At 42.8% G+C, this 103,639-nt stretch overlaps 7 protein-coding genes and 1 long non-coding RNA gene across 27 annotated transcripts; 4 read left to right on the top strand and 4 right to left on the bottom strand.

Annotated features, from left to right (window-relative positions):
* Window positions 1-10,597: 10,597 nt before the first annotated feature.
* LOC143329149 (uncharacterized) lies at window positions 10,598-39,076 on the top strand. Of its 3 annotated transcripts, none has more exons than XR_013077870.1 (4): window positions 10,598-10,682; window positions 20,858-20,952; window positions 28,584-29,465; window positions 38,322-39,076. It is a non-coding gene; the product is annotated as an uncharacterized LOC143329149 (long non-coding RNA). The 3 variants fall into 3 exon arrangements; XR_013077869.1 differs by lacking the exon at window positions 10,598-10,682 and adding an exon at window positions 14,296-14,684; XR_013077868.1 differs by lacking the exon at window positions 10,598-10,682 and adding an exon at window positions 15,555-17,956.
* Window positions 39,077-43,332: 4,256 nt separating this feature from the next.
* On the bottom strand, window positions 43,333-51,557 carry slc25a42 (solute carrier family 25 member 42). Its single transcript, XM_076745593.1, has 8 exons — window positions 51,197-51,557; window positions 47,735-47,888; window positions 46,957-47,068; window positions 46,762-46,787; window positions 46,377-46,543; window positions 46,075-46,191; window positions 45,713-45,864; window positions 43,333-45,594 (listed from the first exon to the last, which is right to left on the bottom strand). The coding sequence occupies exons 2-8, from the start codon at window positions 47,813-47,815 to the stop codon at window positions 45,269-45,271; spliced, it is 981 nt and encodes a 326-aa protein (XP_076601708.1). The 5' UTR covers window positions 47,816-47,888; window positions 51,197-51,557; the 3' UTR covers window positions 43,333-45,268.
* A 447-nt stretch (window positions 51,558-52,004) lies between these two features.
* Window positions 52,005-55,397, bottom strand: armc6 (armadillo repeat containing 6). The gene is made up of 8 exons (XM_076744058.1): window positions 55,269-55,397; window positions 54,942-55,084; window positions 54,368-54,453; window positions 53,710-54,280; window positions 53,466-53,611; window positions 53,239-53,370; window positions 52,946-53,083; window positions 52,005-52,848 (listed from the first exon to the last, which is right to left on the bottom strand). Exons 2-8 carry the CDS (start codon window positions 55,060-55,062, stop codon window positions 52,636-52,638), a joined length of 1,407 nt encoding a protein of 468 aa, XP_076600173.1. The 5' UTR covers window positions 55,063-55,084; window positions 55,269-55,397; the 3' UTR covers window positions 52,005-52,635.
* A 455-nt stretch (window positions 55,398-55,852) lies between these two features.
* Window positions 55,853-63,047, top strand: mau2 (MAU2 sister chromatid cohesion factor). Of its 4 annotated transcripts, none has more exons than XM_076745906.1 (19): window positions 55,905-56,246; window positions 56,344-56,361; window positions 56,534-56,599; window positions 56,763-56,858; window positions 56,954-57,048; window positions 57,149-57,176; window positions 57,283-57,438; window positions 57,621-57,767; window positions 57,867-57,957; window positions 58,045-58,148; window positions 58,244-58,321; window positions 58,552-58,617; window positions 58,839-58,922; window positions 59,020-59,069; window positions 59,157-59,234; window positions 59,557-59,668; window positions 59,764-59,854; window positions 60,596-60,723; window positions 60,820-63,047. In XM_076745906.1, the coding sequence occupies exons 1-19, from the start codon at window positions 56,013-56,015 to the stop codon at window positions 60,892-60,894; spliced, it is 1,797 nt and encodes a 598-aa protein (XP_076602021.1). In that variant the 5' UTR covers window positions 55,905-56,012; the 3' UTR covers window positions 60,895-63,047. The 4 variants fall into 4 exon arrangements, with proteins under 4 accessions (XP_076602019.1, XP_076602016.1, XP_076602021.1 ...); XM_076745905.1 differs by having other exon boundaries at window positions 60,593-60,723; XM_076745904.1 differs by lacking the exon at window positions 56,344-56,361 and having other exon boundaries at window positions 55,853-56,246; window positions 56,513-56,599.
* A 5,981-nt stretch (window positions 63,048-69,028) lies between these two features.
* Window positions 69,029-85,528, top strand: LOC143329471 (transcriptional repressor p66-alpha-like). Of its 6 annotated transcripts, none has more exons than XM_076745376.1 (11): window positions 69,029-69,214; window positions 77,885-78,417; window positions 79,853-79,991; window positions 80,153-80,281; window positions 80,393-80,470; window positions 80,574-80,693; window positions 81,029-81,199; window positions 82,479-82,740; window positions 83,001-83,416; window positions 83,504-83,627; window positions 84,267-85,528. In XM_076745376.1, exons 2-11 carry the CDS (start codon window positions 77,888-77,890, stop codon window positions 84,404-84,406), a joined length of 2,109 nt encoding a protein of 702 aa, XP_076601491.1. In that variant the 5' UTR covers window positions 69,029-69,214; window positions 77,885-77,887; the 3' UTR covers window positions 84,407-85,528. The 6 variants fall into 6 exon arrangements, with proteins under 6 accessions (XP_076601491.1, XP_076601492.1, XP_076601489.1 ...); XM_076745377.1 differs by having other exon boundaries at window positions 69,087-69,214; window positions 81,008-81,199; window positions 83,504-83,762; XM_076745374.1 differs by having other exon boundaries at window positions 69,089-69,214; window positions 81,032-81,199; window positions 83,504-83,762.
* Window positions 85,529-86,492: 964 nt separating this feature from the next.
* Window positions 86,493-88,483, top strand: ndufa13 (NADH:ubiquinone oxidoreductase subunit A13). Its single transcript, XM_076744420.1, has 5 exons — window positions 86,493-86,627; window positions 87,318-87,396; window positions 87,502-87,573; window positions 87,714-87,783; window positions 88,237-88,483. Exons 1-5 carry the CDS (start codon window positions 86,534-86,536, stop codon window positions 88,354-88,356), a joined length of 435 nt encoding a protein of 144 aa, XP_076600535.1. The 5' UTR covers window positions 86,493-86,533; the 3' UTR covers window positions 88,357-88,483.
* A 934-nt stretch (window positions 88,484-89,417) lies between these two features.
* On the bottom strand, window positions 89,418-94,547 carry cirbpa (cold inducible RNA binding protein a). Of its 6 annotated transcripts, none has more exons than XR_013077862.1 (8): window positions 94,433-94,540; window positions 93,540-93,650; window positions 93,301-93,407; window positions 92,882-93,014; window positions 92,647-92,788; window positions 92,486-92,544; window positions 89,856-89,942; window positions 89,418-89,759 (listed from the first exon to the last, which is right to left on the bottom strand). XR_013077862.1 is itself a non-coding variant. In XM_076744419.1 (7 exons), exons 2-7 carry the CDS (start codon window positions 93,637-93,639, stop codon window positions 91,245-91,247), a joined length of 528 nt encoding a protein of 175 aa, XP_076600534.1. In that variant the 5' UTR covers window positions 93,640-93,650; window positions 94,433-94,547; the 3' UTR covers window positions 90,992-91,244. The 6 variants fall into 6 exon arrangements, 4 of the variants coding, with proteins under 4 accessions (XP_076600534.1, XP_076600530.1, XP_076600531.1 ...); XR_013077863.1 differs by having other exon boundaries at window positions 92,903-93,014; XM_076744419.1 differs by lacking the exons at window positions 89,418-89,759; window positions 89,856-89,942 and adding an exon at window positions 90,992-91,252 and having other exon boundaries at window positions 92,903-93,014; window positions 94,433-94,547.
* A 1,217-nt stretch (window positions 94,548-95,764) lies between these two features.
* On the bottom strand, window positions 95,765-101,649 carry LOC143329416 (midnolin-like). 5 transcript variants are annotated; one of them, XM_076745285.1, is made up of 8 exons: window positions 101,597-101,649; window positions 99,362-99,618; window positions 99,177-99,264; window positions 99,024-99,086; window positions 97,411-97,956; window positions 97,110-97,215; window positions 96,553-96,801; window positions 95,765-96,432 (listed from the first exon to the last, which is right to left on the bottom strand). In XM_076745285.1, exons 2-8 carry the CDS (start codon window positions 99,604-99,606, stop codon window positions 96,260-96,262), a joined length of 1,470 nt encoding a protein of 489 aa, XP_076601400.1. In that variant the 5' UTR covers window positions 99,607-99,618; window positions 101,597-101,649; the 3' UTR covers window positions 95,765-96,259. The 5 variants fall into 5 exon arrangements, with proteins under 5 accessions (XP_076601400.1, XP_076601396.1, XP_076601399.1 ...); XM_076745281.1 differs by lacking the exon at window positions 101,597-101,649 and adding an exon at window positions 99,746-99,811; XM_076745284.1 differs by lacking the exon at window positions 101,597-101,649 and adding an exon at window positions 99,758-99,792.
* Between the last annotated feature and the right edge of the window lie 1,990 nt (window positions 101,650-103,639).

The following is a 103,639-nucleotide window of genomic DNA, read 5'->3' as shown; positions in this document are numbered from 1 at the left end:
TTGTGTTCTTTCTTTCTTTTCATGTCACCTTCCGCTTCTGCTCCCCTACATTTCAGGGGGATATATTGTACCATTTACTTCACTACAACTATCTGCTTCAGCTGATTTTTGCATACAAAACATATCAAGAGCTCCTAGAATATGGTGGTTTGTTAGAATTCAAGCAACCCAACAGTATACACAAGTACAGCTGAAATGATTAGCCACTTAGATGATTGACAGAAAATTAATTGCCAACTATTTTAATATAATTTAAATAATTTTTAAGCGAAGGTGAAGGTGTCATTTTAGGTAACTACGACAGCTTTTCTCACTAATTTCTGAGTTTTTACAAACCAAACAGTTATTATTATTAATTGATTTAATCAAGAAAATCGTGAGCAGATAAAGTCAGAATGAAAATAATCATTAGTTGCAGCTTAATAATAAACAATTAGCTCTACCTCAACAAGCAACAACAATGAAATGTTGCTTGCACATTAATTCATGAGTGATAAGAGTCTAATGATGTAATATATAACAGTATAATACTCACAGGGGACGTCTTCTGCACCGACCAACGTCGCATAAAACAGCAGATTTCATCTATTGCTGCTTTAAAGCAACCCTCCAGCGGTTTAGTATTGCACTTACATAAAGTTGGGGAACTCAGAGGAGACAGATTTGAAAATAGAAAAGTAAAAATTGAAGCAGCAGTGGCCTGACATATCCTGACTCTTACTTTTTAGGGTCAAGCTCCAAAAAGCACTGGATCCAACAGTAGAGCCTCCCTGCCTCCTGATACCCACTTATTTCAAACTTCACATCCCTCACAGTCAGTGATGCAAGCTTTTTGGTCGTTGGGTAGCTGAACGGTTGAGATGCAGACCGTGTAACTGCGATTTCCGGTCCTTTGTTTGTCACCTCCCTGTCTTCCCTTGTATTTCCAGTTTGTATCTCTGCTATCTCTATGAAAAAAAGGCAAACATGCAATAAATACACTGCCATTTTAAAATTAATGAGTTTGATACAGTTCTGCAATAAATCCTACTAGCATGATGGTCACAATCCTCAGTTTTTACCCTATTTAAGTGAGGTGCTGATTCAACTTTATGATCATGTTGGATAACGCAGTTTGCAGTACAGAGAGGTGCTTCTGTTATTTTGTCCACCCCACTTAAATCAATGAGGGTAGCCTAAGGGTTACACATTTTTTTCTGCGGTAAAATCCACCCGGCTCTCCTCTACTCATCACCACCACACTGCTCTACCCTGTAACTCCGCTGCATTCTGTCGTAACTCTGCACGGTGATGGAAATTGTGGTATAATGAAAGAATTAAACAAGTAGGTGAGCTCTTTATGTTTTCATCGCTGCAGGTAAGACTTGCCCTAGTTGGCCTGATAATAGAGTGCGTTTCAGTCTTATTGCCTCACTCTGAGGAGAATCTGACTAAATGATCGTGACGATCTGCAGACTCACTCCTTAACCTACTTTACTCCAGTTTTAACCCTGTTTCATCATCCAGGTCTTCCGTCTGTGCGTTTTTGTTTTTGTTTTTTTCCAGCCTCATTCTGTTTTGAAAGCAAGCTGCTAAAAGACATGCTCCACTTTCGCCGACCAATGACGCTTCAGTGTGTTCAAGGACTATATTTCATAACAGAATAAACAGCTCATGAAGCCTTTCATAATGCCATGTCCCTGTCTGCTTTCTGCCTTCTCTCCTCTGCTTCCTGGTGAAATAGAAAACATGGGCTTTAGTTATTTCCAATCACTGCAAACACAGGATGCTTCGCACAGAAATGCATGGTGAAAGAGGATGTCAGATGTAGCCCGCAAGAAAAATCAAATCAGAACAAATTATAATGACAAAGGCCACAGCAGATAGCTCAAACTATCCTGCACAGCAGACCTATCAGCATGTGGAATAATGCTGAAATAAATTGGATGCAATGGACAATTTCACAGTATTTAGCAGTGAGAAATAAGGCTCCTTCAGTAAAATTGGTTCAGAATAACAAAAAAGCTTCTCGGAGAAGCTTTAAAACTGTTTTGTTGCTGATGTTGATTACATTTTTTTTTTTTCAACAAAACCTGTAAATTAAGTCTGAAAATGTAGATCAACTCCCTGTCTCTCACTCTCGCTCTCTTTGTCACACACACATGCACACACACACACACACACGCACACACATGTTTGATGCCTCTAATGAAAATACCCATCTGTTTGTTTTTCCTAATTACATCACATTTGGCTTGTCAGAACAGTAACACAGCATGAATCCAACATATTTTCTAAAGCACATAACTCCACTGGAAATATTGTGCATCTTGAAGGCACACGACTGCTTAAGTGCCAATTAGTGCCATACAATCCCATACCGACCATACCGGGAAATGGTGCCTTTTTTTTTTCGCTGTCTGGCCCAGAATTAGATGGAGATTCTCCAACCGAGAAGAATACTTGTTCATGTGACAGAAACCCATCAGCGGTATTCAGAAATATGAGGAGCAAGTCAGGTGATGTTATTGAGCTGACATATGGAGGAAGTCGAGGTGGGTGAACGGGTAAACAAAGCTTTGGACTTTAAAGCAGGAGACTACAGAATGTTTCCCGAACAAACATATACATAAACAGGGCAAACTAGTTGGCCTGGCTTGGTCCAAAGGCAACAACTCCACATACCAGAACCTCTAAAGCTCAGTAAGTAAAGTTTCACTGTGTAGGACTTAGTGACATCTAGTGGCAAGGTTGCAGATTGCAAGCATCTGAACTTACCTCGCCTGGCGAACACTGTGGACTTAAAGAGATCATTCGAAGGCAACAAACTAATGGAAACTTAATTATGATTAATTTTGCCCATAGACCCCTTTAAATCTTACACACTGGACCTTAAACGTGTATCTCGTTTGTTGAATCTGTGTGTAAAAATTTTAATTCGCCCTCTATTGTAGGTTACATGCTAGGCTAGTTCTCAGCTCTGAGCAGAGCAAATGATTGTTTTTACACTTTTAGATGGAAAATGTTAACTCGTGAGCCTCAGACGTTCTGGTGTGTTTGGATACTTTTGGACAGAGCTAAGCTAACAGACATGCAAGTGGTACCAGAGAGCTAGTGAGCATATTTCACAAAATGTCAAACTATTCCTTTAAACAGACGGCAAGACGTAGTTTGCTGCACGCACACTATTATCGCTAAAATTTGCCCTTCATGCCTGACTCTCATTCTGAGGAACCTGGCCGTCCTTCATTTGTCCACTAGACTCTTAACATCTTTCTCCCCTGTCTGTGTTGTGCTGTTCTGTCTGTCTGGCGAGGTGAGGGCGACGTGTTGTGTGAGGATTATGCGCACAGGCCTATAAATCCTTCAGTCGCAGAAATATCCGTGCTGCACGCTGCTGCAAATCACAGCAGGATGCATTGTATCGCCCTTGACTGAACGGTCAGATGCCTTAAAGCAAAAGAACAGTACACATTTATTTCTCCCCATATTTCATTGATTTTTAGGTTTAAGGCTGATATACCTCCACTCACACCTGGCCAGCTGGCTAACAATCCCATTGATCACTGGTCTTTAACCTCCTGGGTAAAGAAGGTCAGTCTAATTGAAACCTCAGCAGCCTCAGGGGAGCTGAACTGTGCTGAACTGTGACATTCGCAGAGTCCTGATACCAGGTCGCCACCTTTGGCTCTCTGTCTCCTCCTTCTGCAGCACTGAGCGACTAATGGTCTCATCACTGCATTGCAACCACTGTTTTTCAGGTCCTCAGCTCCTTTTCTTGCTCTCTTCTGTCACTTCTGTGCTAATAAATGTTGGGAGGAGCTCTCTTGAAGGACACCAAGTTGCTGCTGCTTGTCCTTGGTGCTCCAGTAAATTGCACCTCAGAGTCGGTTTGACCCGGCTGACAGACAGAATGTGATGACCAAGGCTTCTCGAAACTTCTCTAACACCTCTCACAAGCACTGAATTAAATATGTGAAATGAACCTTGAGAAATTTCTGGGGTGCAGTCCAGCTGAAACTTTCATTGTTGATCTGCATTTAAAATTCCTTCTCTGTCTTTCCTCTCAAAGTGTTTTAATGTGCTTTATCTTTCACATGAGACTGAACATAACTTGGCTGAAAACTCAGGATAATGTTGCAGTTGCTCATAGAGTGGTGTTTTGAGGACATCTAGTGGAGGTATTTGGTGTCACATGATTTTTATAGTCAGCCAGTAGAAACAGAACAACAACAGACGTGACAAAGAGGCACGAGGAAGATAAAAAGAGACAAAGAGACAATATGCGTTGAAAAAAAAAATGAGAATGAAGTGTACAATTCACCAAATAAAAGTTACAAACTTAAGAGAAATATGTACATATGATCAGCAGAGACTGTGATGATGAACGTCAGCTGGTCTCTGGAAGAAGCGCTGAAATAAAAATGAGATGTCATATCGACCAAGCAATGAACAGAGATGACAGTTTTCATTTGAAGTTCAGCTGGTTTACAGGATTCAGTAAGACCCACATTTATTGCTTTTATTGAGTGGTGAAAAGTAACTAAGTACTTTTACTCAAGTACTGTCCTTCAGTGCAAATTTGAGGCCTTTTTTACTTGAGTATTTTATTCTGTTTCTTTTTACTTTACTACTAAAGAACTACTGTATCTCTTTACTCCACTGTCCACAGTTTCTATACAAATCAGAATATAAAGTGGTCTAAACTGCCAACTACAACAATAATGTGATATTTATTATATACTATAATACAAAATAACACACAGGTGCCATTTGCAGTACTTTTACTTTTTATGTTCTTGGCAGATTTTGCCAATCATACATAACATTATGTACTTTTACATAAGTAACATTCTCAGTACAGGTGCTTTACTTTTGATTTAGCAGCTTTACAGTGAAATATTGTGAGTTTTACTTGAAGAATTAGAGTCCTTCTGCCACCGCAGTAATGTCATGGATTAAACATTAAAATGGTCAAATTTGTCTCCCTCTGGATAATCTACAGGTATAAAATGCTGTTTTCATGTTAATAATTGATGAAAATAAACCAAAAATATCATATATAATATAATAAATCTGACTTTTTTCTAGTAAATGCTTATTACTAGCTTTACTCAAGAAAAGTTTGAGTACTCCTTCCAGATGTTGTCATAAATATCAATACTGCAATACTTTTTCAATGTGAACGATACAATCCCCACTTATTATGCATTCAGTAGTACTGAAAAGTACCAAAGCTGTAAAAAAAAAAAAACAGACGTTCAATCAGATTTTCAATCCAAGGCTGCACAGATGAAACAAGAAGGAAGAACATCGACTGGTCCTCAAGCATTACTTTTAACATTATTACAGCTGTGTTCAGTGACCTTTTCCGTACCAGCACTGTGTGCAGGCTGATAATAAAAAGAAGATATAGAACTTTTTTTCTTTTTATTGTGGTATTGAAAGAAGTATTGAATATCATATCTGAGTATTGAGCATTACTTCTCCCACCACTGCTTTTATTGATGTATTTCTTGGGGATGGACACATAGTGAGTATCGTTTTAGGTAAATTAAGAGATGTTCCAAATGTTCTGTTAAAATTATCTCCACAGATCTGAAAAACAAATCAGAGTCCCAGATTCCAGTTGAAGTCATCAGGAGCAGAGTTTTCTGTGCTGTTCACATCTTCACCAACAGAGGTCACCTGCTGCCTCTGTGGCTGCCTCCTCATGAGAGCCTCTCCCCCTCAGATGGAGCAGCGCTCCACCTCCCATTCATCAATCTTCTTTTATTCACAGTGACAAAAGAGACATCAAATAGGGAGGTGTGGGAAAACACAACAATGCATTTCAGAACACAGACACTGGCTAATATATGCAAAGTGGGAATAAAGCGAGTCCAGGCGCTCACTCTGTGTGTGTGTGTGTGTGTGTGTGTGTGTGTGTGTGTGTGTGTGTGTGTGTGTGTAAATTATTTTGTATTAATAATTTACATGCCTTTTTAATTCATTTTTGCATATGTGCAAATATAATACAATAATTTAACCTCTAAATCTCTACGTCTCACAAAGTGAACTACAGTTTTCAAACTGTGTTGGGTTTGTTCCTACACAGACATTTGGGACTCATGACACAGGGACCCGCACTCACACAGTGATACAGTACTCTTGCACCAAAATCCAAATTCTCCATTTTTGTCAGTCTCACAAAATCTGTGCCCACAGTCCACAAAATGAACCTGAAATGATCCGTCTCCCTCCTGGCTGGCTGCTCGCTGTTTCCCACCCAAATCAAAAGGGGCGAGTCGTGGGGGGTCATGTCTGGCCACCCCTCAGGAGAATAACGGGGTCTCTGTCTGCCCCCCAAACCACCAACGGTTCTCCACCATCCCTATGGCAACAGCCAAGGACCCTGGAAGGCCCCCAGACTGGGGCGTCCAAGCAGATGCCCATAATTAACGTTGCTATACGGAGGTGTCAGTCCTGCCAGTCTGCCTTACATGAAGGCAGACCCTCTCCCAGACCTGTCAGAGGCCCATAGGGCTGGGTGAAAAATGACTGCCCTGCGGTGTGTGTCTGTAAGTGTGTGTGTGTATGTGTTGAGTTGGGGGTGGGTAATGACCGCCCACCAGTGTCTGCCCAGTTCTGCTTAAGACTGACCATCATGCAGTGGCAAAATATATATATATATATTTTTTTTTTTTTTACTCACAATCGTCTCTATCGAGACGAAACATCTGAAAAAATGTGTCATTTATGCAAAAGTGAAACAAAACAGGTGTAAAACAACTGAAACAGGCTGGATTTCCATCACTGACGCTCATATGAATTCATTAGTACATATTTTAAATCATTTTTCAAGTCACCTTGATGTGTTGTTTATAGGTTAAGTCAGTGTTCCTGCTGTCCTGACTGAGACTGACGGGATGTCTGGCTTACACGGTTGGCTGAGGATGAGATTGTGTCCCATCATCCCCTCACACGTCCAGCCTAAAGATATGGAGGGACCATATCAGAAATCTCCATAAGCACATAAGCACTGAAACAACCAGACCTTGATAATACATGTTAGACCTTTGGACATGAGTCATTTCACCTGCATTTTAACCAAGACTCATTATGGCATGACAAAAAAAAAAAAGAAAGAAAGAAAGAGAAAGAAAGAAAGAAACACTTTATGTTAAGAAAAGACTGTAAACATATATCCAGTAACACTTCATTGTAATCCTCCATATTTAGCATTTATAAGAGCATATAACATATAAATAAAGGCATATAAATAAGGGCATTATTTTATAAGCTTTCATAACAAATAACTCCTCCTTTGAAGCACCAGTAACTTGCTTATGAAGAGATAATACTGTCTGTTATACTGTTATAAAATATGGATGTAAATATGTATTTATTTCTCAATAAGTTAAATACTTCTTCACTCTCACAGACAACTGATTAAATTCCACCTGCATGTGAAGTTCATGTGATGCAGCCGAAAGGTCTGGAAGAAATCCAGAAAGCGGACTTCAAGTTAAGTTTTTTTTTTCCAAACTAGACTGCTGTACTACACATACAATATACAAGATTACAGACAATATACAAGAATATACAAGAGTATACAAGAGTTTTTAACACAAATTAAAAACACTGACTGGAAATGAAATCTCTGTAAACAGTTAATCATGATTTGTAACACATTGTAAGCACAAGATTACAGCTGTGTTGTACTGTGTCATCAATAATTTATTAAATGCATAGGAGGAGTTATTGACAAATACACTGATTAATGGTTAAAAATGCCTTTACTCCTGCTTACAAGTTCATTATAGTGTGTTATTTATCAAGTGTGCATGTACTGCTTATGAATGCCAAACAAGGGGGGTTAAAATTAAATGTTAGAGTTTGTTATTGAGGTTTTGTTTTTCTGGATGACGGATGTTATTACAGGGCAATAAATAAATAAATAAAGTTAATTTCCTTGCTTTATGAGACAGTTTTGATCACATTCAATGATCCAGTAGTCAGCATTGTCCCTTTGGCTTCCCGCCTCGACAGGTCAACTGATCAGTGCTGATTGGGTTAAAGACACATCCGTCTGCTGTCCGGCGAGTGACACCAAAGGTCACCAAATGCACTGTCCACGAGTCCACGAGTTCATCAACAGCCCCGTGGTCACCGGCACACTCCGCGGCTCAGAGGGGTCAGGGGTTCGTCTCACCTCTGACCTGGCCAGCCCTCTGTGTCGTCATTACATAATAGGATGTTTCCCTCCACGCTGATGAATCTGTTTCTTTTAGCGAGACCGCTGAGAGTTGGAAGTAAAATGCCTTTATAGGCTTGTTCAGCCTTTTAAAGCCAAACTGGAGAGGTCTGTAAAAAAGGAGCCTAGTGAAAAGGTATATGGGCTTGTAAATGTGGAGCCACAGTAAAGCTACAAGCTGGATCAGAGGTTCTGTCAGTCATTTCATTTTGTTTCTGTTTTTAGCTGCAAGATTGTGAGAACCACAGGCTTAAATTATAATTAATTACTTTTTGAAATCCACATAATATTTTGACAGAAGATTATAAATTATATAACCTGAAGTCGAGCACATTTTAGAACAAGAACATGAAAACATAATATGAGAATTAAGGATACTGGTGGAGTAACTTCTTGACGTGTTAAACTCTTTGTCCCCACAGACAGAACTTCACCGTCCAAATCGTGAGTGAGGGATTTATTCCCTCGGGGGTCATGGGATCAGCGAGCCAGACACTGTTTTATGGGACCTCAAATGCAGGAACATGGGGAGGTGGGACAGGGCTGTCTGGGACTGAGCCAGCCAATTATACTCTGGCTAGACACATCACACTTACATGGCATACATGTGGGAATCTTCTGCCTGTGCCATCAGATTCACACTGAGCTCCTGCTCATGTGTGCAGACTCCTGCAATAAAAGCTGATTCACGCAATTTGACTTGAATGGTGGAAAATAGAAACACATACTTTATGTACAAATTTTCCAGAATTGCAAAGATTAGCAAGTAATTTGAGGGACACCAAAAAGACACTGAGACACGTCCAGTCTTTCTGAAGGTAAATGAATCAGTTTGTATTTCCTGTGTCTGTGGGTGTGAATTAGCTTTAAGTCATTATAACGTGCAAGTGTGAGTTATATCAGATATTCTGCAGCTGCAGATTATTAATAGGCTGCAAAAATATACATGATGGCAAAGGGTGAAGTCAGAAGAATGAGCCATGTGTGGATAACATCATATAAATGTAAGTGTAAAACTGAATAAGCCTGTGAGAAGTCTGTAACAGCCCCTGACTGTCTCTGAGCTGTGACGTGTGGACAGTAGTTACAGATCTGCTGCCGTTACATCACTTACATCACTCGTTTAATAATGGACATTCATTTATTGCAGGTCTTTTTTCCCCCTCGGCTCAAACAGTCGTCACAGTGTTCCTTTCTTTTACAAACCAAACTCTTCAACTTTACACTTTAATGCAACCATTAAACCAGAGCGCACACAAACGTGAACATGAACTACATAAAAGATAAAAACACATGTAAAAATTCTCACATGAAAAACGACACTGCAATCATGCCATTTTTAAGTGATCCAGTTTTATTTCATCACCACTTGGAGGTTAAAGCAAATTGTCTCAGATGTTCTGAGTCAATCAACAGCCCATGTGCACATAATGCTGAACATGGAGTTTTTCTGAACACAACAGTTGAATTGTGTGTTTATACAGAGAGCTGCAGTGATTAACTTCCCAAAAAAGAGCTCCTCCTTGCACGTTTTCAGGAATTTCTTTCCATCTGGATAGAAAAAAGCAATAGCAAATCTTTGCAGCTTGTGCCAAAATATACAACATCAACTGAATGATTCTGTATTTTTTTTTTTTCTGATGCCTGTGAATTTTAGTTTCATTGCAGTGGAGATTATAAATACTCTTCTTTGTTGGCTGCGATGTTTCACCATCTGCAGAAGGGAAAATACATCAAGAGAGTCATAGACCACAGCAATTAATAGGCATTATATGAGCATGCGTGGGCTGTGTCTGTTAGTCTTTTGTGTATTTTTTTATTTTCATTTTGTCCATATTTGGGTCCACTGTGATCAGCAAGTCTTCTCCTAAAATGTCAAAGCAAATCCTGCAAAACAGAGTTGGAAAAGGGTAGAAAAGACGTGTAATGAATGTTCAAATGGACAAAGAAAAAGAGACGCACCGAGCTATTTAATTCAACAGTGTCATTTTTCGTTCTTGAAACAACATGAAAATCAAACTGAATGTTTTTTTTGTATTTATTTCCTTATTTACCCTTTTAATACAAGTGACAACAGCACAAGTCTTTCTTCGGGCTGCTGTTTGCTTCAGTGTTGATGACAGCCACACAGTGGGCCCATCTATCTATCTATCTGCCGCTGCATTTGAATACAAGGTGACGAACTCTCCCACGGCGGGGAGTGCGCGCCTTTTTGGAATTAGCCACGCGGCACGCCTCGCATAGTAATGGTGGCTCGCGCTTTGAGCTTGAACTTGACCGGAGGAATGCGGCTCGTGGGAACGCAGGCTCGGGGGTGCCCTCCTCTATTCATGGCGCACAGGTCGGTGTCAGCTCTCATTAGCATAAAACCCAGCCTGCTTCAAATTAAGGCACAGGGCTCGGGCTCGCTCGCTCTTTCACACCCGGCAGAGGAGGAATTAACAGGTCTCTGCGCGAGCCTGCTGTGGTAAGAAGTTTGTCCTGTTTCATGAATTTAGGCACAAAAGTTCAGCTAACGGCTTGTTCTGCAGCGCCGGTCCTCTCTGATGCTAATGAAAAAAAACCTACAAAATGTCTGTTTTGCTGCGTGTGGTTTGAAACACCGTGTTTGTTGGCTGGGGGGAGTTAAAAATGACCTTGCTGTGCTTAAAAGTCTTAAGTTTTAAGGTGCAATCACTGTAGAAGAAGACAATGTTCACTACAAACTGCGCAATTTTTATTAGTTTTGTCATCATTTCTTTTTTAAAGACGCATTTAAAAACCACATTTCTTCTTTTTGAAGTTCCTTTTAATTGTTGAAATGTGTTTAAATCTCTACCTGTTTCATGAACTCTCTCATGCAGACAACATGCAGCTCTGAAAGATACGTTCAATGCATATTTCGCCTTGTGTTTGTATGTTGTTATCATGTTGAAAGAGTGGCTTTACTCACAGGCCATACCTTTTTTTTAATATACATTTCTCATCATTAACACTGCACAAAATTGAGAAATTGTTTTTTACAGGAGAACATAAACCTGTTTTCTTTTGAAATTATATTTTTTTTTACTGTAGTAAATTCTAAAAACTATGAGCTCTATTCAGAAATCTATTCATATATTTTAAATTTGGATTTGCTGAGTTCTTATCTCCATCTTTTAAAAATCCAACAGTAAAATCTTACTGACTTTGAAATTTGTTAGCTAATTGTGTTTTCTACAACCTGGTCTATAATAAATATAGAAACACGATTTTAATTCTGGCACCTTAATATTAGAATAAAAATTACATAGAAATTTTCATGTTCAAAATCCACATCCATGTGTATTTCTTAGATGACTAAACCTGATTCTTCTCATAAAGGCCAGACTCGAGCCTGATGCTGTGTCTTGCAGAGTGGATTGGGTCTAAAATGAGGCCTGTGAGCTTTAACATGGAACATTAACACCAATACTGTTCACAGGCAGCTCATAAAAGAGACGCAGCCCATAAGAACATAAAGAGGGGAAACGTTTAGATAACTCTGTCTCAGGTACCTTTTTGTTTAATGTTTAATTCAAATGGAGATGAGATGTGGAAAAATATGAAACTCACAAAGATAACAGTGACTGATGAACTATGGTGCTTAATATTTGCTTGATTAAAAAGTCTAATTTAAGACCTGACTATTCACAACAACAAACTAAATATATCTCACATGCTTAGAAGTTGGAAAATAAAATATCTGTACTTTCTGCTTTGTGTCTTTGTGACTGAAGTTGCAATAATTAACAAAAGAAAGCAAAAGAAATTGGATATTTTTCTCATCCTGGAGCCTCACAAATATATAGAAAACATTAAGTGAGTTTAAAATTTATTCTAAATGAAAATTTGAGTGTTTTGGATGCACTAAAGCCAAACTGTCAGACACTCTTTAATTCCTTTCTTTCTTGGAGAACTTGTCTGATCCTGTTTCAGACATAAAGTGTGTAATAAAGTCTAAAAGCAAAGTCAATCAGAACATGTAGATTTTGTAGAGATATCTGCTAGAAAACACACGTAACATGAAATCTATGGATTAATGTCAAAATCTTTATTTTCAAACATCAAAATAAGTTGAATGTGTAAAAAGTAATAATTCAAACATACAGTATTTGACAGCTTTTAATCCACAGTGTCAGCTGAGCAGAAAGGTGGTTTGCTGTTAAATTTGAGTGTATGGAATTAGATATACACACCAAAATGTACCACAGTTTAAATTACACTGCAGGTGCTGAAAAACATCACCCAGCATTTTGTAAAAAATAGAAAATTACACTTTTTAAAATCAAAGAATATGATGAATCAAGAAAAGTAGTATGTCAGCCTCACAGACACTGAAAAAGAAAAAAAAATGCTGATATAGATTCAGTTTTAATGATCAGATTTACAGGCATTATCCAACTGTACTATTAATAAAGACAAGGAACATTAGAATTATATGATTTTGCAGCTGTGTGAATTAAACCACATCACACTCAGAGTTTATCCTGGTTTCATCAGCCAGTGTTGTATGTTCATGATCTGAAATAATAATAATAATAATAATAATAATAATAATAATAATAATAATAATAATAATGGTGAACCACTGATAATATACTGATAAAGTATTTCAGCCTTCGTTTCAGTCAGTATTTTAACTATTCAGCCTTTTATTCCAGTATCAGTTTCAACAGGTCAACTTGTCTCATATCAACTAAAGAAAAGTGTTAAACTAATTTAGTTTTAATGGTAATTTAATGTGAGCTTATCTAAAACAATTCTCCCACATTTCTATACAAATACATTAAATCTGGTTTGTGATCGTGGCTTTAATTTCTTGACACCATCTGTTTTCATGATGGTGGATAAACTTTCCAATAAGAAACTTTTTCTTACTTCAATACAAAATTGTACTTCATGAATTAGATGGTCGTCAATTATTATTTAGACTTGAATGGCCTGTGATGGGTTTATATTTAAATACTGAGACTTTGTCTGACCCAGAATAAGTTCCAGGTTTCTTTCTTTTCTTTTCCTTTCTTTTTTAATCCCTGTGCAAACACACATCAGTTTTGCGCGACATGCAAACATCCTCACAAAACAAAATTACAGTGTCACTGCTGAAGCACTTTGGACGCGCTGGTCATGCTCCTTCTCACCAAAGCGTGTCGCTGTTTCTTCCTGTGGCGGCTGCATTTGACTGTAAACTGTGTGTGTCTTTCATAAAACGAGGCTGTTTTTAAGATCTGATCCGTTAAAATTCATCTCTGCTGCTGCTGCTGAAACAGCCACGAGCTGTTTGTCAGCAGGCCCGTGATGTCTGTAAGTTTATTATTCCAATGGAAATAACAGGCCCGTCAGTTACAGGTCGATCATAAACACGCTGTAAACACCCAGCATGCATTATTGTAAAGCAGCTGCCTACAGTATATCATACAGCGCCTTCTTGGATTATTTTCTGCTGCATTGTTATTATACGCTGTAGCATCTTTGTCCCATAAATAACACCGAAACAAGCCAACAATAGTCTGTGATGTTCAGTCTTTCTGTAGCTTGACTGTGGGTTTGTGAATGTAGGAATAGATAGTAAATAAAACGATTGATCCTGAATTATGGAGGATATCAGCTCACCCTGATAGAGACGCTTCTCTTCTACAAAGGCGCATTCAAACCACTAAATAGGGTGAATCGAGAAATTCTCCTGTTCACGATGTTACTGAGGCCATAACACACTAACAATTTGAGCTCTGTGAGAGTTAGATCATATGTGAGAGGTAGCACACATGAGTTTTTCTCAAAAAAAAAACTAGACCAGAATTCAAACTGGACCCTGTCCATGACCTCGAGGTTACACACGAGCAACACGTCTAATTTAGCATCAACAGATTTGGAGTTCTGATCAGTGCGGCCGCAGGATTTTATCGATCTGATTCCAAAAGAAAACCAGCAGCAACCTGCTTTCACGCCGCTTTCTAATACCGTTTATTCCCCACAAATATCATCGGGCCTGTTTGACACATTTGATAGGCCCTGAGCTGGCTCTATTCCCTCCTCCTCATCATCATCATCATCCTCATCATCATCCCTCCCCTCGCCCCTCTCGCTGCCTGCAGCCGCTGCTCTCACACTCCTGTCTGACCCGCTTTTTATCCGGTAAGAGAGGATTTTTCTTCGTAACGTGGCAGGCGGCTGTGCGTTAATGCAGCCGGTGAAATACATTAAAGATCTGACGGAAAATAGCTCCTAACAGCGGGCGTAGGTGCACTTTGGCCACGCAGGATAGGAGGTAGATCTCTCTCTCTCTCTCTCTCTCTCTCTCTCTCTCTCTCTCTCTCTCTCTCTCTCTCTCTCTCTCTCGAGCCCAGTTCACTTGGATGGAGCGCATAAAGGACGCATTTTGGGACAAATTATTCTTCTCTAAATTATGTGTTTTCCAAAGCCAGACAACATGTGTGGACGTAATTTTTGGATTGAACTCGAGTAAATTGTAAGTATATTTTGAATGTAAGTGCAACATGGTGCACGTTAATTTGGGCTTTATTTGTATGTATTTTTATCCATCAGTTTTCTACTTGAGAAGATGCGTCTAATTGAATAAGAGGACATATTTTAGTTTGTGTTAACACACTAGAAAACATAACAATTATAGCAAATCCCAAAGACGAATAATCCTCCTAAAATTGAACTTTAATTTATTCTAGCTAGAATTTGTGTTACTGGCATTAATGCTAATATCAGATTAGAACTACAAGCAAATTTAACTTGAATGTTATTAAAAAATCATGACATGTAAAAAAAATAAATAAATACTATAAAGTACAATGAGGCCTCTTGAGCGCCACAGACTCGCTTCAAATATCAGAGAAAATCTCACCAGAGATTAGACTAAATTTCCTCATCATGCAGAAAGAAAACCAGTTAGCCTCCATTAAAGTTTATGCAAACTCGGGAATATTTAATGAGGCTCGTCGCTGCCATGTGCTCCTGTGAGAAGTATTCATGTAGTAGTGGAGAAGGAGGAGGTGGTGGAGGAGGAGGAGGAGGCCCCAGGCAGCGCTGCAGTGCAGAGTTCAGCAGGGAGATATTGTTGTGAGCCTGGGAAAGTGTAGCGGGGCTGACGCCAGACTCTGTTGTGCGGAGTGGGGGGACTTCGAGGACCCCAGACCTGATTGTCATGTAAATTTCTCTCTGGCACGTTGTTGAACTTGATGTTGACTTCTTTTTTTTTTTTTTTTTTTTTTTTTTTTAGCCGGGGAGAAGGGGGTGGGGGTGGGGGGGGGGGTAAATTTTCTCTGTCACTTGTTTGTGGGAAAATCCATCTGAGGACACACACACACACACACACACACACACACACACACACAGAGAGAGAGAGAGAGAGAGAGAGAGAGAGAGAGAGAGAGAGAGAGAGAGACGTTCAACAGATATTTCTAACCTTCAGTTCAGTTGACTGCTGTTGTTTATCTCCTGGAATTAATCATTTTCTTGTGTAATACTTTTGAACATACAGTAGTTTGACAACTCAGGTCCAACAGGCATTTACCTTTATTAAAAATAAGTATTATAAAGTGTTGTATTGCGGGGCTGCTCTGGAGATTTTCTTTGATTGGCAAAAACAATTACTGCATCAACTGCAGCAGACAATATATTAAGTCGAGTGTCCCATATTTTATAATTTAATATAATTTTAGCAGCACTGGTGATGGACACTTTGCAGGAACATTTATCTTTTTATTTATGACTGCGATTGACATGAGGTGGCACTAACCAGCCTATAGTTTGCAAGCATATACACTATAGGGCTGCACGTGTGCTGTAACGCCTTGGTCGCGCATGCTCAGGAGCAATGAGGATTGTGCATCCAATCAAAATGAATGCCGCTCTCATGCTAATGAAGCAACAATGATATATTTTTTTTAAAAAAACTGTGTCGGCCTTCCCGCTCTTCTTCAACCGAGTCACAGCACAATGTGGTCCAAGTTCAATTACAGGATGACAGCAGCAGAGGCCACAGCTGATTACATCTGCTTATAAATGATGCACAGTTGAATAGGATTCATACAGTAGAGCCAGACCTGTGCTGCAGGCTGACAGGAGAGCTGCACCTCCGTGATACTAACAGATTGCCCATGCGCAATAATCAGATATGTAACTGCTATCTGATGCAAGCTTCGTTTGGAAACCCAGACTGTGGCTCCCTGTTCTTTTATTGGTTTACCTGCACACACACACACACACACACACACACACACACACACACACACACACACACTGATTCCAGCACCTTTTTAAATATCCTTTCAAACTTTCAGATTGCAAGTTGCTCCACTGGCTTCTTTTATCAAAGGCTGTGATTGTTATCGCGCTCACTATCTCATCTCCTCAGCCCAGATATCACACATATCATAATATCACAATCGATAAGGCTGCATATTGCCTGAATATGCTATCAGGGTTTGGCCAGACATGGGGCCTTTCTGCACCAAGGACAGAGAGCCTGAATTCCTCTGCTCGCTGCATGAACAGCGAGTTTTTATATTACAATAACTTCCTTTGTGCAGCCTCTGCAGCACTGATCAGAAGGTACGCTAGTAGGTTTTGTTTAAATGCCTGAACAAGGCTGTTGTAGATGTAATTTGTATAATAATGTAAGAATCGTGGGAAAATAATCCGTAACGGCTGTAATGAGGTTACGTGATCAAGTAAGGAGAATGGAGGCCAGAGGACTGGCCTTATTCCGCTACTGTCCCATTAAAAGCATGTAATCACATGTTTTTAACATGTGCACAGCAGAGGAGAGCTGACGTGGCTGACAGGAGGAAAATATCTCACAGCTAACTTTAATGTTTTTAAGGGTCTTTAAAGAGCTATGGGTTGTGGGGTTTTTTTTATTAATATTATTTATTTTATTTTTCCTCTTGTTTTGACTTGTTTCAATTATCTGACACAGCCTATCCTAAATGAAAATTAACTGTGTGGCTAATGATTTCTATCTCTCAACATTTCAGCTCTAATCAAAGGAAGATTTTTGTGCAGAAAATTGCTATGGATTGGAAGGATTTTATGATATATTTAAGTGTGCGCTCCCATTACAGAGGATTAGAAACCGTATTTATTAAAAAAGAGAAAGATTCAGTAGATGTGTGGCAATAGATGCTATTGACGCAAATCCCCTGAATGTAAAAATACAATAAAAGATTTCTTTTTAAAACTCTACTAAATTTCACATAAATACATCTATTGCTCTGAAAACATCATGTACCATTTGCCTTTTGAAACATTTTACGCCCTCTGCATCTTATGGCCTGACTAATGAGGATAATTGGGGGAATAAACTGATTGACACACACACCTGCGTTCATTTTCAAATCGGCTTTAATGATTTCAGATTCCCGCCTCTCTCTCTCTCTCTCTCTCTCTCTCTCGCTCTCTCTCTCTCTCTCTCTCTCTCTCTCTCTCTCTCTCTCTCTCTCTCGCCCGCCTCCTCCTCCTCCTCCTCCTCCTCCTCCTCTCTCTCTGAGGCGGAGTTTATCCCCTCTGCTCACCGTGTGGACTCTGCACTTGTCAGTCGCAGCTCGCATGTGTGAGGGAGAGGCCACATGCAAGTCTACAGAGAGGACACTTTGTAGCCGTAATACTCTCCATCTCTTGTACACTATTGTCTCTCGTCGGATGCGATCAGACCAGACTGATTTTAAAAAAAAGGGCTGAAGTGAAACGTTGGAGGATATTGACTGGTGGAGTTAGCCTGATGTGCAAGTAAGTGGGATGCTGGCTCTATGTGACTAGTTGGTGTGAGAATAGTCCTAATTTCTAATCAAGAGGCCTGTTGTGAATTTTACAGCCTCGTGCTGCCCGGTGACCACATTCATTGTTGCATGCGCTGTGGGTTTGTGATTCCCATACATTTAAACTCTGGGTGACATGATTGAAGCTACAGAATCGAAGGCTGTTCCATTGGGAACTTTGCTTCAGGCCTGATGCGGTAGAATAGTGGCTCAAATATAGCAGGTGTGAATCCACAATGTTGACATACAGGCAACTCTGACTCCTAAAAATGACCTTTATTCACTAATAAATGGGTATGTGTTGCGGAAGGACGGGGGTAGTGTGTCCCGGCCTGTGTAGCTACATGCACTTCTGATGCCTTTCAAAACAAAATGCTGCTAAAGCACCGAACTACTCATGACTGTACTTGTGCAGCACGCTTTTTGCTCTGAGTAACACTGTGCTTGGTTATGGCGATGTAAAGCAAAATTCAGTGTGATGGTGGGCCTAGTGTGTCAATCAACGCGTGTGTGTGTGTGTGTGTGTGTGTGTGTGCGTGCGTGCGTGCGTGTGTGTGTCAAATAGGATCTAAGCCAACCAGTGTGTTTTAACTTCATTTCACCTCCATGTAATTAGAAATATATACATGAATGTTTACACCAAAGCTTTTTTTTTAAAGCAGCTTTGTTGCTGCCCTCTCTATGTGTGTGTGTGTGTGTGTGTGTGTGTGTGTGTGTGTGTGTGTGTGTGTGTGTGTGTGTGTGAGGGGGTCTCAGTGCAATGTGACTACAGGCAGGCTCTCTCTCTCTCTCTCTCTCTCTCTCTCTCTCTCTCTATCTCTCTCTCTCTCTCTATCCTCTCTTCTCTTTCTGTTTGGACCCGGAGAGGCGGCCCCTTTAAGAGACGACGGGTTAGTTTGTGTCTTTGGTTATCTAGCTGTATGAGTTTTAATTTCATAAAGCTAGAGAACCGAAAGTACGAACTGACGCCGAGCACTTCGGAGCCGGGGGATCCTCTCTGCTCCGCATGGAGGAGGAGGAGAAGGAGGAGATGATGCCGGGGCGGGCAGCAGCAGGAGGAAGCAGGAGGGACGGATGCTGAGGGAGGCTGCACGCCGCGGCTGCCGATGAGGAGGAGTGGTGGTGGTGGTTGGGGAGGGGTGGAGGGAAGCAACACCGGCGTGATTTTAGTGTTCCACCTCTTGTGGATAGGTGCTGGCACGTTCAGAGGAGCCACCTGCGTGTCTGTGAGGGCGTGAATGTTGCTGCTTTCAGGGCTCGTGTTTTGGGCATCGCGGTGATGCTGGGCCCTGTTGAAGATCAATAAATCGGCTGCTCGCTCAACTTTAGGACGTACGGGAGTGTTGCACGTGGAAAAACGCACTGAAAAAACACCGTGCGTGCTGCTGTGTAGTTGTCATAACTGTGTGGGTGTTATAACATTAATATCTTGAGGGGTTAGACAGAAATAGTTAACTGATCCACGCGATTGGTCAATCGGGGACTCACGTGATGGAGCTGGCAGCAGCAGCAGCAGCAGCGTCACATCTCTCTCTGAGATCTCACATGTTGGTTATGGTGATTTCTGTAGGCCGAGAAGTTGGAATAGCCTTCATTTAAGACGATAATTACTCTGTATGAATTTGTATGAGCTGCATCCAGAGCAAGTGCAGACTCCCTGACTCCTCTGATACTCAGTGTATTTCCTTTATGAGTGGTGTAGGCTAAGTGATGTCCCCTGGCTGTAATTAACTTGACATTAGGAGTGTGATGTATAATTGGATGCACATGTATATCACTTGGTGCAAGATGAAGCCTCGCTGGAGCACAGGCAAAGAGTGTAGGGCTGGACTACTGCGTGCTAACATGCCTGATAACAGTGTTTTTCCATCATTTCAGTGTCAACCAGTGCGGGTTGTTTGACTCTTTGCTAACCAACCAGAACCTGCAGGGCACAACGCATCAAAATCATATTGCATCAGTCACTTAGAGCAAAAGAGACTGGGCTGTGCACGACCATCTTCAGTCTATTTCAAACAGGCTTTCATCACTGGAGCTGAATCCGAGTTAGACATGGCAGATATGTTCAAATTTGTGTTGCGCTGGGTGGATTATTTTTGTGTTTGCCTGCTAGATAAGAACAAAATGGGACATCGGCTCAGAGTTTGATCTATTCTTAGAGCAGAATCAGCAAGCCTTGGAGATGACTGAATATCCCTGAAGTCCCAGCATGCTCTATTTAGACCATGACTGACAATATTTGATGTGCGCCGTTAAACAAGAGAGCTTGGATGGTGTATGGCTGTGTGAGTGTGTTGTTGACGTTTGCATGGGAGAGCTGGTGCAGAGTTTAAGACAGTGTATACGATTTGACCTCCATGTCCTCCATCTTAGAGTGATACAAAGAAAATCAGGGATTAAATTATTACGTGGTTATGTGATCTCTATCTGTCATAGTGATGACTTCTAGAATTTATACACTTCTTTTATTTTATATACAACATTTTTTGTGTTTAATTATTGTATTTCAGTAGCTTAGCAACTAGGATGCTGCCCAGATGCTCCATACCATTACTTTGTGGTGTAGTGTCCCTCTTCGGGTACATTTCACAATTTTGCCTTTTCACAAACACTTTTATCAAGCTCGACTTATTGTGCACGCACCAGAAAATATATTTAACCTCAGACAGAAGCAAAATAATGAGAAGAAGAAGTTTGGTGGAGTGCTGTTAGCCACAAGGTCAACAAAGCTGCTTTTATTCCCCCCCTTCTATTTTTTTCCACTTCCTTGCAAGTCACTTAGCTACTCCTGAAACATGCCGTTTTATTAGAAATGAGGGCTCCAGCAGTGATTTCACACACACTGATTCTCTTTTCTTCTGTTTTAAAAAAGGAACATGCAGAAAACACGAGCCCTCGAGTTTGCATCAACTCACAGTGAAGACAAACTGCCACCAGACGGGACGAGGAGCAACAGTCAGCCTGCAGGTGAATATTTTAAGTGAGCACATGCATGTGGAGAAGTGTTTCATCTGTCATACGAGTTACAATCCATGATGTTTCCAAATGCATAAGCAGTTTGCTTCCTCTGCCTTACAAATTTTGGGTATAACAACAAGTCCAGGCAGGTTCAGGTCAAACTTTAGAGATGCTGGAGGCTTGCAGATAGTTTTGCTTCAGCAGAGTCATGAGCAGCATTGCTGGTGGTTGATTGTTGTCCATATTTTATAGGGTTGTGAGGATGGATGTTTGTCTATGTGTGTGTGTTTGTGTGTGTGTGGGTGTGTGGGCGTGTGGGTGTGAAAATGACAGACTGAGCCAGAATTTTGAAATATTGAGGATTTTGTATTTTTGCATCAAGAATGATTTTAAAAGTGTGCAGCACTGTAAATCCTCCCCGTCGTATTCAAACGAAAAGACCATTAAATGGGATGTTTACTGCCGGTTTTATTTGCTCACAGTTTAAATGTCAGTTTTACATCATTCATGTATATATATCACAACATATACATACAGTGTGGAGCCCCAATAGACTGTAGCCTACAGCAACAGAGTGTAAACGGTGTGATTTGAGCAAGTGGAGTAAGACCTCCATGTTGAATTCCATCATTCCTTTGAAGTATTAGCATTTTTTACATTGTACGTCACCCCCCATCCTCCACACACGCACATGCAGACACACACACACACACACACACACACACACACACACACACAGACACACACACACACACACACACACACCTCTCTTTCATTCTCATACATTCAGCGTTTTATCCCTTTAAACACTATGATCCTATTTGTCAGGTAGAGTGTGTGGTAGGTGCAGGGGAGGTGGCCGTGTAATCTTTGCTGCGGTTCTTTATCCCGTTAGGAGAGCGCAGGCAAGGTTTGGACCTGCTCATGTGGAAAGAGTGTTTGGGTGGCTCTGTCTTTTTCGGCCCTAATACCTTGACAAGCCACGCTCCCTTTGCCCAAAGTCTCCTGATTGTTGTGAGCCAAGTATCGATTTGCATAAAGGTACAGAACATGCATAATATAGCAAAGGCAACATTAAGTGAAAATGCTTGAAAATACCGTAAATTGCAGAGGAAACTTGTCATAAGGTGATTGGTGTGATGAGATGTATTTGGGTTCACCCTCACATTAAGATTAAAATTCCAAATTTTAAGCCTCCTGAGAAATAAAAACCAATGAAAGCCCAGAAGATGTTATTTCATTTATTCCAGCAAGATCGAAACAGAAACATTCCTAGTTTTAAGGTTATCAGTGTGTCCCCTCCAGTTCCTCCTTTAGATATTTCGGCATTGGGAATTAAACAATAAGTACACATTGTTAGCAAGGTCAAATCTTCATGGTTCCACAACCTTGAAGCTCAATATAAAGCTCAGTTATTCAAATTTAGTGTGGAGTTCTTTGAGTCACCCAGATTTTCCCAAGCTTTATATTAGCATATGCAAGGACCGGCCTGTGCTGCTGTTTTCTAAAGTGGATGTAAATTATAACCTCAGTATTATACAGGCTGATAGGAGATAAATCTCTGCAGTAATGCATTGCAGCGAATGGGGGTGGGGGGGCGGGGAGGGGGGGGGGTGTTGTTAGAGGGGTTGAAGAGTGTGGGTGTGTGTGTGTGAGGCACTGTACAATAGCCGGTGGCAGATGGAATACAGACTATAAGCACTTGCTAATAGTCATGCTAAATTCTCTTTTCATTGGTTTTAGTTTCTTCGGATTTTCTGCCACATTTCTTGAAAAAAAAGAGGAATTTTAAGAGGGAGATGCATCAAAATAGAAAATTTCCACACTGTTGCAATATTGGTGAAATAGTTTGCAAGTGTGCACACATCGTTTTAAAACAAATATTAACACAGGGAGATTACTAAGTCGAAATTTGCACTTGTGCGGTCCAAAAGGCTGAGGGGCTTCAGGCCTCACGAACAGAGTGGAGATCTCTTTGGAATCCCTATGCAAACTAGGGCTTGAATAATGAGATGTATTTATGACGGGCTGGGAAGGGGGTCCTGCTTTTGAAAGCAAGTAGGCCGGAGCCTGAATGGGATGGAAGGAGGAGGGGGGAGTCGGACAAGGGGGAACGGGGGGGTGTGTGTAGAGGGGGTACAGGGGCCCCCAGCAGCCCAGGCCTCGGCCGAGGCAGCTGTGAAAAGGGGTCCCGTCTTTTTCCCACGCCCAGCAAGACGCGAAACACTGCCGCAGCTCGCTAGGGTCAAGTCCCATCGCTAATATATACACACGTACATACACATGCATGCACACACAGACAGAGGGAGAGATGTGTGTGTAAAAGTTGTGCAAATTAACAAGCTGTCTGGGAAGCTCTCTGACATGGGGACACCTGCTATTCTCCCAGAATGCTTTGCACTCTCATCAGGGGCTACTGGGCTTGACAGGACAACAATTAGGTCATAACTTCAACTTGAACTTAAAATTTAGTTGAAGATTTGAAGGAGCCTGGATTATGATTTCTTTTTCTTTTTTTCATTTTGAAATATTTGACATCGTTTGTTCTGTTCTTATTACAATTTAAAATTGTCGCGTTCAAAATAGTGTAATTTGTTCTTTTTTGAAACATACTAATTATTTATCTTTTATGCTGTGTTGCAAAAAATTTTGAGAGCTTTTGCAGAATTAGCGCAATATTTTATTTTGCAGTTGCTGATGTGTCCATTCAGCCAGTCTGTGGGGACAAACTTGGCCTTGTGCTTGATCCGAGACCCTAACTGTCAACTTGGCATTGTCTGTGCACCCACACACACACACACACACACACACACACACACACACACACACACACACACACACACACACACCAACACACATGCACATACACACACAGCTTGCTTCGGGGACCCACAAAAGAAAAATTTAAACATGAAATGGAGGAGGGTCCGAAGAAGATATGGCAACTATGGAGGAATGTTTTGAAGCTGAGCTCTCAGTGTGACCTTCTGTCCTTCTCTAAACACAGAGTGCAAGCAGCTGAGGAGTAAAAGGCAATGTTTAAGACAGAGAACACTGATCTCCTTTATCAGAAATCCAGAGTGCTTTGCAACAATATCTAGCATGAAAAGGAATGGCAAAGAAAGACTAAGGCGTCACACATTTATTTAGTTTATTAGCTGCGAGCCTGGTATTCAACTGTATCCATTGTTCCACCTTTTGTGTTAATCGCTCACTCGTGTTTAAGAGCATGCGGCTTTCTGAAACGCTGTCCATGTCAGCAGCTGCTCTTTTACTGGCTTCCCCATCACGCTGGTGTCACACCCATTCCTTCCCTCTGTCTCTCTCTAGATACTGGCACACCAATCAAATCGGTGCAGCACTCGGTTCCCTCCCCGCTCCCCGCCATAGCTTGCATCAGACCTACACCGAGCAGTGTCACACTAATTCGGTTCCCCCTGCCCGCTCGAGCTCGTTGCTTTAATTCCACACTACGAAAGACACGCCTGCTATCTCTTTGAGTATATTCGCAAGCAACCTCTCTCTCCTCTTGCAGCTACTCCTCCTCCCTCCTTTCTCCTGCCCGTCCCTCCTTCTCTATCTCTTTCTCCCCTCCTCGTTATCATCTTCCCTCCTATTCAGATGAGTTTCAAATAGAGAGGGGGACCCTTCTAATTAGCTCTGTAAAGATGCTTTGTCGCGGCCAGTGTGGCCACCAGTGTGTGCATTAAGAGGGGATGTGTGACAGGCTAGTGTTAGCATTGAGAAAGTGTGTATGGGCCCTTAATGAGGTTTGTTAGCTGAGTGTGTATCCTGCTGTTTGAATGCACCCTCGGCAGCCTTTGAAGGAACAGAGATGAGGAGGAGAGAGGAGTCTTTCAGCGTGGCAGGTTGCAGAATGCAGATGATGCATTATGCTCAGTGTGGTTTCCATTTGAACAGCAGATGAGAGGAGAATAATACTTTACTTGCGTGTTGTCCATGTGGGGAAATAAACGGGGGTCATCGTGCTCATCAGATGTTGGGGGGGATTTTCCTCGCCTCAGAAATTTGCAGTGACTCCAGTAAACTCTCGATGGATTAGTTCTCGACAGATGCTAAAGTAGGGAAGCAGGGGGTAGAAAATACTGTTTTCTGGGAAATATTAGCTCAAAATTCTTCGGGTTTTGCATGAAAGAAGGTCATCATAGACACCTTTTGGAAACTCAGCTCACAGTTTTCTGATGAGGCGGAGAGAGACATTGAGTTCATTAAAAAAGAGAAGAAGCTAGCACACTAAAGAAGAGAGGCCCTAACTTGCATGTTGGAGAGTTTTATGTTCTGTTTAAAGTCTAAAAAATGTCCCATATGTTCCTAAGGACAATCAAGATGGTGGTTAAAATAACCGGACACTGAAAGGCCTGTTTTAAAATGTAGACAAAATGCAGAGGAGAGGTGGTGGTGGCAGAAGAAGGAAGGAGATTAGAGATGGCTTGAAGCAGATGAGAGCCAGAGGTGGAGGGTGGTTGGAAAGAGAGAAAAAGAAATAGGTTGGGAAATGAGGGATTGTATGAGCCGAAGAGCCAACCTGCTGGGCCTGCCTGCTGCCTCAGAGATTGTAAACTGTCACTCAGGATGCAGACAGACAAGCAAGACAGACATCATTTGCCCATATTACCCTCTACTACTGAAACTGTCGCCCATGCATCCCCCATCTGCTCCCTTCACTCCATTTCCAGGCGACTTTTCTTTTTTTTGCCTGTGCATGTGCATGTATATGAAGTCCCTAATCTATTTCCTCCATCTCCCTCCTCTCGCTGCTCCTCCGCTACTTTCTTTCTGTCTCCTGGTCTCTTTTCCGTTGATGAAATGAGTCAGCTTGCAGTATAGTCTCCCCTCTCATTGTCCGATGGTTCGTTGCCTCTCCATAGGAGGTACAGAGTGTTTGGGCTCTTTCCCCTGTTTTACCAGTTTACCAGTGTAATCCTTTACACCGGCACAATGAGCTCTCACTCCAGCCACAGGATTCTATTAGACTCCCAGAGAGACACAGGATCTCCATAAACATTTTCCAGCTACCCCTAAACCCCCGCCCCCCCCATCTATACCGCCTCATGGCCTCAAACACAGCCAAACTGATAGCTTCCTTTATACATTTTAAGCAGAACTCCCCTTTGTTTAGCCAAAGGAGATTTTACCAGTCTGGAAAAGGAAGGTAGAATAAAAGCTTATACACTTACATTACCAACGGCTTGTTAACGCTGTCAGCTTCACTCCCAACCCGACTCCCAAAACAGTGTTCCTTTACAACCGCCAAGCATATAACAAGCAGCCGTGAACAAGCAAATGCTTGTTATGTGGTCTTTGGAGGAACGCAAAAGATGTTTAAAAAATGCTGAAGTCATTGGAGGATGTGATTCCTGCTCTCTGCTGCAAACATGATGCCATTAAAGTCTGCAGATAAACTCCCCAATCTGTCATCTCATGCACATAGTGCATATCAAAGTCACAACGGGCTCTGTATTTCAGTGAAACCTTTGAAACATACAAAAGTAGACATGCTTTTTGGCATTGCATTTCAAATTGTGCTTTATGTTTAAGAGGAAAATTTGCACACAGCAACAATAGTGAGAAAACACTGCTGCTTTTACAAGCTGTTGCTAATATGTGAACCCCCTCTTCCTTACAAGTCTATTGCAGTCAGCACAACATGTACCAATCTTTTTTACATTTTTTAAATTGTTTTTATTTATGTTTTGTCTATTTAGGTTAGTGACAGTGTAAGTGACTAAAGGAAAGGAAAGGGAGAAAGGGGAGTGGGATATGATGTGCAAAAAAAAAGGTCACTGATTGAGTTATATGGTATTTGCAAGAGACATTTTAATTGACGCTCAGAAATGAGGGTTATTTTATAATACAGGCATGCAGCTTCTCAGTTAATATGTAACAGCAGATCACTGATGTTGCTTGCAGGACATGGTCAGTGTAGACAAGCTCTGACTTTCAAAGTTTCAAATGAAGATTGTTTGAAATCCTTTGATATTATTTACCCGGTTTGTTTGTGTGGCTCTGTCTATTTCTTGAAATAGCCGCAGAGTCCGAGTGTGTGCTGTGGTTGACACATGCTTCACTGAAACTCTGCAGTCCTTTGTTTCAACCTTTTACTGAAAAGCTTTGAAAAGTCGTTATTGGGCCTCATAGAAAACTGCAGAACTGTAGTAAATAAAATACCACAAAAATACATGTTTAATAAATATTTTTCTATTGTGTGAGTGGTTCCAACATGGTCTTTGTAGTAATCGGTGCCTTAATGCTGTTTCATCTGACCAGAGATACCTTGTCTAATCTGTATTTTATTTTTATTTTATTTAATTATTGAAAACATCACTGTGAATATGCCACTATAAGCAAAATGGCTAATTTTCAACTGTTGTTCATTTGCCAAATGTTGTCCAGTAAAAACGGACAACATGCCAAGAGAAAGCAGACGAATCGTAAGATCAGACTGATTGATGAGACGTGTCCTGAAAGTGTTGTACATATTTTTAGGATGGCTGCTGCTGATGTGTTTGTGGATGTCTCTCTGTTTTGTTCCTCAAGTCCAAAGCCAAGGGTCACAGGGCTCCTTTTCCTCCCCTCCCTCCCTCCTCATACACAAACATATCCCGCTATCTCCCGTCCGTCGCTCCTCCTGCCCCCCATCTATCCTTCCCTCTCCTCCCATCTTGATAATACAGCTCTTTTCTTTCTCCCCGGGTGGAGGGCTGCCCTGAACCAACATTGTCCCCTACGCCGGCTCTAGTGGGGGGCCCTATTGTATGTGAAGGAATGGGGAGTTAACACCCATGTCTGAACCCGCTCAATGGGGGCATTGTGTCTGAATCTTCCTCCGGCTCACCCAATCTCACCCCACGTCACTCCCCTGCACAGGCCAAGCCAGGGGCTACTCTGGGTGCTCCCCCATTATCTGATGAAAACATGCACAGAACAGCGAAGTAAAATTCGCAAAACAAACCATCGCCACAACTGACCGCTTTAACCCGCTGCTTTCTGTGTCTTATTAATTTTCCAGCAAGCCACGCTGAGCTGAATATGTCTTTGCTGCTGGTTTTGACAGAAATGGGGGCCAGTGGGTGCACAGTTACTGAAGGAGGCCCCTGCAATTCATTTTTTCTTATAGAAAAGAACAAAGCGACACATAAAGGACCATATTGTATTAGCATGATAACAGGATTCAGCATGCTTTTAGAATATTTGCAGTGAAGGAATCCATGCAAATGACTCATTTAGCATCAAAACCGTTATGATGCTTGTTGTTTTATTAATGCCAGTTGTAAGACATGGTCAAAAATGACTAAAGATAATGAATATCAATAATATTTCAGAACAGTGAAGGTTAAGTGTGATTATTTTAATGTGAATGATTTATATTTCTAGAAAAGCATGTAAAAATATGAGCAGAGATGGATGTGTCTGTGTTTCATACAGTATGCTGAGCATTTTTATTTGTTTCTGTATAGCAGCGAGTGCCTTGGGGCAGGTTACAAAAGAGCAAGTTGGCGTTTTCTTCCCACATATTTTTAATCAAAGTGTTAGTGTTTACATTTGCATTTGCATTGAGCAGAGGGATGCTAAATGCCAAAGGTGAGATTTTGAAAAACACTCTATTTTCCCTTTTTCAGATGGAAACAAGGGTGGGTGGTTGGAAGGCTGGATAAAGGCTGGTAGATGACTGAACTCAGAGACCTGGCGCAGCTCATCATCATTGCCATGGGCTCTCGTCTTCCTCCTCTCCTCCTGTGGCCTGTACCTCCATCCAGGGGTCCAGCAGAGCCAGTGAAGCCCAGGCAGGGAGCTAGTGAGTGGGCTGGGAAGGATGGAGAAGGTCCCTGAAGGCTAGAAGCACCTCTGGAGCTACCGGCATGCAGGAGAAATCAATATGAAACACAGAGCCTGCACAGCTCTGACTGGGGTTTCCTGTGTTAGTCTGTGGCCTAGGGGCCCGCAGACCTCCAAAGGACAGGCCCTGCGTGGCCCTCTCAGCTGCATCCCCGGCTCCTCAGACTGGACCTCAGTCCCGATCTCCGCTGGCTGTGTGTGGTTCTGCTGAAGGGCATCTCTCCCCAAATAATACCCAAAACACAGAATGTTGAGAGACCGCCAAGAGGGATATTCCTTTCTCTTGATTTTTCCTTCCTTCATAAGATTGACATATCCCCCACCTTCTGCCTCTGGCTGTTTAAAAACCAGTTTGGGAGTTCTGCTTTTGACTCACTCTCCATCCTCAACTCGCCCGTTGTTTATTCCCCAACCAGTTTTTACATTTGACAAAGAGACAGTACGATCTTTATTTTCTCTTCCACTCTCGGCTTGCTGTTACTATGGTGAGCTGTAGACACGAGTCTGTTAAAAACCAGATACACTGGCACATGAAGTATGATCGTCTTTTTTTTTTTCTCCATGATGTCTGTTATTCAATTCCAGACTGTTTAAAAAATGACTGAACAGCAAAGAGGGCAGAAGATCACAGAGCACAGAGAGCTTCCAGTGAAGATGGTAAAATGGCAAGTATCTCTTTAGCACTCCACATTTTCCTCTCTATGAACAGCTCTCAGTGTGCTCTCATTTACCTCATTCAATGTATAAAAATGTGTGTGTGTGTGTGTGTGTGTGTGTGTGTGTGAGAGAGAGAGAGAGAGAGAGAGAGAGAGAGAGAGAGAGAGAGAGAGACCATCACTTGGCACCCTGTGTGGTTCAGAGGGGATCATTTTAGGATGCTGGTTACAGCTGAAAAAGATGTTTCTTTAAGAAATGTTTGGGGGGTGACAGCTTAAATATAATGTTCTCGTAAAGCCTGTTCAATTATAAGATTATCACAAAGCTGAGATTTTTGAACTATATGAGACTCTGTATCTGTAAGTTCTCCACAACAAAGAGCTCTGTCTGCGCGTATGAATGGACCGTATATGCTTGGCCTTGAAAGCGTTTGCCAGCGAGCAGCAGCAGCGTGCACCCGCAGCTCCCAAACTGCTGCCGTCGTCACAGTAATGCAGTGTGGTTGTTTCCATCCAGATGGGCACAGCTTCAGACAAAATGGCCGCCAGTCTTTCCCTCTGCCAAAGATGGCGAGCGCATCTCTGTCTGCCTGCCATCTGTGCATCCGTTAACTGTTGTCGAATGCAAATCGGGGCTAATTGCATTTGCATAACCTCCAACCATCATGTCGTTGGCGTGTGCTGATAATTGCTCCCATGAACGCGGCGTGGCGGCGAACGGGCAGGAGTGAAGCGATGTTTTAAAGTGTGTTTGGTGCCGTTTGTTTTTCTCTTTGGCTTCAAAGGATTCGTGCCCCGAAATGTGTTTGATAGGTGTTCGATGCATGCAAGATCAAGAGTCTGGTTCTACTGTGCCATATGGCATGTTAGCATGTGATTCTCTCGCATGCAAATGTGACACTGTGCAAAAGATTAAGCCGAGCCTTTAAAATCAGATAGCGCTCTGTCACACACGTACACTCACAGAGTTTTGTACACGCGGACATACATAATGCACCGACGAAAGCATTAAGCAAACAGAGCAGCTCAGACATGCACACAGGCTCTAATTAAAAAGGGATCCATAGGCCCAACAAACTCCAGACAGACAGACCATAATAGTCTCATTTTCATGCACATTCGTGTCTGGTTACCATGGCACTGAACAAATCGTGGAGTGACTGATTTTGCTCGAGAAGGGCTGAACATAAATAGGTGTTACAACAAAAAAAATTGCCGCCTGAAGAACACTGGATCGTAGCTTTGAAGTGTCAATGTTATTTCCCAAGAATACACCAGTTGTAGAAAATGAGAGAGAACTGAGCTGCTTCTCTGTTTGAGGCTTTGGAATAACATGAAAAATATCCAAAAGGCAGACCTCATAAGTTGGCATTATAGCGATCGGAGCTATGTATGTAGTCAGAGGACTGAAGCGTTGTATGGATGAGTATCTCACGTTTTGTGCATTTCGCCAGCGTGCCGTTTTGTGGTCGCATTTGATTGAACAGGTCTTGTTTTTTTTTAGGGGGGGCGGTGGCGTTAATTCATGCGATGAGGGTCGTCTGAGCGGCTGAGTAACAATGCCGCGTTCGTATTTGCATTCGCCCATCAAGGCAGCTGCTGTGCTGTACAGTCAGGTCTACTGTGGGCAGCAAAATGGCGGTCACGCAAATCATAGGGTCTGTCTGCTGGTCGTGGGAGCTGAGGAGAGGAGAGAGGAGGAGGAGGAGGGTGAGGGGGGTGGCTTTTGGGGCGTCTGGTTCGAGAGAGAGAGAGAGGGTTGCGGGGTCTAGACTGTGGGGTGGGGGGTCGCTCATGAAGAAGATGGAGGGGGGGTGTTTGTGGAGAGGTTATTATTTGAGGAGGGGGGGGGCGTCTGGTTTTAGGAGGAACAATTAATGAGGCACTGGAGAGGAGGGGGTAGTTTGTCTGCATTTGTGAACATGTGTCTGAGTCTCGGCCATTTGCATAGAGCGATGAGGGCGTCCATATGCTGAGCGGCGAGGCAAATTCAGTCACAGTTTTTTGCACGTCTCTCAGGGTCTCGCTCACGTGATCTGAGCAAAAGCTCGCCGAGTGTTGCACCCTTCCACATCTGACAGCCACGTTATCTGTCGGGGAGCAGGAACACGCTCTACCCCATTTCTCACAATAACACTTAAACACTCCTGCGATACTGAAGCCTCGTGTTAGACGCATCACTGTTTCTGTCCGTCACACTGGCCAATGTGGAGATGGGAAGCCGCTCTCAGCCAATGACAGTCGGTAAAGAACCAGGAAGAGGAAGAAAAGGCGAGGAGAGTCACGAGTTTACCCTTGATGTGCCGGGGAAGCAGAATCAAAGCAAAGCATAGTGGGAAGGAGTGGAACGACATTATTGTTTCCTGATGAAGCAGACTAGTTTGGCAAATACAGCTCAGTTGAAAAGCACAAAATTGAGAAATACATCAGTTTATTAAAAAAAAAAAACGTGTTATGTTTTCGTTGTGAGCCGGTCAAACATGGAGGGATATTTGCAGATCGATTTGAGGGTGGCGAACAGAAAGAAAAGCCTGAAAAGGAATAAAGTCACGAAGATGAGGCAGTCGTCACGAGACCCGAAAAAAGTCAGACAGCCAGACACGGACACAATGCAGATCTCCATAATGTCCCGTATGAATACTGCTGCGTTTAAAGTGTGATCGTCTCCCGAGCTGGAGGTCTGAGCTCGGAGCGTGGGAATGTGAGGAGAACATATGCAGAACAGTCGGGCGCTGGCGAGACAGCCTTGCTAGCATGAATGCTGTTGTAGCAGGTGAAAGAGGACCCTAGAGTTCATGGGTCAAGGCCAGTGAAGGGGTTGTCTGGTTCATGTGTGTGTGTGTGTGTGTGTAGGGTCACTTTGCATGTCGTCTGGGTCTTGTACGATGCTAATGAAGTTGCCAGGCTGTTTGATAAGCACTGCTGTCTATTGTTAGCTCAGTCTGGTTGCTCAGAGAGGACTAGACTGGGTGTAGACTTGGACAAGAGCTGCTCCATCATCTTGTAGTCGCAGCAGAGTAACAGACAGGCAGATAGACAGGCAGCCGAAAGTCAGATCTCCCCTGCTGAAAGTGTGATTGTGTTGTCTGGAAGCCTTTTTCTCCCCCATCTCTGCTTTCTGTGACATTTCTTCTCTGAGTGACACGTTGGTCTCGGGCTCTCAAGTGTGGTGCCTGTCTTTGTTTCTCTGTAGATTGATGACAGCTTTGTACTGGGACTCCACATTTCCGCGATGGAGGAAATCGTCAAGAGTGCACTGGTTTAGAGCGTGTATTCAGATAGAGGATTTACGGCTTTAGCCACTGTCAAATCAAACTTGAAAACCTCATTAATGGTTTCGTCAAAATTTTGAGAACTCTTTCATCTTAAAGCATAAATCTGGTGATATTCTTTATTTTACTCGCGCTAACAAATCCCACAAAAAGACCAGTGATTAAACCTAACAAAGTCTGTTTCCTCTATGTCATAAACCTCCATTGTTGTAAAAAGAAAATGTTAAAAACAGCAATATGAGCCACAGCATTATACTGGATGCTGTGTCCCTTCATTGCAATGAAGATGGGCATAAATAGCTCTAAGAACACCAAATGTGCATTAATCCACAGAGGAAAATAGTCCCCCACAAATGCTTTTTCGCCCTGTTTGAGTAATGTTTGCTAATAGCTGCAGTTCTCAGCTGTTTCAGGAAATTGCTGAGACTTTTTTTTTTTTTAATGAAACAATAAATTTGGATTCGGTTTAAAAGATTTACATCTTCAGGATGGACAAACCGGGTGGAGTCAGAAACCAACTAACGCGCCGTTAGTTTGGGTCTTTTCATGGGAATTGTTCACACTAAGAAAAACAGACTAACACCAGCTGCATACTTTAAACATATAGTATTTAATCAGCTTTTTACCCAGTCGAAGAAAGCTGCGTTTGCCTGTCATGAGATCGTATCCAGTTTCCTGAGCAGCACCGTGCACGATGAAAAGATGTAGTCCCGTAATCGTAAAGAGCTGCATGCGTAAAGGTTTATTACTTATGGTATCCCTTTAAGAGAGAAAGCATTACCTCATCAGGAGCCGTGTAAAGGAAGGAAGTGAGTGAATGGGTGAAGGAGCGCAGTGCTAACTCTCTCCACTCCTTTATGCCTGTGGGTGCAGGCTTCATTAGCTCTACAGAAAGGGACAGCTCCCTCCCAGTCCCTTCAATAGACCCATAGACCTGTCTCACTGGCACAGGCTCTGGCTCAGTGGGGAGGGTGTGTGTGTGTGTGTGTGTGTGTGCCTGCGGTATGCGTGCGTGTTTGCATGTGTGTTCCCGAACCATTCACACACCACCAGGCCTCATAGTTTCTCACTCATGCCTAAAGGAAGCCTGGCATTGACACTTTTCTGAGACTCACATCTCTCTCGCACTCTCTCTTTGTCCCTCATTCTCCTGTTTTCTCTCACATGCTTTCCATTATTCCCCATTTCACAATTTTTCCTCATTGTGTTTTCTCTCTCAGTCGCTTTATCTCTTTATGTCTCAGATCTCTCACAGAGCTGGACATTCAGTAAAGGACCGTATGCTGTACAGGACTCGGACTGCTGTACTCTGCAGCAGATTCGTTTTTTTAGACTTGTTTTGCTGGTTTTATCTTGTCTTAGGTCGCGTGAACTTTTCTGACAATTCTCCACATTATGACATTGTTTAAAGTGTGTATGAAAACCACTCTGAACCTTATGTTTTAGATTTAAAAGGCTTTAGAGGTCAATGCTTTCCAGTACCTTGCACCTAAAATTGAGTTTCACCTTCATTTAAACTGACCTCAACTGTATTTGCAATGATTATTGCCAAACAGACATTTAACTCCAAAAGACTGACTGAGCTCTCAGTGTGCAGAAGAACTTACTGTTCACTTTTTTGATAACAAGGACATAAATTTAGTACATGCTGTTACTTACAGCACTGAGATTTTCTCATAAATACTATTTTACATGAGTCTGCATGTTGCATCAAGGAGCTCTGAGGTAATTCTCCGAAGTTTGAGTGTTTGCAAACTCCCCTGTAAAAACTGTAATTGTTTTAAGACATTTAGCACGTGAGGTTGAACTGTTCCTTAACTGCGATGGATAGATCAGATTAAAACCCTTTCTGACAGTCACACAGCTTAAGAAATGAAATAGGAACACACAGATGCCGCGGAGGTGACTGAGACTATTATTCACGACCCTGCTGTGGTGCCTCTGTTTCCCATCAGGCACTGTGTGCAGGCAGCTATTTGGGGTCCTCTTCTAGTGAGGGGGTGGGGTTGTCGGGGAGACACGAATATAAGTGAAGGTGCTGGATGGTGGTGGGCTAGCAGAGACGATTAGCATGGGCAGCCGCCATCATGTGCTCTGCTCATTGTTGGAGTGCTGCATTAATGAGCTCAGGGTGCATCAGACAATCTGTTAATCATACACACATGTACATACACACTCACAGACTAAACACAGAGCGGCAGAGTAAAACACGCAGGACATGCACTCACAGTTTAAGTCGCCTTCTTTTCAGATCAGTCACCAACTGTTGTTCACTTGTGCAGAATAGCTCAGGGCGAAATCTTATTTTTTGTAGCTCTTTGAATCAGTTACTCAAGACGACGTAAAGGATAATTTGTTGTGGATATTTAGCATACCTGCTGATGATTAATTATCCTTTAATTACTGATTTCCAGTCGAGTCTGTGTCGTATCTCCAGGGGTTCAAAACTCGGGTGAAAGTAGAGTGAGGAAAACTTTGTTGAACCGGGGGAGAAATGCAAGCTGTGACTCAGAAATAGAAGCCTTGATAATGAAAAAGAGTGAGAGAGAGAGACATAGAGAGACCGTGAGAGAGAGAGAGAGAGAGAGAGAGAGAGAGAGAGAGAGAGAGAGAGAGAGTGACAGAGAAGGAGGAATGAGAGTACAATACTGTGGCCTGGTTTGTGGTTCCAGAGGGATAGAGACACTTTCGCATTTCCCCTGCAAAACGAGATAGGATGGGCTCTTTTAACACACACACACACACACACACACACACACACACACACACAGATATACACAAATACACACACACACACACACCTTGTTCCCTCCTTCTAAGTGAGCCAGGACTAGATTCATGCAGCTTTGTTGTTGAGGCAGCAGGAAACTTATTGCCCCAGATTTAAGTGAACCTCCTTCACACATGCAGCCGGCGCCTGTTACCACACTTCAGCTGAATTCAGACTATCATGATTTCGCCCTTTTTTTTGGTCATGTCGGCATCACTTCTTATTGCAGATATCCACTAAGCCGTGTGTGCGTGTGTATGTAACAGACAGCCTAACCTCTGACCTTGTCCTGCTGTGAAGTTTTCATTCCCATAGGCTGGGGGCTGTGGTCGTCTCTGTCCACACACACACACACACACACACACACACACACACACACACGGTTGGCTCTATTGGTATAGCTGTCGCTCGGCCACCCATTCAGGGCTCAGTCACGGCCACTTAGAGCGCAGCAGACTCAGGGATTCAGACGAGCTGTGATCCAATGACATGTATTTATAATGAGGGGGCTGTGGGGACGTCTTTGTTGGACGGACACAATGTCAGCATAAGAGTGTGTGTGTGTGTCTGCGTGTTGGGGAGGGGGAGTTAAATACAGAAAGAAGGGAAGTGGTGGGAGAGAGTCCGGTAGACCCCCACCGACCCCCGACACACACACACACACACACACACACACCCTCCTCATGGATACAAATTCAGGCCTTTTCTGTGTCTAGTTACACCTCTCCTACTTTTCCAACTCTTTCACACTTTCTCTGTCCTGCCTTCTTGATCCGCAGAGAGAGATTTACCTCGTTACCATGAGAATGTCATCTAAAGACTGACCTTGTCGAGTGGAAGAGAGCAAGAATTCGGCGGACAGACTGTTCTCTGTCTTGGGAAAGTTACATTAGTGAAAATCAGACGAGTTAAAGTCCTGTTTCGAGTCGCTTCACAAGTCTTTATGAGAAAAGTGTCGATCGGGTGTCTGAGTGTCCACTGTTTTCCTGTCAGGGCTGATAATCTGTTGAAGCAGATTAATAATAATGAATAATAAATGAATAATTGAACATGTAACCTCTGTTGAACTGCGTGTTGATATCTTGGTTTTAATGTTCTTTGGTAGCAAAATTTGAGACTTGGATGCTTTTGTTCTGCAGTTTCAAGTAAAGCCAAGACTTTCAAGTCGAGCCTCACGGCAGTCAAGTCGCAGTCTCAAGTTTACAGCTCTGACTAAAATCAACTTTGGATAAGTAGAAATCAAAATTGTCCAGTTACTCACCAAACAGTTTGAGCTCTCTCGCTCTCATCACGATGATGTCTTTCCTTATACAGTCCATTAATCAGCCATGTGACTGCTAAATCACCATGGATACTGAGTAAACAAAACATTACCATCATCTGTTTAAAATAGCTTTAATGAAGGGAAGATAGCAGAAAACATTTGGCGAATAAAGCAAAGAGAAGAATTTTAACGTTGATGGACTTGACGCTCACACTCGCCTGCACCTCGCTGTTTGTGTGTGTGTGTGTGTGTGTGTGTGTGTGTGTGTGTGTGTTCTCCATGTTAGAAGTCGTAAAATCAAAGGCAACAAATCTTTTTTTGTGTGTGTGGAGGAGACAGAGCTCCAGTTTTCACAGAGATATTTAAAATTCTGTAGTTATTTTAGGATTGTGTGATTGCACAGAGGAGGGAAGTGGAAAAGAATAAAACAAGCCATGTTGGAAATGGTCCATCCACTTCCTCCGACCTCCTGTATTTATTTGGCTCATATTCACACTTCTGTGGCTGTTACATCATTTTAAGGGACTCGCTAATCTTCTTAAGGCTCTGACTGTTACCCCCCTCCCTTGTGCTTTGATTGAAACAATAAAAAACGTATATATTTAACAATATTACACTTTTTGCAAGCTACTGTCTGTGTCCTAAAAGCTATGTTTTTGGTGCAGAGACCGGACTGCAGGCTCCCCTCTGCATACATTAGCCAGTTGTTGGGACAGCGTGGGCAGAAGAAGAGCCCTGGAGAGCCCTACAGGCTCGGGAAGGCCCCTCATAATTGCCCGGTGTCTGAAACACTGCATCTATCCAGGGACTGTAGTCTAGCTCTGATGTCCTCAATCACAGCCACCTCCTTCTCCTCCTCCTCCTCCTCACAACCCACACACACCTTGATTTTCACTGTCCATCACTCTGTACTGTTGGAGCATTAACAGAAATAAGAAACTGGCATTATAAACCTATCCACCTGAAGTTTGAAGGATCTGACGAATAATAAGAGTGTACAAATGTTAATTCAGAGGCTGTAGGTCTGTCCTCCTGTCCCTGCTTTTCACTGGACAAATTAGGATTAACTCTCTTATCTCTGCTGGTCGGATGCTTATCTTGTTCAGTCATGACGGTGCAAAACCAGACAGTAGAAGTGTGTCTGGCTGGTGTGTGTGCGTGCGTGTGTGTGTGTGTGTGTGTGTGTGTTCCCTCGGGCATAATTGTGGGGTTCACTGCTGACTGTGTGTCCTCTTGATTCTCCAGACTTTAGAGGTCAGAGGTGGACGAGTGTAGACTCAAACACAGACAGATATTGGTAGTCATGAGGAGGGAGTCCCCTCTGTATCTCTGCTCCCCCCCCCACTTCCCCTTTTTTTCTATTTCAGTCCAAACCTGCTGTGTCAGTCCTGTGACGTGACTCTTGATTATTCACTGTGAAAGCTCAAGTGTTGGCATTAGGCATTCTCTCTGGCCTTTATGATCCAGGCTGTTAAAAATATGACACTTCTGTCATGTTTCTTTTTATTTTGTGCCCCAATTCTGTCACTAATTTCCTCTGTCTTCTTGTGTCTCTGCAGACTGATGATGCGGCGAGAAAAATCTCTGATTGGCTGATCAACTTTTGACTCAAAGAAACGGATTTTGGGACCAATTCAGCCGTTTTGTTGGGGGTTTTTTGCTGTGTAGTTAAAACCTCTGACATGAACATTTTGTGATGGACTCTCTCTACTTTGCCTCTACACACACACACACACACACACACACACACACACACACACACACACATAAACCACTGAGCCACTACATCTGGACCACATCCAAGAAAAAGACACTGACAAAGAGAGACTTGTCACACCAGACACAGTTTTCTTTTTCCACCAGCTGTGCCTTCAGATGTGTTTTTACTGTCATATTGCAAATATGTTTTCCGGGTTATGAGTTAATATATAAAAACATATAATAATTAAAGTGAATGTTTGATTTTCTACATATATTAATGATGAAGTTAACTTACGTACAGTGATATGTGAGGCTGATTGTTCAGTACGTCCAGGTTTGTCTGCTGTAATTGGTGCTGTTGTGTGTTTTGAAGAGTCTGTAATAAGAAGAATTTTTCCAGAGTCATTGAACTGTTTTTTTGATGTGTTTTTAAATGTCGGAGCTATCACTTTGTACTCAATGTCAAGGTTGAGTCAGCTGAAAAACACGCTGAGGTGTTTTCCTCTCTGAGCATCATTTGAATCGTTTGAGTTGTTGTAAAACTTTGTGTGTGTCCCTGTGTGTGTGTGTGAATATATATATATATGGTCAATAAAGGGAAGATTGACTTTGACATTTTTCTCCAGTGAATTTGTTCAGTTTCCATACAAAACATTTATTCTAAATATTGTTTGAGTAATCTCAGACATTTACACAATGTCTCACATCTGCAATTAAAGCAGGGAAAATGTTTATTACTATATCCTATAAAATTAATTTCTAACAGTGTAATTTAGGAGTGGAAATTGCAGAAGGGGGAATTTTTAATTATGTAAAAATAAACAAGACGAAGGCTTCTATGACTTCCTAGACTTCTTTGAATGGAAAGAATTTCAGACTGGAAATAAAGAAAGAATTGTTTAAAGGCCCATCGCCAGCTAATAAGCCACAGGCCAGACTCTCAAGAAGACTAATTAATATAAACTGTCCCGCGTCTTAACATTAAATAAGCCATTAGAGCAAAATTGCAGTAAAGTTCTGCTGCTCTCTCTTTATTGTAGTAAGTCATTTTTTTGTTTTTGTTCTTGTTTTTTTTTACATGAGTTTTCTATCTAAAACAAATATTACATTTTCTTTTTGAAGCTTAACGTGAGGAGCACATTTGGGCCTACATGAATCTGCCCTCAGGCCTGGAGGACAGTGGGCTTGCAGAATTTTATTCTTTGTATTTTCAATAAGAGAAAAAAGGGCAATGTTTAGAAACTGTCAGGAAAAAAAGAAGCAACAATCTGGTTTTGTAGCTTGCGACTTCACAATAAAATCATCTCTAACATGGTCAAAAAAAAAAAAAACTCTCAGTTTTTTGAGAGAACATTTTTTTTTCTTTATGGCATAATCAAAATAGCACTTATATTTATCAAGCTTAAGTAGGTTAATGTTGTATTTTTTAAATAATTTGTACTGGGTTTTGCTTTAACATGAAAACCTTGTTTTGAAAGGAAATTGAGTTAAGAATTAATTTGAAATGGAAGAAATGGTCGTTGTGCTGCTTTTATTTCAGGGAGAGCCAGCAGCCATCTGAATAAATGCAAATTGCCTCTGCCTCCACCTGGCATCATGCCAAGTATCTATAGCAACCACATCCTCTGACAGCCACCGTCCATCCCTCCCTCCTTCACTCATTAATTAGTCCTCTTTTCTTCTGGTGCTTTTTTTCTCCTACGTTCCCAGAAATCTGTGCACAAAGAGGCTGGGCCGAGCTCCCTGTCCGGTTCAAGAAGAAAACCAGGACCAAAACAAATATTTCATCTTGTTTAGACCAACGCTCAATGAACAGAAACACTCAGTAAAATCACTTTTACATAAATCGTGGATTTCTTTTCTTTCTATAAAATCTGGATACAAATATAAGATCAATCGTCCTGTGTGTTTTAAATCAAATCAGTCATCTTAATTAATCAGGACTGGTTTCAGTTCGTTGCAGTTATTTATCGGGTTCATGTGGCCGTGTTGCGTTCACGGTCAAGTTCAAAGCGCCAGCAAGGCCTCGGGCGGAGAAGCAGCACCATCTGACCCAGCTCACCTTCCAGCAGCTCCCAGCGCCGTGCTTCACCTGCCACCTGCAGGCCATCTGTGGAACTACAGCCGGTGGCCGTCACTCATTCATGGAGATGGAGCGCCCTCCAGTGTCATTCTGATTTCATTACATACCATTTGTCTTCTGTCTGAAACGGACACGACACATGATATTTAAGTATGGGGGCTCAAAAGTGACACGAGAAATAAATAAATACATAAGTTTAAACGATAAATTAAAAATAAACATACATTTTTCCATAATTGAATACCAAATATTAATATTAGACTGAAAGTTTTTCAGTGTTTATTGATTTCTTTATATATTTGTTTTAAATATTTTCATTAACATATTCATTTCCTCGTATTTATGCATTTACGTATTTCCATATTTATTTGTACTTTTTTCAAATTTGTATGTATTTATTTATTTTTCATATTCTCTGTCACTTCAGCCCCGACTGTTAACAAGACACTAAATTAGCTAACTAATCAGGTCTGTCTGTTTGACAGCTACACCTTTTACACTGTTTATGTAATGTTTAAATACATTCATTTAATTTTATTTAATGTTACTTTTTATTTTTTGTATTTTATCTTGACTTTCTTAAATTTAAGGGCTTCATTCACAATACAAGAAACTATGTTTATTTGTTATTAAATTAAAATAACAATGCAACCTCAAAGCCTTGAAGCATCCATAAAGATCACACTGAACATACTGTATGTAGAGTTTAACCCAATGCTGAATGAAACCCCACATGTACAAACAGACATCATTCAGGATAATAAAACAAACATGCATCAGTCTGTTGTCAACATCCACTTTTATTTGAGAATTTGATATTTCAAAACGCTCCTACAGACACGGCATCACGAGACACTGGACACAGGTTGTGGTATTAGTAGGTACGTTTACATTCAGTTGGCACAAATCACTAGGATTTACAAAACAGCCGTCGCATCACTGCAGCACTGAAACACAAAAAATACAAGATGATGTGTTGTAAACATGCAAACACAGTAGCATTGTACGTCTGCACGTCTATGTAGGATTACCCACAAATAGGGTTACAACAATTCAATTTGCTTTCAAGAGAGCAAATATAATCACATCTTTTACCAGAGTTTGCAGAGTTTTGTCGTAGTGTTTCAGCACCCCTCCTCATTAAGCCACTGTCAGGTTCTCAACAAAGAAAATCACTTTTCATTTAGAACAAAAACATTTAACTGTTTGGCATTTTATGATTGTCTGGGAATTTTCCAAGCTCTAACGTATTTCATCATGTATTTACCCACCTCATTTGATCTACAGGTCGATCAGTAGGGAGAGAGGGACATTAAAACACTCTTTATATTCCTCCAATTGAAATGAGGGTACAAATAACCAGTACATTTTTGACTCTTTCTACATTCCTCAAATTAGTCCTAGACTGGTTGGAATGGATTGGTCGAGTCCATTAGGGAGTCAAGGATCTTGCATGTCACCCTAGACAGCAAATACACTACAAGGCAGTTTATAAGTTTTATAAAATTCACATACAAAAAACTGGACCTGAAGTAATACATTCAGTCAGAGGTCTAACAGTCCCCGAACCTCAAGCCACCTTCAAACCATCTGCTACTCCATTAATATTCCTAACTTCAAGACCAAAGCGAGGCTAGAAAATGGAAGTAACCTTCAAAAAGGTTCGTAGAAGTAGCTCAGTCATAGTAAAAACATTACTATTCCTCGCTAGGCACTTAAGAGTCAGTAACTACCCTTCACTCGGCTTTCAGTTACTGTATACTTTCACTGCTTTGCACGCTTCAGCTCAGAGCATGCGCAGGTTTCAAGTTGTCATCGATCTAACTCAGCTACAGTGCTTCCCTCCTGTGACCTAAGGCAAGGGGTGATACACTGATGTTAAAAGACTAAACGTGTATCCACGGTTCTGCTGTTAACCCGAATGACTCGTGGTTTCCCATCGTTCGCTGATTAGAAGAATATCTGACTGTGTGTCCGTCACCAGAGCGCTGCTACAGTTCTGGTTCACTGGATGATGAGGAAAACGATCCATGAACAGGTGATAAAATGAGAAATGATGGTGAGACAGAGGCAGGTCAGGGGGTAAAGTTCAGTTTGGGCGCTGGACAGGGCTGGGTGTCGAGTCTCAAGACTTTTTTTGGTCCTGACCAAAATGTGTCCCACGCAGCGAGGAGCTGACAACGAATGCTTATACTCTCATCAGATTGTTCCTGATTTAAATTCGACCAATTTCTGACAAAAGTTTTTGAAACATGCTTGTGTTAAAAACATTTCATATTTTTGCGTGATGAAAAAAAAGGTCTGTCGATGAAATGCTTATATTCCCTAAAGTAAGATATCAAAGAGGTATTGTTGTGGTATTAGAGCAAACACTAAGGTATCGTATTAGCATTAGCATCAATACATTTAAAACAATATCAAGTCCTAGAAAAGAAATAATTAGTCAATAAATTGATATTCACAATTCCAGTCTTGGTAATCACTTTTTAAATTGTGAAAACACAAAACATTTGCTGACTGGAGATTCTCTAATGTCTAATGTAAAAGTTGCACAACTTAATGCAATGAATATTTTGGGTTGTTTCCTGGTCAGAACACCTTAGCAATGTCAAGACATTAGCTGCGACGGCCATTTTTCCTGATAATTCAGAAAATGTATGGATTAATAAACGATGAAAAACTGAGTCGTTTATATGTGTGTATGTGTGTGTATACATATACATACATACACACACACATACACACAAAAATGCACAGGGTTTTGTTTTTGGAGTTTCTTGTTTTTTGAGTTTCCTTAACCCGTCTCACAGAGCAAACTTCCTGCTTTATTCTGGTGAAGGTGCCATCTTCCTGCCCTCTGCTCCAATTGGCTCGGCAGCCAGCTGTTCGACCGGCTCAGCCACCCTGCCTCGGTGCATGTGGTCTAAATATAGAAACCACCTTCCAACAATGGTAAGCCTGCATCAATACTGCTGAAACTGTCCCATATGGTTAAATGAAAACAGAGCACCTCGTCCCTTTTCTGACACGAGTCCACATAAAACATTATTATGTGAGAACTTCACGAACATTTGATTATGCGCTGAGGTAAAGTACAATACTGAGAAAACTGAAATGGACTAAATTATGCCTGTAGTAGAGTACTCAAACGATCTTCAATAAGTGTATGCATATTTCCAGTCAAGCCAGTCCATTAGCAAACACTGCTACAGTCCTGTAACACGTTGAGAACGACCACCTACAGCAAATGGAAGACAACATTTGTAAAGTGTATGTGTGACTGTGTGTGTCCTTTACCAGTGACATACCAGAGGCGGACAGAATATTAGAAACACCTCTCAATATACTGTAATCCAAAATGACACCACTAAAAAATGAAGGGAGTTAAAGCAACACCTCTCACACAACAAGAGAACAATGTAAACGTCATCTGACAGGGTAGTATTCACTGCAGGGCTGCTGTCCTGGATTACATTAGACTGTGCAGGTGTTCCCACTAAACTTTCAAAATCAGTGTATATGATCTCACATTTGGAAAATGACCTATCAAACTGCTTGATGTGCATTACATGGACCGTATGTCAACATGAGGTTAAACTCCTCAGCTAGTATTCACTACCAGTACAGAAGTCTTTCTGATTTCCTGTCTAACCATCACCTATACTAATACTTCAGACAACAAAAATCACAATTGACAACATTTTATAAAGCCCATTATATGATTACAATGAAAACAAACAAAATGATATGGGCACTCTATATAGTATAATCTGTTGGCACTGGCTTAAAATACAGCTCATCTGTCTGCAGTCAACCAAGCAGCAAAACTGCAAAGAAAAGTCTGTGAATTCAATTCAGGTGCTTCACTAAAAGATACTGGACTCACGGGCCCTGTTTACACCTTCCATTAACATGCACAAACTCTATGTACATGTTAACGTCGGGTGTAAACAGGGCCAGAGTGATTTCAATATATTCAGCTCATACAGAAACTGAACATCTGACGGCAGTTAAGTTGCTGTTCCCTCTGTGCTGGGCAAGACTTTTGTTCTTAAGTCATACGCTGAGAACTTCTGTGCTTTAATATACTAAACATCACAACTAGCTCAAATCCTAACCTTTGGTATAATTCCTGAAAACAAACTCACTCACAACAAATCTCAGGGGGTGTATTTCACTCTCATTAAATCAAAAACCATCTTAAACGTGAATGAGTGGCAACCTGCATTGCATTGGAAGTTGTCAGTTTTAAGCGGACACACAAGGCAGGCCTCAGTGTGTGTGTGTGTGTGTGTGTGTGTGTGTGTGTGTGTGTGTGTGTGTGTGTGTGTGTGTGTGCGTGTGTGTGTGTGCGTGTGTGAACCTCTAAGCTTTCTGATTGACATATGCAGTCACAGGCCAGGTCCACAACAGCAGGACCATAATAAGTTATGTGTACAGGCATAAAATCACTGAGCATATTGCACTTAGATGTACATGACAACAGTGTGTACAGGTACTCAGTACCATCCAACACACCTCACACTGACAGGGACTGCACGTCCCCTGCAGCACACAGATAAAGCGAGAGAATGCATTAATATTACCCACATGTCCTGAGCCGGTGTGTGTTTGCTTTTGCCAAGCAATACACACTCTTCACTCTCACTTCCTTTCTCTTCAGATGGTGTGTGGGGATCTCGCCGTCCCACTATCCCCGTTTTCCTTTGCTCTGTACCACCATTATCGAGCCGTATAGCCCATCTGATGCAGCTTCCTCAGGAGGATCTGAGTAAGGTCAAAGGTGGTGAAGCTGATCCCCACCGCAATGGGCCCTTTGACCCAGTTCATACTCAGACCTTTGTAGAGTCCCCGGATAACCCCCTCCTCAGACACAATCTCCCTCATGGTGCCCAGGATGGTGCTGTAAGTGTGACCCGTGACTCCTGCAGTCTGCATGCGCCGTCTTACCACATCCAGAGGGTAAGACGCCGACTGGCCGATAAGACCTGCACAGGCTCCAAACGCAAGACGTTCATATGAGTAGGGCTGTGGGCGCCCACTGCGCTCTACATGGGAGAGGAGGGTGTGAGGAAATGCCATTCAGTGAACATGTGCAACATGAACATTAGGTGTGAAAGAAATGGGTTACAACTACACTTGGACTTGGCAGTGATGGTGCATTACCTGAGTGGATTTTCTTCAGTGTCTCATAAGTAAAGAAGCTGAGACCAGCATAGGGCACAACACCCAGAATGGTGGGAGTAAAGCCTCGATACAGCGTCTTCAGGCCCTCCTCTCGGGATATCCGCACAAACACATGCAGGATGTTACTGTACCTAAACAGTGGAAGCACCACAAACAAAAAGAATAGCAGCATGAAATTGGATGAGAGCCTGTGCAGCAAAAGGCTCCTGCTAATAATTCGATTCTAGCAAACTGGCTTTCTCTAAAAAAAAAAAAACACAACCATTTTCGAGTCCATTTTCACTCGTAAAAAAGTGAACACTCACTGATGGTTGTGTATTGGCAGTTAAATATGACCTTACATTTCCTTTGGCGTTACAGCCATCCTTGCTCGCACCATGTCCAGAGGATAGGTCAGCATGGCGGCCGTGGTACCAGCCATAGACCCTGCCAGTAACCTTGGGAATGGAGGTAGGGCTCTGGGACACAGAGAAAAAAATAAATGCATGTTTATCAGCCTTTCACACTTTTCATTACTCCACTAGAAGATCTTGAGGGAGCTTGTGAAATTCAATCTCAAGACAAACACAAGCATCAAGATAAAAGTCTATAGGTGAGGCAGCAGGCCGGAGTCGTAGGTGCACCAGTATGAACTGACACGTACTTGCCCTGAGAGCCATAGTAGCCTCCCAGCAGCCCCTTGTACTGCTCGTGTGCACAGAACTGGATGGCAGCGTATGGGATGACTCGCACCATGGTGGCAGAGTTGCCCCTCCACAGACTGAAGAAGCCATCCTTCAGGTAGGTGCGGTAGATCAACCTGTAGGCTTCCTGTGATGCAACGTGCACACATACATACTGAGTTTGAATTGATAATAATGTTTAAGTTTCTGTCTTTAACCTTGTACCTGTGATACACTCACATAAGGTCAGACTGAAAACGACTCTAAACTGAATCTCAGTGTATGTGTGGATGTGAGTCAACCTCTTGTTGTGAATAAGCAGCAGAAAGTGATTGTATCAAGAACCTGACGTTAAATCAAACCTACCTTGGCAGAGAATCTTGCTGAAGACACTGAAAAACAAAACATACATGCAATATAAATAACATTTTCTGATTGCTGTGAACTCAAGAGGAGCACAGTTCCAACATTAGCTGTAGATCTAATTCCATGGCTTCCATGTGGGTCATTTCTACTTTAAAAACCATTTCCACTTTTAGGTCGGCAGAGTGTTCAACTTGCCTTGGAAGATGATTTTAGTCCTGTCCAATGGGGCGACAGCTGTCTTGGCCACAGCTCCTGCTAAAGCCCCTGAGAAGAGCGAGTTGATGACAGACCGAGTGTGCTTCAGGCCCTGCAAAGCGATGGAGGAATCACATTTAGGGTCACCGACACTAAACAGGGTGAATCCTGTAAAAACTGCGTCCTTGCGTGAAAGTTGTGTTTGAGATGCTGTTGATCATTAAACCGGAGTTACGTAAAGGATAATAGAAAACATCTGACTGACCGGCTTACAAAACCTCACAAATGGGAGCAGGTGTCCTTAAATGAACCGGAGAGAAAGAGGAGCCCATGAAGCTACTAAGCTCAGTTCAGTTCATCTCTTTCACAGATAATACAGAACTAGCAGAGAGAGGAGAACGTAGTTTGACAACACACAGGCAGCACACAGATAAAACACAGACACTGAAGTAGCCTTAGGATTCCACTGCAATTCCACTGAAGATTAGATATTGACACATATTTTCTTCATTACACATAATAACATAGTGATTGCTCACAATGTGTCAGGTTCCCTTGACAGGAGCTTTTCACAAAAATAAAAGGTTGAATAAAGGGAAGGGAAATCCATCCTAAACCGAACTCATACTATGATATTTTAGTGATTTTGGCAGTCAGGTCACTGGATGAAATCTTTGGGCTTATCGATACCATATCGAACACATGCCCTTCGTTTTTTTCCCTTTTAGGTGCTGAAGGAAGGATCGCTAGGTCTACAAAATGTCACCTCATGGCTCACCTCTGACTGGCTGGAGGAAGCCCGCGGCAGCACATCTCCCTGCGTGAGTGATGCCCGCTGTTCCTGGACTCCACTCCCCATCCCCAAGGACTACGCACGGCTTTCGCTCATGAATTCAACCACCGGGAGAGGCAGCAACACCAGGCGCTGAGAGCTGCAGAGCAGAGGGAGAGGTCGGAGGGAGAAACAGAGGTCAGTTTCTGTGTGAGGATCAAGTGACAAGCATGACTCTCACTCTATGAAGAAGCACACACACACAGTCTGCATATTAAGATAGCTTGATTTTGCATTCAGGAGGATAGCTTCATCATGTAGTAATTAAGAATTCACGTCTAAACCTGTGTAGACCTGAAGGCGGAGAAATCTAGCGTGATTTAGCACTTTCTTTTCACTCCTCTTGCTGACAAAAGCAGTTGCATGTCATGATGATGACTGTCAGAGGTCTGCTTGTCTTTAAATAAGAGACTATAAATAAAATATGCACCTCTCGTGAATAGTTACCTGTCCTGTCACCTTTGACTGCTGCACCTATATATATATACACTCATGTATTAAGATACTGAGCAAAGTAAAACAGATAAGATATCTCTTTCCTGTAAATAGAAGACTGAGGACTTGTAGGTGAAAGGCGTCCATCGGAGCAGAGTTAAAAAAAAAAAAAAAAAGCAAAACAAAACAAGAACACCATTTAAGCTCCTCCCTTGCAAACATACCAGATTACAGTCTTACCATATCTCTGCACAGTCACGACATTCTTTCCTCTGTGGTCAGTGAAGACTTACAGGAGATTAACTTAAGGGGAATAACATCGTCTGGAGCGATTGCTAAACAAAGAAAGACGCCTGATGTTTGATGTTTTCAACAAGCTAATGATTTTATGGGACAGATCACCTATTCATGCAACCTTCAACCCTCCACTGGTCCATCATTAAATACTGCACGCACACAGCCAAGCCTTGTTCAAACCAGCTTTAACCCACAGTCACGGTTGCAAAGTGTGTACAAAGTTGGCATGTGCATTGTTGTACAGCTCTAATGATTGTTTTCATGACTGATTAACCAGCTATTTACTCTTTCAATTTCTTATTTGTAACATACAAACAGATTGAATCTAAAAATAGTGGCTAATTTCTATTCTCTACCTTCTTTTTTTTTTACTCTTCATGTTGTTTATCCACTACTCAATTAAAGATCTAGCTGTTTCAGCACGAAATTATTCCATTGAATGTTTCAGTGCAGCCAGACAAAGATGGCACCTTTATAAGCTTGATTCAGCTTCAAAACAAGGGGGAGAACTCGATGCTGAATATTTCTTGAATAATTATACATATTGGGAACAGTTCCACTTAGACACATCAGAGCTGGAGAACATCACGCTAAACAAGATGGACAGAGACAGCCATGAGACAAGTGAGCAAACAGAGGGTCTGCTGAAAGGCTGGGTAGTCATGGGCAACTAATGTTGGCATCAGTACAACTGTGCTTCAAGCCAGATCCTCAAGTGAGCACTTAGACCCCCAATGTGCTCCCTTTCACCTCACCCACTGTCCTCACTCATAGGCCGTCCCTCACCCCTCCCAGCATCCTCCTTCCCCAAGCATATCGTTTTACATTTCCTTGTTCCTGACTGCTAACTATGTCCCTGGTGTGACTCAGGCTTGGCTGCTATATACGCACACAGCAATGGAGACGTAGAGCTGTCCCAGTGGATTAAAGCTGCAGTACACAACAACTTAACATACACAATGCAAAACCTTCTACCTCTCTCTGCTGCCTCGTATTACTCTGCTAAGCCCCTCTCACCAAACCCACAAGTTCAAACTGTAGCAGGAGTTGGTTGCCCTGCAAAACTAATGCCTTGTAGAGCCCACTCTCCAGGATATGAGCCTCAGCAAGACCCTGGTCCCTCTCACCATGACTCCATGACACCCCTCCAGGTCTATGTGGCCCAAGGAAGGTTATTCCCCACTGTCATCATGCCTCAACCACTTGACGATACAAGCAGCTGCCATAGCATCAAACATTATGAGCTTGAAGTTCCTTGTGGATCCACGATGCGTACACACACGTATTTTGTACTAAACACTGTTGCAGGCAAATAAGGTATTTGAAATTTATCACAAGTTGCAGGATTTCTGCAGGATTTTCCACCACTGAATCAGGCTTTCATTTTGTCCAATGCTGGCACAGCATGAAAAGTGTGGAGATAGGTCTGATGATGCCAGACTGAGCTTTGGCCATCCGAAGGGACATGCACGTGGATCTGCATTTGTACAAGAGCCAATAGGAACGCCATTTCTCTGAAATGACCCTAAATCTTGTGAAGACTGAAAACAGAGCCAAGAGGAGAAACAGTCTAGTTTACCCTCAGACCACTTGAATTCAAAAATGCTGTAAGGTTGTAGAAAGTTTGCCCGAAGGACTGCTTACCACTGCTTTAATAGTGTCTGTTACACACAAAGCAGGGCCTACTTGTGTGCTGATTTTGTGAGAAAGTTGAAAATATCAATAGATCAGTAAACTGTACTTTAAGAATGTGTCAAGATAACAATTACTGCCTTAAAATTACACTAACTGTGCAGGGTGGACAGAATAATAAGTACACTGTACCCAATTCATTCCATTAGAACAACCATGCAAAACAATGTTACTTTTTTTTTTATTATTGTTGTTGTTTACGCAGGCATCTGGGGCACTGAATTTATTTCTCAAGGGCAGAGCATATAAATAAATATTACTGTAAAGATGAATCAGTTAGCCTAAAGGCCAAATTTAATTTGTAGTGGCTGTTGAGTTAATAATGCAATTATTTTTTTATGAGCCGTTCAGTTAACTATTCAGTTTTTAATTTACATAATGTAAGAAAATGCTGCTTACAATTTTCCCGAGCCCAGGGTGACATCTTCAAATTATTTGTCTCCGTCTGAACAACAGTTGAAAACCTGAAGATGTTCCATTTTCGATGGTATGAAACAGAAGAAGGCCACAGATCCTCACATTTGACCTTAATTCTTATCACAAATGTTGGTGATTCATTTTCTATCCGTCGACTATTTGATCAATCGACTAATTGTTTCAGCTGTAAATAAAAGACATATCCCTGAGTTTATGGTGGTCTTACATTATGAGGGACTTTGTCTACCTCCTGGTATTTTGACTGTTCTGTTGAGTAACAGATTTGTAACACCGCTGCATCCCATATGGTACATTTGCTTGACATGTACGGTTATTGCTATTCCATCAACTTGAGCAACTCCGACGAAGCACAGCTGCAAAATGGGTATGAATACAACTCAGCAGTGTTAGTCTTGAATCAGACATTCATTCACGAGCTAATTCATCACCATGCTTCTCCTTCTATCTCCCTGGCTGGTGCACCCTGTGGTCTTGTCGAAACTTGTCCACTAACAAAACAAAGCAACCCTTTGCAGCCAGCTAGCTGTCACCGCTAAGATTTCTTACCTTACAAATGTGAAACCAGCCCGAAGATTTATGAAGCTTTGATATCTCACTTGTGCGTTGTTTCAGGTCGTTCGCAGGTTCTTCGGAGGCTGTTTGTAAGTTAGCCGAATAGCAGGTTAAGTAACATTGGCTAGCTGTTAGCTTACCGCTACACTAACATTAATGTTACTCGCGTCGACAGCGTATTGGAAATGTTAACAGTAATCTTCAGTCTTGATAAAAAGTGTCTCCTGTTGCTGAAGGCACTGCCTTCCGCACATTTGTCTAATTCATGAGGTCTGCAGCGACTTTAACTGACTGGCACCGTCCATGCTGTATTTATGTCTGCCGTTACTACTCCTGTCATCGACAGGAGGCAGTTAACGTTAGCTTGACCACAGCGGGTTTGACAAGGGCGAGCGCAGTGGCATTGTGGGAAATGAAGTCTGAATGAGGAGGGGCATGTTTGGATAGGTCGGTTCGAGGGGCGTGAGCAGGAGACGCGCTTGTGTTTTTTCTTTTTTTAAGTACAGTGTAATTTAGTCAGATACAGTGTATGATTTTCATTTCATTGTATAACGTGTTTATTTCCACATCATTCTTTGTATATATTTTTGTTTATTTTCTATTTTTGCACTACTACTTGTTCAGTCTTCTTCTTCTTTTTTTTTTTTTTGTCCTCGCTAAGCTGCATGTCCCTTTTTCCTATGCAGGCACATTGAGTGCAGTGTTTAAACCAGTGTCAAATTCCTTGTTTGTGCACACATACTTAATGTTAAAGCCAGTTCTGATTAAAATGATGACAGCTACGCACAACCAGACAGCAAGATAAAGGTGAAGCACCGAAAGTGAGTTTTATCAGAATCATGCAGAATATACAGAGTGAAGTTTTCTGTGGTAGGTCTAAATGTCTGAGATTTCAGTTTTACACTGTAGTAATGTATATACAAACTAAAAAAAACAAGAAGTAAATATTTAGCTCCAGTAAACATATAAGGCAGTCAACACGTGTTAAAATTTGGCTCGGCCAACATGGGAAAGGACTCTGCACAAACCAGTGCAACTATTTGCATAGCAGCAAATACATTTATACTGACCCATGATACAAAACACAGATTTAAAACCAACTTCTCATGAGCATAAGTGTGGTACAGATATAAAAATGGGCATCAGAAAATTTGTAAGCAAAATATTAATAGCAAGCAAAACATGTACAACAGGACTACAATGAGCTTTTTGTACCTGTCAAAAACAGAAGAACTGGAAAATATATTCAACTTCTCAAAGCTGTTGTGTGGGATGGGTGACTTGCTCACATCAGCTACTTTAAACAAATATGTCTAACGTATGTAGGTGCGTCTGCTTAAACTTTTGGCCAACGTCGTAACATTTCATCTTGTCTACAATTACACTTCAGGCAACGTCATGATTCAGGTGTCCAGGAATGTTTTCCTCTACTTTCAGTTGGTGAGGCTGCCATGTTTACCGGTCCACAGCTCCCGGAGCTCCACCTGACATCCTAGATCTCGGAGGGCCGCTTTACCCACATCACCACAGTCTTGGTGGGTCTTTAGCGCCTGGGCTATCAGGGCCTCTGCTCCCATCTCCAGGATTGGTCCGCAGTAGTTTTGCATACGTGAAACCAGGTTTCTCATCAGCATGCACGCCTGTTTCTGTTTGTAAGACCATAAAACAGAGACATGGAGAGTTGGCAGACTGTCACAGGGTTTTTTCAAGTAAGCATTTTAATTATTAATGGCCTTATATTACCTGAACATTGGACACATCGGTATGTGCTTTCATAGCCTGCACAGCTGCCAAGGCACCTCCATTCTCCATGATGACTTTGCAGTTGTTGGGTTTACGCAAAGCAAGGACAGACAGGCATGCACAGCCCTGCTCACACACCTGCAGCCAAATGTGAACATAATCTTTATTTATGACTCAAATGTATTTTTATCCACCAAAATAATATATAGTAAGGTTTATATACTTAATCTGTGTAAATGCTAGATCTCACCTATTCACAGTCAATGAGTGTGTAGTTATGATATTTAACTCACCGTAGAGTTGCTCATGTGTCTGTTCATTGCAATGACAATGAGCTGGACTCCACCAGCATTAACAACTGCATCTTTCACATCATCATTTCCTGCTATGGCTCGTATTGCACTTAGGACCTGCCGAGTCAACTCCTGCAAGGAGAAAACCCGTTCAGTGAGCAGAACAAACATGGAATTTCAGTCTTGAATCAGTTCGTGTCACAATCTCTTGTTTTGAAGTTGGCTACCGGTGACTCATAGCTGTCTGCAAGCAGTGTCATCATGAGTTTCAACCCTCCCAGATCGCAGATGTCTTGACAGAATTCATTCCTTACAGCCAGACGGGACAAAGTAGCACAAAGCTCACTCAGAACAGAAGTATTATCAAAGTGAGCTGTGAGGGAGGAACACAAGAAATAAAGGATCAGAATCTGATTTGGAAGAGCATAAAGCAGCTCCAGCGATTACAAACTAGTGATCAGCTGATCTTACCTTTTGCAGCCTCGATTAAAACCTTCAGTCCATTGTGCTCCAGAACAATAATCTTGGCATGTTCATGAGCATGTCCAAATGTAACCCGGACATCATCATCAAAGGTCATGACCCTCAGAGCTGCAGAGGCTTCCTTGACCAGCTCAGCACATCCGCTGTGTTGTGTAGTGGCGCCAGTCAGCAGAGGCAGGACGCCACCTTTTACCAAATCCTGCCTGTTCTGTTCATGTTTCAAACAGCAGTGACGTACAGCATGAATGGCTACACGCGTCACCAAAGAATCTGCCTGGTACTTTTGGAGAACATCCAAAAGAAACTGCTGGCCCTCTGCATCCAACAAGTCCGGCTGTCCATCTGTCAGTGCAGCCAGAGCGGACAGGACGGTCAGCACAGCTTCCCGCTCCTCCAAACTCTTTTTGCAGTAGGACAGGATGACGGGGTAGGCGTCTTTTTGGGCAGCCAGGTACCTTTGGGCGAATCCAAGAGAGCAATGCTCAGTGAAGCGTTTCATGTCTGCCGTCGCTTCCATAACACTGACAGAGTCTTTTCCAATTCGGAGGGAATCCAAGGCCTGCACGCGAAAAAAGAGATGTACAGACTGAGATTGTGCTGCTCTTGTAATGAGAACAATCTGTTCACGAAACATGTCAAGACTCACCTGTAAGACCTCATGTGTTTGCTCATCTTGTTTGTCATCAGATGATACAGCTGGCACAGCTTTTACGATACAACTGAGCTCCACACCTGCATCCACACATAAGATTAGAGTTTGACACACAAGAAAATGTCAAGAACACAGAGAAGATTAAAGATTTTAATTGAATCAAGTGTTCATGAGACAGCTATTATCAGCCTGACATAACAGAGCATTGTTCCAGTATGGACATTATTCATCAGGCCTCATGGCGCCAGTGAGATGTGTCACGACAGACCATTCCTCTGCCATGATCAATAATTTATTAGGTTTTATTGACCACGATTTTGACCACCTGCAGTTCGGCCATCAGTGACTTCTCTTTTTTGACATGTAAAACATCTATAGACATGCTGATATATTGCATTTGATAGGATTAACCTGTGTCATTCCGACTCTCTCTGGAAGTTTATATTATATAGACTGTATTCTGTTATCAAACTGTCTTTGCTTCATCCCCATAGAGTCAATTAAACATCAGCCAACAACAAAACTGCACATTAATCAGCTACCAGCCATTGTTCTTTCTCGCCGTTACCTTGAGACTCAAATTGCTCTACTGCCTCCCTCAGAGCCTCATCAGGATCCATCTCAAATTCCTCCATGTTTTCCCTGACAGCAGCGTCAAAGGTCTCCTGCGTGATCCTCCGCTTCGCCATTTTTTAGATGTTAATGTGCACTCTGAAATGAAGTGAGATAATGGTGATGTCAAAACGTGAAAAACATCAACTGCGTTAATTCAGTTTTAACTAAGACAGCTGGTAATAGCTATTGTTAGCCAGTAGATGTTATGTTTCTGCTATTGTTGCCGTATATGGCTGCTGAAACGTGCAAAGCTAAAATAACGTGTAAAATATCACTTAACTGCTACCGCCGCCCAGTTACAGACAACCTGCTCGTCTGTTATGAATGAACCGACATCCATTGTCGGCTTACGTTCCTATCGTACCCCTCTTCGCTCAACAACGCGCGTGGGGCGTGAATTGTGTGTTACAATGTAAGTGAATAGTAAATTCCGCAAACGGTCCCACTCATACATACTCTCGGTTGGGATATAGACCTCAAAACATTAGTTCCGCTAAAAGACCGTTTCACCTTAAGACAATGACTTTATACCTTTGTTTCTTCCTCGGGGTGAAGACTAGTGGAAAAAAATCAAAATGGAGAAGCTTGTATATGTCATATCAAAAGAGGTAAGCGTTACGTGATTATTCCTTATATGGACATAGACTGTCGCTTTTAATGGAAAGTTTTATTTTGATGAATTTCCTTCAAAAATAAAGGAGGCGTTTCAGTAATTTACTAAACTTTATATGCCTTTTTCGAAGTGGCTAGCTATAAGTATATTATTATTGTTGCTTTTGTGCCGCTGCAATTTCCTGAATTACACGAAAATATTTTTTTTCTTACTGTTACTCCAATTGTTTTATTTTGAAAAACAGACCGGACGTTTTTATTCCTCTAGGTAGCTTGGCGCCAGCACGCAGATCCATGCGTGTGATTGAGGTAGAAAACACGAGAGGCCAGCTGCAGCTGAGGACGAGTTCGGCGGACGTCGGTCCACCGAGAAATTGGTTTATTTTCTTGTTTTGTCTTCGGACAACTCAAGATGGCAGCGAGCACAGAGGCCCCGGAGCCCTGGTACCTAGCCCTGCTGGGCTTTGCAGAACATTTCCGCACGTCGAGTCCGCCGAAGATCCGTCTGTGCGTCCACTGTCTGCAGGCAGTATTTCAGTTCAAGCCGCCTCCTAGGGTCGAGGCCCGGACTCACCTCCAGCTGGGCTCGGTGCTGTACCGGCACACAAAGAACAGCGAGCTGGCCCAGAGTCACCTGGAGAAAGCGGTGAGCAGCAGCCACAGTGTCTGGTACCAGTCTGTGAAACATGTCCACCAGTGTGAGATGCTGACAATAATACTCTGCTTTCTCCTTCTGTTCGCAGTGGTTCATATCACAGCAAGTATCCTTTATGTATATCATGTGAAATCGCATGCAGACTGAGAGAAGCTGTGTTAACCTACCTATACATCAGTACCTCTCACACATACATGTTTTATAAAGAGGTGATGGTGATTTATCTTGGCACCAACGTAGCCGATAATGGTGTGCAGTTCCTTCATGATTCACATCAGATCTCTCAATTTGAAGATGTGAAGTTTGAAGCAGCAAGTATTCTATCAGAGTTTTACTGTCAACAGGTAGGTTCATCCAGCCGTCATGTAATAATAACAATATAATGTGAAGAAAACTGGTTGCATATCAGGCTATAACTTAGATGCAAGAGTCAAACAATATACTTCCTGTTGCAGCTTGGTTGTTTTGTCCCATCTTGTAACTCACCTATCGGCTTCTTTTTTCAAGAACTTGGTTGACTCGGCAAAACCAGTGCTGCGGAAGGCCATCCAGATTTCTCAGCAAACCCCCTATTGGCACTGCCGACTGCTTTTCCAGCTCGCAGTAAGAAAATATCAAGTGTTACAAACATTCATATTTGGTAAATTCATTTCAAATGTGTGTCACTTATTTGCAGGATGTTCTTCTCTCTTTCCCAGCAACTACATGCACTGGAGAAGGACTTGGTATCTGCCTGTGATCTCCTCGGAGTGGGAGCAGAGTATGCAAGAGTCATGGGCTCAGAGTACACGAGGTACACGGATCAGATCTGTGTTTGAACACTGACAGACTGCTGCATCTGTGGTTTAATGCTCATTATCTCACATTAAGTCTGTGCTTTTCTTTTCCTGCAGAGCTCTGTTTTTGCTTAGTAAAGGAATGGTAAGCTTAAATCATTCTCAGCCAAATCACAGCACTTGACATGTTATTTGTGTTGCTCTCTCACTGTGCATTTCTGTAAACTGCACGTGTGTTTGTGCCTCCACAGCTGCTGCTGATGGAGCGGAAGCTGAGCGAGGTGCACCCTCTGCTGACGCTGTGTGGGACCATTGTAGAAAACTGGCAGGGAAACCCCATTCAGAAGGAGTCCCTCAGGGTTTTTTTCCTGGTGCTGCAGGTCACACACTACCTGGATGCTGGACAGGTACAGCTGTATCCATGTGTGTCACTACTGGAAAACCATTCCGATGTAATGTAAATGTAAATTGGTGCTTAACGAATGCTTAATATGCTTGTTATGGCCAGTGTCACAGTGGTGCCATGACATCATTAATAAGATCTGACACTCAAAGCTACAAATTGTCTTTGTCTGTATGTTGGGTGTAGGTTAAGAGTGTGAAACCCTGCCTGAAGCAGCTTCAGCAGTGTATCCAGACCATCTCCACCCTCCACGATGATGAGATCCTTCCCACTAATCCAGCAGCTCTTTTCCACTGGCTGCCCAAAGAGCACATGTGTGTGCTTGTGTATCTGGTAAGATTTTGTCACACACACACACACACACACACACACACACATACACAAAATATGTTCATGAATTCTGATGATTTGCCTTGTTTTGTTGTTGAAAAGGTGACGGTGATGCACTCCATGCAGGCGGGTTATCTGGAGAAGGCTCAGAAGTACACAGACAAAGCTCTCATGCAGCTGGAGAAGCTGAAGAGTAAGTTTGCCGGAAGGCTCACTGCTTATTTCCCCCTTGATGACGGTGACGTTGAATCAACTCTGATCCACCCGTATGTGTTCAAAGTGCTGGACAGCAGTCCCATCCTGTCCACGTTCCAAGTCATCCTGCTGGAGCATATCATCATGTGCCGGCTGGTCACTGGACACAAGGCCACAGCTTTACAGGAGGTAGCACAGGTTCTATAACACCAGCGCACTCTGGAGGCTGTCATCGCTTTTTTGACTTTGGCTTCAGGTTGTGATGATTCCTCTCTGTGTTTTAGATTTCTCAGGTTTGTCAGCTTTGCCAGCAGTCTCCCAGGCTCTTTACGAACCATGCTGCCCAGCTTCACACACTGCTGGTAAGCCCACAATGAAAACACACCTCACCGGGAAGGAAGCACATCGCCTTTCAGCTAGAATCCAATAGAATATACAGCATAGCAAAAACGTGTTAGTTATTATATTGCACTTTGTATTCTACCAGCACGGGCTGTTGGACGTTTTCCTCTCAGTTCCTTGCTGTTTACAAGATGCATCTGTCCCTGATGATATGAACTACTCACATCTGTTTCCTCTCTTTCTGTGTCAGGGCCTCTACTGTATCTCAGTGAACTGCATGGATAATGCTGAGGCGCAGTTCACTGCTGCCCTGCAGGTGAGTTTCATACCATCACTGTAGGGTCACAGGTTTCCTGTGGACTGTGGATTCTGTCTGACCTCCAGTAGGATATCAAAAATGAATCCTCTGACTGGTCTGATTGTACTGGTTCCTGTAAGGTTCACATTTTTGAAGGCACAGGGTGATGACGTGACTTTTTTCGACATTTCAAAGAGAATAGTTTGGGGTGTGAGGGGTCAATATCTTTCTTGTTTCAGATGACAACACACCAGGAGCTGTGGACATTTATTGTGACCAACCTGGCCAGTGTCTACATCCGGGAAGGCAACAGACATCAAGAGGTCAGAGAGCTGCTCCTTCCTCCACCTTTTAAACAAATGTGCATCTGTATGTTTTTTCTTTAGTTTGATTCTAACTTATCTTTTTTTTAATCAACAGCTGTACAGCCTTCTAGAGAGGATTAATCCTGACCACAACTTTCCTGTCAGGTAACTACAGATACATCACGTACTCAACGTTTGTCCCATGTTTTTTTTTTTTTTTTTTGTAAAATATCGTATCTTCTTCTTCTTCAGCTCTCACTGTCTTCGAGCTGCAGCGTTTTACATCAGAGGGCTCCTGTCTTTCTTCCAGGGGCGTTACAACGAGGCCAAGTAAGAGCACCTCACTGTCAGTTATAAAACAGAAGCATTACTGAGGCTAAGTGTGGATGAGTGGTGGAAAGAGATGGATAGGATTGAGGAGGAAGATTTAAAAAAGAAATAGGAGATATCCTGAAATAATTGAGAGAAACTAATGAGATGGAAAAGTCAAGAAATGAAGCGAGGACCATTTAACAGGCTGTTTTCAGTGTGCTGAGAAAAATCTGGCTACTGATTTTAAGACAATGACCAAAATGTCACAAAACAAAAAGTGACATTTGTTCTTGATGTTCGCTATATTTAGAAAGCTTATCATGTAAACTTGCATCAACAGAAGATTTCTAAGGGAAACCCTGAAGATGTCTAATGCTGAGGATCTGAATAGGCTGACTGCCTGCTCGCTCGTCCTACTGGGACACATCTTCTTTGTCCTGGGCAACCACAGGGTGAGTCTATATGCACCACATGTCCTCCGCATTAGACCACACACACAGCTGCAGATATGATCTTGACTTCTTGTCTGGTTGCATATTTTCTTCAGGAAAGTAACAACATGGTGGTTCCGGCCATGCAGCTGGCCAGCAAGATCCCAGACATGTCTGTGCAGCTCTGGTCCTCCGCACTCCTCAAAGGTACATCAGCCCCTCAGCCTTCATTCACAGTGAGGTCAAAGTTAGGTTTAGGTTGATAGTAGGTTACTGGAAATATGTTCCCAAAATATATTTCAACATGTAACACAAGATCAGTTTGTATTTTGGCCTGATGTGGGCGCAAGAGGGAAGCTCGTGGAGTGTCCCAACACTGAACGGCTTCTGCCAAAGAGAAGTCATTGTGCTCACTCAATTTAAATGCAGTCTCCCCATTTGATTTAGATTTTTCTTGTGTGCCACTGGACGTTTTGGTCTGATGTTGGCATTAGATGAAATGTCACCAAAAACATGAGGATTCATCATCTGGCTCTGATCAATAGATATCTATCGAGCCCCAAAGTGTTCAATATCAATAAATTGTTAAGTAATCATGAATAATCACATGAAAACATTGTGTAAAATATATATAAGTTAGATAATTTAAGAAATGGTTTCATTCGTGATTCTTATTTTCATAGTCAGTGAATCAGGGAATTATCATATGGCGAGTATGAAATATCAGTGCGTGGATCAAGGCGTTGAAAGAGCTTACAGTGTAATTGACTGACACTTTGTTCAGGAGGCAGAGATGCCTGAATCTCATCCAGCTTTAGCATCAATGCACCACAAAGTGAGGAAGCCAAAACCGAATAAGAAGCGGACAAGGCTTGAAGTAAGGGCTGGTGTTAGCGCACAAAACTGCAGCTGTGGTCATCAGTATTCACGATGATCTGTTCCCAGCAGATCTGAACAAGGCTTGTGGAAACACAATGGACGCCCACGAGGCAGCTCAGATGCACCAGAACTTTTCCCAGCAGCTCTTGCAGGACCACATCGCAGCCTGCAGCCTCCCAGAACACAACCTCATCAGTGTAAGCACAACGTCAATCAGTCAGCCTACAAACAGTGAGTCCATGCAGCCCGCCTGGATTTTCAAAGAAACTATTGTGTCATGTGTTGTGTTCCAGTGGACGGACGGCCTCCCCCCCGTGCAGTTTCAGCCTCAGAACGGACCCGCTACCAGCCTGGCCAGCCTGCTGTGAGAACAAAATCCCACCCTGACAGGGAGAAGGAGACACAGGAGACAACCGCAGGGAGGACGAGCTGAAAAGATGGACAGAAAAAAAGAAGCCGTGGATGAAAGGGTGAGAGGAAGTGAAGGCTGGATAATGAAATCACAGACTGCACTGTGTCATTTGGCAGACTTCCACTCGGTGCATTCCTTCATTTATTTGGGGCACTGGGGCATCGTGACTACATTTTAAGTAATTGAAGTTTTCTGGAAAACATAAGGTTGCATGGGCACTTTTTTTTATTACAATGATACATTTTGGAGTTGTTATGGTAGTTTGTTGTACCAGCTAACAAAGGAAAACCTCAACATTTTTGGAAATATGGTTAATTGTTTTCTTGCTGAGAGTTATATGATGACATTGATACCACCTTCATGTCTGTACCGTAAATATGAAGCTGCAGCCAGTTAGACTGGAAGCAGGGAAACTCACTGGTGTGAGTCTGAGTGAGCTTTAGAGGCTCTGGTACATAGATTTTTTGACCATTGGACAGAGCCAGGTTAACTCTTTCCCCTTGTTTCCTTTCTTTGTGCTAAGCTAAGTTAGCGGGCTGTTGGCAGTACCTTCATGTTTACCTTAAATATGAAGGTAGCAGGAAAGCAAATAAGCATATTTCCTAAAATGTCAAACTTTTCCATTAACTTTTCCTTGGATTTTTCTTGCAATATAATGTTTACACTCAGTGTTACTCACCAAAACACATTGTGTGGAACATGTTGACTTTTACTCATGAAATACTTGCAAAGCTGATTCTGAAGCATTTTAAATCCGGCACTGTTTACATCTATGTTTACTAGCTCTGCAGCCTTCTACTTCCCTGCCTTTACGGGTGCATTACAGCATATCTCGGCGTGTTACCGCCTGTGAAATAGCGTGACATCATTGGTGGATGCATGTGTGCATCTGGGTCCTCGTGCACCTACTTGAGATGAACAAAACGGAGAACGACTCGTAGAAAAACACGAGGTCCCAAACTCCACAGGGAACCTTTGAATTTGACTGATTTGTCCCTCTCATTTGGCGAATCTCTTAACTCACTCTTGGAAGGCCGTCGTAGAGGTGATTTTATTGTGGCTGAAGTAGGTAGTAGGAAAAGTAGAAACGCTGACGGAACTCTTAAATGAGCATTAAATTGAATTGATCCATCAGTCAAACAGACAGTCAGATGAGGCTCAGTCTATTGTGCATGAACTCAATGTGTCTTTTCAAAGCACTTGTTGGTCAGTTCTGATTCACAGTATTAGTTAGGATACATTTGGATATACAGCAAACTATATATCTGTAATGATCTTAATATAGAGTAGTGGTGTGTTTGATATGTACTTGGTGGTTGGGTGGACAGCTGCATATGTAGCAAGAGAGGAACAGATCATGTTCATGTGATAGAAGACAATTTAAAGTTAGATTTGCTTGAGCCTGGAACCAGCTGCTCGCCCGACAAATCCGGTGGTATTTATTGATGTTCAAAAGTAGGCAAAGACCGTGATGCATCAAAAAAGTATGTGAATAATGTTTGGACACTGCAATACAGTCCATTTGCTGCCTGACTGCACTTCCCTTTAGATATTTACTGTTTCACTGTCACTGTTTTATGCCGTGCACATTTTGCTTGGAGTCAAGAAACCAGTGAAAATAAGATTGTTACCTGTTTGCACATATGTTGTTTCATGATGAAACTCACACTTTTATATTTTCCAGGTAAGCATTTTGGAATAATTGTTTTTCTCGCTCCTGTTCATTCCCTGTTTTACTCATTGCTTCCAGATGATGGCAGTATAGATCTGTATTTAAACAACTTACTTGATTAATGTTGCTTTTCATTACCGTTTGATATATTATCAAATAACTGGTAGGACTTTGGATTTATTTACACTTTATTAAACATTTTTTATCTCATGAAGACATGTTGCAGATTTCTGTACAGGTGGTGTTCATTATGTCAGAAGAAACTACTGAGTTTGCTCATTTGCAACTGCAATAAAAAACAGTATGGATGAGATTGATTGTATTGGCATTTTACAGTATGTTGTAAAACTGAATGTGTCATTTGTTTTCTCCATTGTCATTTTAACTATTTAACTTCACTTCTGTCACTTTTTATGAATAAAAAATCAAAAGTAGAACGACTGTTGTTCTTATTGAGACGTGCAGCTGCTCTGCAGTGTGCTGCAGTGTGACTCAGTGTCAGTCATGACACTGCACATAAAATAAAACAGGGCTCTCCTCATGTCTGATGGCATGTTTAGCAGAAATGACAGACAGTGGAAGAAGTAAAACAGGTGGATTGGATAACAGTGATGGTTTCAGTGTGCTCGCTCTCTACTGCATTGGATTTGAAATGACAATAAAATCAAAGGGCTGACTTGAAAGAACCATGCCAGAGGTTTCTTTTTTTTTTTCACATTCGAGCCCCTTTACTATAAAACACACACAGCACACATCAAACATTTTGCTTTAAAAATGTTCCTGTTTCCATTTATTTTCATACATCTGTAAGCAGATGTTACTTGCTTAAGTTGCCACTCCGAAGTCTACATTAATTTACATCACGTTACCTCATTTTCTTAATAATGCATAGTGAAGTGCTCTTTCAGAACCATCTGCACTCAAACGCCACACTGCAAAGGTTCAGGTATCTGGATAGTCCATTCATGGCATGCAGACCTTAATGTTAAACAGTGGATGTTTGAAACAGTAGAATGCAGCTAACAATCAGAAACTTGATAGCATCCATGTAAAAACAGTCAGCTGAATTGCTGGGTTGATACACGCTCTGCATGGCAGTGTCTGTCCTGTTCATGCTCGACCAGAGATTCCTCTGCTGGTTATTCCCAGATCCCAGCTTGTGACCCGAGGTGAGCAGGTCTTTGCTGTTAGAGCCTGCAGACTGTGGAAACTTCCGATTGAGATCAGACAGGCCATATCATCAATCCCATCGTAAAACTTTCCTTTATAGGAAAGGCTTTATAAATATTTAATACAATGCTGGGTTGTATAAGCACACTCTTTCCATTTTACATTTTTAAGATTATTTTATCCCCTGGGGTTTTATGATCCCTGTGTTGTGTTTATTGTTCATTGTTTCCTCAAGAAAGACACAGCACTGTGTCCTGTCATTAAAACACACAGAAAGTACTGTGTGAGTTTGTCATTCATTAAAACTTGCAGAGTGATGAGCCTTTTAATTATCATTCATTTCATATGCAATAAGCTGGAGTGCAGAACCAACACAACAAACACAAAACAAAAAAGTGTCACTGCAGATGCACTCAGACTGCACTGTTGACGCTCTGAATAAGGGAGCTGACCTCCAAAGAACAACTGAGTAAACTGTGACGAGCATGACCAAACTTTGTCTAATTCAAAGGCCATCAAGCCGACAGGGGAGACGAGGATCATCAAAGGTCATCGAAGGCTTTATCTTTCAGATCATTATCACTGGCGTCCAACTGTCTGTGACATTGTTCCAAGCTTTAATCAAAAAATGGAAGTTGAAACAACATTTGAGTGAAAGGGGAACAGTGGAAAACACTCAGCGCAGCAGCCGTCAGGTGAAAAAGGGGATGATGTGATACAATATATTCAAACCTCAGTGTCCTGAATGGAAAACATGGAGTTTGGTGTTTGAACACAAAAAAACCAACAGGCTAAAGTCCAGTTTTACAGGTGATATATTTGCCTGTATTTTATTCAACCATATTTCACAGCAGTCTGAAAATCTGCCTTCTCCAGTGAGGTGGACCCACATGTCAGGTAGATGAAGTACACCAGAGACTGTGATGACCCAGCAGGGTGTCAGCGAGCCTGCAGTGTCCTGCCAGAAAGAGACAGAAGGACACAAATGACAGTGACACTTATACCATTCGCACTACACCGATCATATGTAACTACACCAACATAATCTGACTGGAAAATGGAAAGTGCAATCCATTACAAGAACAAGTCTGGGAAGTCTTTACAAGATCAATTAAAAAACAATCATTAATGAATCATCTTAATTGTATTTTATTGGAGGATAAGTGGTTAAAGCAGTTATAATTAGTGATGCCACTTTGCAGAATCTGAGTGCTCTGTGCCATTATGTTGCTTTAAGAGCAGGTGTTGATTTGCTTAACATTACGTTAATTGGCTCTATGATAAAACATGTAAGATTAAGATGTGTTTTTCTTATTTTTCAGCAGCCTGTTGGAGAATGGCTAATAGGATCCGAGTCATAAATTACTCGAAAGCTTAAAAAAACGATTTGAATTCATAAAAATGATAAATATGCGCACTCTGAGAAGACGCTTGAACCTCGATATCCACTACAAGAGCCGATTTTGATCAAATATTTGCTGTAACATGAAGACAAACTCACTGCTGAATGTTGACTTAAATTGTTAGTTGTCTCGATTCAACTTCAAAAAACGTTTTATTGTGAAATTTTGGACACAATCGTCTTTATTCTCCAAGTGCGAACATGAGATTATGCAGCGCGTCGGTATTCCGTGGAGACCCCCTCCGAGACCTCACCTCTTTAATCCCCATTCAAACATTGTTCAAAAAGAACATAATTCAACCAGAGTCTAATGTTCTTGTCTCCTCTCTCATCTGCTCATGTCCGCTGCTTCACCAGAGGAGGAGCGTCAGTGAGAAGTGAAAAGTTTTGGGACGCTCTAGGTGTCTTGGACGCAGCTGAAAGGAGGCATTTCCTGCCAAATAGTGAGCCCGTCTAATCGTGACTGCAGCAGCTACTTCCTGCATTGTTACAGTACTTAATGAGGATTAAGTTGAAGCTGTCATGTTGCAAGGGGCGGCCATTAGGCCTGCTGCACACGGAGAGCGCGGAGAGGCTGACCTTACCTCCGTTTGATCAGAGCTGGTCCCTCCACCTGGACAGGACCCGCTCTCTGACTCTGTCCTGCCACATTTGTAGAGTTTGTAGTTTTATTTTTTTCACATATTATTATTGTGTGGATAAACAATGAGAAAACAAAATGTTTTTAAATAGAGGAGGTGGACAAAGAAACAGGACCACCTGATGATGTTATGTAATCCAACACAGCATCACAAAGTTCAGCCTCAGAAAATCTGTTTAAAATGAAGACTATGACCCCGTCTCATGGCCTGACACTTATTACAGGCTCAGCATACTGGCGCTAGTAATCATTGCCAGGTGTTTTTTTCCACGTCTGTACACTTATTAAAAGACATCTTAAACCTTTTGTTAACCAGTATTTGCACCCATTCAACCAGAATCTGACCAGAAGGGAACTCTCTGAAAATTGTTTTCATTATTTGGGTTTCTGATATTTGACTTATTCAGCTATTTGCTTGTTATTGCTCTAAATATATCTCAACGCAAAGTTTAAAAATTCTGTTTAAGCGCAGATTGAATGTATTCAATCTTCTCTAGAATCGGGCTCATTAAATAACAGTCGTGTGCGTTTTTAGCTACACTTGCAGTGCAGCGATGTCAGTGTGAGTCAGTTGTTGCACCGCTTTGGATGGATCGCCATGAACTTCTGAGCAGTCATGGTCTTCAGAGGATGAATCCTACTGACTTTAGTGATCCCCTGTATTTTCCTCTTGCGCCACCACTGACTTACCATCTTTGCGTTTTGGGTGAAATGTCTTTAAAGGCACTGGATGGATCGCCACTCATGTTCCCCAGAGGACAGATCCTAATTTAGTGCCACTGCCAGGTTAGACTTTTCACTTATCCTTTCAGATGTCTCGCATCTTCATCACAGATTTGGCGCACACGCTTCCGTTCCCCAGAGGATGAATCCTCCTGACTTTGGTGACTTTTCTTTTAGTGCCACTGCTGATTTAACATTTTGGTTTCAGAGTGAAATGTCTTTACATGCCATGCAGTTTAGGACAGACACTTAATGTCTTTTTAAAGTCTTTAATTTTTTCATTTCAGCTTGTACCCTTCATCACAGTCATCATGCAACACTTTTAAGTTGTGCCATAAACCCCACACAATGTAAATACTGTAGGTTAATAGAGCTATTACTGACTGAGGTAACATCCGTTTGTCCCTGGGTCACCAGCAGCACTGACAATATTTACAGAAAGATCCACCGGTCCTCATAAAGGCCAGTGTTTGTGAGGATTTGTTTAATTTTTGCTTTGGGCAGGGTGATTATGAGAAGATGGCCCCTTGGCGCAGATTTGATTGCATTTGTGCGAGTCAATCTGTAGCCTCAGGAGACGGAGCGGTAGGATGAGAGGATGGAAACAATCAGACCTGATGACGCAGCATCATCGAGAGAGAGCTTTTTTTGTCATTTAAAGAACAGCAGGGAAGCGCTGACAAAGCACTCAAACACCCTAACCCCCCACCTGTTAGAGAATAGCAGCCCCTGCCCACCTCAGTCTTTATGGACAAGTGCTTCTCTTAGATCACAGTATTTCAAACACATACAGTATGGTTGTGTGTGTAAGTGCTTTTATAGGGGTGTTTGTGGATGACAGAGAGACAGATGAGTTCAGTTCACAGGGATGCTTTGAAGGTCTCGTCATGAAAGCGACAGCCAGCTGGATCCTTTACAGAAGCAATATTGCAACTTCTGATGTAGTAACCCTGCTGTGTGCACTAGACTCGCACGTATGGATCTGACTGTAACTGAAACTCTGGTTGACTGGTTGTTAATACGACCCTCCTCTCAATCCCTACTGTAAAGTGAGATGTAAACAGTGCATGTTGTTAGGACCCTATTCTGAGCTGCAGGGTCGATGATGCAGAGTGGCAATACTGAATCAGGCGTCAACTGAGGGCGAATGCAGGAGTGGGACTTTGTTTGTGAGTTAACGTTGGAATTATGGTGTTTGGGTTGATGTTTTAGATTTTTATGTGGGGTCAGGGAGTCAATAGTGCTGCTAGTGTAGGTCCTTAGGAGACATGAGGTAATTATATGATGCTGAGGTTGGGATAAGGATCCCGATGTGATGCTGATGCAGGTCCCTGTTGAGAGCCTAGAGGTAAACATGAAGCTGAGGTTGCTGGTGTGAGACCAAAGTTTGACTTTAGAGGATAATGGGGTTGCCAGACTTTATATGTAGGGAGAAAAAAAGCACTACACTGCATATTTATATAACACAGTGATACACAACACAAAGATATATGAACAAATGTTGTGTAGTTACTGGACTTCCTGTCATGGCATGATTGATCTATTAGGGGGCACCGGGGGGAAAAACTTGCTGTTGGACCCTTATTAACTCCCCACCTCCCACCCACCTCAGTGTACACACTGTGTTACCTCAAAGTTTCCATCCAGTGCAAAGCACACAGCAGACATGGCCTCAAGTTTAATGTGCGTTTATCATTGGTGGTACTTTCATTAAACACAACTTTATTCAGGAATATGTGCATCATAAACACAACATAATCTACAATGATTTGATAATTTGAATGATTTTAAAACTGGATTTACACACAGGGCTCCTCTGCAAGACAGCATGACAACACTATGGAACAATAAGAAACCCACATTGGCAGATTTTTACCTGAGTGGTGCAATTTCCCTAACAAATCTGCAGTTAATTACATGACCAAAAAACAATTAGCATGCAGTAAACCAGGGACTTCTGAGGGTCTCCTTGGGGCTGTTGAATGGATTACCACCTCTGCCCGGTTGGAAAGCCACTCTTGCTTCCTGGCATGCTCTTGCCCACTGTTTACCCTGTAAATTGTTATTGTTCCATATGTTGCATTTCTCTTTGTTATTGTGTGTTTTGTGTTTTTGGTCAAACCAGATTCAGCATGCGTATCATACAGGCTATAAAGTGACTTTGAAGCCTGACCTGAGGTTGCTGGTTTAGATCTGTATCCTCTGTTTGGAGGTAAGTGAGATGATGGTGAGTGGTTTGGAGGACATGTGATGCTATCAATTATTACAGTTCCTGGCTGGCACGTGTGTGTGTATGTGTGTGTGTATGTGTGTGTAAATGAGTGAGAGTGTGTTGCAAGGGGACCTCTGTGCTTGCTGGTACAGTCATGGGTCGACCCGAGGAGCCCGAGGCCCCTGACGTAGCCGTCTTGCTTTGGCCCTTGGTGGTCAGTGGCTTACATGATGTGATCCGGTCGCCCTGGTATGCCGAGGTGCGCATGCCCACTAAGAGGACGCAGCGGCTCCATGTGTGTTGAGGCGCATTATTTGGCAACAGACGCGGCAGTGGGGAGGGCCGAAAAAAGAGGATATCCCCTGGATTTCTAAAAAGCAACGATTTATCGAGGTTAACTGCAGATTATACACTCCTTGGCCGACCATCGGAGAAGAACGGGCAACAAAGCGACCGAGTAAGTTGACTGAGGTGAAACCGAAGTTTTTTAGCAGGCGGAGTGGATCGAGGGGAGCCTTTTATTCGGAGTCGTCGAGAGGAGCCAGGTTTTCCTCCACCTATCTGTGACGATAAAGAAGCTGATGGGCTGTTGAAAAGTAACACTTCTCCGCAGAGCCAAAGGTTGAGCGCCGGGGAGGAGAGAGGGGGGGCTCGCTCGGCCGAAAAATATTTTATTTTACGTTTCTTCTCGCGTGCCAGCCTGTAAACGCGACCCCCGGACTTGATTATGTGCGGTAGAAGTCGTTAAATGAGGTAAGGATTATAACGTTTCATCGCCAGCGGCTCTTCGGCGGCACGCTCAGTCCGCGGGCCGGTCGGTGAAATTCACGAGTTCCGACTCGGTTTTTCCTCGGGAGGGGACAGCCAGGTAAACAGTCCCGGTGAGCCCCGCACAGCCTCACTCTCAGGGCACAGGGATGAAAGTTTGTGCCCCTCTTTTTGAGCCGCTGCTCGTCCCGCATCGGGGTTGCAGCCAGGTCAGCGATTCGGGCTCGGTTCTGGTCCTGTGGGTCACGATGGTGAGCGGCTGCCCGGCTGGAGGACTTTTACTACTTTGACGTGAAGTGTCCGGCGGCCGTCGGCGGTCAGCGGTGAAGTGTTCGTATCCGAAGCTAAAGTGGCTTCGTGTTTTTGTTTGTGCGATGTTAGCTAATGTTAGCTCGCTAACTAATAACACGCTCACCTCCTCTGAGGCGGTGTCAATAATGAAAAAGCCGGCTAGTTGCACATGTAGTGTGGGCTGGGTTTAGTTTTTAAAGGGCTGACTTTGGTTTGGGTGGTGTACTGGGTGGTGTAACGTTAATGGTGGACGTCGCTGCCCGCTTTCAGCCCCTTGGCACCAGTGTCGGTTCTGCTATCTGGTAGCTAATCTTCCTACTTCTCTCTGTGACAACCGTAGTCTTCCTCCTCTTAAAGCTGAACACACACATACACACACTCTGACACACACCGCACACACTCCCTCTCTTGTCTCTTCCTCTCACCCAGACACGCACGCACACGTGCGCGCGCACACGCAGGCACGCACACATTTCCAGAGGTGTATGAGTTTGCAGCGCTTCGGGACAAGGACTCTGCCGTCAAACCAGTTTTCTATCGTCTGTTCATGTGGATGCGTTTAGATGGTTTTAAAACCTTTTTAATGTTTAACGATTAGCTCTGAAGGAAACCGGTTTTGCTTATGGGAGACAAAACCACATGCAGCATTTCACAGCAGTTATGAAGGCACTGCTGTTACCTTTATTTGTCATAGTTAAGACTTTTAAAGCTTAATTGCACTTTTGATGAAATGCCGGTTTTGATTGTGATTTACTGAGGTCTTATGACATAATGGCCCTTCTGTTAACACAGACTTAAATCAAGTGCTTTCTCAGTAACAATAGTAATCTGCAGCTTTGAATTTAAGCGTGGTCACAGTCAGTGACTAGAGGAGTAGATGTGAGTTGTTACATGAATGAGTTATTGTGTTGGATAACGTTACTGAATGCATGATGTCAGAGATTATTGTTTTTGTGGCAGCAGCTCACGATTATTTTCAGAATCGCTTCACCTGCTGATTGTTTTTCTCGATCCATCCTTTGGTGTGTAAAATCTTAGCAAAGTGTGATTGAGAGGTGTCCTCTTATATATTAATTACATATTAAGTTCAGTCATAGAGGAGTGTGGCTTGTGATGCTTGAGCCAGGGATTTTTTGCTTGAAATATTACTAAAACAATTGATTATCTAAATGGTTGCTGATCAATTTTTGGCCTGCTGAGTAACTCTTGCAGCTCTGCGTTGTGTCACGTATGTTTAAGATCTTTATCAGCAGTCATTGCCTAATCAGGACCCGTGCAGGACAAAGATACTGAAAGTCAAGCAGTGCGCATGCCGTGTCGACCGGGGATGGTGCGGCGCTAAACTGATCTGCTATTTGGAGACTTTATTGCCTCTTTGTGGAGCTCTGGAATGAACACTCAGTTGTTTGTGTGAACAAAGGCTTTGTAGTGTGTTATTTGCATGTTAACAATCTGTTGCATTGTTTATGGACCGTCACTGTGAACAAAATCCAGGTTGCCTTTAGTGAAGGGGTTGTCTAACGCTGGTTGAAAGAGTGGGGAGGGCTTTGCTTTGACACCGGCACTCCTGACCCACCTGTTATGACAGACAAAGATGAAGTTGTGCATCCACAGTATGATGCACCGTTCACCCCAGAGTGGCTGTATCCATACTGTTAAAACGACAAGACTTGTGTGAGTCAGAAAGTTTTGTTGTTTTCCAGAAAGCACCGTTCCAGTGATCACACACAAGACTGATCCAGAGCACTTGTGTAATCAGCCACTGTTCTGGAAAGGGTCATCTGCTGGCCACATTTTAAGCTGCTGCACATGACTGCAGGGGTCACAGGGCAGCTGTTTAGTCAAGCCTCCGTGACTTCATCAAATATATAGGCGGCAATTTGCTCTCTGATTGCCTTTGTCTGCCTGTTTTGTGTAGAGAGTGGTGTTAGCTGCTGCACAAATAAAGCGCTGGCTTGTTAAGAGCTGAAGTTATTTAATGGAGCAAGCCGCTGACCCACATAGGTTTGCTTTGGCTATTACCAGCCCCAAAGCTAAACTGTTCAATTAAACCAGCTCAGATTGAATTCTTTTATTGTGATCAGCCCATGAAGGTTTTGTTTGTAGCTGCTGCTTGGAGAGCCGTCGATGCTATCACTTGTTTTCCTGACAGATGTACCCACATAATTGATAAGAATATTTTGCTGCTGCAGCAGTTTTACAAGGCAGTGCGGCTGCATGGCTGCACAGTGTTCTGAAAGCCTGTGCAGTGTAGAAATATGTCTTCTCAGGTTAAAGGTCTGTCAGTGGGTAAATAAAATGCCTAACACATATGTGCAGACAGACATCAATGATGGTTGAGAGCGAGTCTGCCAGCCTGAGTGACGGCGGATTGGGTGACTGATGGGTGGCATGATCCACGAGCGATAAGATAAATAAGAACCTCGGGGCAGAAAACAAGACAGGTGTAGATAAAAGTGGAGAATCTGGCGAGCGATGCCCTGATAGTGGTAGCAACTTGATACCAGTTTAAGCACGTGTATGCTGTGTCGCCAAGGGTCAAATACCTGCACAGAGCAATGTGATATGGTAGTGATCACTGTGATTGTAATTATACAGCAAATGTTAATGTGAGGCTTGAGTTTAATTAGAGAAACAGTTGTTGAAACGCCCGTCAGGACTGCTGTTGGTTAAGAAACCTTACATGTAAATAAGAGCCATATTAACTCTAATTAGTCGTTAATCTTAGTGATGAGATGACAAAAGGAGTTGTTACAGAACCGGCCGTGTGGTCATTTCATCAGTGCAGTCACATTAATGAGCACACACACACACTCACACACAAGAGCTGCATGATTATTGCAAAAATGATGTAATGTAAATAACGCAACTGTGATTATGATTTAGGAAGATTGTCTGTGCACTTTGGACACCAGCATGAACCTTGCTTCACTGCAAAGCAGCAGTACAAAAAAACCCCACACCATTCAAAATACCATATTTTCATTTCTGACGTGTTACTCTGGGCTGTAACTGCTGTTTTTTCTAAAACATCTTGAAGCCGTGTGACACCCAGATACTGTTTCACTTTGTCATCATTAAATTACCAGATTACCAAATTAATTACAGTTTTTATAAAAACCATTTGTAAAGAGACACTATAGGGTGGCGGGCCGGATGGATGGTGTGTCATGAACATAATATGAAAATATATGTGACAGTTTGTATGTTAACGGCTGCACATATTAATATGCAGTGAGTCTGTCATGCACTTAATGTGATAATTAACATCCTTTTTAACAGTTCAAACTGTAAAGAAAATTCATCTCGTGACACAAGTGTACCGCCTATGTCCCTTGTACAGAGATATCACCCACTGCTACAAAGGAGGATCCAATAGCATGCTGGGAAATGTGTATAGATCATAGAAAAGGTGGAGAAACAGTGTGTTTTTCCCCCTTCAAGAAGGATTTGGTCCAAAGTACAATGATACTTTTTTTAGTGCTGATGGGGAAAATGTATTAAAAGAGTGACAACCGAGGACATTTCACCATGGCTACCAACACACACCATACAATGATGTCTTTACAGTGTCGTTAAACACTGTTTGAGGATTTCCATCTCATTTGAATATTTATCAGGATACTATTGCGTCGCGAGATAATTCAGGCGTACCATGACACTTTTCTAAGCACACATGCCGACAGCGGACAGATTGAGACGGACAGTGGCGCTCTTTAACATGTGAGCGCCAGTTTACGTGTGTGTGTGTGCGTGTGTGTGTGAGAGAACTTCATGTGCAGAGTATGAATTTCATTGTCAGGTGTGTCAGTGTAAGTTGCCTTCAAGGGTTTTGGTTGCATGTGATGTGGAGTTCTTGGGGGGGGGGGGGGTGATCTGCCATATATGTGTGTGTGTGTGTGTGTGTGTGTGTGTGTGTGTGTGTGTGTGTGTGTGTGTGGCGTGGTGGGGGGGGGGTGGAATTGTGTGTAACCTGACATGGAGATGAAATGTGAGACCTGTCAACCATTCAGATCCCTGTTATAAAGATAGGGTCAGTATCCGTGTAAGGTTGGGTGATTGGGGGTGGCATCGTTCCCTGTGTCTAACTTCCTCCCCAGCATCATTTCACAGCTATATGCATCAGAACTGATAATGCCATCGCAGCACCCCCCCCCCCCACTCCTCAGCACACACACGTGCACTCACACACTGTATAATGGTCGTCACTGTGGAAGCCCAGCGTCTGCTCCAGCACCTGAAGGGTTAAAACGAGCTTCAGCTTCTCTCTCAGTCACACACTCACACTCACACACACACACACACACACACACACACACACACACACACACACACACACACACTAGCCGACCGGTTTAAACCGGTTCTCAGGAAAAGTGCTTTGTGTGTCCCACTGAATCCTGGGAAGGGTCATGTCATGTGTGTCTCAGTGATGTCAGAGTATTAAAAAAAACATAACTTAGTCAGCTCTCTGGTATCAGATGATTTCTGTGCGTCCTGCATTGTGACGGTGTGTGTGTGGCATGTAGGTACATCATGGATACACTGAGTGAGCTTTATGCTCGCCGCACACACCGTTTCTGAGAACAGGAAGAGGAGGGGGTAGGAGTGTGTACAGTGTGTGTCAGTGAGAAGTGGAAGGCTGTAAGGGTTAATTGTAGTCCTTTTCCTCCCCAAAAAAACCATAGCTTCCTGTCGTGCGTCGCTGGGCAGACTCAGGGCCTCAGCAGACTTAGCAGGACCGGGTCTCGACTCTGTAACATACGTGCGTGAGCATGATTCAGGACACAGCGGTGCAGTGTTTCTTCTTTGTGGTCGTCCAGTAAATAGCGACAGTCTGAGTGTACGACTGCGAATGTCACTTTCTGTTTGAGATCCTTTGAACTTTGAGCGCAGGTCGTCTCCTGTAGCGTGCCACATGTTTGCTTTTTACACGTTTGATAGTGGCCGAAGTCATTTCAGTGAGGGCCTGTACATGCACTGTAGTGTCCTGGTTTTGACTCCAGCCCTGCTTTTCATCTTATTCTGGGTTTGAAGTTTACACTGAACACGTGAAACCTGCTCATTCACGTCCCTGTATACATGGCCAGAACAGCATCCAGGCCTCTGGATGCACACGTGTGTCTTAACCCTTCGATATCTGAACCCCTCCGTGTCATTTCTAACAGAGTGACCTCAGCAGATACACTCAGTTTGGGTTCTGCTACATTTTCTGCTTTGCTTGATGTAACCACTCCATCTAATCACCAGTAACTGAAAATCAGTCACAATACACTTGGCATTACAGGAGTCATACTTTCCCTTTATTTCAGCATATTCATATCATCATTTACCATCATGTTTTTTTGTTTTTCTGATTAGCTACTAGGTAACAGGAGTTGATGATCCACCTGCATACAATGCAGAGCATGAGCAGGAACCTGGTTAAGGTGTTTACATGCCACAGTATCCTGGTTTCTATCGGAGTACCCAGCTAGGGACGAGGGTTTATCTGCGTTTGTCAAACGGTGTGATGTTTTACATTACAAAAACCTCATAACTGAGCTGGTAGTGTGCCTTTAAACACACTCCACATAGTATTGGCCAGTCACTTTCTTCCATGTGCGTGTTTAAGGCTCACGCTAAAAAAGAAGTCGTTCGTCAGAAGCTGAAAGTGTGTGCGCCTGATCCACGGCCACGCTCGAAGGCCGTGCGAAAAGCCAGACATCACAGGGAGCGACGAGATGCGATAAAGGTCCGAACAGGGGGATAACACGCACACGCTTTCAGACAGTCTCTCAGTTCAGTTGCACTTGGCTGTACATAAGAAATAGCCAGAAATAGAAATACCCTGCTTACACCTGTCCAAATGCTGCTTGAAGCGTCTGTGCTTTCCAGAGTCACTTCCAGAAAGTTACCAAAAAGTGCTGGACTCAGTCGTTCCAGCTTTGACGCTGAAAAGGTGTGTGTGTGTCTGTTGAAGCATACTGTCCCCTTAACTTACGTATGAAGGCATTACTTAGCCTATCAGACTGTATTAATAACTTTACAGGCTTGATAACCGAACCTCTTTATCAAAAGTAAGACTGAGAAAACACACTTCTGTTGTTACAGGAAGCTAAAGGCACGGTGTCTGTTTATGCACTGATATGGAAAATGCATCAGAGGCTTGTACAGAACTGTGCGATAAGCCATGATGAAAACCATGACGGTAAACACGTATTGACCCATGTGGTCCCCCGTCTCCCTGTGTCTCGTCCCTCATCGCTGACCCGGCCTGACTGAGGCGCTCGGAGCAGCCACCGTAGCCTGCTGTGTGTCTGTACGTACCATGCGCTGGTGCACATCTGTGAGTGCGCGCAAGTGCATGTAACCTCTCAGCTGCCTGACAGGCCGAGCCGCCGGATCTCTCTCACTCCGCTACTGCTGGCATGTCAGCATCTGGTGGAATTGAATTTGTCGTGTAGCGGGATATCAGACGGTAATGGATCTGGTGCTCGTCGGTGCCCGACTCCAGGAAAGGAAAGAAAGGTTATACACGAGCTGGAGTCTTTGAAATTGATTTTTTTTAAAAATCAGACAAATGACTGAAACGCTTTGATTCATGTGTCTTTGTTAGTATTTTAAGTGAAATCAAGCAGCAGTTAATCTTGATTAGAGTGCTGTCATGTTCCTCCAGCTGTTTGTCGTCTCACTGCAGCATTTTTTCTTGTGACCCCTCTTTCAGAAGACCTTGTTTTTGCAGTAAAATGATCCTCAGATTCTTTTTTTTTTTTTTTTTTTCCACTGAACATTGAGTTCTCGCTGAGCACTCCATCTTTTTTTTTTCACTTTCCCCCTCTTTTGGTTTTTGGTTTAGACTGAAATTTGGATAATTGGACGTTTCAGTCAACACGTGGGTCACATGACCTTTCTAATCCAACATGTTTTGTCTGGGGGCCATTTTAGTCACCATGTGTCCCCTACAGCTGATTCAAGGTCAGTTTTGTCTGCTTACGTTATGAACGATGGGGGCACAATCACAGCCACGCTCTAAGTGAAACGGCTACCTTAATCCAGATCCAAACGGCTGCAATTTTGAATTAAGACACATTTATTCACTGACAGTCATTAATTGTGGACACACTGCTGGAACCTCATTGGCTTGGAGAGCTAATGATGTAATTTAGCTGTGTGGCTCTGGTCAGGTCTGACAATCCATTTGTAAAATCACTTGTTTCTAGATGACTGATAAGTGATATTTGAGCTGCATTCATCTCCTTCTCTCCTCAGATGTTTAATCTACGCTCTGGGCTTAGACAAATATAATGTAACAGCCTGCAGGGTTTAAGGTTGAAACTGCTTTCGTGACACTTCCACTGTTTTTAGCTGCTCCTCTACCTCCACTTCACTTCACTTTAAATGGGAGTTTTCCTGTAAACTTAAGTTATTTTTAAACAGCATGTGCTTCCTCCTGAAAGGATCGCAGCATCGCAGCAAACGGGGACCCGCTCACAGAGCTAATAACAGCCCCGTAGAGCTGTTAGAGCTCTAAGACCACACTGGGAACCTTGAACTGCTTTCAGTGCTCTAACTTCAATGACGTTTCGGCGCCTTTGAAGTGTTTGAACTTAATTGCAGCTCCCATACAAAATTTCACCTGAAAACAATTCAGGTTTTAACAGGTTTTAATGTGTTCGCAGGTTCACATCTGTGTGCCAAGTTTAGCTTCCTCAACTGGGATTTCAGATGTTTCGCCTCTTGCATAACACCTGACGCTGACAGAACTGTCTCTAGCGCTTCAACTTCAGCTAAACTTTCTGTCATTGCCTCCACTTCAACTGCTTTTAGAGCTCACTCGTCGACTCACATTTCATCTACTTTCAGCAGTTAACGTGAAGAGATTTTAAACGGTTGACACTGTTCACACCCTGTTTTTTTTGTCGTCATTTTTGCCAACTTTAGTTTGCAGTAGATGCGTGGATGTTGTAATGAAACGCGACATGACTCTGTTAACGGCTTAATTAATGAGTTTCTGCATCTTGTGGGATTTGACCTGTAACTTTGATCCTCTCTGAAGTAATACGGTTATTTCTTTGATCATCTGCAGGGGATGTCTGAGGAGGCTGTTCGCCAGACGCGCAGCCAGAAGAGGGCGCTGGAGAGGGACGCTCCTCCCCAGTCTACAGAACCCTCCACTGCTGATAATGAAATCAAAAAGCCTAAATTGGACTCGTCTGAACACACAGCACAGGCACAAACTATAGCTACACCCGACCCTGTACCGGCAGAGGATGGTCAGAGCCAGACGGGGGATGGGTCAGAGGACGGGAAAGATCAGGAGGAGGAGCAGAGCCGGGTGCCCTTACCTTTAGTGTCACCTTTGGCCTCTCGGCCGGCGAAGGATGATCAGGCGAAGACCCAGAGACAAAACACGGTTGAATCCAGCTCAGACAATCGGACTGACTTCAATGACAGAGCCAGCAAGGTGAGGACAGAGCCAGCTGTGGATACGAGGAGCCGGGTCCGGCTGACAGACCCGAAGGCGTCCAGTGGCATGCTGGATACAGGCGAGGTGAAGGCCACCATTAAAGTGGAGGTTCAGACGGGAGAGCAGCCGGTGGACATGAGCACCTCCAGAGGGTGAGAGACAGTTTATAGTAAACTCTTTTCAGTGCTGACAGCCGCATGAAGAAGCTGTCAAAAAGCAGGAAACGTCATTGACACAGAAGTTATCTGGCTCCTCTGAAAGACCGCAGGCTTCTTGTTTGGAAATAACTCACTTAGGAGAGTGCGAAAAAAAGGATAAATGACACTTTATTTGAATCTGAAAAGACAAAAAATGTTTAAAGTTACTTTTATGATCCCGATGTTCTTCGCACTTACTGTGTAGGGAAGATGAGGGTGGGGTGGGAGTGGGGGGGGGGGTGCTGTCCTTAGAGGTGAACTTTATCTTTTAGTCTACCTCCATTTTCCCCCCACTCACCACCTGAACCCTAAAAACTCCCCTCACACAAAATGAAGCCGTGTGTCACAAACCGGTTCCAGCCGGTTGTTGCCATGGTTTCCACAGTGGAAGGAACGGTGACGGGAGGGGGGAAGGGTGGGAGGAAAAGTGAGTGTGTCACGTGATGATGACTTTGAGGTCATGTGACTTCTTTGGAAGAGTAGTGATTAATCCACAGGAAGTGATGATGGCGCTAAGCCCTGAGGAGAGACTAACACACACACACACACACACACACACACACACACACACGGGGAGGACGTCTAGGAGAGACAGGCCTCACAATGTCATGCGTTGACTTTAACGACTTCTTATGCTTTATAGAAATACATAATCTGTGCAATCACAAGGCTGCGGTCTCATGGTCTTTAGTCTTTTAATGCCACTCGTCAGAGAATTTAGGTCATCTGCTCTCACATACAGCCTGCAGTTGAATAGTTGCTTTGCTGGAGAAGCGACTATATGTGTACTAATCATGTGATTTGTGTAGACAGAAGTGAGGATTGGTCCAAAGCGCCTCCAAGATTCCCACACGCTTTAGTTTCCTTAGCATGTTTTGAATGACGTATGCAGCCCAATACAGGTCAACCCCAAATGGCTCAGACGCCTATTGTGATCTGCCACAATATCCTGTTTGAGCAGGAAATGTGTGCTCTCGAACAGCCGTTGCATTGTGACTTAAAGACCTTTACTGGAGCTTTAAGCTCCACCTTGCCCCTCCTTGGCATTCACATGCCGAGGTGGTGCGTGGAGAATCTGTGTCTGGACTTGTTAGATTGTAGTGAAGCCCAAGGTCATAAATTGCAATTGTGATGGAGGAGCGGATCTCCACGAACACAGACAGTACCAAAGAGACGTCTCAGCTGTCTCGAACACGAGCATCCACTCATGTTTGAGACATAGTTATAGTTTAAACCCAGAAACATTTCAATTCTAGCAGAGATCCCAGTGTTTTTCCTGAATTTTGGGGGAAACGTGTAAAATGAAGCACAGGTCATATAGAACCTTAAATCTATTTCAGAAGAAATAAAATGTCTTTTGTTTCACTGTCAACGTCCCTGTGCTGCTTAGGTCCAGCAGTATAAAAAGGGAGAAGCGCCCCCCGTCCCCTGAAGATGACGATGTCATCATCCTGTCTGACAATGACTCCCCCAGTCCACCGATGAATGGCTTGAACCACTTTAAGGAGCTGGACACAGACCTGCTCATGGTGAGACACAGCTGTGTGAAGAGTTCACTTTGACGAGAACTGTGAATGTAGTTTTAGTCTTTGTTTACTGGAAGTTGTAGCCTGTTTCTCATGCACCGGAAAGAGGCTTTGTCTTCCGTAAAGCGAGGGGTGTAAGTGATGTTGTGATCTGTCGAGTACAGAAGAGCAGCCCAGCGGAGAGGGAGCGCATCATTAAGCAGCTGAAGGAGGAGCTGCGGCTGGAGGAGGCCAAGTTGGTGCTGCTGAAGAAACTTCGACAGAGCCAGATACAGAGGGACACCCTGCAGAAGGTGAACACTCATTAAACACATCATCACAGGGCCGCTCACAGAGTCAAACGGCCACAACGCACTTCAAGCATTGTGCTCGTTGCTTCATGTCTTTCTCCATTTCTCTCTCAGCCCTCAAGTATAGCCGGCTCCTCTGCGCCTCCTCCTCTAATCCGGGGAACAATTACAAGCAGTAAAGGCTCTCAGCAGGTTAATGCAACACCGTCACACATGCACCCGGGCAGCATATCAGCGCGGCAGCACCCTCACGCCGCCGTTCATCCTGTTTCTGCTGGTGTTTTTCTCTGAGCAGATTTTGACGGGCAGGAGTTCAGGCACGGTCATCCCTCCGCCGCTGGTGAGAGGAGGGCAGCAGGTGTCGTCCAAACATGGCTCCCACGTCATAATGCCGCCTCTGGTCAGAGGGGCACAGGTGAGAGTCATGGGGAAATGTTAACAAAGATACTAGCACGCTAAGATATTAAAATGCTATTTTTCTATATTTAAATGTTGCCTTTGTCAGGGAGATGATGAGCCTGAGCTGCAGCATTTTACTACTGTTTTTCACTCTCCGAGACCCGGTGCAGGGAAATAATTACACTTCAACTTAGGACTTATGATCTCTCTTTGCGCCTTTCTCTCTTTGTGTGTGTCCTTTGCCTTGGTGCTTTTGATGTCCCTCCCTTGTCCTCCACTACTTTCGTCCGTGATGTCCCTCTGTGTCATCCCTCTCATTGTCCTGGTTAGCCCATCTCTGTATCTCCACAGCAGATCCAGGCTCTCCGCCAGCAGCAGCAGCAGCAGCAGATGGCTGCCTCTGGAAGCTCAGGACCTCCTCCTCTGCTGTTGGGCCCCAGGACCTCAATCCCTGCAGTCCAGGGCCAGAGAGGCATGGTCCAGCCAGGCCTCATCAGAGTTGGCAGTAGTGCTAACACGCTGGTTAGTATCTCACAGGTGCTTTCAAGTACAAAAGATAATGAAATAACAGAGACAAAGAGAGAGAGAATATGCATAAATGTGTTTTCAAGTAGAGGTATTTTCAAATGTAATTAGTTTCCACAATCGAGGCTACATCATGACACAAAAGGGAAACTTCTGGCTCTTTCGCCTTTGCATCACTGTTGGAATTGAAGACAGCGGGACGCTCCAGGGTTCATAATATTGTTGAAAATATTGTTGCACTGGAGGGGTGCAGATACACTAAAAGAACAGGGTGCGCTTAAAGAGGAACAACAAACACTTTGTTCAACTAACACCTGGTTCAGTCAGAGAGCCGAAGTTGTCTGTCGCCGTTTTCTCAAGCTAGCCTCAGTTTGACTAACATCTGTTAGCATTTTCACATGGAGGGTTCCTGCATACAGAGACGCTGTACAGTAACTCCACCTCAGCAGGCAGACAGCTGCCATTGCACAAACAATGCCTCAAATATTCTCAGATATGTTATTTTTCACTTTAGTGAACTAAGCTACCAGTTACTCTACATTAAGTGAAGCTTCACTGCACTGAAGCCATCACAAGAGAAGTGGAGCAAGCCCAGCTACAGCAACATGGAGGAAGTAGTTTACTGTATCGAAGGTTTTGTTTTTTAACTGTACATTGAACCAACTTCATTCCATGTCAGTGCCGTCTCAGTGATGAATGGAACTGTCAGTCAAACAGATACACAGGCAAAAAGTGTTACCTTCAATTGCTTATTAAACAATAAGCTGTGCTGTTTGACCGCACTGCACCAAAACCAATATGGCAACAAAAACACACAAAGCAACATGTGCACCATGTAATAGGAAAAGCAGGTTTCCAGAGGGTGTGTATGTTCACTTGTGTTTGCCTGCTCAGTTTAGACTTGGGTACACTTGCAGGAGAGAGTGTTGACTGAAAATTTAACAACTCACCTCAAACCACTTTGGAAAAAGAGTAAAAATCTCCATGCTGCTGACAAACGTAGTTAAACTAGTAATGTTGTTACTTAAAGCGTCACCACTGCCCAGCACTGACAACCACCACACTGCACTTGTGTAGCAGTTTTAATTCTAGTCCAGAAGTGGCTTTATCTAATATTTACACTTTTTTTAAGTTCAGAGAAGCCTTGATTAGGTCTCCAACCATCTGTCAGTGTGCTTGCAATTAATTAACAGCCATTTGGTAGCTCTTGTATTGTTCGAACGAGTCAAAGATCTTGACCTGTGTGTGTTCTTCCTTTCTTTGCTTGATTTCAAAGGGCTCGCCGTCCAGTTTGAAGGGCTCTTCCTCAGGAAGCGGTGGCATGTCTGTGGTTAGCGTGAATGACTCTCCAGCCAGCCGCCAAGCTGCAGCTAAACTCGCCCTGCGGAAACAGCTGGAGAAGACCCTCCTGGAGATTCCCCCACCCAAGCCCCCAGCCCCAGAGTTTAACTTCCTGCCCTCTGCAGCCAATAATGAGTTTATCTACCTGGTGGGACTGGAAGAAGTGGTACAGAATCTGCTGGATACCATCCACAGAGGTGTGCAGGCTTTCTGTTTTTATGGCTTTCATTTACATGTTGTAGAAATCAGTTTATCTGCATTAATGTTTCAAGTAAAAATACCAAACATTCTCTAGTTTCAGCTTCTTAATTATGAGCTTTTGCTGCTTTTCTACTAGTGTTAGTAATTTAAATACCTGTCTGCCTGTGTCTGTTTCTAATTACTTCTTTGAAACCAAACGAGCGCTGCTGTCCGTTTTCAATCAGTCCATCTGAGTTTCCCTTCTCTCTCCATCCAGGAAAGACAGGTTTAGCACTGTCCAAGACCATTGTCAAAGAGCCCTTCATCTGCACCCAGTGCAACACTGACTTCACCTGCCGCTGGAGGCAGGACAAGACAAAAGGCGAGGCAGTCCTCTGTGAACAATGCATGTCCTCCAATCAGAAAAAGGCTTTGAAAGCTGAGCATACCAATAGGCTGAAAGGTGCATTTGTCAAAGCACTGCAGCAAGAGCAGGAAATAGAGCAGCGTATTTTCCAGCAGACGTCGTCGCCCATCTCCCACAGTAGCTCCTCATCCTCGTCGTTGAAAGCAGAGCAGCTGGTGTCTCAGCAGCTGAAGCAGGCCCAGGCCAGAGCGTCCTCCCTCCAGCACCACCACCACCACCAGGCCAGCCGAGGAGCCAATGTTCTTCATCATCACTCTATCAAGCAGGTTGGAATTGGTTTTTGTTTTAAAGAGAAACACTTGTGCGACACTCACAACTGCAACTCAAAGCCGCCCTGTTATGTGTCCCCTCAGAGCTCCCAGGGCCAGCATTCCCATGGTGTCTCATCCTTGGGGGTGAGGGGCGTCCACCACTCCTTCTCCTCCTCCTCCCAGCTGCAGAGTGCAGTGGCGGCCGCAGCTTTGGTCAGCCGGCCAGGTAAGCACGCCCATATTTCCCACCACTCTGTCCAGAGTTCAAAGGTGAGCAGCAGTGGAATCGGCGGCGGCAGGATTATCAGCGGAGGTAGTGCCTCAGCCACTGCATGGAAGAAGCAGAGCAACAGCAACACAGGTAGACTCACATATGATATGTGATACCGGCCCAACTCTGGCGCCTGACATCTGCTCTCTTTCAAATTCCTGTCTGGTCCAAAAGCAATCCTTAAACATCCTAGTGCCATCCTTTTTCTGGGAAACTCACACAGAAATTGAAATCTAATTAAATCTTCACACACTAGAGAAAAATAACACACAGTTAAGAAACACGCAGGAGGAAATGTTTTCGGACAAGGCAATCCCACTCTCCAGTTCTCTCCCTGCCAGTGACCTCAATCTTCCTACCTTACTCCCTGTGTTTGGTGGTTCATCATTTTTTCCTCGGTGTCACTACTGAACCTTAGAGTAGCCATTTTTCCTCTATGTGTGTCTTTGTGCTGTGGGGACACGGGTGGCTGTATTTTCAGATGCTGTATCAAATCATACTGCTTTATTTCCTCTTATTCGACTCAAAAAACATTAAACCGACAGCACGCAGCTCGATGCACTCCTGACTCGCTGCTCTATTGCACGTTCACAGGTGTCACTATGGCCTACGTGAACCCCAGCCTGACGGGTCACAAGACGTCCGCCACCGTCGACGCTCGTCAGAGGGAGTACCTGCTGGACATGATCCCCTCTCGCTCATCGATCTCGCAGACTGCAAACACATGGAAATAATTTAAACTGTACTCTACTATTCATTGTTCGTTTTTGTCCAAATTCCTCAGCTCCAGTAATATGGTCAACAGCAACCCCCGGAGGACTGTTAGCAAATACAATCTCCTAAAGTGAAGAAACGTTCCTTTCTTACCTTTGTATGATTGTTGTTTTAGTTTTCTTATTTTCTGATGTTTATTTTGAGATTCACTGTTCTTTGGTAATTGTGCAAAAACCATTTTGGTTTGACTGGGAAAAAGAAAAACAAATACTTGAAGGGCTTTCCCCCGGGTACTTGTGTCCTCCAGACTGTGTGGTTAAATGATAGTATGGTAATGTGTCTGCATTGAGTACTTTGATGAAAATGAGCAGTCTGCTCTGGGCTTCGAAGCCCTTTCTGCCATGATGTGGGTCAAACTGACCTTTTGACACTTGAATGGTTGTAGTCATCCCCAAGGGTTCACGTTCAACAAAATCCACATTTATTCGAAGCAAAAACAGAAAAATTGAGTTGTAAAAAATGTCAGTACATCACCCTTGTAGGTTAAGGTTTGAATTTATTTTGTATTTACAGTAAGTTATTTTTTTTTGACTGATGTTAAAAATCACTCAGTATATTGTGGTTTCCACAAATGAAGAGTTTATTTTAGCTTTTTTTTTTTTTTTTTTTTTTTCCTGTTTATCGGCATGCCTGCCCTTAACCCTTCTGTTTGTTTTGCACCTTAGCTTAAAAAGCATGGTGTCGTTGCTTAATTCATCTGTAATTACCATCTGTATTTTCCTTATTTTATATCATTGTCAACGTTGTAAGATTGTTTCGAGTGTTATGTCATCGCTGAGAAAATACAAACTCTGAAGAAGCTGAATTTGCCACATTGGAGCCAGAGATCCTCGCCGATTTATTCAGCCATAATCCCTGCGATATGCGGCGTATGTTCAGCCCTGAATCAGTTCTTGAAGGGAACATCTCCCAGCTACCAAGACCCTGGAATGCACAAGACCACGTTTATCTCGTACCCTCACCATATTGCATAATTTCTCTGCTTCCCAATCTTAACTGCATTGTACAAACTTATGTTCAAATTTATTTGGTTTACTTTTTTCCTAGCTCCTAAATAAATAATAAAAAATATACATTTTAAACACGTGTTTTCTTTTTTCTTTTTTTTTTTTTACCAGAGAAATGATCAGAGAGGTTTTTCAATCAGTGTCCTCTCAAAGCTCCCCCAGTGTTGAAGTCCAAAATGACAGAGACTGAAAGAAATGACATAGTCTCAGTAAGCATCTTCTACTTTATGCTTTTCTCGACTGCATTTCATTCAGAGGAAACTACTGTGCTTTTTACTCTATATTCTCATACAAAACATGATCAGCTACTGAAATATGATGTTACAGATTTAACTGCCGAACAGTTCTGCTAACATGTCTATGCATCAATAATAATAATCTAATAGTATAAAACACAATCATACAACTGATGGGCACTTTGCTGCGTAATGAGTCGTTAGTAGACCTTTGCTTCTGCACAACACTTATGTACTGTTACTTAGGATTTGGATGCAGAACTTGTTCTGTGGTACTGCAACATTCATTTGAAAGTAAAGATCTTAATACTTATACTACCACTGCTTAGATGAGAAGCATTGAGGTAATCTAGCCCAAAAGACATTTCTGCTTGTATGTTCTTAATGCGGTTCTTAAAAAATGTAATGGTCTACACTGCATTGCCTCAAAACAATAATACTAATTTGACTGAAAGAAAGCAAAATAAAGTGTTGCTCAGTATGATAAAGTGCTCTTCTCAAGCAAGTTTCAATCTTCTACAGGAACATTGTAATACTGGATTCATTTATTTATGAAGGGAAACTGGCTGGTGGGAAGCAAACAAGTACAAATTAAAACATCTACGACACCACCTGCCGTGTGTCTTAATGTCAACTTCATATGAAATACTGTGAAAGATTTAGAATATGTTAAAATATGTGTGGTTCTTAAAAATAAGATGTGTCGGGCCATAAAATGCATGAAAATAAAAACGTCATCCGGACAGATGGGGGCGGTAGAGAGCAACACAAGCTTTTCCGCACGAGAGAGGAAGCGTTCCAACAGTGACGTCAGCAGCTGTAGTGGCAAGAAGGCTGGAGGAAGATGGCGGGGTCCAAGGTGAAGCAGGACATGCCTCCTCCGGGAGGCTATTCTGCGTTTGATTACAAGAGAAATCTGCCGAAACGGGGACTCTCTGGTACTTACATTTTACACCGAGCTACCGAAATACACAGGACCACTCACGAGCTCTTAGACATACACAGGTCATGGGACATTTCACTTAACAGTGGCTAATGCTAACAGGTTAACGTCAGTGGGACAGACAAAGAAGCTAATCTATTACAATTACAACGTCGACAGGTGAAAATGCATACCTGTCATGTGGAGAAACAATACCTATGTCTGTTAACAGCGTGATGTGAAAGTGGCCAAACAACTATGTTGTGCAAATTGTTGTTGACAATGATGATAGCTGCTCGCTAACTAGCTAACACTTTGATTATAGGCTCGGTCACATATGAATTGTTCTAGATTGGAAATTAGAGTTAGACTTTATTTCCTTGCAGTTCATTCTGGCAGCTTTAGTTGGGCACAGACATCTTAGTTTCTTTGTGGAAATCATAACACCAACTCTGTCATTTACTTGGAACTGGGGTTAAATCTGACCCATCACATTCTGTACCAGTGTGTAACAGATGATTCGAGCATACAAGATTTACCAAATATTGACATGTGAGATGTTACTGCTGAACAGACAGAAAATAGGTTTAAATAGGCTGATTTTGAAACCGAGCTGATAATGTGTTTGGGATGTAACTCATTAACCCACCTGTCGTAAGATACAATTTTGCAATAAGCTGTCACTGATGAAGTCTTTGATCAACAGGATATAGCTTGTTTGGCATTGGCATTGGCGTCATGGTGTTTGGTTACTGGAAGCTTTTCAAGTGGAACAGAGAGAGGAGGTAGGATAATTTCTGTAATTACGCTTTGGTTTAAATACAGTCCAACACTGTGTAATGTTGCAGTCAGGCTGGGAGCTTGTGGTGATGTGTGTTTGTGCATTGCAGGCGCTTACAGATTGAGGAGATGGAGGCCAGGGTAGCTCTGATGCCCCTGCTGCAGGCAGAGAAAGACCGAAGGTGACCAAACAACAACAAGAAAACCACACACACACACACACACACACACACACACACACACACATACATACACATTTAGTTTTTAATCTGATGGTTACTCTGTCAGGTTAGCTCTTCACATAACATGAATTTCCCCTCAGGTACCTGCGGTTGATGAGGGAAAATTTAGAGGAAGAGGCGATTGTCATGAAGGACGTTCCAGGTTGGAAGGTAAAGAAAAGCTGTGATCAGTCTTTGTTGTGACATTTGAGAGGTATACATCATGTGATTACTGTGATTAAATGATGTCAGCCCACTTCTAATGCTAAGTGCTAATACTGCTTAATCCTTAATTTTAGATCCAAAGACTGCAAGTATTCAGTAAATTCAACATACAGGGCGGCTGACAGATTTTAATCACAACTGTCATATTTAATTAACGCCTGGATTCATAGATAAGTCAAAATGGTTGTACACGTTGATTACTGTGATGTGAAAGCTTTTTTTTTTTTAACCAAATAACCTTTGGAGCTAGCCAGCATTACTATAGCTGTGAATGTTCATGTTATTTAGAAATGAATGATCAGTTTTGCTTCCAGTTGTTCTCACCTGTTTGCTTGCTGCTGGGTAACATCAGTGTTCCTGTATTGACACGGACGGTGTTTGTCCTTAATGCTCGTGCAGGTCGGCGAGAGCGTCTTCAACACAGACCGCTGGGTCACCCCTCTGTGCGAGGAGCTGTTCAACCTCCGGCCCCGCAAAGAGCTTCACCACGAGCGCTTCGGCTTCGTGTGGTACGTGTAAGTGCCACCGAGACAGACTGTGTCCTGAGCTTCTCCACCTTCCACAGCCAGCACCTCGTGGACCTGAGCCCTCGCTCAATTCAGCTTGTAAATGTTCAATATTAAAGTATTTTTTTTTCTGTACCTCACCTTGGTTTACCTGTTGTCATTTTTTTCTATGGATGTACTTTTTCCTCAATTACTGTACCACCCAGTAGCTTTGTAGTATTACCTAATTTTATGCCATACTATCCTGCAACCCCACTACATTTAAGAGGTAAATATTGAACTTCTCAGTAGGTTAAATATATATTTAAGAGTTTTGGCCACTAGTTACTTTCAGATACAGTCATGTAGTCCATATGATGAGCAATGGTTCATTTTTATTTAACTACTCAACGTGTTGAAACTTTTCCTTTAGGTTGGACCAGTGAGGACACTTTGTTGCAAGGAAAAACACTACAGACTGACTTCCTCTTGATGGTGGATTACTCAGTGTTTGAGCTGTACACAAACTTTCAATTTGTCTTCAACTTTGCCTAATTATAGCTTCTACACATCGCCTTCCAGGTCTGATGAATGTATTTACAAAAATCAATGAAGCTGATGAGCTGAAACATTCAATATATTGTCCTTGTAGTTTTCAGTTGAGGATTATCAAATAACCAGTTTTATGCATCAACCTTTTTTTGGAATCGCGGTTGTAATTGCATGCCTGCCTATTTGTAAGCCCTGTTAAACCTGAGGGCGAATAATTGAGTGTAATCCAAGTTGTTCCTGTGCCAACTCATTTGAAATGAGATGTTGCTTCATCAAATTCAGAATAAGCATATATTTACAAAAACCAATGAAGTACAAAGACAATATATTTAAAGTATGAAAGAGGATTGACAAGTTAACGATGTTTCTAACTTCTCTGGAATCATGGTTGTAACATCTCAACCACCATGAAGTCCACTAAAAAGCTCACGCTAACATTGAACTGAACATCCACTCAATGACGACTCAACTGTGATTCTCCTGAGTAAAACACTGAGGCAATATAAAGATATATATGTAAAGAAGTATAAAGAAGACAGTCGATGGCTGTCATTCCCCCCACAATTTTATTTTTGAAATTGCAGTACAAAAAGAGGACATGGGGCTCAGGTGTCTATTAGCCATGAAGTGGTCAAAACAGCACTATATCTCAAATACTGCTTGAAGGGGACATGACGGTGAATTCAGAAGAAATGGTTCAGTCAGTACGGCGTACAGGGTCTGCCATCCTGCCCATTTTTGCTTGAACTGGATATCAAGGACTTCGACACTGACATTACGTTTGAAAAATGTCTCTCTGGCAAGCCAACATTTCATATTCATGAAAGCCTTGAACTTCTACTTGGCAGGATCCTCCCATGCAGCCACTGCTGCAGCACGTTGGACCTAAAGCAGGGCAGCAAGACATTACATAATCAGCCGGGCGCCAGCAACAAAACATGACATCTTAAATGATTCACAGTACTAAGACAAAGATTTTACCTGATAGCAGCCATCCATCACTGCCGTCTAAAGCCGGACACTTCAGTCACGAGGAGATCCAGTGAAGCCTCTGCTGGCCAGTTTAATCTAAAGAAAAGGATTAAGAAATGGATTAAGCCTGGCAACTAAAATTTGACAAAACAAGCCACAATAAAATGCATGCAACCCTATTCATGAGTCTGAAACTCACCGCTCATTCATAAGTTAAGGGTACAAAGAGAAACTGAATACGGTCTAGACACCTTGCACAATTAGGACTGCTGTGGGACATTAATGGAGCAAATTTGAGGACTAATGCAGTGAACACAAGTGGACTGAGCACAATACTACGCACGACTTAGAGGCCAACGCTTTGTTTTTCTTTTTTTGGTGGTCTCGGGCAGTGAACACTACAATCCAGGGGAGCTTCATAGAAACATTTCGTTACTGGACTTGTCTGCATGAATCAGATTTGGGGAAGGGGCCATGGCATGTTGTAGGCGACATTTGAAGCAGAGGACTAAAAATGACTAACTTGAAGGTATTCATGGAAACAATGAGAACTGAGTTTGAAGGATGTGAGCAAAGCAAAAGGAGATTTTTACCTCACGTGCATTGGCCTACTTTCTCCACATATGACCTAGGCAAGAGAGCAGCTTTCATCTCTGATGAGCACTTGTTGGTAGGCGCAACACTTCACTCTCCAAGGACTTGTAGGTTTTTGAAGTAGCTGACCTCTTGAACGTAATGAAGCATTAACATGACCAGACACCAGCTGATGTTTCCCCAGCATTTCCACATGCCACTTTAAGGGGCGTGTTTAAACCTCGCTAAAGGTTTGAGCTTAAGACATTATCAAAGTTCCCTTTCAAAACACATTTGGACAATCGATGGTTTGAGACCTGCACAGGATTCACTGGGCCAAAAACCATCTTTAGTTTGGAAATCTTAGAAAACCAGACAGGCAGCTTGTCAAATGAAGTGGACTTTTGAAAAAAACCCAATTAAAGCTGATCCCTTTATCTAGCGAACCAACTCAACTGCCAATTCATAATTGCCCTCCAAAGAAATCCATGTGTAATTTCAGTGCAGGTGACTGTTCTCACGCAGCATTAAACTCCCCCATGCGATAGTTTTGAAAGGCAAAAGAATCGAGATTATTTTCCACAGTCTGTTTAATAGGCTCCATGAAGCCAAACTGACAAAGAAAAAAGTTGATCATACAAAGAACATAAAGTACAAAACTGTTCCCGGCTGTGATTTTACTTTAGGGAAAACGAAGTTACATTTTTCGATCACTTAAACAAGATTAGTCCATTTTACAGCACATTTAAAATGCAGATGTTGAGCAGAGCACAGAAGATACCTTGGACAGACTTCATGAACAGCCGGCCACTTCGGAGGTGTAGCTCACCAGTCTGAAAGGAATTCACTCTTTTGGGAAATTGAACACACAGGAGCCTCAGCTAAACTAAGTTTTTAATAGTAAAAGGAATTTAGCATAAATCCCCCAAAAGCCTGTTTAAGAGTAATTAGATCTTTCCTCAAAAAGTTTAAAACCTGGCAAGAGGTAGGTCAGTCACAGAGACCAACAGGGGAAATAAGAAAAAAAACAAAAAACAAGCCCCATTGGATACTTCAATATATAAAAAAAAAAAAGGGGAAAAAAAAACTAAATGAGGAATCAAAAAAATCAGGAAACACTTTAACGTGCTGGTCAAAAAAAGTCTACAGCGATGATAGTGGCCGTTGAACGAAAAGCCATGTGGAGAGCCGTTGTTCGATCCCCAAATTGGGACTAAAACACTAATCAGTGACACAGGTGCCTTTTAGTTAGCAAACGACCTTTGAGGAATAAAGATGCCCAATCAAGCAGTTCGAGTCTTGAACTGTAATTTGTAACATTGTTAAGGAATGACCAAAACTCATGGCTACAAGATGCTTGAGCTACTACAACAAAACTACAAAACTAAGGTCAGCAATAACACGTGGACATTTTTCTTGAGGAGCGCATCTTTGAAATACAGCCAGCCAAGTGATGATCTTGAATCAGGGAGACGTTTACTCGTGTGTAGCTGAGGATAAGAAGTGGGCACACAGGTAAAGACACTGAAAGTTCCAACACTGGAGTTTCACAACATCCCCTCAACCCACCAGACAGTCCAAAAACCCTCCCTCAGTTTTTGCATAAGGGGATCCATCAGCTTAGATACGAGCAATATCAGAATAAGTAACATTCAGCATTTGCTGCTCGTCATTGCTTGCCAGCCTCTGTAACCAGAGTGGGGCGGGTGGGGGTGGGGATGGGGGCTAGCAAAATTTGGCAACCGTATACAGAGAGGCATCAACTTGGGCTCAGGTACAAAACTGAGGGGCATACACGATCCAAGTTCTCATATGTTGGGGCTGCGAAATGATCTTGTTAAATTCAATGTGTGATTTGGTGCTTATGAATCTACCACAGCCAACAGAGAGGTTTAAGCACAACCTAATGGTGTGTAATGCTATAAATCGTTATCAGTGAAACTGGTTTAAAGTAAATTCTTTGTGTCTAGATGTAGCTTAATCTGGTGACATTTTAAAATTTGAAATTAAAACAGCCCCAACATACGGCTACATGTGCAACACAAATACACGTCAGTCATGCTTACCATAGCCGTCATATCCATCGCGGTAGGATCCAGAGCGGTCACCATATCCACCCTGACCCCTGGAAAACAAACATTTCATAATGTTGATTTTAACTTAATTAACTTAATGTTGAATAAACAAGCAATTCAGTCTCAAACTTTGGCTTCATCAAGCATCTTACCTATTTTCTCTGTAGCCGCCACCGCCTGAGGAGTATCCTCCACTCCTGTATCCGCCGCTATTAAAGCTCCTATCTCCAGCTCCGAAGCCCCTATCGCCATAATTCCTGTCACTGTAGCCCCGGTCGCCATTGTATGCTCCTCCTCCAAAGACAACATACCCAAAATGAGAAATGTGGAGGAATTAACAGTATGTAGAACAAATCCATCACAACAATGTAGACACCCAGTTTTCACCTCTGGAGTAACCTCGCCCACCTCTCCCCCGAGATCCACCGAATCTGCCAGCCCGTGTGCCTGGTGAGAATCCACCTCTGGAGCGCCCGCCTTTTCCTGCTTCATCCACGCGAATAGCCCGACCATCTAGAGACTGAAGCACAAGGGCGATTGTCAACTTTTTGAATCTCAGCCATACTGCAGATCAATCTACACATGGTGCCATGTGGCTTTAACTTGCTTTTCCTTTAAGTTTACCACAATACAGACTAACCACAATAACATATACCATGAGCAGACATGTCAATAAGCTTGGCTATGAAGACTTAAGTCGTTTTAGTGTAAATATAAAAATTCTTAAAAAAAAAAAAAAAAAAAAACAAAGAAAAACGGGCAAATAAAATGTTAATATCCTGTTAAAACGTGTATTGTTCATTTACCTTTCCGTTCATTGCTGCCATTGCATCTTTCGCATCATCGGCATTATCGTATTTCACAAAGCCGAAACCGCGAGATCTTCCCGTCTCTTTGTCTCTGATCACATCCACTAATGGAGGGAAAGAAAGCACGTTTTAATGAAAGGCACTGGCAAACGCCGACTTTCAACAAAAAAGCCCCACGTGGGCTCAGAACGGATGCATGATGGAAGGTAAAGGCGAAAAGCCCCCGTAGGATTAACCTTTTTCGATGGTTCCATATTTGCCGAAGGCCGCAGCCAGAGACTCCTCGTTGGTCTCGAAGCTCAGTCCTCCGATGAACAATTTACCCTCATCCGACATCTTCAATGTAGCTAGAAAACAAACACACACACAAAAAAAAATTAAAATAATAATCACACAAAGCAAATACAAAACATTTGCACGAATCTGTGCAAATGAACTGGCGCTGTGCCGCCCCCTCGCTCCATAAACATCGGCAGCAAACACCGTCAGCTCACGCAGTGCGAAAAACGGGTCAGCGATCCCGTTAAACGCGACGGTCATTATAACCTGCGCCTTGTGTGCGGGAGTCCCTGGCATGAAAGCATTCATTCCGTCTTAAGTTCAAATAAACCCTAAATCACATATATGCCGCTATTTACCGTTATTGATGGAAGCACGTCGACCTAGGCCCCAAGCCCATAAACGTGGTACCGTTGGGCTAGCGGATTAGCTAGCGGAAATTTTCTTTTCAGCGCCATTTTGTAGCATCGAGCTTACGGTCCTCACTTTGTGTCGCTGATGGAGCAATTAGCTTCATACGCCTCGGGGTGCTTTATATTCTGGGTTATATAATTGCTCAAAAAATTAATTGGATCAGGGCAAAATTTCATCCAGTTTTACACGTTTTTTTCCTAAGAGCAGCTCAACGCAACACATTTCGGCGCGGACGAATGCCGACCGGTTTAATGCGAACAATCAAATCAAATTGACCGTCGATAAGACACTGTTCACAGAATACTTAAAAAGAAAAAACGTGGCATTTAATATCTGATATCAGGCCAACAGTAATGACATTAGCAAAGCCTTGCAAACACAGATATACGTAAACACGTCTGATGCACCGCGAAAAACATCGTGAAATCGCAATTACCTTTTCCTTGGCAAGGATTTACGGAACGAGGAGCAGCTCTGCAGGTCGAATGAGAGCAGGCAGGAGGAGCTCTCCGCTTTTCATTTCTCTGCGCGGGGCCGTCTTCTTCCTTCCATTTAGTGGTAGTTCAACAGGGAACATATCGCCACCTACTGTGCCTGCCGGTATAACATCATGGGTTTTAGTGCCTCACTCCCTGCTTCAAAAATCTTTGAATTACAATGGTTCACATGAGGAGAATTCAGTTAGAATATTGGGCAAATATCATTTTAGAACAATATTCTTCCCTACCCTGTCTTTTCAGTCTTTGCGTCTTAGTTGTTTAAATTGCATTTCTCTTATATCAATCAATCAATCAATCAGTCAATCAAGCCCTGTGTTTCTGATTTTTGTTTTATTTTTTATATATTGCCTGTATCCTCTGGTCAAAAAGTGTTGTATTCAAGATGATGTTGCCCAACTTGAGCTTGTAAACTCCATTTGTTCAATAATAAAGAAATCTTAAAATTATCTACTGAAAAATCTATTTACGAACCTGAAAATGCAACAAATTAAACTACTTGCATGTTTTAAATTGGATTGGGTTGGATTAGATTGGATAGAAGGATGGTCTGTCAAGAACACAGTGGATGACAGAAGACATCTATTTACAGCTTTGCATGAAACCCAAATTTAATTTAGTGACCTTTAGAGGTGTTGGTGGGCAGATTTTTTGTCACTTATTGCACGTTTTTGTTGAATATGGTGCCTAACTTGCTTCAGTGTTGGATTTCTCCAAGTGGAACAATCCTGCAATCAGTCCACCTCGACTGTAGATTATGCACTGTCATGTCAATATGACGGCACTCTCATGGTGTGAGCAGCTCAGCAGCTCACAAGAGTTCAAAAGTTTTGTCTTCTGCACTTGGTTTCTGTCAGCTGTTATTCAGTGCCTCAGGCAAAATTTCTGACACTCACTGCTCCGTAAAACTCTTGGACAGCTCCAATTGTGAAGGTGTGCATCTCTTCAAATGAGGAACAAGGGATTTGTGAGACACAGCCGTCATATTTTGTTGACTTACCTGGGACAAAGTCAGGCACCATATGAATCAAGAGGCGTGTTATGAATAGGGATATGTTAGGGAGTTAATGACCTGCTCACGGGAGATTAAAAACATTTCTTTAGTTCTCTGCAACCTGACTGAGTAACGCAGGCTGTGAGATAACTGAGAGCCTTCCTCCTTCATATCATTGCAAATCTCTCTGAATGACTGAAATAAATCACTTTAATAGATGAAAGCTGCAATGTTACTGTTCCACATCTGAAAAGGGCTTGACACACAATTGTTTTTTCCACTCTTTCCTTTATTCTTTGCATATTTTCTCCTTCTTTGTGTTTACATTTTAATATTGCATAAGTAAAACATTTCAGAGGAACATCCTCTGCACAGAACAAAACACACAGTTTACATTCAAGACATGTATGGTTAAGGCATTGAAATACATACACAAACATTAAGAAGACTCTGTACAAAGCACCATGACGTATGGCATGAAAATGTACAGTGGAACATTTCGTGACTTATGTGCTACATAACAATGAGAGCCGTTGTGTTGCATGAGGGAACATGCTCAGTGCAGCGACAGCCACAGGAACCCGACTCCTCTGATCTTATGTTTCCAGAAATGCTCATAATTTTAAAAACAGCAACAAAGCATGCACTCTGCTGCACTTTGCCCTGTTCCACAAGGTCAGAGGTCAGCTCTGGTCTGGTTCTTTCAGGTGCCCTTGCTCAATAAAAAGCTGCCACTGCTATCACAGTGGGTGGATCGTTTCCGTTCAGGAGACTAGGGACGATACTGCCGATGCTGGTACGGGTGAGACGTCTGCGAGAGGTGTGAGTTCCTGCGAGTCCGCCTACGAAGACGCCTCTGATGCATCAAAACCTGCAGGCGCTCTAGCTTACAGTGCAATGCTTGATTCTCCTGTGTGGATGACTGGAGGGGGAGGCTCTCTTCGCCTACAGGAGAGGGAAGAAGAAACATGTTAGAGATGCCACACAAAAATAAACTTGTTTGGTGTGTTTTCCCATGAAAAATACAATGTCATGTTTCAAAGTAATATAATGAGTAAAGCTCACCTGGGGTTTTACTGAGGCGCTCTGCCCTCTGGGTCACCAGTGTTTCGCTCTTTGCTTTGCTTTGCTCCTCTGCTGTGTGCAGCTGGCTGGCTGCTGGGTTCGAAGCAGGACAGTGGGGAGGAGAGAAGGCAGGTGAAGCCCCCTGGTGGTGGCAGGCTGCTCTGAGGAGGTCATTGAGGATCTGGAGAATGATGGCAATGCCCCTCCGAGGATGGCTGGTGCCGCTCTGACTGCAAGGGGCCAGAGTGCCTGATAATGGGATAAGAAGAGAGCCAGGGAAATGAGAGAGGGAGAGATTGATTATAGTGGATGAAAAATAAAGAGTAATTCAAGCTGATTTGCTGCTTTCATTTGTCATATCATAGTAAACTGAATATCTTTGGCATTTGGACTGATGGAGAACAAGACAAGCAGTCTGAATACATCTCTGTGGGCAGAGTCAGTGTCACTATTTTCTGATATTTCATAAACCAAATAACTAATCAGTTAATTGTTAGTTTCAGCTCCGGAAAGCATGACTGAGCTGATCTTCAGGCCTCTGCTGCTCACACACTTGCCGGAAAAAGTCCCGGAGAAGACGCCTGGAGAATGGCTCACAAAACTGTCTATGACTGCTCCTGGCTGCTTGCACAGCTCTGCAGTGGATGAGGCATCAACTTCACTCTGTAAAACAAGAGAGAGAAACATGATCTGCTGTTTTCAGCATCCATAACGAGGAATAAAAACGAGTGAATAAAAACCAGACATTTTGAAATCTACTTGTTATGCAAGTTATGTTGCCACTAATACATACTGGTGACAGCATGACGGTGCATTGTGATTTGTATTGACTTATACAGATGAATATGTAAGGCTAACCTCTCTGTAGGTTGAGGCTGGTGGTGGGCTTCGTGGTCCAGGAATGGAGCCGGTGGGAACAGGTGAGCAGACTGGTGTAGCTGCTTCTAGAGGACAGCTGGCATGAGGACAGCCAGAAGGCAAAGACAGGCTGGATATAGGAGAAGATGTGTTTGTCGAGTGGGGAGGACAGGACTGATGTGGAGATGAGGGGTGATGGCAGTTCACAGCAGGGGCAGTGGTGGATGAGAGGGATGCGGAAGCTGTTGAGTTAAAGGAAGGTCTGTGTCTTTGAGCGCTAAATTGGCCCGAGGATGCAGAGTCTACGGTTGGGTTGGAGGTTTGGGAAGCAGGCGAGGTAGTTGATCCTGTGCTGTTTGCAGAGTCAAGGTGGGTCATGCCGGGCAGGCCAGCTTGAAGCTTGCTGCTGCTCCCAGCTCTCAAGTCTTGGTGCTGCTGCAGCTCCGCCACGTTCTGTGCAGACAGCTGGAGCTGCACATACATCACCTGGGCACCAAATCCCAGGTTAATGGTCAGAGGCGAGTGGCCGGACAGGAAGTCACAGATCTGTCAGGAAAGAAACACGGCAGAGTTAAATTTACAATCTTTTGGTCCTGGTTAATTTGGCAACACCTGTGGTTAGCGTGGTAGCAGGTATCACACACACTCACTGAGCAGCTACTTTGTCAGATATCCTACAACAGAGGAGCAACTGGTGTGTCTGCCAAATAAACTGCCATTGTTTGAATAAAGACGAAAGTCATCATGGATGTACTGGTTTACACACATGCACTGTTTACTAGGAATTACTCCTCTGTAGACAACCTGAATGGCTGGACTGGTGGACCCTGACAGTAACCATGAAAACTAGAGAAATAAAGTCTTTAATGAATGTAAATACAGCAATTGGCTATAACAGGAACAAGTGCCAACCATAAGCAGTGTCAACAATGAGCTTTGACTTCACTAAAATCTTGAGGATTATAACTTTAAATAAACTTTTGGTCACAGCATTGTGCTTTAGCTCCCTCTTAGTGAATCATGTATGACTGTCAGGTACACTGTGCATTTCCTTAGTGAAGGCCATGATGCAATAATATTTTTGTTGACATGAAAACAAGAATGTGAGGAGTTTTCATGAAATAAAAACTCAAAAGCACAAGAAAAACCACAAATCTTCATCTTTAGCCACTTTTATTGTCTTTAAGGATGAACTGAAGGCTTAAATTTACCTTTAATGGGTTTTGAAAATGAACTACTTAAAACCCCATAGGCCTATCTGAAAAAAATGCACTTTTGAAAAGCTGTAAACCAATAATAACAATAATAATAATAATACTAATAATGAAAGCTTGTGGTTTTCGCAGGACAGCAGTGAGATGGTGTGTTTAATCCTACTCAACAAAATCTGTGGAAAACACACACCATCTCACTGCTGTCCTGCGAAAACCACAAGCTTTCATTATTAGTATTATTATTATTATTGTTATTATTGGTTTACAGCTTTTCAAAAGTGCATTTTTATGCATAATCTGAATTCTTTAATTCTTTAACTCTTTCTCATTCATGCACTCAGCTAGTGTCTATTTATTTACTGCACACAGTTAGAATCAGACATCAAACCAAACTCTCACCTGGACTTCTGTTAAACTTTCCAACACGTCCATCATAGTTCTCTCAGCTCTGGCAGTTGAGCACTGCGGCAGTGAAAATAGAACACACAGTTCTTTACATGAAGTGGAGTGTAATTCAGTGTTTCCCCCCAGTGTAAGATGAGGTCTACTTACAACTAAACCAGCTTCAACGACAGGGACCAGGGTCAGTTTGCTGCCATCTGCTACACCCAGGTCCAACAGTTTTCCTGCAGTCAGCTGCCTGCAAAATATCCATCACACTGTCAGCATATAAAGACTAAATAACACTAAATAAATACATTTTTCAGGGATCACCGCATCAGTGTAAGAAAACTCACCTGTCTCTATACAGGAGGACGATCCTGTCCCTTTGCAGCCTGAGTTTTTGGGAGATGTGTGTCCTCAGTCCCTCCACAGTCTCTCCTCGGGGGACAGTGAGCTCCACCGGGCTGCCGGTGGTGGAGGTGATGGACAAACGCATGGTGGGCCGACCGGCGGAGACCCCGGCCCCGCAGCGTGCAGAGCAGCCCGGGGTGAAGCTACAGAGGCCCCGCTGCTGCTGCTGCTGCTGCTGCTGCTCCATTCAGCTGACTTACTGTGAAAGGTCCAAATTAAACATCAGACTCCGGTCGTTAGATTGAATTGAAGTTTTCTTTAGGGTTGTTTCTCATAACATGAACAGTGTAAATCGTCTTTAGACATTAAAAATTCAGATTACAGACCGGTTTACCCACAACAGGCTGGTACAGCTCCTCTCTCTGGCCGTGACAGACGCAGCACTACTCCACCGAGCGTAAAACACCCCAACCCTGCCGGTAAAGGCCCCGCCCACTCCCACACACAACCAATCAGCGAGAGCACAGAGGCCAGTCAGCCTGTACTGTCCAATCAGAACGCTTGTTTCCTCACACTGCTCAACCCTGTTTTGTGCCTCACTCACCATTCATAAATGATGCAATCTGCTCGGCGCTCCAACATTTTGTACAGAATGTCATCATGTCAAAATGTCCGGAGACAGATTGTCTTGTCATTTTAACTTTGTCCAAACCCGCCCAGGGTGTGTGAAATTATAACTGTATTTGCGTGGCCTACTCTAAGTGTGGAACCTAAACATAATGAGCAGAAAATGACTGTAAGAGCTCCTCTCCTTTATTTTCCATGTCATGATTTAGAAAAAAAATTGGGGTGCCCCCCGACTATCTTTGCACCTAAAAATAATATCATTTTTTTCACTACAGTAATACTACAGCATGTAGTAGAGAAAAAGACTGTAAAGCCCTCTGAGGCGAATATGTGATTTTGTGTTATGTAAATAAAATGGAAGTGACTTTTAAGTATACACTTGTCAACTCAAAGGGACATTAGTGTGTGGCTACAAAGCACTGTATAAAACTTAACAAATGTAAGACTGTCCCTTGGATATATAGTATATTTAAAAAAGATTTAAAGAATATTCTAGTCATTCCTCTTTTTTTTCTTTTCAGCCTCACATGGGAGCTGAAAGTTGTCCCAGCATGCACTGGGCTGAAGGCAAAGTGCCCGGTCCGTCACGCACACATCTGTGGATGCTGCATAATCCCACTGTTCAGCCAGTGGGAGGAGACGTTCAGAGGCAGTGACTACCCTTTGTATTCTGCAGTGCTTTTCATCCTGGCCTGTTTAGTATTCCTGTCCCACCTCTGGTCCACAGCGGGGTCTCGGGCTGCACCTGTCACATGATGCATGCTGGAGAGGAGCAGCTTGGAGTAAAGTGACGTAGGAAGACGGGGAGGGCAGAGAAATGCAGCTAATATGTGTCTCCTAACGGTAGCTAAAAATAGCTACACCCACAACACCCCCCCACTTTACCCAGTCTGCGTCACTCCACTCCCATATCGCCCACCTCCCTCCTCACCCCACCCCCACACTCACTCCTCTCCATCCTCTCCTAAAAGCAGACATGTTGGTCTCATTGTGTCTGAAAGGAACCAACCTGTGCCGTAGAAAAACACAAATCTATGTATCGTCTCTTTTTTTTGCAGAGCTGATTCTGCACTGTCATCTCTATTTGTGTCTTTCTATTAGTGCTAACATGCCTCATAGATATATGCTCCAGAAATATGAGAGATATCCTGTCACACAGTGAATCAAACTCAAAACTTCATCTTAATCTTCACTGGAATTCAACGGGAATCCCACACTGGTCTTTTCTCCTTTTAAGTGACTCGATGAACTCGATGTCCCAGTGAGATTTTGATGGAGATCCTGTCCTCCCCGAGCCTCCCCTGCCCTCCCTCACACCTCCCCAACATTTTTTACAGCTCGTCTTGTTGAGACGTTGGTCACACCGACGAGCCAGAAGGGAGAGGAGGCTGCTTTACATTCTTCAGGCCTCGCCGAGAACAATTCCACAGGATGTCCTGCTCTCTAGAGCAAGCACAGACGCAGCTCTGACGTCAACCATCGAGGAACACACACACACACACACACACACACACACGCACACGCACACGCACACACACACACACACACACACACACACACACACACACACACACAGAGAGCGCTCATCCTCTCCTCCACATTCCTCCTACCCCTGCATGGCCTCTCCTGGCATCAGTTCCCAGATGTTCCAATCCTCTCTGGCATGTCGCACCTTAGAGGGCCTGAAATTTCTGAGATAGAAACGTTTGTATTTGAGGAATCAGTCCTGCATATTTCAACACATATCTCACTGAGAAAATTATCAAATGGCTGTCACGCTGTCTGAACATACAGAAACACAGATGGAGGAGAGCATTTGCGACTCTTCACTGGTTTGAGGACAGTGGGATGAAAATCAGAATGAATTTCTTCAAATGAATTTCTAATCGCTGCCTTTAGCCATATGTTCACAAATACACAACAAACAACAGCAGAGCTCCAAAATACTACTTATTTATCTATCTAATTATTTTTTATCTGGACAAGCATATAGCATGGACTGATGCCACATACCACAGTATTTGTTACCTAATGCCTTCATAAATACTGAAAACTCAGCAGGAAAATACATATAAAGCAGCACAAAACACAAACAATGATGCAATAAAAAAAATCATGAACCTCACTGAGAAGCACCAGTAGATGTTGATGGATCATGTCTTGGCTTCTACCATTATCACCCTGCAGTCAGCTGTGGCCTCAGTTGCTGCTGTCCAGCAAAAGTTACAGGTTCACTTCAGATGTGAAAAGATTGCAATGCATGGAAATATTTGCGGCAGAAAATGGTAAAAACTCTCTAATGAGTCTAAACATAAATTTGCTTTTGCAACCTTGCTCACCAATTTAACATGTTCCTCAGACGAGGTGGGACTCTGATTTAAAGAGTACTTCAGCTATTTAGCATTGCACACCTGTAACACTGTCAGCCTCGCAGTGGACACGTTCTGCTTTGTTGTCAAAACCTGACGCCTACATTACCCACAATGCAACTTAACTGACAACAGTTAAGTTCATGATTCGGGTGTGTTATGCTAGTCACTCTTACCCTAGCTAATGTAGCCTTGATCCACTTAGGATTTTACTAATGATAGAGTATGCTAAAAAATGTCTGAAAAACATCTTAATAGACTGAGAGTTCATGGAATTGCCTTGAATACATCAGGATACTTTTTTGTTTATGGTATTAAACCTGTAATAAACATCCACAAGAAATGTATTTATAGAACTTTAAGTGAGGGGTCAGAGACTGTGCCCACAGTGGACTCACTTTTTCTTCTAAACAAGTCCCAAGTCCTTGAAAACCACATGCTGTTTATTGTTTCAGATGTTTGAAGAGGTCTCTCGGACTTAATTGCTCGTAGAATAAATTTGAACCTCGTAAGCAAGACAAAAAGAGACGGAGGAGCTTAAAATGTCCCAAAAATGCAGTGGAATGTGAGATACATAGCGTGAGAAGACATGACAGGCCGTGAATGTTTACATAGACATGGCAGAGGAGACATGTGGTCACATTCTTGGAAAAACAACATCTCTTCTGCATCTGTCCAAAAAATGTGACACCTCATTCCTCCGACTAACTTCACTGTGTCGGTCAACTACATGTAGGTCATTCTGGTCGCTCTGAACTGACTCCCCGAGTCAGATCAATGTGGGCTGTTATTTCTGTCCCTCAAACAGCTGTTCCAGTTTTGGGCCAGTTTGCAAAAGTTTTGGATGAAAAGTTTTGTGCAGAAACATGAAATGGGTTCCTCAGAAGTCTAACTTACTAAGTCGGAGCCACCGTCCCCCAGCTTTCTGTTATCATACAGGCACAGATTAGACCTCCTGCCACTTTGCTGCTGACGCATTTTCCACTGGTGCTACTCCTTCGTTTCTAAGAACGTACACTGCAGAGGGTACGGCTGCTTGGATTAGGTAATGCAGGGTATCAACAAAATAATGGAAACATTCGATGGAAAAACTTAAACACTGAGCCAGATTATAATTAAAAAAAGGTATATTTTTAGTAGCGTTTCTCTCCCAGTTTGTGGATCACTGTTCCCAGCGCTCGATCACCACTGGTACCACTGTTGCCTGCACTCCCAACATCTCCTCTTGCTCCACTTTCAGCCCTTGGTATTTTTCAGACTTCTCGTCTTCCAAATTCTCCCATC

This window comes from Chaetodon auriga, chromosome 12 (assembly GCF_051107435.1).
Source record: "Chaetodon auriga isolate fChaAug3 chromosome 12, fChaAug3.hap1, whole genome shotgun sequence".
NCBI classification, from domain to species: Eukaryota; Metazoa; Chordata; class Actinopteri; order Chaetodontiformes; family Chaetodontidae; genus Chaetodon; species Chaetodon auriga.
Note: the sequence above shows the minus strand (reverse complement) of the source record. Positions and strands in the feature narration are given on the sequence as shown.

What these genes read in the sequence shown, in the direction of transcription:
- cirbpa (XM_076744415.1), bottom strand. Translation starts at nt 93,639, where the DNA reads ATGTCGGATGAGGGTAAATTGTTCATCGGAGGACTGAGCTTCGAGACC. An exon ending in TGGCAGCAATGAACGGAAAG is followed by an intron (nt 93,015 to 93,300) that starts GTAAATGAACAA and finishes CTTGTGCTTCAG; the next exon opens with TCTCTAGATGGTCGGGCTAT. An exon ending in TGGGCGAGGTTACTCCAGAG is followed by an intron (nt 92,789 to 92,881) that starts GTGAAAACTGGG and finishes TTGTCTTTGGAG; the next exon opens with GAGGAGCATACAATGGCGAC.
- LOC143329416 (XM_076745285.1), bottom strand. Translation starts at nt 99,606, where the DNA reads ATGGAGCAGCAGCAGCAGCAGCAGCAGCAGCGGGGCCTCTGTAGCTTC. An exon ending in AAAGTTTAACAGAAGTCCAG is followed by an intron (nt 97,957 to 99,023) that starts GTGAGAGTTTGG and finishes CTTTCCTGACAG; the next exon opens with ATCTGTGACTTCCTGTCCGG. An exon ending in GCGCCTCAGTAAAACCCCAG is followed by an intron (nt 96,433 to 96,552) that starts GTGAGCTTTACT and finishes CCTCTCCTGTAG; the next exon opens with GCGAAGAGAGCCTCCCCCTC.
- LOC143329471 (XM_076745377.1), top strand. Translation starts at nt 77,888, where the DNA reads ATGTCTGAGGAGGCTGTTCGCCAGACGCGCAGCCAGAAGAGGGCGCTG. An exon ending in GCAGTAAAGGCTCTCAGCAG is followed by an intron (nt 80,471 to 80,573) that starts GTTAATGCAACA and finishes TTCTCTGAGCAG; the next exon opens with ATTTTGACGGGCAGGAGTTC. An exon ending in GCAGTAGTGCTAACACGCTG is followed by an intron (nt 81,200 to 82,478) that starts GTTAGTATCTCA and finishes TTGATTTCAAAG; the next exon opens with GGCTCGCCGTCCAGTTTGAA.
- slc25a42 (XM_076745593.1), bottom strand. Translation starts at nt 47,815, where the DNA reads ATGGGGAGTGGAGTCCAGGAACAGCGGGCATCACTCACGCAGGGAGAT. An exon ending in GCTGTAACGCCAAAGGAAAT is followed by an intron (nt 45,865 to 46,074) that starts GTAAGGTCATAT and finishes TCCACTGTTTAG; the next exon opens with GTACAGTAACATCCTGCATG. An exon ending in ACTGAAGAAAATCCACTCAG is followed by an intron (nt 45,595 to 45,712) that starts GTAATGCACCAT and finishes TCTCCCATGTAG; the next exon opens with AGCGCAGTGGGCGCCCACAG.
- ndufa13 (XM_076744420.1), top strand. Translation starts at nt 86,534, where the DNA reads ATGGCGGGGTCCAAGGTGAAGCAGGACATGCCTCCTCCGGGAGGCTAT. An exon ending in AAGTGGAACAGAGAGAGGAG is followed by an intron (nt 87,397 to 87,501) that starts GTAGGATAATTT and finishes TGTGCATTGCAG; the next exon opens with GCGCTTACAGATTGAGGAGA. An exon ending in AGGACGTTCCAGGTTGGAAG is followed by an intron (nt 87,784 to 88,236) that starts GTAAAGAAAAGC and finishes ATGCTCGTGCAG; the next exon opens with GTCGGCGAGAGCGTCTTCAA.
- mau2 (XM_076745901.1), top strand. Translation starts at nt 56,013, where the DNA reads ATGGCAGCGAGCACAGAGGCCCCGGAGCCCTGGTACCTAGCCCTGCTG. An exon ending in AGAGTCACCTGGAGAAAGCG is followed by an intron (nt 56,247 to 56,512) that starts GTGAGCAGCAGC and finishes AATGGTGTGCAG; the next exon opens with TTCCTTCATGATTCACATCA. An exon ending in AGGCCACAGCTTTACAGGAG is followed by an intron (nt 58,149 to 58,243) that starts GTAGCACAGGTT and finishes TCTGTGTTTTAG; the next exon opens with ATTTCTCAGGTTTGTCAGCT.
- armc6 (XM_076744058.1), bottom strand. Translation starts at nt 55,062, where the DNA reads ATGGCGAAGCGGAGGATCACGCAGGAGACCTTTGACGCTGCTGTCAGG. An exon ending in AGAGCAATTTGAGTCTCAAG is followed by an intron (nt 54,454 to 54,941) that starts GTAACGGCGAGA and finishes GTGTGGATGCAG; the next exon opens with GTGTGGAGCTCAGTTGTATC. An exon ending in CCGATGTGTCCAATGTTCAG is followed by an intron (nt 52,849 to 52,945) that starts GTAATATAAGGC and finishes TCTTACAAACAG; the next exon opens with AAACAGGCGTGCATGCTGAT.